This window comes from Anolis carolinensis, unplaced genomic scaffold (assembly GCF_035594765.1).
Source record: "Anolis carolinensis isolate JA03-04 unplaced genomic scaffold, rAnoCar3.1.pri scaffold_11, whole genome shotgun sequence".
Taxonomy (NCBI): Eukaryota; Metazoa; Chordata; class Lepidosauria; order Squamata; family Dactyloidae; genus Anolis; species Anolis carolinensis.
Window position 1 is genome coordinate 18,070,326 of NW_026943822.1, and position 144,179 is coordinate 18,214,504.

Here is a 144,179-nt window from a genome sequence, read left to right on the forward strand (position 1 = left end):
TTTCATAAAAGCAGTTAGTGCTCCTTGTGTCAGCGGCTGAATGGATGGCAAATAAAATTTCACTGCTGTTATTGTTGTTGCTATTGGTATGCCTCAATTACAGCCTGGGTAAAAGGCATCTTCTGCAATAGGTTTCAACTTCCAACATACTTCCAAATATTATTCTAACTAGATTTAGTTATAAAACAGATTATTCCTGGTACCTCCATTGGTAAATGTAATGAGCCACCTAGAGATCAATCGACCCTGCCTTACAAGCAAACACAAAGCTGTGTACTTTTGGATTGAGTCACACTCATCCTCCCCTTTCCCCACCTCCAGATAAAGGGATGACGAATACAAATGAGCAAAGAATATAAATGAGCATAAAAATATTGGCTTTTTATAAAATAGTTTTACACCTGTCCAGCCCCTTCCACACAGCTGAATAAAATCCCACATTATCCGCTTTGAACTGGAATACATGGCAGTGTGGACTCAGAAAACTTAGTTCAAAGCAGATATTGTGGGATTTTCTGCCTTGATATTCTGGATTATATGGCTGTTTCCTTTCCCATTCCTCCTCATTCTCTGTATCTAGCTCAATGATTCCCAAACTCTAGTCCTTCCAGGGGCCTGGCTGTGGCGCAAGCTGTTGAGCAGATGCAATAAATCACTCTGACCATGAGGTCATGAGTTTGAGGCCAGCCCGTGGTGGGGTGAGCACCTGTCAATTAAAAATAAAAAAAAATAGCCCCTGCTCGTTGCTGACCTAGCAACCTGAAAGATAGTTGCATCTATTAAGTAGGAAATAAGGTACCACTTATAAAAAAAGTGGGGAGGCATGTTTAACTAATTTACGACCTGGAATGAGGAAGTGCCGTCAGAGTGGATGATGATGCTCCCCCCTGTGGCCAGAATCGAACATCCCCTCAGGAGAAGGTTAAATTGCCTCTGCGTCTGTCTGTCTGTTGTCTCAGTTCGATGTGTTTATGGGCATTGAATGTTTGCCCTATGTGTGTATAATGTGATCCGCCCTGAGTCCCCTTCGGGGTGAGAAGGGCGGAATATAAATACAGCAAATAAATAAATAAATTCAACTCCCTGGAACCCTAGCTGCCCTGGTCAATGATCAAGGATTCTGGGAGCTGAAGTCCAAAACACCTGGAAGACTAAAGTCTGGGAAACATTGGTGAATGGAAGCACTTTTTAATATTTTGAATTGTTTTAATTCTATAGTTTTAACTATATTTTAACAATTTAAAAAATGTAGATACTTTTTTATCTGTAGCTCTTTTATTTTTAAGTTTCCTTGACCTTTAGTTCTGGAGGGAAGGCCAGGAGACACACACACACACACACACACACACACACACACACACATATATATATAATAACTTTAAATTACATTTAGAGATTAATCTTCTGCATTTTTAATGTCCATTCACTTCCATTAAGTTCAGCAAATATTGCTCCTTGGAAGAATATACAGTAGAGTCTCACTTATCCAAGCTAAACAGGCCGGCAGAAGCTTGGATAAGCGAATATCTTGGATAATAAGGAGGGATTAAGGAAAAGCCTATTAAACATCAAATTAGGTTATGATTTTACAAATTAAGTACCAAAACATCATGTTATACAACAAATTAATTACAAAGTAATTACTGTATTTACAAATTTAGCACCAAAATATCACGATGTATTGAAAACATTGACTACAAAAATGGCTTGGATAATCCAGAATGTTGGATAAGCGCAGCTTGGATAAATGAGACTCTATTGTATTTACGAATTTAGCACCAAAATATCACGATGTATTGAAAACATTGACTACAAAAATGGCTTGGATTATCCAGAGGCTTGGATAAGCGAGGCTTGGATAAGTGAGACTCTACTGTATTATTCTAAACACTCCACAAAGGAAGACCCAGCTTGATGTGGTGGTTTGAGCATTGGGATGCGTCTACACCAGGCATAGGCAAACTTCAGCTTGGACTTCAACTCCCACAATGCTTAACAGGCTACCAGCTGTTAGGAGTTGTGGGAGTTGAAGTCCAAAACCAAGTCGAAGTTTGCCCGTGCCTGATCTACACTGTAGACTTAATACAGTTTGACATCACAGGAGTTTGGTCTCTTTAGCTTTCCTTCTCTTCCTCTTCGGAGTCAGGATTTCCTCATCGCCCGGACAGACACCTGACTCAGTGCCACATTCTTGTTTGCTAAACATTCTAAGGAAAAATGTTACATGTCTTCCGCGTCAGCTTTGCCCAACTCCATATGGCAGGAAAGAAACAAGGTATTTTTCCCCCTTGCCACTCCCTTCTTTGTTCTGAATCCTCCTGACACAATCTTAGGCACAAACCTGGCCATGTGAGTCTGGATTATCACTATGCAAAGGCATTTCGGAGCACCTTTGAGACCACCTGAAAGGAAAAAAAGCATATGCTACCCACTTCTTTCATAGTTTACATAAATGCAGAAATGTGGGTAAAACCCAAATCGGTCTCCAAAGTGTTACAATAATGCTTTGCAATCGTAAACACAGTTTGTTTTGTGTTCAAGAATTTTGCTACAAAGTAAAGATGAGGCTGCACTGAACTGTAACAACCAGCAATAATAAACCCCTTGTCGAAGGCTTTCATGGCTGGAATCACTGGGTTGCTATGAGTTTTCTGGCCTGTATGGCCATGTCCCAGAAGCATTCTCTCCTGACGTTTCACCACATCTATAGTAGGCATCCTCAGAGGTTGTGAGGTCTGTTGGAAACGAGGCAAGTGGGGTTTATATATCTGTGGAATGATGTCCAGAGTGGGAGAAAGAAAGCCTGTCTGTTGGAGGCAAGTGTGAATGTTGCCTTTGGCCACCTTGATTAGCATTGCAGCTTCAAAGTCTGGCTGTTTCCTGCCTGGGAGAATCCTTTGTTGGGATGTGTTGGAGCCTCCGATGGCCTAGGGGATAAAAGCCTTGTGACTTGAAGGTTGGGTTGCTGACCTGAAGGCTGCCAGGTTCAAATCCCACACGGAGAGAGTGCGGATGAGCTCCCTCTATCAGCTCCAGCTCCATGCGGGGACATGAGAGAAACCTCCCACAAGGATGGTAAAACATCGAAACATCCGGGCCATGTCCCCTGGGCAACGTCCTTGCAGACGGCCAATTCTCTCACTCCAGAAGCAACTCCAGTTGCTCCTGACATGAAAAAAAAAGCTGGCCCTGATTGTTTCATACCCGGATTTCCCCTGTTTTCTGAGTGTTTCTCTTTATTTACTGTCCTGATTTTAGAGTCTTTTAATACAAGCAGGAGAAATAGGAGAAAGAACTCCAGTCTGTTGAAGTCAGGTTGCTCCTGACATGGAAAAAAAAAAACCGCTTCCTAACAAAGGATTCCCCCAGGAAGGGCTGTAGCCAAGGGGGGAGGGGTTAGGGGTTCAAACGTCAGGAGAGAATGCTTCTGGAACATGGAAAACTCACAGCAAGCCATTCATTCCGACCATTAATAGGCCTTTGACCACACATAGCTTCACAGAGGTGAGGCCTTGAAAGCAGTGAGCTGTCTGCACCTGCCCGGCTCCCTTCCCGCCCTTCTCTCCCTCTTTACCTGAGTGTAGAGGCCGGCCAGCGCCATAGGGAAGGCGAAGAAAGAGGAATATGGGCGACTCTTCTCCTCAGAAGCCTGGCCCTCACTGCCCTCCCTCCCTCCCTCACGGGCCTCAGGCCGCCATGGAAGTTTCCTCCTTCTCTTTCTCTCCCTCTGAGGAAAGTTTGCTGAGGGCCGTGCCTGCCATGGGGGCGGGCTTCAGGCCTCAGGTGAAGTTTTTTACCTCAGGAAAAAAAAACGAAGGCCTTGCCTCCCCCACTCCTACAAAAAGACATGATTCTCAATGACATTTCCCCTTCAGTCCCCTCAGGAAGGAAACCGTGGAGCATTTAAGGGCACAAAGGGGTGGGAGATGCCAAACAAATACCTCAGGAAACAAAAGAGGGAACAAGTGTTTACTGTGAGGAATTTGGCCCATTTCATCCAATTTGTGGCGCATTCCTAATCACACAAGGAGCCTCCGGTGGCTCAGTGTGTTAAAGCGCTGAGCTGCTGAACTTGCAAACCGAGAGAGCCCAGGTTCAAACCCGGGGAGTGTATTGAGCGCCTGCTGTTAGCTCCAGCTTCTGCCAACCTAGCAGTTCAAAAACATGCCAATGTGAGTAGATCAATAGGTACTGCTCCGGCGGGAAGGTAACAGCGTTCCATGCAGTCACGCCAGTGGCCACATGACCTTGGAGGTGTCTATGGACAACGCCGGCTCTTCGGCTTAGAAATGGAGATGAGCACCAACCCCCAGAGTCAGACATGAGTGGACTTAACGTCAGGGGAAACCTTTATCTTTTACACAGTAGAGTCTCACTTATCCAACATAAACGGGCCGGCAGAATGTTGGATAAACAAATATGTTGGATAATAAGGAGAGATGGAGAAGCCTATTAAACATCAAATTAGGTTATGATTTTACAAATTAAGCACCAAAAGATCATGTTTAACAACAAATTTAACAGAAAAAGTAGTTCAATATGCAGCAATGCTATGTAGTAATTACTGTATTTATGAATTTAGCACCAAAATATCACGATATATTGAAAACATTGAGTACAAAAATGCGTTGGATAATCCAGAACGTTGGATAAGCGAGTGTTGGATAAGTGAGACACTACTGTATCCTAATCACACACAGAAAGAATCCACTCTGAACTGGATTACAATATGGTAGTGTGGTCTCAGATAACCCAGGCCCCTTCCACACAGCCATACAATCCTGAATATCAAGGTGGATAATCCACAATATCTGCTTTGAAATGAATTATTTGAGTCCACATTTGGACCAAACTTGGCATAAAAACCCCTGATGACCAACAGAACATACTGGAGGACTTTGGGGCGGGGGGGGGGGGGACTGACCCACTCATGTGGGAGTTGTAGTTCACCCTGCATCCAGAGCAAATTCTGAACCCCACCAATGACAGACCTGGACCAAACTTGCCACACAGAACCCTGGTGACCAATAGAACATACTGGAGGGATTTGGGGGGGGGGGGGGGTCTGACCCTGGAACCTGGGACTTATAGTTCACCCTGCCTCCAGAGAGGACTGAACCCATCTGACAACATATCATGGCACACAAACCCAATATGACCAACTTTAAATACTGGTGGGGTCGGGGAATGATTGACCCAGTTTTTGGAAACTGTAGTTCACCCACATCCTTATGCCTTATCTATAGGACTAGACTTAAAAAACAAAATGAAAGATCGACTTTTTAATAATAAATAGCGTTACACATTACGAAACTTTCCCAACTTCCCAAAACAAACAAAGCCTTTTTCAAATTGACCATGATTTTGGGAGTTGTAGTTCACCTGCATTCAGAGATACTGTGATCCCCACCGATAATGAACCAGGACCAAACTTGGCACATAGAACCCCCATAACCAGCTGGATATACTGCAGAAGTTTGGAAGGAATTTACAATGATTTTTTTTGGGAGTTGCAGTTCACCCGCATCCAGAGATATTGTGACTTCCCACCGACCATGGACCGGCACTAAACTTGGCAGATAGAACCCTCATGTCCAACTGAACATACTGCAGGGGTTTGGGGAGAATTGACGTTGATTTTGGGAGTTGTAGTTCACCCCCATCCAGAGAGCAGTGAACCCAGTCAACAACAGATCTTGACTAAACTTGGTGCACTGAGCCAACATGGCCAACTGTGAGTACAGGCAGGGTTTGGGGGTGATTGACCATGGAATATGGGAGTTGTAGCACTAAACCCAGACACTGATGGATCTGGACCAATCTTGGCACACAGACCCAACATGGCCAACTTTGAATACTAGTGGAGGTTGGGGAGGATTGACCCAAGATTTTTGGGAATTGTAGCTCACCAACATCCCATGCATTTTCTAGTGGGATCATTCATTAAAAACAAAAGCAAAGACTGAGTTTTTTTCTAAGAAATAATGTAACATATGACCAAACTGCTTTGGTTATATATTACACTATTTCTTAGGAAAAAGGGGGATTTTTTTTGGAGGGAGGGATATTTATTTATTTATTATTTATTTACATCACTTCTACCCCGCCTTTCTCTCCGAGGAGACTCAAAGCGGCTTACAGTAAATAGGCAAAAATTCAATGCCTAAAAACAATGTAAAAACAACAATTCATATAAAACAATCTACAAAACAACAGTTCATATAAAACAGGTACCATTACAAAATAAAATCACATTATATAAAATTTTAAGAATGTCCAAGATTAAAATCTTGGGGTAAGGAACAGACCCACCGGGGTGGGAGTTATAGTTCACCCTACATCCAGAGAGTATTCTGAACCCCACCAATGATGGACCTGGACCAAACTTGGCACACAGAACCCTGGTGACCAAATGAACATACTGGAGGTGTTTGGGGCGGGAGGATAATTAACCCAGTAGGCTGTTAGGAATTTGTGGGAGTTGTAGTCCAAAACTTCTGGAAGGATGGCTGAAGTTTGCCCAGGCCTGATTGATAGGAACTGTAGTCCCAGACCATTTCACTTAAACCCCACTGATTGGTTCAGAAACAGCCAGTTCACACAGGACACAACAAAAAACAAGTATCAGTAGTAGTTGTTTTTTTTTATTCGGACATTTCCAGTGATCGCTAAGATACAGCATTTATGAAGCATACGTTTACTAAGTACAATGTCAGACACAATGACAATTCTGAGCTCATGTCATTCGGGTACCGTTTTGGTTTTCCTCTAAGCACTGTGGCAAGATCAAGTGGAAGAAATCTACGGCCAAAGCCTTTCTTCCATAAAAGCAAATCAAAAGTTGAATTTTTCAAAGAATGTTAATGTGGTATAACATTGAGATGCGTCCAGTGTAAAAATGGAAATAAAAAGAGATATCTTCAGCTTCCAAATGCTGGTGGTTTTGAGAGATGAGAAAAAAAGGATGCCATATGGTTCTCCAACATGGGAATAGGTTCCACTGACATTGTTAGGGCTTTAAAATTGTGCACACAACTGCATATATGCTCCACTGAAACAAAAAAATCTTTATTTTCAAGTTCCACCCCAGGTTGGAAAGTTGAGAAGGATTTTGGTAAAATCTGAAGATGGGACGACATTTACAACATTGGCAAACTCAGTGTTCAAATAAAAATAAAAAGATCTGAAATCTTTTGAGGTAACATTTGTGCAATACTCTGTGGGTTTCTACGTTTCAAAAGCATCGTTTTCCCAGCACTGAATTCCATGTCAAATTAACAACTTTAACAACAAAGACGTTCCCACATTTTTTAAAAAAGAAAAAAACCTTGCTTTAAAGAAGTGGGAAAAGGTAAACCAGGGCCTTCAACCTGAAAACCTAAAATAGATGTTTTATTTATGTACCAACACTAAAGACTTCAACCTATGAAAAGTGCACGTAAATACTGTTTTTTTTAAGTACCTGATAAATTACAAAATACTAATTAAACTCAGAAACGACTTTCTTCGAAACAGGCGAAGCAGCATACAATCAAACATGGAAAGGGGTCGATGAATGACAACAAAACACGAAACTGAGAAACAGTTTCCTTTCGAGCAGCGTACGATTTTAACATGAGAGAAAAGTAATGTTAGTGCCTGGGTAATAATGCCTATTATCATCTACCACTCTTGTAAGTAAACAAGGTACAGTAAGGCTTCTTTACAGGTAAACAATATTTTTTAAAAAGATATATAAACATCAGGTTGTTGTGTGTTTTCCAGGCTGTATGGTTGTGTTCGGGAAGCATTATCTCTTGACGTTTAGCCCACATCTATGGCAGGCATCCTCAGAGGTGAGAACGGCGGTGGCACAATGGGTTAAACCCTTCCTCGCAACTTTTGATGGTGAAACATCTGGAGAGAATGCTTCTGGAACATGGCCATACAGCCCGGAAAACTCACAGCAACCCAGTGATTCTGGCTACGAAAGCCTTCAACAATATATAAATATCACTTCTGGAGAAGCTGAGTTTTAAAAGACAGTATCCAGTTGATTCAGAGGATCAATAGGAAGATGATGGAGACTATTTGTTTTTGCTTTAGTTAATTTTCAGAAGTGCTGCTGTTTTAAATCGGTTTTAGGAGAGCTCTGGGCAAAAGGAAAGGGCCTGAGGCTGTTAGGAATTGTGGGAGTTGAAGTCCAAAACATCTGGCGGGCCAAAGTCTGCCCATGCCTGGCCTAGGTAAACAAGAAAGAAACACACACGGGTCTCGTGTTCATGGTCTCCAGTTGGTGTAAATCATACTTCTCAAACTTTAACTGGATTCCTACTGTATCGTGCCAGAGCTCTCCTAAAACCGATTTAAAACAGCAGGAATGGTGGGAGTTGAAGTCCAAAACATCTGGCGGGCCGAAGTCCGCCCATACCTAACCTAGAACCCACATGGTGCAACTATAGAGTATCTTTTAAAAGTTAATCTGAAAGAAATGCATCTTGTTGGGAGTCAACATGGATAGCCAGATGTCAAATAAATATATTCAAGTATATACCTCTTCATTTAACATAAATCACGAAAGTAGTTTAGAGCAGGGCTTCTTAAACTGTGGGTTGCAACCCCAAATGCTCAGTGTTGGGTCCTGAAAAAGTTAGCAATGATAAAAGCTTTCTGAATGCCACCTAGCGGCTGTTTTAGGTATTTACACGAGTCTGTTGTGCAAAGAAAATGCTTCAGTTGTACTTCATTAAAAGGGGAATCGGGCTGTTTAGCAAGCCTTGCAAATGCTGATTTGTTGTCAGTAAATGTTTGATTTTTATACCCATTTTATATACCTGCATACCTAGGATCAAGTGAAAGTCTCTCAGGCCAAAATAGAAAAGTTTAAGAAGCCCTGGTTTAGAAGACAATGTTTGAGTCTAAGTAGTTAATGTTTCTTATAACAACTTCCAACTCTGCTGACAATAAAAACCCAGAACAAAATTAAAGAGAAGGAGGGAAGAGCCCAAATCAGCTCTTCAAAACAGTACTGATAAAACTGAAATTTACTTTATTAGCTTTTATCAGTGACCATATTATACTAGGTGCGTATCACTCTCCTATAAAACTCAAAATTAAAATACATTGGTCTTCCCAAATGACAGCATGGTTTTCAAGATATGCAGAGAAATGGAAATCAGTATCAGAACTTTTAATGATATGCCATTACAGCATCTAGATATGTTTTAAAATAAACATAATTATAATTTCTATAATACATTAAAATATTGCACATGGCAATTTCAAAATATGTAGTTTCTTCCTATGTATGTGATCAATTAAAAGAAAACTTGGGTCCATGAACGATTGAGAAGGCATGTCAGACATTTTGAAATATGGGCTTCTCACTGAAGCAAATCTGAACAAATATCTAAAATGTGGGAATTCCTTGCAAAAAATATTTCTTTAAACAAACACCCTTGTTCTTAAAAGTCTTCATTAAAATTTCCCAATAGCAGAATATTATTATTTTTTTAAAGTGCATCCAAATTAGGGGGTTGCTCTACCCTCTAATAATGAATGTGTAGCAGAGTGGAGATATGAGTTGAACGAATTCCTCCTTCAGCGAGGCCTTTGAGATTCCTCTGAAGTGTGAAATGGACCCAGCACAAAGCAATTCCAAAAAGAAAAATAATAATAATAATAAAACGCCGCAATTACAAAACTGACAAGTCAAAAATGATGATGAAAAATTAGAATACACAGAAATGATAAATAAATAGTAAAATACAATGCGATTGGGTTTTGTTCACTGAACAATCTTGAATACTTTAGTTAACTTACTCCGAACCATGATTATACAGCATCCAGTTGGTTATTTGTGCTTAGTTACCGTTTCCTATCACCAATGATGCTTCTTAACTCTTGCGTACATCTTGTTAAAAGACTGGACAATTAAAAGTTGTGTTTCATTTTGAAATCTTATATTTCTCTTGCCTAACAATTATTGTTGTACATTGAAAAGAACACGGTACACAGCAGCACTTTGATATGCTTTAAAAGGATACTAACTAATGAACAGCTACATCGTACCATAGAATAAGCCCAAAGACTTTTTTGATACTTCATCATTTATGCCACACTGACATAAATAAGAAAGCTGTTTGACAGATTATCTGCTCCTTGGTTGTGATGTATTATGGATGTCTACTGTGCAAGCCCTCCTTGAAATGACTGAAATTTCCCCAAGAGTAGGCCTACTCTTATGGAGCTCCTCATTTTAATAGGCCTTTGGATTGTGTCCTATGTTGCCAGTTTACAGTATACCTTCCAGTCTATAATATATAAAGATGATATCCCAAGATACTTACATTCTTCACTAATTTTACATTAATTCGTTACGCATCTTACATTACTTCCTATGTCCTTTTGGTTCCTTGCCTATTGGTGGAATACATATGATTTAATTACAGTGAAATGTGATATAAAGAGCTAAAATGTCCTCTCACACTTTTTTTTTTGCTTCTCTATGGAAAGGAGAATGAGAAATGCTTTATGGACTTGAGTGCACACATCACATTGGAAGCCTCTGGGTGCATCTTTCCCACCAAGGGTATATGCAGCAGGGATCTGCTAATGGCTTCTTTGAAGGGCCACTTCAAACATAATGGGTATATCTACAATGTTTTTGAAGCCCTCTTCCCCTATTTCCCTACCCCACCCCATCCTCATGGCTTTTCTGTGTTCATTTTCACGCTTAGAAAGTACAGGCGGCAAACTCATGATCGAGAGCTAAATGCATCTGTGATTCAGACACGAGTGATGAATCCTAGACCCAAACTTGCTGGGATCTGGATGGTTTCTAATGCAAGGGATGAGGGATTAAATGGGAAAGTAACGGGGAAAATATGCTTAGCATCCATCAGCAGTTGAGGAGAGTCTTTCCGGTCTCTCATACGCAGCTGCAAAGATAAAAATAAGCCTGTTAGTATTTTATATTTAAAGAGATTTATGCAATAGTTTTCCATCCATGGCTGTGAAATAATGTTACCTGTATCGTCCGGATGAAGGACACAGACACTCTTTCTTCAAACTCATTAACTGGAGTATACAAGTTCAAAACTTTAACAATCTGTAAAGGGAAACAAACCCACATTTTATTTCCTTGGTTGATTAATAGGCCCTTCCTATTTGCTCTAGAAATACCGTAAACAACATTTTTCTGATGTGATCTGCTTTGCTGATGCCATCTCCATGACCTCTTTCTTTCACTACTGGAATTTATAGTTCTGTGAGTGTTGCACAATTTATACAGTTAAAGTCAAATACATGTATTCAAGAGTCTATTACACCCACACCACGTCGGATTTTTTAAAAGTCTGCTTTTAATAAAATCAAAGGTAGGCAACTTTCAGGGGCCTAAGAACTACAAATACCGGTCTCAGAATTTCACAGTTCTGCCGCCTTTGACACATTTCATCATCACTGTTAAGTGGAACCTCAAAACACCCATAAACTGGATCAGGTTGTGAAGGAGAGCCTCTCTTAAAAGCTCCCGGTAACATAGCTTAGAATGTGCTAGGCATAACTATTTCACATTCCCTGCTAAGCCATATTAGTTTAGAAAGTCTTATCATAATTAGAATGTTATATTTGATCATTCTGATGCCTAAATGTAAAAAAAAAAATTATTGGGGGGGGGGGGGTGCTGTAGCCAGGAAAGGAGATTGGACTATCCCAATATGCCAGTTTTAAAAACAGAACTGAATACTGCTATCTTTTTTGTTAATGACATGATTCAAGAATATGTGCAAACTAGCACTTAGCTAAACCGTATGTATATGTTTTCAATCAAGGAAGTGTAGGTTACCTGTGCAGTAGTTAAGGCATTGCACATGCAGCAAATGGCCTCTGCATCTTCATCCGTCTTCTTTTTCACTTGCAACAACTGTGCTGCCTGGATAAGGGGCTCCAGAGTTTCCTTAGCACCACTATTCATCAGGTTTTTGTCCCGAAGCCATTCTTCAAGCTGACTTACATTGTACCTGTAGGTTTAATGTATTGAAATACATGTGCAGCTATTAGGCAGATTTATTTTCAGTTGTTCTGAATGGAAAACATTTTGCTAATGATTTCTTGCCCAATGATTCTCCTTGACAAAATCTTCTGTACATTATTTAGAAGCATTTTGTTTTTGCTGAGATAGCTGCTTAGTTCAGGGCAGCTGTAAAGTAATTATGCATAATGCCTTTACTTCAAGCACAAGAGGCATACCCCATAATCTATTGCACTTTGTTTTGGACTTTATTTGCCCTTTTGATATGTTTTTATCTTTTACCTATTAGACATCAAATGAGATCCTAACACCACCACTACTATCTTTTAAAATGTTATTGCCCAAATTACTCTGTTATATAAAGACAAAATAACTTACGTAACTATTATTGCCATACACTACACAGCAAGCTTATAAGGTAAGCATATAGTTTTCCCATCAATAAATCTTAGGTTAGAAAAGACATTCATACAGTGAAATGCGTTTTCTAATCAGCGTTTTCTAACTGCCTCCTCCACTTTCTCACCAATCGAGAAAACAAAAAATATGCTTGCTAAGGTAACCTAATAGCAATATCTGTCCACAAATTGCATTTTTATCTGATTACAAATCTTTTATGTGCTACTTTTACTCTCAGCAAATCAGCAATTGTCTACACAAGTCAGAGAACATCAGAACCATGAATGTCTTTTTCCCACTGCGCAAATGACCATATTTGGTAACCTAGGCAATATATTCAATTTCTGAAGATCTTACAGAAGAGAGAGACCGATAAGAGGAATGAAGGAGACTGAGTAATATGTGACTGTATGCACATGTTGTATGCAAACTTGTTTTTGCCCATTTATATAGAGAATCTCCAAATATTGCCAAATATGTAAGCTGTCCAAACCAGGGCTGGCGCCACCATTTCCCATTCACATAGGTTTCAAAGCCTCCTTGTACTATTTAATCTCAATTTTTGAGAACCAGAAGTGGCCCATGTACATAATGCAGTTGCACACTCTACCTTAAAATAATAATCAAATTCAGACTGAAACACTGACAAAGATTGCCGCACCTTATCTGCATCCCTTTACTCCAGGAGCACATGTCTTTTCGCAGGAGGAGGTTGTTGAGGGTCACAGCCCCAATGATGTAAAACATCTGCTTGACCACCTGTTTGATCAGTTCTGGATCCATCCCATGTTGACACATGATGGAGTGGAAAGTGTTCTGTTGCCGAATGATAGAGTCTAGTGTGTATGTCCCTTCATCAGCAATACTGGAGGTTCTCTTTCGGAGGCCGGTTGGTTTTACGCCCGAGACCCCTTGGATAGTTTCGTGTTCCAACATCCCTGAAACTGAGTAACATCACCATAAATTTAGTTAAGAAAACTAACCTGAGATGCCAATGAATTAATTTTAGCTAATTTTTAAAAAAGAAAATTCCCTTACCAATCATTGGCTGAAGAATATTCTCCAACACTCTTACAAGCTGCTGATAAATCTGAATGGCCAAATCACTCAGCACTTGCCTGTATTCGGCAAGGTCAAAATTGTGGAGGCAGTGTTCATTTTGACGAGGCGTGTTGTGCTTCATAAACCCCTAAATTTGTAGAAGATAAACAGTAGTCATGTATTTCCATTATCTCATCAAAACAAACTCATACAATGGACAATATGTTTTTAAGAATTGTAAATCACCTTTCAAAATTCTACTGAGATTAACACCCTGTTGGTTATCCAGCATACACAAACTGCTAAATTAAAGAAAGGGGCAACTCTGATTCTAGGAAATGCTCTTTGGGCAGCTTACAAACCAAAGTTGTGTTTTCATCTTAAGGGGATAGATATAGTGCAGGGCAGGAAAACAAATATCTTGAAGACTGGGTGCCAACCCCATCTTAAATTCAATTTTCTCCTGCTTTGCAAGTCCAGCCCACTTTATCTAAAGTTCCAACCATTTCTTTCTGATGGACACCTTCCCTTCAAACCCTGGCAAAGATAAAGAGAAAAGTTATGGACTAAGACAACAAAACTTGCCTCTTCGCCACTGTACTGCTTCAAACAGTGCAAAAATCGGCACGTGTTAGACAGCCAGAAGGAAACCGCTTCAAAGTCATCACCTCTTTTCTGAAAGCAAATATATCAAACACAATGCATATTAAAAAACAAATTGAAGAAAACCTGTTAAAATCATTGCATTTACTTTGCTATAATACAATTTTTATCTTGGTTTTAATTCCAGTCTACTTTACACAGTTTTAAACCCAATGTATGCTGTATTGCGATTTTTTTAATATCCAGTTCTAAATATGCTTGTAGGGCTGTAGAACACTCACACACAATAGCTAGTACACCAATTTTTGTTGTGTTGTTTTTGCCTTTGTTATTTCCAACTTATGGTAACAATTTTTTTTTTCATGTCCGGACTGACTTGAGTCACTTCTGGTGTGAGAAAATTGGCCATCTGCTAGGACATTGCCCAGGGGACACCCGGATGTTTTGATGTTTTTACCATCCTTGTGGGAGGCTTCTCTCATGTCCCCGCATGGAGCTGGAGCTGAAAGAGGGAACTCATCCGCGCTCTCCCCGGGTGGGATTCGAACCTGGCAGCCTTCAGGTCAGCATCCCAAGCTTCAAGTCACAAGGCTTTAAACTACTAAGCCACCGCGGGCTCCATGGTAACCATAAGGGGACCCTATCATGAGGTTTTCTTGGCAAGCATTTGTCTAATGTACATGTCACACTTTACGACAAAAGCTACTTTTATTTATGTTCTATTTTTATATTATAACTAAAAACAAACTAACCTTCAAAATTTTCTTGATGCCATTAATCGTGGAAGTCAGCAAGGACCTCACTTTTTGATCATCATTAACATAGTCTGCATGGCGGACGCACATGAACAAAATATAAGCAGGCAATCCTGGGATGAGATTGACTGCAACACCACGTGGTTTCAGTTCTAAAGAAGATAAAAGTAAGCAGAGAGGAATTCACACAAAACTCACTACATGGCCTGATAACACTTCAGCTCTCCAATTAGCAGGCATTGTTTTCATCAATGAAACATTAACAATATGTGTTCCATTTCAATATTATGTTTTCTCCTGCAAAAGATGAATAAGGGGATGTGACATGGAGCTGCTACCAAGAATTCAGACCATATCAAGTTGTCGTCTTTCCTCTGGCCTTAGACAAATTGGGCATAACTGGAACAGTAAAAATGTGATTGCAAATAATCTCATATAATGCATTTTGTACATAGAAAACATTCTCACCTAAAATAAGGTTCTTGATGAGTTTGGGTTCATCCTCTCTCTTATACTCCAACATTCCCTGGAAGTCTTTTTCTTTCCTTGGAATATTCACAGGATGGATCGGCTCGTCGATTATTTGTCCAGGCGAAATGTTCTCCATCTGACCCACTGAATCAAGAGAGGACATACACTGAGAATTTTGGCCAAGAGGGAATTGGCCATAGGGAATTGTGACATTTTCTTAATTGGTTTTAGCCTAATGTTTGCCATTTGGGTTTGAGACACTTCCATATACGTGTTCATAAATGGATCATCAAAACGTGTGCTTTAGACTTCCAGATTTTAGTAAAGCTGGGCTATTTTGATAACTGTATTCAGATAGACTAGAAACACTCTCGAACTTCGTAATCAAACAGATAGACAAATAAACAGACAGATGCTGAATTATCTGTTGATTTAATGGAAAGTAGCTGAACATCAATATGTAAGTGTTATAATATTTTTAAAATTAAGCTTTAATTAGAAGGGGACAACAAAAAAGATGGGTTATAATATTATTCCAAGACGATTTGCTAGTTTCCTGCCAATATCACAAATCCTCTCCCTTGTACTATATCATGTAGTGATTTTTCCTCCTTCCCTCACTGGCCTCCATGAAAAGGAAATGCACTACACCAGAAAAGAAAATTCATTAGCAGACCTACGGCAAGCCTATTTCCCTTCAACACAGAGACACACAAAAGACATGAAGTACACATTTATTCCTCACTATGGAGTGAAAAGTGGAAACCCTTGGGAAATCAAACAGCTGCCTTCATGTCATATATGCAGTTAGTATTTATTCTTACACCAGACACTGATGCATTTTTTCTTATTTGCTCCTTTAAAGGAGTTATTACTTGTGTTTTAACAATTAGATGTCATAATTTTGCTCATTCAAGCACTCAATGTGCTTCTATGAGAGGAGGCCCTGTTGAAATCAGTGAGGCAGCCAAAGAACAAGAGGTCTAGGAGAGTCATAGAAGCACAATAAACAAACAAGATTGAGCTGTAGATCTTGCAGGAAATCTAGAAATAAGGATTTGCTTTTCCAAAGCAGTCTAAAGCAATGCTCTCAGTAAGTTGACAAAATGCAAAATGTGGTATGCTGAACAACTAGAAACTTACCTTATCTCTTGATCCTGTGTCTCTCCAGAGTACTTAATCTACCTGCACACCCACCAGAAATGCTGGTAGCACCACTCAACAGAACATCAGATAAACCAGAGGACAGCTTATACTATCCAGCTGTCTATGCACAAAATAATATTCTGTTACCTGCATTACCTTGCGAAATACGGGAATAAAGAAACTGAAATGGACTGATCTTTGCCTATACTTCAGAGCTATATTCAGTGTGGCAAAGGGGAAGACAACACTTAGTCCTTTGCAGCCACTCCCTACAACTGTGGAACCAAGTAAAAGGTCTCAATGTAATCTTCAGGTAAGCAGCTATTTCCCCGCCTCTTAAGGTGTCCCTCTGGCACCCAATGCTTACTGGACACAGAAACAAAACTGCAATTTCTGTGTGTAATCTACCTGAAAGCGTAAAGTTCAAGAAAGAGCAGGACAGTACAGTTATGAAGGAAGCAGGGAGTGGTCTTTCCCATGATCATTTTAATAAGGATTGAAGCCTTCACTGTAGAGTAAATATTTTATCTGGCAAATAATTGTCTCACTGGAGAGCATCTAGGAAGATTAACAAGATGGGAAGTCACTACTTCTTTGTGTTTTGGCATTTATCAGGCAGTGCTTTGTTCAGAAAGAGGCCCACGACTGTGCTACAAAAGTGCATTATTTTTGATACAGTATATATAACTTTTTAGTAAATGTGTACCCACAAACTTATTTAGAAAACTAGCACCTGTACAAAATTTCAATCCGCTTCTTTACTTTGGAAGCAGTTTGATATCCATTTCTGTTAAGCATGTATTCTTACAATGTTCTCTGTATAGTCTCATAATGTGGCTCTGTCTTGTCTTGTATGACCATGAGTGAGTTGAGAGAATCCTTAAGCAAAAAGCTTACTGTTATGAACTCTTTTGGCACACATCCTAATGTGTTTTAAAAAAAAAAAAGAGATGGGTATTCTTATTGATTAGCTATCTTTGTACAACTATTACCTGCTCAGAGCATAAAAGCCAACACTGGTAAACAAGGAATAGTATGAACTTCTATTCTCTCTCAGCCATAGTTTTCATGTACTGACAGAAGGGTGTGGATTATTCCGCTTCCAGTATAATCCACACCCTTCTGTCAATACATGAAAATTACTATTTCAGACTATTTCCATAGGCACATACACTGAAGTTTAATTGTTCTCCATGCATTATATCCAGCCATTAACAGCTGAAGACTCATTGCCTTGGAAATGTGCATGGATCAAAAGACCTCAACTCTTATTATGACAGGTGAGAAGTAAAACCATCCTTGATCGCAAACAACATACCTTCAAGTTCGTCAATCTTTTTAGCAAAGACTTTGAGTTGCTTTTTCAGTTTGCGAACAGTCTTGTCCTGTTTTTCAAGCTGTTCCATCAAATCCTATACAAAAACAAGTCAAGAGAGAGAAGGACTAAACATTTAAAAATGGGAGACATGCAACAGGCACAAAACAACAGTAGTGCTGTTAGTGGTAAAGGGATGAACACAGCTGAAAAGGGATGCTGCCATCTAGCAGAAGTTTGCAAGCTTGCACATTGCCTGGGTTGTAAGCAAGATGTTATTGTAAAGTATGTTGAAATATATGCAGCAAGGCCGGCAGATCTCTCCTGTAGGCACATCTTAAGGATGTCGATACATCCATAACTGACTTTCTGGTAGTTTTTCCTCACAAGCCTAGGAGATTCTACATTCACTAACAACACTGCTAAACATGAAGAAAACAGTAGACAAAAGAGACAAGTCTGTGACTGGCTCCAACTTTGAGCAGAATCACAGAAGCAAAATAACATCTAACAGGCCCAATATTATTTGAGTACAGGTAATAGTTGAACGACTGAAGTCAATATATTTAAAATATTGTTCTAGCATTTCCCGTTGATTTGCTTCCCTCTTTATCACAAAATTTTCTGGTGCCAGTTTTAATGTTTCCAATGGTGCATGTAATGCATGGCTGAATGATGTGTGGCCCTCCAAATAGCTATGTAATCAATGATGATGATTGATAAGAATATAGAGAAACAATATATGGTATATTTGCTCTGTAATGCCCTTGATTTAACCTGGAAGCATGTAGAATTATCTGCAACTTTTCAAAATCTGAACCAACCACTAAGAGAGCCTGCATTAGTCACGCTGCAACATTCATATTAGTAACAAATTGTGTACTGAGGGAAACAAACGTGCCGACACAACTGACACACAACAAACAGCTCTGGGGAAAGGAGTGATGTTAAGAAGATCTCCAAAAATAGATTTCCTTCAATAGTGGACAAGGCAGCCAGCTCTTCAGTTAGCGCTCCGGAAGCAGCAAACAAGAGAGAGGGTCTGCACTGTGTACATACAATCATCCGCTTGTAAAGTGAAATCCGGTACGACTGATACTTCGTGGGGTCATCTGCATATAACTCCTCAAAATACTGAAAAAACAGTTATGAAGTATGGGTTTTTCCATTCTTTGAAGACTGGGACTAAACACACTATTCTAAGTAGCTTGCCCAGTTGGAACAAGACAAGCAAAGGGGCCTAAAGTCCAGGTACATTTACATATGACATGATACCTTTTGTAAGTCTAGATACCATGTGAGAGGAAGGCTGATTCTCCTGGGAAAGAATTATTAGGTTCTAGCTGGGGGGAAATGGAAGGGCAGGCATCCAGTCCATGCAAAAAGATGTTGCTTTTGTAGTACTGCTTTGATACGAAGAGCTACCAGCATCTAAAAACTGCCTTGCACAGTCTAATGTTATGAAGTCTACTGTTATAGAGTCCAGACAATGATGGGCTGGAGAATGAACATGAGTATTGGTCACAATGGAGTTAATCTCATGACACAAAGGAACAAAACTACATAACAGTGACTACTAATTTGCCCAGATGGCAGGATGTTGAGGTTCTTAGGGATACCCAGTGGTATTGGGTTGAGAGGAAACCTCTGAGATATCACAAATTTGATAACAAAAGGACTTCCCCACAAGTAATTTCTGTGTCTTTGTATACAAATGAACATGGATCACATAAGTTAGACATGGGAAAAATTAAGCTCTCCAAGTGTTTTGGACTTCAACTCCCACAATTCCTAACAGCTGGATTGTGGGAGTTGAAGTCCAAAACACCTGGTGGGCCAATGTTTGCCCATGCCCAATCTAAGCAAACACAGCTGTTAGGAATTGTGTGAGTTGAAATCCAAAATACCTGGAGGGCTGAAGTTTGCCCATGCCTGTTATTATCACTAACAGCTGAGATGGTGCTGAGGGAATCTGAGTTTTGATGATGTGTGTCTAACAGTAAAGGAAGGCCACAGGACTTACAAACCACAAATAATTACATTAGGTTTTCTTTGCTATTCTCAGACAAAGTAGGGCAGCACTACAAAAGAGAAAAACAAAACAGTCCAGCCCTGCCAAAGAAGTGAAGCAACAGGATCTAGAATCCTGCTTGGAGGGGCCAGTTCTCTCTGTAAAACCTACTACACATATGGTTTTAACAGCCTCATCCACGTTTCTGTGCCCACCCCACGGTGCTCCCAAGCCTACAGAACTGCATACCAGGTTTTCATTCGTCAGGCGGGTGATCTCGTGCTGTAAGCTAGCTTCTATCCGGGCCTCTGGGGGCAACTGGAGATTTTGTGCCAGCAACTGTTGCTGGCGGTTGTTTTCCTCCTTCAGGCTTTGAATCTCTCCGCGGAGGGCTTCCAATTCATTGTCATGGCTCCTTTTCTGAGTCTGTAGCTGAGACTCCAGAAGCCTAAGATAAACCAATAAAATAGAGGGCATTTTGGAAGGGGGGGATGAGGAAAGTGGGAGAAAGAAAACAGTATTTCAGGATGCATATTGCATATTTGCACAGAGGTTCTGAAATTTTAGTTTGTATGTTAACAAAGACAGCTGACAGTTTACATGACAAAGAAAATCAGAGTACTCTTAAAGCTGTTCCCATGCCTCAGGACTCCATTTTATTAACAATGGGACAAATAGTAAAATGGATACTGCACCCACTTTAAATGCCTTGGCTTCGTGTCTGTTTAAAGCATCCTGGCTCTTCAGAATGAATTACAAGAGCATGTTGCCCCAACAGGACAATTATAAAACAGCTCATGTCAGGATGAAGATTTAAGGGCACCATTGACGACGAACCGTAAATTACTCTATTTATTTTTTTGCTACTACTGGGTGTGTTTTGGATTTTCTAAGGTGTTCACCATCTTTGGCCATCATTGGTCCCTAGGTCTCAAAGGTTTGCAAATTAAGCTAGAAGGCTGATCACAAGAAAAAAAATTAAACCATCCACCTTCCAAAAATGGTGATAATGAATTAACAGATCCTTTAAAAATTAGCAGTTCTAGTTTAGGAATGGTTGTGCGGTCAACTATAATGTCAAGAACCTTCAACCAAGTTGGCTGTGTTGGTGATTCAATGTATGTCCTTGGGAATGTGAACAAATGATTCATTCTGCAGGTATGAATTGCAGGAGCGAAGGAATGGTAAAAGTATTGCGATTAAATGATAATGCTACATAGAATAGATATGCACACATACCTCATCTAAGATGCTCCAGAAGACACACTGTCAGGTTTTAAACACACCCAAGAAGACAACCTAACAGCTACATTGACCAAGCACATGAAGGTAAATGTGGGCCATTTACCTTTCATTTCTCTGCCACTTGTTCTAGACACTTTTGCTTCTAGAACGCAGTAGCCAAAAGCGAAAGCGATTGAGCCACCTCTCCCTTTGCTCTTTCTGCAACATGGTAACTACTCCCAACATTAGCTTCAAGCACACTTACAAAAGCAATACATAATATGTTAAGTGTTTTGTTAGTGGCAGAAGAAAAGGAAACACATTGGTTACAACAGTATATGCCACAAAGTAACTTGTGTCATGGTTCTAGTTTGTTAAAAGTGCAATACACTTTAACAAAACTACTACAGTAACTAAGTAATCAGAAACAAATAGATGTTTGGAGATAATATGTCAAAATACGGATGCATTCAATAAACAGATCTGTTACAAATGTTAGCAGCAGGTTCTGAAAAGAGTTTGAAGCAGCTTAAATGGTTTCTAAAGGCATTTTTAAAATCTGGTGCTTCTTAATAATTATGTCTTTCCAGATTAGCTATTTGCCATGCCATGCATTAAACCGAAAAGGCAAATAACACACAAAATGCTATTAACTGCTCGCTCACAACTGAATAACTGTTTTGTATTGAGCTATATAAATAGGTTATATAGTGTTAAGGTTTTGAATAATAAACAGCTTGGTCTGCAACCATTTTAATTGGCACCAGGATTCAGGCAGAAAAAGTTTCTGAGAAATGGGTCCTTAAGCCTCCTCTAGTATGATGCTACTTTGGGAAATAACTTATAGTATCACAGGAGAAGGAAGATACTGCAACTTCACATGCTTTTTCAATCTCTCCTGGCAAATGCAAAAGCCCAGTGAACTGTATCTGACTCACTAACATTTTAGTGACTTTGAGCTTCTGATATGGAAATTGTTGATGTTCATGGCCATGAGCCCCAATGTTTACTGTCTCCCTGACTGTGGATGTTAGTAGCCCCATGCCTGCTAGACCTGGATTGATTTCCTTCTTTTCTTGTAACCATTTATTTGATAGGAGCGTTTTGAGCTACTGTGAGAAACATTACTGCAAAAGCAATTCCGCAGCATGTTAGTAACATGAGAGAGAAGATGCCACTTAAAACAAAAACACCCATCCTGCGAAGTCTTGTAACCTGTTGGTTTGTTTTAGCCCTTCATAAACCAGCCACAGCTCTCCATCCTCATTCAGCATATGATAGTCTTGAAGAGACGATCTTCCAAGCAAAATGGGTTTTTTTTCAAAATGCAAAAACACAAAAATAGGATACATGATGATGGTGGTGCAATATATTAATGAGATGGACAATGCAAGCCAAGTCAGTGTTATTTTTAAAAAATTATATACGATTTCCACAACTACAAATTCTACAAGTGTGATTTTAGGCACATCAATGGCTATCCCACCCAGATAAAGTGTACATTTAACAATACAATGTTGGGGAGGCAGAGTCTGAAATAAGTCCCCTGACTTTAATGCTCTCATGTAAGTAGGCACAACTAATTCTAGTCTTCCCTTACATCTATCAATGCATTTCACAGCCCAGGATAAACAAGTAGCAAGTTTGGAGAAGCAGCAAATCCTTTCTCACATAGGCCCAGATTTCATATTGTAAGAAGCCAGTATTCCAGAAAATCCTGGATTGTTAATATCAAATCATAATGCTGGTGTAGCCGCCCAACTGCACCTACTTGGTTCTTTCTGCCAATGGAATAATAGAATCATAGAATAATAGAGTTGGAAGAAACCACATCTAGTCCAATCCCCTGCCATGCAGGAAAAGCACAAAGTACCCCTGACAGATGGCCATCCAGCCTCTGTTTAAAAGCTTCCAAGGAAGGGTCTTCCACCAGACTCCGAGGCAGAAAAGAAACCAATGAAATCACCAACCCTTCATCTTGATTTATTTTTACATTTAAACTAGGAAATGTGGCTTACCTCCCCTCAAACAAATTACAGTCATTAGCCACATTTTGTTGCTGGTTTAAAATTATTGCTTGTTCCATCAGGATGAGCAGATAAATAAGAATCCAAGGCTACTGTTTCTTACAACCAGTTCCAATGACAAAATATATGGAGCTGCACTCTGCTCTGAATACTGTATCCTTATGTTCTTATATTGTACACAGAAATTATTATTTCCACTTGCATGTTTTATTCTTGTTGTTCATTATCTGTCAATTTTTATTTCATGGCTTTTCAGTATCCATGTTATGACAACCGATGACACAAAAAACCCTAATCACATGTATAAGCCATCTAAGTACAAGTACCTGTTTGTCTCCTTCAAACCAATGTACGCCTGAGCTATCTCTCCTTTGTCCTTCATCTTCTGTACATCCTCCAAAAGGATTGTGGAGTCAGTCATCGTGTTCTGAGAAGAATTTACAGAAAGCAGATTTACAAAATAGATTACCTGACGAGGCCACAGTATATTTAAATGTAAGTGTGAAAAAGTATGTGTGTGAATGTAAGGGAGCTGAGTTTGGTACAGAAGGGAGGGCTTATATATAAAGTGTAATATAAGGGCTGTTTTTCATGTATTGTAGACATTTCTGTGATACTTTGGGCTCAATGCAAATTCTAGCATTTGATACATAATCAACAGTAAGAAACTAACTTACCTTGTCATCCTGGCAATCCATTTGCAAGCAGAAAAACAAAGACAAAAACCTGGTCAGCAGTTAGGTAAACAGACCTCCTTTCAACCTTTTCATGAACTCATGCAAGTACTGTCAGAGCAGGTACCACAGAGTTCAAATGTCACAATGAAATATGACTTGGGCTCCTTCTACACTGCCATATCCAGATTATCTGCTTTGAACTGGATTATATGGTAGTGTAGACCCATATAATCCAGTTCAAAGCAGATAATGTGGATTATATGATTTGATAATACGGATTATATGGCATTGTAGAAAGGGCTGAGACTATGAGATTACAAAAGGAATTTTACAAGGGTTTTAGTTTGACATCGTAATTACATTGCCTGGTGCAATTTTCAATATTGTCCTGAAAGGCTTCAAAGGCCCATGGCATTCCCAGAAATTACCAGTACTTCATCAATTAATAAATAACTGATTAAGTCCTGCATATCATTGGCACAGTTTGAATTTCTAAAAACCTGAAATGGAAGTGTAGTATCTATCATACATTAGCCAAACTAGGTTTTCATGTTCTGTTTGTGTTTTTCCTTGTTTGTGTCCTTTTTCTTTTAAGCACTATTAAAGCTGAGCCAAAGCCTGGGAGAGTCACTTTTTGAATTACAAACCCCAGAATCCCTCAGCCACAATGACCAAGTTGGACAAAACTTTTCCAAGCTACAGGCTGCATCACAGATTGTACAGGAGAACAGACAAACTGCACACTCGAGTTAAGTACTCTCATGCTGCCAAGCAAAAAGAAAAACAGTATGGTCGATCCAATTTTCCATTTTGTTCCTTACCTTGGGTGGAATTGCCTCCTTCTGGCTCATCAGCTGAGATCTCAAGATGAGGACTTCCTCCTTGCGCACTTCTAGTTCCTCGCTAACAGAGGCCATCTGATCCAAGAGGACTCTGTACCCCGGGGCACCAGGAGCCGTTGCATCTGGAGAGCTCTTTTCCAGCAGGGCTTTCCTCAGCTCATTCAACTCATTCTTCAGTTTCTTATTTTCTGATTCAAGCTCTTGACGCTGCAAGAAAATCACTGTTTTAATTAATCCTTATACATACTGAGGAAGTTGCTTCTTTAATAATAATAATAATAATAATAATAATAATAATAATAATAATAATACAATACTTATCAGTAATAATGATACTAAATCCAGCATATCTATCTTGTTTGCTGTGTCATAATAAAATAATAATAATAATAATAATACATTTTATTTATTACCCACCTCTCCTGATGGCTCAAGGCAGGATACAACCAATTAAAAACCAATCAACATAAAATACACTAAATTATTAAATAACATAGGTAAACACACACAGAGAGATATATAGATATATATGAAAACTACTTCCCCTGCTTTTATCTTATAATTTAATCCCATTTTACCAAATTTATTATTTAATCAAGTTCTATTGTGATTTAATTTATTTTAGCTATTAGAGGAGTTTTGTACGTGTATTTTTTGTTTTGTCTTTTATTATTGAAATGGTCAGCGGACTAATCAATAAACAGATATATCTTTCACTAAATGAAAACTTATACAAAACACAGCTACAGAATTGACATATAGTGACAACTGAAACTCATGATTGAAAGTAGGCCTGCTGAGATAGATCTTGAACTGCATTTTACATTCCGACACCTCATTTAGTTGTCGGAGCTCTTCCAGCAGGTCATTCCACAGTCTTGGGGTGGCCAATGAAAAAGTATTAATATGTATGCCTAATATTTTGAGTTCTGACTTAGTTACACTAAACTGTTCAACTCTTAAAATACATATATACATAGAATTACCTTAAGTGATTCATATTCCAGCTCAGCACCTCTCATTTGAGGCCTTTCCTCCTCCTAGGTACACAAAATAACCAAAAAGGGTTTTATCAGTTAGCTGGTACTACTGTTAAGGTGTGAAACTGAAGATACCTGTAGGATGTTATGTTTTTTACATATATAAAAAATTGCAACAGAACCAACTTAAGCAGCAATGTCAGCCAGCAACCCAAGCTGCAGTCCATGTTTACCAGCTTTGCAAACTCTCTAACTTTGAGCATATTCATTCAGAAAGAGCTTTACTGTGAAATATAAATAAATCTGTGCAACTTAAATGCAAGTTGTTTGATGGTCCCAAGATCAAAATTGTGACTTTGGTGATTATGTTTACAGTTTAGCTAAATTAAAATAACAGGAAAGGGCGGGATGAGTGCAACATTCAAAGTCTAAAAGAAATGTGCGAAGAAGTAAAATAGTCATTCAAATCGAAAGATGCTTTATGGGCTGACACAAAACCAAACAGAACAGCCCACAACTGCTTTCAGATTAAATCTGAATTTCCTGCAGTAGTCCAATCTCATCTTCTTTTGGGAAAGATATACCTTTGGCATCACTGGAAAGCAAACTTGCCTGAAACTAAATTCAGGCTTCAGGCTGAAAGAGGGACCCAGCCCTAGTGAATGCTCTGCACACACCTCTTGATGTATTCATCAAGTCATGTGTTTATTTTAATTTTGCTATAAGCCTCCTTGGACCCCATGCTAGCAAAGAGGCGATATTTAAGTAAAATAAAATAAGGCAAGACAGCATGGAAAAACAGAGCTTCAACTTTAATTGTTGGAAAGACAATGCCCTTTGAGCCTTTACCTTGGCCTTGGCTCGGAGAACTTGTTCTTCTTTCCTGTCCAACTCATCCTGCATGGATTGCTTTTCCTGCTCCAGCTCCGAAACCCGTTTTTGAAGCTTGAGGAAGAGAGACATGTCCAGTGGAGCTTTCTTCTCACTTGGTTCCTGACCCAAAGGAAGCACAAGCAGATCAGAATGGTTCTAAATGTATTTGTGTGTGTGTGTATATATATATCCGTATATACTTGAGTATAAGCCGACCTGAATATAAGCTGAGGCACCTAATTTTACAACAAAAAAACTGGGAAAACATTGACTCCAGTATAAGCCGAGGGTGGTAAATTTCAGAAATAAAAATAGATACCAATAAAATTACATTAATTGAGGCATCAGTAGGTTAAATGTTTTTGAATATTTACATAAAGCTCAAATTTAAGATAAGACTGTCCAGCTCTAATCAAATCATTATTCTCATCTTCTTCCATGTAAATGTGCTTATGTATCCTTTTAATAATAATAGAGTAAAATAATACATGTAATAATAATAATAATAATAGTAAGGTAAAGGTTTCCCCTGATGTTAAGTCCAGTCATGTTTGACTCTGAGGGTTGGTGCTCATCTCCATTTCTAAGTCGAAGAGCCGGCGTTGTCCATAGACATCTCCAGGTCATGTAGCTGGCATGACTGTATGGAGCGCCGTTACCTTCCTGCCGGAGTGGCACCTATTGATCTACTCACATTGGCATATTTTCAAATTGCTAGGTTGGCAGAAGCTGGAGCTAACAGCGGCCGCTGACACCGTTCCTGGGGGTTTGAACCTGGGACCTTTCGGTGTGCAAGTTCAGCAGCTCAGTGCTTTAACACACTTTGCCACTGGGGCTCCTTAATAATAATAATAATTATTTTACTCTATTTATTATTACATGTATTATTTTCCTATATTTATTATTATCAATAATAATAAATATAGGAAAATAATACCTGTAATAATAGAGTAAAATAATAAATGCAATAATAATAATAGTATCAGAGTGAAATAATAAATGTATTAATAATAAAAACAGAGTAAAATAAATGTAATAGTAGCAACAATAATAGAGAAAAATAACAAATGTAATAATACCAATAATAATAGAGAAAAATAATAAATGTACCATATATTCTCGAGTATAAGCTGACCCAAATATAAGCCAACCAGGACCCTCATTTGAGTATAAGCCGAGGGGGGCTTTTTCAGTCTGAAAAAAAGGCCTGAAAAACTAGGCTTATACTCGAGTATATACAGTATTCCCTGCCTTTTCCCCCAACACCTCAACTCAGGATGGGTTACAAAAATTGAAAGTTGAATTGTCTTCACAGGCCAACAGAAAGATTGAGCCAACCATTTAGCAAAATGTTCACAACCGAGAGGTCTAAATTCTCTTCTTATGGGTCAATGTAAAAAAAAAAAACTCTTGACCTATCAAAACAGCTTTCCTGGAAGGTGAGAGAACAATACTTGTTTCTGTTGTCTGCACTGACACAAAGTAGACCTTCAAAATAGGCTATAGCCTACGCTCAGAGAAAAACATTCCAAAATTGCCAGCAGTGTTATTCATATTGATGTTGCTGGTGGGAAAACTATCACTGCAGTTTGGGAAATCCAAACTACATCCATGAAACAGAAGCAATGCAAAGACACCACAAAGATGCTAGCCCAAGCTGGATCCAATGAGCATGTTAACGTCTATATTGATCCTAAGAGTTAGCAAGAATGAGCAAAAGGAATAAGGAACATGTTACTTGATTAGGAGTGCTGATTACTGGCATTCAAACCGATTCCAAGATTATTTTGTAACAAATCATTTGGCTAAAGGAAACTAACCTAAAAGCATCTAACCTAAAGCCTTAAAGGCAGAAAACTATGTACTAACTAAAAGTTTCAAGTCTATAATCAACCATACCTTTCTTTCTTACTTGTTTAGAAGGGAAAGGGAGGGAAAAAAGGGTGGTCCGTGGTTAGAGTAAAATAAAATCATAAGAACGGAAACTTGTACAATATAAATACACAGTAATAAGATATTTAGATGTACACCTCCCCTTAACATTTTGCACCCAGATCTAGCTTATCTTGGGGCCCTTCCATGCCGCCCTATATCCCAGAATATCAAGGCAGAAAATCCCACAATATCTGCTTTGAACTGAGTTATCTGAGTCCACACTGCCATATATTCCAGTTCAAAGCAGATATGGTGGGATTTTCTGCCTTGATATTCTGGGTGTCCTTGCATGAACCGAGTGTTGAAAACTTTGCAAACTTTCAAACTCTTGAATTATTCAATTACATGGAAGGAAGGAAGTCAAGAACAACTTCTCAATGGCACTTAACTGGTTAGTGCAGTGATGGCCAACCTATGACACGCGTGTCAGCACTGACTCGTCTAGCCATTTTTGCTAACACGCTGCCGCATGCAGATTGATTGGATGACTAATGTCTTTTGTGGCCAAATTTGGTGTGATTTGGTCCAGTGGTTTTGTTGTTTACTCCATGGGAATTATGCACATTACATTTATATATATATATATATATATATATATATATATATATATATATATTATTGTAGTATATTATTATATTATTACTATTATATTATTATTATATTATTCATTATTCATGACTACATTGAAACTACAATAGAGAGAAATCAGCGTGGAAACTGCAAGAGGTACCATAGATTGCTGTACATGGAAATAATGGTAGTAAATTGTTTTTAATTTATTAAATACAGTTATATATTACAATTATATATTTTTGTTATTTAAACTATATATATTGTGAAATTATGGTTTTTTTCTCAAAGTGACACACCACCCAAGTCATGCTAGGTTTTTGGTGAATTTTGACACACCAAGTGCAAAAGGTTGCCCATCATTGGGTTAGTGAATGCAACTCTTTGCAGAAGGAGGTGAAAAGCTCTGTGTTACATAGTAATTGATGTCTTTTGTCTGACAAAAATAAATGAGGCCTATTGTATACTATTCCAACCCTTACAGATGCATTGTAGCAAAAGGAAACAAGGATAAGTATGTAGCAAGTATTTGGTAAGGGTTCTGTCTAATAATCTGCCAGCAGTTAAAGCCATGTGACTTGAAGGTTGGGTTGCTGACCTGAAGGCTGCCAGGTTCAAATCCAACCCGGGGAGAGCGCGGATGAGCTCCCTCTAGCAGCTCCAGCTCCATGCGGGGACATGAGAGAAGCCTCCCACAAGGATGGTAAAAACATCAAAAACATCAAAAGTTGCTCCGGGCGTCCCCTGAGCAACGTCCTTGCAGACGGCCAATTCTCTCAGACCAGAAGCGACTTGCAGTTTCTCAAGTTGCTCCTGACATGGAAAAAAAAAGTAGAATAGCCTCTGGCAGGAAAAAATGATTCCCTCCTTCCTGAGAACATCCTATCCTGTTATAGACATATGCTATGGAGCAAAGTGGTAGTGGGGAGCAAGGAAGCTGTAGGGCAAGCTCACCTCTGTTCTCATTTGCAGCTCTTCTGGTTCAGTGATCTCAGAGCTATAGGTATTTTCGGATTCGTTGCTATGTGTGGAATCTCTTCGTTTGTGTCCAGGCTTAGAGATGTTCTGGGAGGGAAAAGGAGAAAAAAAATCTTAGCCTCAATAATAACAATGTACTTTCCCATATTCCAGAGGTTTCATTGGCTTGAATACATTTCAGAAAATCAAGATTGATTTTGTTCAAGCATCTGAACTGGTAAGAAATAAGGAAAATAAATGGGAGAGTTTAAGAAAGCAACAAAGGAGCAGAGGGATGAAGCAACTCTTTCTTCGCTGCTTTTCGGTTGTTTTGTCACAACCTATAGCTCACGACCTTTGGTCTTTTTCCCATCACACTTTTTTTTCCAAAAAAAGCCTACTCACCACCATCAAATTCATCTCATCCTTGAGGTCATCGTATCGCTCCTCTAACCGACTAAACTCTTGGAGGAGGTTCTGATACCGCTGCCTTTCATTATTCAGATCCAGGTCCAGCTGTTTCGTCTCCTCAAGAAGCTTTTTCTCCATGACCTCTAAAAAAAAGGAAGCAGAACAACGAGTTAATAGCTTTACATTGCTCGAGAACATGTAAAAAAGTGTTTAATTTCTACCCAAAAGTCATTGCTAGTAACAGACTATTCCCCTACCACATCATTAATGACCTGCACCTTGAATTGTGTTGCCATCAGCTCTTTTGGATGGGAGATATAAAAAAGTGGAATGTTCCAAAAGGATCTGTTCTTGTGACTTGTTCTTTGCTGAAACACTTCATCATTCTTTGTTTGTTTGTCTCAAATATGATAATATACAGATGAAATACAGGAATTCCATTTTTTCACAGCATGAATGGCAAGGGTGTTATAAAATTCCTTATCTTCTGAACAACTCTAGGTTGCTGTGAGTTGTATGGCCATGTTCCAGGAGCATTCTCTCCTGACGTTTCACCCACATCTATGGCAGGCATCCTCAGAGGTTGTGAGGTCTGTTGGAAACTAGGCAAGTGGTATTTATATATCTGTATATATGTCCAGGGTGGGAGAAAGAACTCTGTTTGAGGCATGTGTGAATGTTGCAATTGGCCACTTTGATCAGCAGTGAATGGTCTTGTAGCTAGAAAGCCAAGCTGCTTTCTGCTTAGAGGAATCCTTTGTTAGCCGGCCTTGATTGTTTCCTGATACATTCTTTTGTGAGACTGTTGCAAATTGTATCCTTGAGACTAGTAACTTCTAAGTATGTTTTATTTTTATCTCTTGTTGTATGTACCAGTGTTTTATGCCAATTTTCTTGTTGTATGCTAATAAAGGCTGTTTGTGTGTATGTGTGTGACACTCAAAATCTATCCCATACCACCTAACAGCAGGGCAGGAAATGCAGGAGGGAGAAAACTTAAAACATGATATATTTATGCTGCACACATTGCTATGCCTGTGAATATCCTATCCACTCACTGAGGTATCTATAACATTCCCCTTCCTTTGTGAAAAAGTCTGAGCCCCAACTTCTTTTTCAACAGAATGAGAGACCTTGATTCCTTCCTGCTATTCCTTTCATAGAAATCTCACTCATTTGAACAGTTTATCCAGTATTGGAATTCTTTTTATATTTTCCTTTGGTTTTATGTTATGGTTTTCCCTCATCTTGTGCTGTGCCACACTGCCACCTTCTGACCCAAGAGGAGGAAGCTCGTCTGGTGTCTCATGTTCAATTACAATCACGGATGACCTGTTCAATTTACAGCCGGCCCCGTACATTTGCAGGTTTGACTCAAATCAAACAAAACTGAAATCAAACGTACCTGTTATCTCTTTGGCCTGCTCCTGGATATGATGGTTCAGCTCATCTTTTTCTTTTTTAAGCAGGGTGTTTTGCTCTGTAAGTTCTAGCACCAGCTTAAAACGTAAAAAATAGAAAATGCTCATAAGCAAGCTAAGACCAGTGCTTTCTTCCAGCAATGATCTAAAAAAGACTTTTATGTGATTCCTGACAAAGGAAATTAATACATTTATACTGAAGCTGTTTATAATACTATTAAAACCTCCTCTACCTGCAACATTTTCAAAAAATCTGATAGGAAGAAAATGATATTCTAATGTGGAAGCTGTGTATATTTACATCTTGTTAATATTTTCCTCTATTTCCCGTCTATTTCAGAACAGTATAATAATATTTATTGTGAGTGGATACCAGGCAGCAGAATAAATAAACACATGCATAGACTCTTTCATTATTGCTCCCAGTTATCATATTTTAGATTGCAAATTCCTTGGAGAAGGAACTCTATAAAATACTATGAGAAAAACAAAACAATGTGAGTGGCTACCATTTCAATAGAACTGGGATAAAATTAGCAAAAAAGTACATTATACATTCTGCGCATTTTGGCCCAGGCCATTTTTTACAATCTTTGCTTTGGTTTTTAGATTATGTAAAGTTGATATGACTGTTTTTAATGTTTAATGTGTGTAATTGTATTTTTGTGATCTGTTTTTATTGTTTTGATTATTGTAATTACCCGGGCTTGGGACCATGTAAGCCACCCCGAGCCCCCTTGGGGAGATGGTGGCAGGGTATAAAAATAAAGATATTTATTATTATTATTATTATTATTATTATTATTATTATTATTATTATTATTATTATGTCTCATATTTCATTAGCTGAGAATTCAGAGCAGAATTAGATGCTACAAGGAAAATTCTAGTAATCACTTTAAGTTACACAAAATCAGAATATCTAGGCCAGCATTTTCTAGATATTTTGCACTATGGTTCCCATAAACCTCCTCCCTGGGATGAAAGAAATTACAGTCCAAAGCACCTACAGAGCACCAGCTTTCCTACCTCTTTTCTCCATTAAGGAGGCAAGGAGGATTAAAAGAGCAGTGGGGCTACTTCAGTCAAGAGTCATGAATTATTTCCTATCGATGTGTAGGTTCCATCTCTTAGAAAACGTATCCTTCATGTTCAATGATTTCGTATGTCCTGCACTGCAGGGCAAGGCTCACTCACCTTGTCTGTCTCCTGTTTATATACATCTGCCTGTTCCTCGATGGTCTTCTTTGCAATCTGCGTCTGGTGCAGTTCCTTTCGGAGCTTGCTGATCTCATCTTGAAGCGTAAGGAGCCGGTTGGTCGCATTCTTGGCCTCTTCTTCACTCATCCTAAGCCTTTCCACATCATTCTTCAGTTTTTCTGTCTCAGAATTGTATGTTGCCTCAAGAGTGGTCAGTTTCTCAAGCAGGGATTTGGAGTCTTTTGACTTGGACAAAAACAAAAGGAATACAGATTACATTTGGTATCAGCTCAAATTTTCATGTTAGGAAAAGATGTTCTAAAACCCAAAGGTTATAGGGCAGAAGTTATTCCATCAGGATATAACTGAATGAGAAATGGGACTTCAATAATATTCCTCTTACAGAAACATGAACAACGTAAGGTTACTGGCCATTCAGATTATACCTGCTCATTGATTTTACGCTGGAGCTGCATGATCTTGTTCTCCATGCCAACGTTGAGCTTCTTGTAGTGTTCCACAGAGCGGGCTTCGATCTTCAGCTTCTTCAACTCCCTCTTGGCTATCATGCGCCGGCAGCAACATTGCAAGTAGACAATGCCCTTCAAGGTCTTCTGGTAGCGCTTGCGGCTCAGCCACCCGCGCACGTGCTTCTGGATAATGATGGCCTTGTGCTCTTCAAGCATCTGCAAATTTAAAACACACATTAGAGCTTTTCCCCCCCTGGAAAGCATGTAACTTAACAAATATTTGTAGTGGAGGTTAGTAAAAGAACTATTGCAAAAGTTGATGAAACTATAACCTCATAAGAAAACTTAAACTACAGAAGAAAGGATACTCTACTTGGTATATGAACAGCTCAGTATGTTCCAATGACTTAAAATGCACATTTATTACAAGTCGGACACAATGTTTTCAAAGTGTATGCGTATATTCCATTTCACATAGGTAAAGGTAAAGGTTTCCCCTGACATTAAGTCCAGTCGTGTCCAACTGGTGCATATCTCAATTTCTAAACTGAAGAGCCAGCATTGTTCATAGACACCTCCAAGATCATGTGGCCGGGATGATTACAAGGACAAGAAAGATCCACCATAATTAGAGTAAGCCTTTTTATCCTGAAAGCTATCAAGAAAAGAGCACATTTCCTGAAAGAAGAATCAGGAAAATAAGATTTTGTCGGCAAACAGATGGTCAGCTGCCTGTCCTCCCATCCTTTTTGCCTTGTTTTTATTTATGTTGCACTTTGAAATGGTCATATGACTAGTCAAACAAATAAATTATTATTATTATTATTATGTGGCCGGCATGACTGCATGGAGCGCCGTTACCTTCTTGCCAGAGCAGTACCTATTGATTTACTCACATTTGCATGTTTTCGAACTGCTAGGTTGGCAGAAGCTGGGGCTAACAGCGGGTGCTCACTCCGCTCCCCCGATTCAAACCTGCGACCTTTCAGCAGCTCAGCACTTTAACATGCTGCACCACTGGGGGGGGGGGTCCGTCCATTTCACATACAAATACATAATTCAATCATACTGAAGAGTCTGACACATACGAGGGTGGGTCAAAAAGTTTTGCCTCCTGTGTCATAAAAATGTTATGAATGAACATGTAACAGCAGAAGTTGCTATAGATCACAGTCTGAACTATCCTCTACACAAAACTACCATTCAACATAGTCGCCATCAATTTGTACACATTTGCGCCATAGTTTAACCCAGGCATCAAAACCACTTTGGAAACATTCAGGGTTTTCAGGGTTGTTGTATGTCTTTCGGGCTGTGTGGCCATGTTCCAGAAGCATTCTCTCCTGACGTTTCGCCCACATCTATGGCAGGCATCCTCAGAGGTTACCTCACAACCTCTGAGGATGCCTGCCATAGATGTGGGCGAAACGTCAGGAGAGAATGCTTCTGGAACATGGCCACACAGCCCGAAAGACATACAACAACCCTGTGATCCCGGCCATGAAAGCCTTCGACAACACATATTCAGGGTTTTGCTTCGTGACCCGTGATTTTAAAGCTGTTTTAATGTCATTCAAGTCATTGAATCTGAAACCACCTAGATTGTTGATCTGTAGCAACTTCTGATGTTATATGTTCATTCATAACGTTTTTATGACCCTTGAGGCAACGCTTTTGATCCACTCTCGAATAATGCAGTGGGTGGGGCTATACCAAATCCCAGCTTTCTAGAAGGTTCCCAGGAGGATTATTCTGCTTTGGCAAAGATCCATGCATGTGACCCATAAAGAACTCAAAAGGTTACATAGATCAAAGCAGCCTTGTGATAATCTGGTATCCTTTAGATGTGGTAGAGTACTATGTGCATCTTTCCTACTTATCATGGTCTATGCTGGCTGGGCAAGATGGTACCCGCAAAACATAGGAAAGTACTAAGTTGAGAAAGACTGCATTATGTTTATGAAATTACTATTCCATTCTTCCCCTCCTCTAGTCCAAATGTATTGAGGGGAATGGGTACATAATTCTTTCCTGGGGCACTGTCATGAATTTCACACAGAGAGCCAAACAGCGTTCCTTCCAATTGTAATATTTTAAGCATTTTAATAGATAAACTGAATTTAAAAGTTCTTTGGTCAAAGTCAAATGCTCTTTTCTTGATGTAAAATAAACACTTTAACCAATCCTTCATATTCCAGTGAGGAGAGTTTTCATTTCTTACACTTAAATTTCTTCACACCAACACATTGATCGACTCCATCAAGAAATTAGTCAGTTTAGATCTATGCCTTTCCTTACCAGAGCATAACAATAATACAGTAGAGTCTCACTTACCCAAGCTAAACAGGCCAGCAGAAGCTTGGATAAGCGAATATCTTGGATAATAAGGAGGGATTAAGGAAAAGCCTATTAAACATCAAATTAGGTTATGATTTTACAAATTAAGCACCAAAACTTCATGTTATACAACAAATTTGACAGAAAAAGTAGTTCAATACGCAGTAATGTTATGTTGTAATTACTGTATTTTTGAATTTAGCACCAAAAAATCATGATATATTGAAAACACTGACTACAAAAATGGCTTGGATTATCCAGAGGCTTGGATAAGTGAGACTCTACTGTACTTCAATCAGTATGCAATGATAAAAAGTAGACTTCCCAAAATCGAGATGAGAAAAATATAATCCCTCTATAACACCGGCAAATTTCATCACCTTTCAAATATAATTTGATGTATTGAAGTAATGCCAAGACTAGACAATGATAATATTTCCAGCCACCGACATCTTGTTGTCTTTAATACCTTGATTCAGCAGATATGGCAGGTCCAAAGAATACGTAATCCAGGAACACCCGAGAAACTTGAAGATGTTAAAGATTTTACTAGACACATGACCCAAATACTGGGTAAGCCTCCCATGAAACTGACAGGCATCACAATCCCTCCAGAACACAGACATCAAATGATCCAACCTTTTCCAAAATTGTATTCATGTGACTCCTACACATAGTTTTATAATAGCTACTCCCACCTATTGTAGTCACTTCCTAGACAAGAAAACAATCCATACTGCATTATTAAGGACACATTGCTTAACTACAGGTATCATTATCTCTCAACACAAATGGGACACCTTATAATCTCTTCCAGGACTGTCACATATGGCAAGACTTGAACAGGGCTATTGACTCAAAGGACTCTCATTTATAGGGTCAACATAAGTTGCCTTGATGGCACGTAAGAACAATATCTTAATCCAGCCAAGGAATATGATGAACTCCTTACAGGAAGATTCAGATATTAATATATCAATGAGTACAAGTCCTATTAGGGGAACTTGATCCACATTTATCAACAGTTGGCTTCTGGTCAAGACACCACTGACAAATAACTTATGTAAACAACCTTAACTTCCCTAAAATCTTTGTTTAGAATGAATTGGTTTCAGCTTAGCTCCTAGTTGATGGTAACAAATGAAATCAACCAGACTTAGGACTAGTTTTAGAGGAGGTAAAAGTAAAGGTTTTCCCCTGACATTAAGCCTAGTCGTGTCCGACTCTGGGAGCTGGTGCTCATCTCCATTTCTAAGCCAAAGAGCCTGCATTGTCCATAGACATCTCCTAGGTCATGTGGCCAGCATGACTGCATCGAGAGGCATTACCTTCCCACCAGAGCGGTACCTATTGATCTACTCACATTTGCATGTTTTCGAACTGCTAGGTTGGCAGAAGCAGGGCTAATAGCAGGAGCTCACCCTGCTTCCCGGATTTGAACTGCCAACGTTTCGGTCAGCGCAGTTCATCAGCTCAGCGGTTTAACCCACTGTGACACTAGGGACTCCTAGTTTTAGAGTAGACCCATTAAATCAATTACACTTCAGTATGTGTACATATGGATTTAATCCAAAGTGGGGTAAGATGCATGATCTGAAAGACATGCTGTCATATTTTGAGCCTGGGAAAAGCAGTTTTTTTGAGATGGGGGGACAAATAAGAGGTCCCTGCAATAATTATGCTGTCTGAGAGAATTTGGGAAGCTGTAGTTCCAAAAATAACTTTTCCAAGCTTTGATCATATGTAGTCACCAGCTGCGACAGGGAGCCCTACTTTTGAGGAGGTGGCAGATAAGCATCTACCCACAAACGACAGCCATGCCGCTCTTTATATATTTTGGCACAAACCCTCAAAGATCACAGAACCTCCGTCAAAAAGATAAAGCTGCAAACCCAAACGAGGAGAAAAAGAAAAGGGAATGTGACTCTCAATGCAGATGGAACCTTCGATGCATCTCTTCCTCCAATTTTGACAGCCCATTTGAAGTCTGAACACTCAACCCCCTTTCTCAGGTCTAACTTTAGCTTCAGGTCGTACCACACTGCAATGTCACATTTAAAGTTGCACAACTGAACAGTGTAGTTTGTAGTGATTGCCTGTGACACATCACCCAAGCCATGTGTTGGGTGGCTACAGAAACCACAAAGGAAATGGCTCTGATGAATCAGATCACTTGGTCCAGAACAAAATCTCTAACAACTCCCTTCCAATGGCTAATAATAATGGAATCATTTAAAATGTTTATCTAAAAGTTATCTGAGACATCAATGGTAATTTTTGGATTGGAATAAACAATTTCTTAGTAGATATAGGTAAATATAAAAATTGTTGAAGGACAGATTGTTCTCAACTGGATAATGAATAACAAGAGTCAAGAGCCATTGAAATCCACAAGCATGTGGACAACTTCAACAGAAAGGAAGAAACCATGAAAATTAACAAAATCTGGCTACCAGTATTAAAAAACTCAAAAATCAAAACAGTAGATGGGAACCAACACTCTCAGGGCAGAGGACAGCTAATGACTGAACAAAGGATGCCCCCAGGCAAGAGACAAAACCTTTCCAATGCTAATTAGGGTGATTCACTGAAACATTAATGCTGGCTTCCCAGTGACAAAGGACTCTTGCCACACCCTGGACTCTACACAGATATATATTCTTTCCTTTCCTTACTTAGTTTATCCATACCTCACAACCTCTGAGGATGCCTGCCATAGATGTGGGCGAAACGTCAGGAGAGAATACTTCTGGAACATGGCCACACAGCACGAAAGACATACAACAACCCAATAACAAGAGTGTGCATAAATTATTTTCACCTGATAAATTTAAGTAAGCTCTATCATGCCTAGCATAGAATATGTTCCCCACTCCATTCACATATCAAAACCATCATAACAGGAAACATTTACTGAAGAGCTCATGCTCAAGACTGTTTCCAAATACTGGCATCATATGCCACCCTCTCTGTGTATCATAAGAGTCAAAATTCTAAATGTATAAAGGGTTTTTTTTCCTGCAAAATAATTCCTCTACAACACTTCAGGTCAGTGAAATACAACAAGAAGAGGAATAATTACTCTCTTGAGAGATGTAAAAATGTAAGCAGAAACATTTCTAACTCATACTCGTTCTATAACACTCAGGAAGAGAGCACTAACATATATAAGTAAAGGTAAAGGTTTCCCCTGAGGTTAAGTCCAGTCGTGACCGACTCTGGGAGTTGGTGCTCATCTCCATTTCTAAGCTGAAGAGCCGGCATTGTTCATAGACACCTCCAAGGTCATGTGGCCAGCATGACTGCATGGAGTGCCGTTACCTTCCCACCGAAGCGGTACCTATTGATCTACTCACATTGGCATGTTTCCGAACTGCTAGGTTGGCAGGAGATGGGGCTAACAGCGGGCGCTCATTCCGCTCCCGGGATTTGAACCTGGGACCTTTTGGTCCACAAGTTCAGCAGCTCAGAGTTTTAACACACTGTGCCACCAGGGGCCCCATGACATATATAAACTGCTCCAGATATCATGCAAAACCACAACCAGGAGTCGAAGAATAGGTTGCCTTACCCTGCGGTACTTCTTCCTGGCAAGATAACCTCGCATGTAGGACTGAAGGGCCACGGTGGATGCTCGTGTGCGACGGTATCGCTTGCGTGTAGCGTACATGCGCCGGAATTTCTGGATAATGGTGGCAGCTTTGGTTCTCCGAAGAAAGCTGGCAAGGCTGATTAAGAAAAGTTTAGAAATAACTAATTGTTTATACTCTCCACAGCAGTTTAATTCTCTTGTCTTAGTATCGCTCCCTATGACAACTTGCAGTTCAATGGGGAGATCTAGATCATAGTTTATTTATTATTTCCAGCATTTATACCCTGCCCTTCTTACCCGGGGGGGTTCCAGAGGTTACTTTCTTAGAGTGATTTTCCCAGATTCATGTAACATTCCCAAGTTCTGCACAAATCTCACCAACTTTAGCCCTTTGGGGGACCCAACGGCATTAGATACATCTTTCTACGTTTGCCATATATAGACCAAAACCTTATTTATTGGAAAGTAAATCCTGCAAAATCCAATGGGCATGAATTTTAACAAGCTGCTGGTAAAGTCAATTTGGTTCAACAAATAACAAAATGCACGTCCTTGGAATTAAATGCATTTTAATCACAAAATGCGGACTTACCACTTAACAATTCCTTCAATGGGTTTACTCTATGTTAGACCTTTGATATACTGGAGAGGGGGCATCATATGGCCTTCCACAGGCTTCAGACTCCAACTTCCAGTAGCCCTAACCAGTACAACCAAGGTGAGGAATGCTGGGAGCTGGAATCCAAGGACATTTGGAAGATTTCCATGTTGGTTTATGGCATACTGATTTTGGTCTTGGTCTAATGCCTTGTCAGTACAGAAAAACCTGGCTGTAGGCTTGCACGCTCTATTTAAAGCAACCCATAATGAGATTAAAGCATATTTGCCCAGGGGGTCCAGCTTACCATCGCGCCTGGTATCCTCGGACATATCTTTGAACCGTGATGGCCGCTTTCCGCATGCGCAGGTACTTCTTCCTGAACAGCCACCCTCTGATGGTCTTTTGGATGCGGATGCAAGCCTCTCTGAGTTTGTCCGCCCTTATTTTTTCCATGTAAGCCACCTGGCCAGCCCGGAAAAATATTTTCGTCTTCCCAAACTGGTATTTATCCTTGTCCTATTGTCAGAGGAAATGTACAATCAGTATCAGGGTAAGAGAGTGACGTTCAAGATTTTTCAACAGCAGAAGGTAACGTTTAGGATCAGGATATTGCCAAAAAAAATCTCCAACTCAGCCATTTGTTTTCTAAGTGAAGACCAATAAAGGGGTGAAACTGTGGACTTTGGAAGACCACACATGCCATAGCATCCACTTCCCCCCAAAAGGGAAGGTGTCCTTCAAATGCTCTATAGGGGCCGGGCTGTGGCACAGGCTGGTGAGCAGCTGCTGCAATAAATCACTCTGACCATGAGGTCATGAGTTCGAGGCCAGCCCGTGGCGGGGTGAGCACCCGTCAAGTAAAAATAAAATCTAGCCCATGCTCGTTGCTGACCTAGCAACCCGAAAGATAGTTGCATCTATCAAGTAGGAAATAAGGTACCACTTATAAAAAGTGGGGAGGCAAGTTTAACTAATTTACAACGTTGGAATGAGGAAGTGCCATCAGAGTGGATGATAAAGCAGCTGCTCCCCCCTGTGGCCAGAATCGAACATCCCCTCAGGAGAAGGTTAAATTGCCTCTGCGTCTGTCTGTCTGTCTCTGTCTCGGTTCGATGTGTTTATGGGCATTGAATGTTTGCCCTGTATGTGTATAATGTGATCCGCCCTGAGTCCCCTTCGGGGTGAGAAGGGCAGAATATAAATACTGTAAATAAATAAATAAAATAAATAGGGCCAGCAATCAGGGCCAGCTAACACCAGGATTCCCAGGATACCCCCAGGCAGGAAGCAACAAGGCTTTGAAGTTGCAAGGCCATTCAATGCTAATCAAGGTGGCCAATTGCACCATTCACACTTGCCTCAAGCAGACAAAAGTTCTTTCTCTCACCCTGGACCTTCCACAGATATATAAACCCCACTTGCATAGTTTTCCAACAACCTCACAACCTCTGAGGATGCCTGCCGTAGATGTGGGCAAAACATCAGGAGAGAATGCTTCTTGAACATGGCCATAAAACCCGGAATACTCACAGCAACCCAGTGATTCTAGCCATGACAGCCTTTGATAACGCATTTACACTATGATTTAAACTCCAGAGATGTCTTTTTTGAAAAAGGAAGTAAACCAATAGTTACGCCTGCTCACTTCCAGTACTAAGAAAGAAAAAAAAGAGTTCTTCCTGTGCCATGAAAAATCCTTAATCAATTTTAAGAAACCTCCTGTCTGAAAAAAAGATTTCACTGGGGCCTAAACTGATCCACCCAAACATAGTGGAAATGTCTCCCATTTCCCCTAGAAATAATTTAGAAGCAAATGTTTTGACTTTTGGGGAGCCCTGGGGACCACAAATACAACCCCAAAGACACCGTTTTTCCTGCCCCTGCTTTAGAGGCACAAACAAAGGGAAGGTTCTTGAATGCTGGAAGATTTTTAATGTCAAAGGTCCTACCAACATCCTTTTCGACTTCAGCAATTTTTACAGTCACCAAACAGAGGTCTACTACCAGAATCAGCTTCTCCAAGACGTTTTTACAGGTCTGCTTTCTGTCACTGAGAACGTCCTTCTGCTTCATCAGGACGCGGTAGCGGCTGAAGAATTCTTGATATGTCCACCTGGTTTAAGAATCAACACAGCATTAGCCAGCAGGAAATCGTCTTGTGTATCAATAACATTACAGCAAATATGCTGATACCACCTATAGGCTCACCTCGAGGGAAAACCAGCTGCACTGATTCGGATGGTTTCCAACACACCGCAAGCCCGGAGCTGCTGCACAGTCCGTTTTTCATCAAACCTATGGATGAAAGGTGTCTCCCATCAGCAAACTCTGGGAAGGTTTTATGGACATTTTATACATGAGATGGCGCATAATTAGCAATGATGAAAATCTATTCATATAACATAATAATTTTTTTTAAAGTAAGGGGAAAATGTAAAAATAAGAGCAGCTTCCCAAATAACAAGAAGATTGTTACTTTAATTATATATTAAATAATATTAATAATGATAATACATCACACAGTCCTAGACACTTGGGAAGTGTTCGACTTGTGATTTTGTGATATGAAATCCAGCATATATATCTTGTTTGCTGTGTCATAATAAAATAATAATACAGTAATAATAATAGAACTTTACTTATATCCCACCACCATCTCCCTGCAGGGACTCGGGGCAGCTTACATGGGGCAAAGCCCAATGACATACCGTATATACTCGAGTATAAGCCGACCCAAATATAAGCCAAGGCACCTAATTTTACCACAAAAAAACTGGGAAAACATTGACTCCAGTATAAGCCGAGATACCAATAAAATCACATTAATTGAGGCATCAGTAGTTTAAATGTTTTTGAATCTTTACATCAAACTGCAATCTAAGATATGACTGTTCAACTCTGATTAAATCATTATTTTCATCTTCTCCAATGTAAATGTGCTTATGTATCCTTTTAATAATAATAGAGTGAAATAATAAATTTAATAATAATAATAATAATAATAAATGCAGTAAAACAATAAATGTAATAATAAAGAGTAAAATAATAAATGTATTAATAATAATAAAAATAGAATAAAATAAATGTAAGTAACAACACTAATAGAGTAAAATAATAAATGTAATAATATTAATTAATAGAGTAAAATAATAAATGTAACGATACTAATAATAATAGAGAAAAATAATAAATATACCATATATACTTGAGTATAAGCCGACCTGAATATAAGCCCACCAGGACACTCACCTGAATATAAGCCGAGGAGGGGTTTTTTTCAGTCCTAAAAAAGGGCTGAAAAACTAGGCTTATACTCGGTTATATACAGTAATTGAACAAAATAAACAACATAAACACAATTCACAGTATAAAAATATATAAACAATATACAATATAAAATGAGAATATTATAACAATAGATAATAATATCAGTCAACCACCAGGCACAATTCTATCATCTCCATAGGTGGGGAAACTGAGGAAGCAATGCAAAAATAAAAAGATGAATTAAAGTGCATAAAAGGTAAGGACCTAATAAAATGCAGGATAGATTATTAAATGGGCTATCAGTATTCCAAGTCGTGTGTTATGGGAAATCAAAATACAGAAAGTACAGTAGAGTCTCACTTATCCAAGACTCGCTTATCCAAGTTTCTGGATTATCCAAGCCATTTTTGTAGTCAATGTTTTCAATATATCGTGATATTTTGGTGCTAAATTCGTAAATACAGTAATTACTACAAAACATTACTGCGTATTGAACTACTTTTTCTGTCAAATTTGTTGTATAACATGATGTTTTGGTGCTTAATTTGTAAAATCATAACCTAATTTGATGTTTAATAGGCTTTTCCTTAATCCCTCCTTATTATCCAAGATATTCGCTTATCCAAGCTTCTGCCGGCCCATTTAGCTTGGATAAGTGAGACTCTACTGTAAATGTAATAATAAATAGAGTAAAATAATAAATGTATTAATAATAAAAAATAGAATAAAATAAATATAAAAGTAACAACAATAATAGGTGAGGAGACTGAGGTAGGAATGCAAAAATAAAAAGACGAATTAAAGTGCATAAAAGGTAAGGAACTAATAAAATGCAGGATAGATGATTAAATGGGCTAATAAGTATTCCAAGTCTTGTGTTATGGGAAATACAGAAAGTATCTTCATCACATAAATACCTCCCGGATTGTTTTGGATATTCCTTCACGGAAACAACTTTGAATTAATAAAAATCCAGAGCTTGAAAACCACTTTTTTTGGACTATAAGCCAATAGCTATGCTTGGCAACTGGGGTGAGATTTTTTTTTTAATGGGTTGTTGTATGTCTTTCGGGCTGTGTGGCCATGTTCCAGAAGTATTCTCTCCTGACGTTTCCCCCACATCTATGGCAGGCATCCTCAGAGGTTGTGAGGTATGGATAAAACCTTCGACAACACTTTTTTTTTTAATGTTTCCAAGTTTCTGCAGAAATCATAGCACTTCTAGTGGCTACTATTGAAAACTTTCTACTTATGTTCAAAACAAGCAGAAAAGGAAAGTTGTACTTTGCAAGTGTTTCGATTCAGACAAGATGCACAAGCTCACTTACATGAATGGAATCTTGAAGTCATTTGGTTTAATACACCGCACATAATGTGGCGTCGTGGCATTAAGGGTCTCCATGAGAAGATGCAGGGAATTTCTGAACTATAGGGAAAAGGCGAGGAAGAAGCAGAGAGAAACAACCGGATGACTTTGGAAGTGTCTGGGTGTTAGAGAGATGAACAATCTAAACTAGGCATGAGCAAACTTGGGTCCTTCGGATGTTTTGGACTGCAACTCCCACCATTCCTAACAGCCTCAGGCCCTTTCCTTTTCCCCCTCAGCCGCTTAAGCGGCTGAGGGGGAAAAGGAAAGGGCCTGAGGCTGTTAGGAATGGTGGGAGTTGCAGTCCAAAACACCCAGAGGACCAAAGTTTGCCCAAGCCTGATCTAAGCAAATAGAAGATCATAAAAGGCAAGGAAAAAGGAGTACAAGAACAGGCCCAACCCACCTGAGTGCCCACGCTCTTCTTGTGTTCCCTGCTTGTCTGAGCGACTTTTGACTTGGCTGGTTTCACGGCGGCTCGGGATAAAGGCGTGCGGCCAGCGGGTGCTGCGGAAGCAGGAGCGGCCTCCTTCTCATCGTGAAACAGCTCTGGCAGCATCTTGAACTGATACAGACAAAGAACAAAACTTTATCTCTGCATCAGAAAAGGGAGAGTTTTCCTAACGGAAAGACAACCAAAAACAGGGAACCAAACATGAACAAGGAAAAATAATCTCTTTGATTCATTTGCTAGTCTGGCCTAGCAATTCATACTTTCAAGCCTCAGATTTGCAGAAAGTCTGAACAGAACTTTTGGGAAATCTAAATTTAGTTAACTCAGACAGCATATACATTAAAAAGGTAAAGGTTTTTCCCTGACGTTAAGTCCAGTCGTGTCCGACTCTGGGGGTTGGTGCTCATCTCCATTTCTAAGCCAAAGAGCCGGCGTTGTCCGTAGACACCTCCAAGGTCATGTGGCCGGCATGGCTGTATGGAGTGCCATTACCTTCCCGCCAGAGCGGTACCCATTGATCTACTCACATTGGCATGTTTTCGAACTGCTAGGTAGGTACCTCTATATTATCTGGCACCTGGTTTTTTTTTCCAGAAATGACATTCTCATCACTACAAATCCTCGAAATATTTTTTTTTTCAAAAAAGGACTTTATCTTCACTAAAAACCCTGGAAACTATGCTGCTCAGTATGCAGGGCAGTCAGATGTGATTCTGCTATATCAGCTTGAAGCAGCCTTTCCTGTTCCAATGATGTGGTTTAAAGATTTAAAAATGGCCATTCACAAGGCATACTATCCAATCAAGTGGATTCCAGGGTGTGAAAATATGCTTAATCAAAGATAATGATATTTACTAAAATAAGATTATCTACAACTCTTGGCAGGTAAATCAGGGTCCAATCTGAATACTGACCTTACTTGATTTTAGGACTTTGATCTGCTCTTCATAGACAGTGTCTTTGTTTTTTTCCAAAAAGCCTTCGCATTGGTATTCCACCTGGAAATGGAAATATATCATGTTACAAAAGAATAAGCACAACCAGCACTTCCATCTTATAAGGATGAGCAGATGGAAGCAAAAATCCTTTCTCTAACTTCTGAAAACTACAGAAAATGTATTTTAAAAGCTTCTGATTTCACAGCAGGTTAAGATACAACTGCTTCTTTCAAGACAGACTGCATGTAACTGGTGCATATAATTTGCTCCTTTGATGTTTGATATATTTAATAGAATTGTAAAAACATGAATGATGGATTAGTTCACCGTGGCACTTTCTAATGCTTCTCTATGCACCAGGTGTGATGAGCCTATGGCAGGGGTCCTCAACAAGTGGAGGGCCAATTCACAGCCCCTCAGACTGTTGGGTGGCCGGACTAGGATGAAACAGTCCAAAATTAGGATTGTTGTTGTTGTGTGCCTTCAAGTCATTGCAGGCTTAAGTCAACCGTAAGTCTAAAGTTTAGGACAGAGGCCAGGTCAATGATCTTGGAGGGCTGCATCCGACCCGTGGGCCTTAGTTCGGAGGGCCCTGATCTAGATGATCTCATAAGACCATAGGTAAGCAAATAGACCTCCAAAGACCATAGATGGTCTCATAAGACCATCGGTAAGGAAAGGGACCCTCAAAGGGCATCTAGATGATCTCATCAGGCCATCAGAAGACCATAGGTAAGGAAAGTGATCCTCAAAGGCCATCTAGACAGTCTCATAGGACCATAGGTAAGGAAAGTGACCTCCAAAAGCCATCTAGATGGTCTCATAAGGCCGTAGCTAAGCAAAGAGACCTTCAAAGACCATCTAGACAATCTCATAAGACCATTAGTAAGCAAAGAGACCTCCAAAGTCCAGGTAGACTTAGGTCAACCCTAAGTCTAAAGTTTAGGACAGGGGCCAGGTCAATGACCTTGGAGGGCCTTAGTTTGGGGACCCCTGGCCTATGGCCTTCCAGATTAGACTGCAACTCCCATTAGTACTAGCTAGCCTATCAAGAGTATGTATTATAGGTGTATGTAGTCCAATAATAAACCAGGAACGCTCACCCAGGCAAATGCCAAGGCAAAGATTCATCTACTCTGGTCAAAACACATTTTGTTGAAACAGACTACAGATCAGTAGGCAGATAGCCCCATTTTTGTGTAATTAAATTGGCAAGTCTCTTGTGACCAAGTTAGAAATCATTGTCTGAAGTGTCTTAATTTGATTCCCAGTCACTGACTGGAAATTAAACTTCCCCAAAAAGAAATGCTACCAAAACAAAGTCAACATAATATTCTTAAAACAGTTTAAAACAGCTCATAACTGGTATCTGATGCAGCGCACATTATCACATTATCATCACATACAACAAGGGACAAGATCATGGGACAGTACATTTACCAAATCAGAAAGAGAAGACAAACCCCTACCTTATCTGCAAAGTGTTGGATGATAAAGGCCTTGTTTGACAAGCGGGGTTTTTCAAAAAGCGAAGTCTTGTTCAAATGCGTATTGTATAATTTCTGGGCCCAACTATTATCTGAACCTTTAGGCATCTAGGAAAAGGGAAAGTTTAAATGTTTCAAACATTCTGAACAATTCCTGTCATTCAAAAAATATGGCGGGATCAATCTTCCATTTGGAGGCTAAGCACAAATGACTGGGCCTTTTATTTGGGTAATACACCTTTGGGCACTTTCCCATTCTTGTTCTAAGTCTCACAAGGATAGACTGAACTGATGTGCACAATGCAGTATATTTCTTCACCACATGAGGAAAAGTAAACTGGAGAAATACAGGTATTTAAGAAAACTAAAAGTTTCACTCTACCCAATAATAGAACTATGATTCCACTTTGGTTGCATCCAACACATTGAAGCAGATGATAATAATATAAAAGAAACTCCCACTACAGTCTTGTGTATTTACCTCTCTGGAACTGGATATATAGCATCTGTTGCTAAAATCCTTTAAATCTGAATTCAATTGGTAGTCCCAATACAGTGCACCCACTGAGAATGGGTCTACACAGTAGAATTAATGCAGTTTGACTCTATAGTTTGACCCTATAGTATAGACTCTAACTGCTATAGTTCAGTGCTATATGAGTTGTAGTTTTACAAGGCCTGCAGCTTTCTCTGCCAAAGAGAACCAGTGCCTCACCAAAGCACAGCTTACAAGATTGGTGGCTGCTATATTTGGTAAACGAAACATATAGCATGATATCAATATATTATATTATATCTGGCTATATTCAGTATTTACTACAGCCTTACAAACACTGTCAATAAAGTTGAAGAAAAGCTAAATCAGATATCCAACTATGATTAACTACTGTATATACTCAAATATAAGCCTAGTTTTTCAGCCCTTTTTTTAAGACTGAGAAAGCTCCCCTTGGCTTATACTCGGGTGAGGGTCCTGGTTGGCTTATATTTGGGTCTGCTTATACTCAAGGATATATGATACATTTATTATTTTTCTCTATTATTATTGGTATTATTACATTTATTATTTTTTCTACTATTGTTGCTACTATTACATTTATTTTACTCTATTTTTATTATTATTATGAATACATTTATTATTGCACTCTGATCTTATTAGTATTATTATGGCATTTATTTTTTACTCTATTTATTATTACTTGTATTATTTTCCTGTATTATTTATTATTATTATTATTATTATTATTACGTGTATTATTTTACTCTATTATTATTAAAAGGATACATAAGCACATTTACATTGAAGAAGATGAGAATAATGGTTTGATCAGAGTTGGACAGTCTTATCTTAAATTTAAGCTTTATGTAAATATTCCAAAACATTTAGCCTACTGATGCCTCAATTAATGTAATTTTATTGGTATCTATTTTTATTTCTGAAATTTACCACCCTCGGCTTATACTGGAGTCAATGTTTTCCCAGTTTTTTGTGGTAAAATTAGGTGCCTCAGCTTATACTCGAGTATATACGGCAAATAATATTATAATTGACCAAGTGATAGGAAAGAACAATATTGATGGCTGTCATGCGCCCCAGAAAAAAGTTATGATTGTGGACAAGATGCACTGAAATATGGCAAAATGTAGAGTCTTTTGGAGGTGGAGGCTCAGTAAATAGAAATGTTTTTACAACCTTGCAACTGACTACTTCTTTCTAATATATGCAACATACAAATGCTAACATTTCAGGCAACCTTGACCCTTTCCACCCCCAGATTATGGAGAACAGAAAACCAACAAACTATGGAATGTAACATTTAGATCATTTGAACTCTTACCTTACATTCCTCATCTAATAAATCCAAAATTCCCAATTTGGCCTCTATGAGATTAATGCAGGGTTGATTGTCATAGAAATCAATCAAGGTCCATGGAATTTCTTCCCTCATATATTCTTCTTGCTCTAGCTTAAATACATGCTAAAGGATACGGAGGAAAACCAGAAATTATTACCATTACCAACGTTGAACTTGCTTGCTTTCTGCTATGTTAATGTAAATTACACACAATTAAAATCAAAGCCAACTATTTACTGCATAGAGATACTAGTGGACAATGTTTTTACAATTCTTTTCAGCTAAAGCTCAGGTACAAAAGATGGTTTCTGCGACTGTAAACCCAGCTATTCCAATGGATACAAAAGACAACCGCTGAACATTTATACTGTGATGTAGGCACGAAAGAAAGTCGCTGTCATAGTCAAATAAAAGTCCCTAACACTTCTAAAGTACTGTGTAAAGATGAAGAAACAAGATGTATCTTGCATGAAGGTTTATAATGGAACCTGCATGCAGTAAAGTATGATAAAAGAAAGAAATGTCAAGCAATCTTCTGAAAAAGAAGTCTGGGAGGGAACAGCAGACAAGGAAATGTAATTCTACTTGAGTATGTAAAGAGTTTATCACCGGAGGACTGGACACTGAGGGAGAGCAAAGCCAAAAGGATTTCCCCTCTTACCATATTGAACTGTTGCTGCAGTTTCTCATTGGCATAGTTGATACAAAATTGTTCAAAGCTGTTGATCTCAAATGTTTCAAACCTGAAAAAAAAGGAGAGTTGGCCTCTTTATGTCTACATAAGGCAAGACATAAAGTCGTAGTAATTTCAGGATGCCATTACTGCTAGCAGGAGAAGAGTTAAGCACTATCAATCAACTCAAACCACAACCAGTTTCAACTCAAAAGAGTCTTCATGAGGTGGATTGTAGTATTTTCTTTAAGTTGTTTATTGAGGTTTTTTTAAATATGGATCAGAAAGATCTATATTTTAACATGAATACTCTGCAAGCAGTTTGAATCATAATCTTCTGAGTTGAAACCGGTTGTGGTTTTGGAGTCTACTATCCATAAATAAAGAAACAAGAACAATTACAGTAGAGTCTCACTTATCCAACACTCGCTTATCCAACGTTCTGGATTATCCAACGCATTTTTGTAGTCAATGTTTTCAATGCATTGTGATATTTTGGTGCTAAATTCGTAAATACAGTAATTACTACACAGCATTAATGTGTAATGAACTACTTTTTCTGTCAAATTTGTTGTATAACATGATGTTTTGGTGCTTCATTTGTAAAATTATAACCTAATTTGATGTTTAATAGGCTTTTCCTTAATGCCTCCTTATTATCCAACATATTCGCTTATCCAACATTCTGCCGGCCCGTTTATGTTGGATAAGTGAGACTCTTCTGTACTATATATAAGAAGAGGACTCAATTTGTGTATTATGAACAATTAAAGAACTAAAGAACAATTCATTGTTCATGAGAAGAGGAGTAAATTCATCCTTCAAGAGAAAAATATTGTTTTTATTGTGAATGTAACAGTCCTTTGTTTGACTGTATAGCAATGCCTTTTGTATCTGTACTCATACTGATGCACTGAACTAAATATAGGTTTAATGACATCTAAAACAATTTCTGTATCACTCTAACAACCACCATGTCAGACTACACAGAGAAGCGTTTAAAATCCACAAGTATGTGGACAATTTCAACAGAAAAGAGGAGACCATGAAAATGAACAAAATCTGTCTGCTAGTATTAAAAAAAACTCTAAAATCAGGACAGTAAATAAAGAACAACACTCAGAACACAGAGGAATTCCAGACAAGAAACAATCAGGGCCAGTTAACACCTCCCAACAAAGGATTCCCCCAGGCGGGAAGCAGCCAGGCTTTGAAACTGCTAGGTTATTCAATGCTGATCAAGCTGGACAACTGCAACATTCACACAGACAAGAGTTCTTTCTTCCACCCTGGACATCCAACTATTAATGCCATTGGAGTCAGAAGATGTGCTACGACATGGAGACTATGTTACAAATTTCAAAATAATGGATTTATTTGCGTAAGTTGTCAAATGCAGGCCAAAATGGGTGCTTAATGACATCTAGAAGTGATCCTTCTGATATGCCAGGTGGACAGAAGCTGGGGCTATCTATATTTCATAGAATCATAAAATTGGAAGAGACCCCAAGGTCATCCAGTCCAACCCTCTGCCATGCAAAGAACTCCTGGCAGAAGGCAATCTTTTTTCTGTTTAAAGACCGCCACAGATATATAAACCACACTTGCTTCGTTTCCAACACCTCATAACCTCTGAGGATGCCTGCCATAGATGTGAGCGAAACGTCAGGAGAGAACGCTTCTGGAACATGGCCATACAGCCCAGAAAACTCACATCAACACAATATGGTTTAACTTGATGAGATCCATTTAAAACAAAGTAAATAAAAGGATTTGAAAGAGTTAAATTACATGTGACAATTTTTTAAAAGACATGCTAAAACCAGTTAAGATACTGGTACAATAACACAGAACAAATAATCATAGTCCGCCCCTTTTTCTTATGAAAAACTACTTTATGTTTCCTCCCTCTCCTTTCCATTGTTGGCACAAAACCAGAATACCTCAGATAGATTTAATAAATCTTGCATTACAACCAATTTTATTGTATCAAATATCAAGATAGAAAGCACTCACCCGTAAATGTCCAATACACCAATAAACGAATGCTGTTTCGTGGGAGAATAAAGAGCTTTGTTCACGTGATCGACAATCCAGTTAAAGAGATTGGCATAAATGTGTTTTGCAAGAGCATCCCTGCCGTTGATGGCTTGCAGCTTGGAAATAGGCTTGATGTATGTCTCTGTGGCAGTGGCAAGTTTCTTATGGCAGAGCCAGTGAGCCATTTGGTCATACTCCACTCCCATGAGGTCACAGAAAATCTTGAGAGGTTCGTGTTTTGGCTACAATGACAACAAACGCCTTTTCAAAACAATATTCACCATCAAATACTTCACACCACCATTTGAGCAAAGAGCCCTCAGTCATATTTTAGATTTGCGTTTTGAAGGGAATGCATGGAAAAGGCCTGTTCAAAGGTTTACAACTAGGAAAAGGTGCATCTTTGCACTGCAATTCTACTACCAAAAAAGCAAGAATAACCAAAGAGGTAAGAAATGGCACAACAGCAGAGCACCTTTAAACTTATTTGAGACTTACTGGTATTACACAGCTGTCGGAATCGCGAGACTGAAATGCTACATTGCCCAGGTGAAGAATAGCAGCAAGGATTTGAAAAATTCCCATCTGGCAGGAATCAACAATCCCTGTCACAAACAAAAGATTCCATTTGTTAAAATCAAAAGTGGCTTTAACAGCTAAAAACAGCATGAGACATCACACGATCCTGAATGGAAGAACTACTGCTATTCATAAAAAACAATCGCACCCCTTTATTACATTTTTCAAAGTATGTTTATGTTGCCTTTTAGGGGATAGGCAAGTCTTACAAAAAAGCAACTGCTCAGTTTCACTGTAGGCTGTAGATCAGGCATGGGCAAACTTTGGCTCTCCAAGTGTTTTCAATTTCAGTTCTCACAATTCCTAACAGCCGGCAAGCTGTTGGGAATTGTGGAAGTTGAAGTCCAAACACCTAGAGGGCCCAAATTCTGCCCATGCCAGCTGTAGATGGTTTAGCAACATCAAACCCATATGCTTCTGAGACTTCTGAGACTTACCTAACAATGTGCACGCACGCCTCGTGTTTGCCATCTCCTTTGCATCATCAACACCATCAATCACTGGGCTGCCCCCTTGCTTTGTATAGTAAAAATAGTCTGCATTGCCTGTTTAAACAATCAAACAGAACCATTGTCACATAAAAAATACATCCTAGAAGGTGGAGAACTGAATCTCCTGTCATACCTCCCAAGACACACACCAAAATGTCTCCAAATGCCACCTTGGGGGTGTGGGCACTTATTCTTTAACAAAACACAATTCCATATAAGCTGTAAATCACAATGTAATATTTTGGTGCATGCCATGGTAGCAATATAACATGATAGAGCCAAATGCAAATTCATACCTAACCGCAATGTTTTAAATTCCGGCACTGCTGCAGAAGCACAAAGCTGATAAAAGATATGGTAATTTCGCTCTTCGTCGGCCTTTAATACAAACAAAGAAAATATAAGACATTAAAGGACACTTTCTATATGTAATGGCTTCTCCCAAAGTTTAGTCAAAATCTGCTTCCTTGAATTTTCTACCCACTGGTTGTACCCACTGGAATAACAGAGGTAAGATAATAAACAACTGCATCACAGCTTTTCAGCTATTTGAAGGTAGCCATCATTGTCATTGTCTAATACGTTGATGTGATTTTACCTGTATTTTATGTGGTTACGGCACTTTTATGTGCTTCTGTAAGCCGCCCTGAGTCCTTTTTGGGAGATGGTGACAGGGTATAAATAAATTATTATTATTTATTGTATGACACAGCAAACAAGATAGATATGCTGGATTTCGTATCACAAAATCACAAGTCGAACACTTCCCAAGTGTCTTGGACTGTGTGATGTATTTTCGGATAATGCGTGCAGATCCCAGTAGGCACATCGTTTTGCAGTTGGCACATCGTAATTTTGTCAATGTCTATTGTTTCCAAATGCCAGCTGAGATCTTTTGGCACAGCACCCAATGTACCCATCACCACCGGGACCACCTGCACTGGTTTCTGCCAATTATTATTATTATTATTATTATTATTATTATTATTATTATTATTATGTCTCCTCTTAATCTTATGATTTTGAAAACAAATATATACAGCTCATTCACTGCTTTTCATAGGGCATTTTGACACTCAGAAGTGGACATCGTCCAGATATGGCCTGATCAGATTGCAATGGTTGATTCTTGCAATCTTGATCCCATATTTCTCGTAATGAATCTTAATGCTGAATTATTCATCATTGTTTCTTCTGTCTTTTGCCGTCACAAAATGTTTTGATTGGTACCATCAGTTGAAGCATTGCCTATGCACATGAATTATACATGGCTTCTTGATGTGACTCCCATGTAGATAATGTATCATGAATATCAGCATGGGCAACCTTTGGTCCTCCAGCTGTTAGGAATTATGGGAGTTGAAGTCCAAAACACCTGGAGGGATGAAGTTTGCCAATGCTGATGTATACTCATGCATAAGTCAATTTCATGTGTAAGTTGAAAACAGGTTTTATAACCAAAATCATGGATTTTGATATGACATGTGGGTAACTCTAAGGCAGGCCCTCCAGGTGTATGGGCTTCTCAGATTCTTACCAAGGAGAGATGAAAGCACCATGCCACCGCCACCATTGTTTTCCCACTGAAGCATTGCAAAAGGCCACCAGGATCAATTTTTTGGCATACATTTTCGACATATTCAGGACTATATCTGGTAAGCTAAGCTTATATTCCTTTTACCTGGAAGACCACTCTTGATTTTTCTAGGAGGTATGTTCTCATGTTAGCACCAGTAATTCGATACCGCTTATCAAAACCTATCTCAATGTACTTCCCAAAGCGACTGCTGTTATCATTCCGCGTGGTTTTGGCGTTCCCAATGGACTGTGGGGGGAAACAAAACACGGAAAGGGTTTGAGTTTGCTCAATTTGCACTGTCACGAAAAGCGCCAAACACAGCCAATTAGGTAGCAGATACTTTAAAATGATTTCTAAAACAGTAATAGTGTAGGCTGAGTAGCCAGCGTTCAGAATTCCAAAATCTGAAATATTCCAAAAAACCAAAACTGTCCACATGGATGGTTGAGAAAGCATCACCTTTACTTTCTGATAGTTCAAAATACACACATTTTGTTTTACACCCAACATTACTTGAAATATTGTTTATAAAATTATCCAAGCTAAACAGGCTGGCAGAACGTTGGATAAGCGAATATCTTGGATAATAAGGAGGGATTAAGGAAAAGCCTATTAAACATCAAATTAGGTTATGATTTTACAAATTAAGCACCAAAACATCATGTTATACAACCAATTTGACAGAAAAAGTAGTTCAATACGCAATAATGTTATGCTGTAATTACTGTATTTACGAATTTAGCACCAAAATATCACGATATATTGAAAACATTGACTATAAAAATGCATTGAATAATCCAGAACCTTGGATAAGCAAGTCTTGGATAAGTGAGACTCTACTGTATATTCAAGTATTCCAAAATCTGAAAAAAATTCAAAATCTGGTCCCAAGGAGTTCCGATAAGTGATATCAACCAGTATCATCCTAAATATTATATACAAATAGACTGGGAGGATTCGGGCAAGTTTCTTGAATCAAGGGGTTGCAAAGAGATAACAGGATATATTAACTGTAATGGTAGTTTGCAAGCTCCATAAAATGCGTCATCACAATAGAGCAGTGGTTTGGGTCCCCAGATGTTTTTGGCCTTCAACTCCCAGAAATCCTAACCGCTGGTAAACTGGCTGGGATTTCTGGGAGTTGTAGGCCAAAAACATCTGGGGACCCCAGGTTGAGAACCACTGCAATAGAACTCAGTGACCTCTTAGTTCTCAATCACAATAGCACCACAGATCAGAAACTACCCCTAAGCAACCTTACATACGGAGGCAAGGCAGAAAAATGTATATCCATCCATTTGATAGTTCACTTGTCACTGATAAGCATTTGCTAATATTGCTTTGGAACTCCACACAACACAGCAAACCAGGCAGAATTACCTTATCTTTGAATACCATCAAAATCACCTGTATTATGGTGAACAATGCCATCTCCACTTTTGTTTGTGTTTCAAGAAATTCTTGAAATAAGAAAAAAGTATATTTTTAAAAGAAATGTAAAGGAAATACAGCAAATTGATTTAATTCAATAGTGACTCTCCTGAACACCCTATATCAAACTTTGGCTCTCCAGGTGTTTTGGACTTCAACTCCCACAATTCCTAACAGCTGATAGGCTGTTAGGAATTGTGGGAGTTGAAGTCCAAAACACCTGGAGAGCCAAAGTTTGCCCATGCCTGCTGTAAAGTGACACTTATCAGTGGATGTTATGGCTAAATCCTACTGCTCTTCCCAGTTTGAGTAGAACTATTGAACTTTAAAGATGTTATAATTAAAAAAAGATTAAGATGCATAAGGGGAAAATGATGTTTTAAAAATAACCTTTAAGAAAAACACTGTTCTCAACTTTTTCTACTATCTCCTTCCCATTTATTTAAGGGTAAAATGCCATTTCAGCCAACTTTCTAGGGGGAATTCAAGTAGTTATTGAAGACTTCTCTCTACTAGAGCAACTTGTACTTCTCTAAAGACCGATCTTAAGATTTTGGCAAAATACCAATCTTCCAGTATATAAATCAACATAGATCTAGCAACGAAGGATGAAAATCCCAAACAGTAAACCAGATTTACTAACAGCCCTGTTCCTGTGTTTTCCGGGCTGTATGGCCATGTTCCAGAAGTATTCTCTCCTGACGTTTCACCCACATCTATGGCAGGCATCCCCAGAGGTGCCTCAATACCTATAAGGATGCCTGCCATAGATGTAGGCGAAACATCAGGAGAGAATACTTCTGGAACATGGCCATACAGCCCGGAAAACACACAACCCTGTGATTCAGGCCATGAAGCCTTTGACAAAAGCCCTGTTCCTGGTCTTACCTCCATGATGGGATTGGAAGCCAATACTTTCTCTTCAACGTTAGCTTCACTGGCAGACCCACTTACAGTGGCAAAATATCTCATTGCGTATTTAGCAGAGACTGTTTTTCCAGCGCCTGACTCCCCACTTACAATGATCGACTGGTTCCGCTCGTCTCTGAAATGGAAAAATTTGTTTCACTTTTATTTGTGTGGATTCCACCCATCTTTAACACACTACTTATGTTTAAAAGAACATATATACAAGTCATGCCTTCGACAACACATTAAACACAAGTCAAAGATTCTGGGAATTATAATCCCAGAACCCTTGTTGATTCCAATCTGAAATTAAGAATTAACTTTTGCTCCTATTTTCTATTATTATTATTATTATTATTATTATTATTATTATTATTATTATTTTATTATGACACAGCAAACAAGATAGATATGCTGGATTTCGTATTACAAAATCACAAGTCGAACACTTCCCAAGTGTCTAGGACTGTGTGATGTATTATTATTATTATTATTATTATTATTATTTTATTATGACACAGCAAACAAGATAGATATGCTGGATTTCGTATTACAAAATCACAAGTCGAACACTTCCCAAGTGTCTAGGACTGTGTGATGTATTATTATTATTATTATTATTATTATTATTATTATTATTATTATTATTTTATTATGACACAGCAAACAAGATAGATATGCTGGATTTCGTATTACAAAATCACAAGTCGAACACTTCCCAAGTGTCTAGGACTGTGTGATGTATTATTATTATTATTATTATTATTATTATTATTATTATTTTCTATCTCGCCTCCATCTCCCCGTAGGGACTCAGGGTGGCTAACACAGGGCCAAGTCCAAAAACAAATAAAAGCACTGTAAAATATAGATAAAACAGCATCAATAATCGAATAAAACACATTAGACCAGATTATATAATGCAACAACAATACAATCACTGTCAAAACATGAAATGATGACATAGAAGGACCACCATTTAGGAGAAGTGGAGTAAAATGGGAGGGTGGTCTAGGCCAAAAGTCTGCAGTCAACTCCAACTATACCCACATTATTACATCTTATCACAGTTTTATCTATATTGCATGGGACTTCAGCTAAACATGCCAACAGGCTACAAAAAAATCGTGTCGCTTCTTCATTCCAACAAGTACTGCTTTGAAACATATACTGCAGAACATGGTACGTCCTTGGAATAACCTCTGACAAACACACAATTTAAGACCACTCGAGAATAAAATATTTTGCTAAGCATTTGCTTCTAAGTAATGGAATAAAAATAGAATATATGTATTTTATGGTAGTATCATAGCTCTTCAAAAGGAGATAAAGTGTTGGGAGAATACACCCCCAAGATGAAGTTATAACCAATCACAATACTTTTAAGGTTTACAATGCTCACATCAGGATGTAAGTTCTACTAGGAATCAGGAAAATTGTAATTTAGTTTTCTAAACTAATATGTCTTTTCCTCCATGCTTTCATGAACCATAACATTCTCCAAATATTGAGGAAGATTAACATATAGCTAATATAAACTTCTGATAAAGGCTTTCGAGTCATCCTTTTGAAGAATGCTAGCACTGTTTCTACTATTCAGATAAGTAGTCCCCGCTGCCCCATTTCGCTCAGTAGGACTATTAAATTTCCTGTATACAGCCTATTATAACGCCATCTGGCAAGTACTTGGCACAGGAAGACTCTATATAAGCAGAATAAGCTGGGGTTGTCTATTCTGCAGTGAATGTTAGGGCTGAACAAGAGCTCATTGTGTAGTGTGTAATCTCGCAATCCAGACTCAGAGGCCGTTACGACTTTCTGAACCATTTTGCATTTTGTTCATGGGGAGATAAAGAAGGAATTGTCACCCAAATGTTTGAAGAAGCTTTAAGATTTGGCTAAAACAAGACCAAAGTCAAAACAGTTGGCTCCAAATGTGCCACAAGATTTGTTCTCCCTTTTTTTGCTTCATGATACAAGTTTGGCTGATACAATATGAGAGTTCACACTCTCCGTCAACATAAGTAAGTTAGCCAATCATTTTTATGAAGGAAGAATCACAAAGATTGCAATTCACAGTGATAGGAGCAAGGAGAATATATTCACCAGGCAGTACTTCCCTGACAAATTCTAAAATATTATTTTGTAAGTGCCTTATGTCTCCAGTTTGTGAGTAGGACTTCCATGGAAACTATTATCTAGACAGGGTGAAAGGACGGGAAACATTTTTTTCAATGGCATCAGAGCAAAAATGTGTGACTATATTTTAGATATTCAGCTGTGTTCTTCCTTTAAAATAGTTTTCAGTTACCGTCATGTAAATACCGTATATACTTTCCTCATTTGCAGTAGCCCATCCCTGTTTTAAATGGTCATGGGTTCATTTCAGTTTCCACCTTATTATTACCATATATACTCGAGTATAAGCCAACCCAAATATAAGCCGAGGCACCTAATTTTACCACAAAAAAAACTGGGAAAACATTGACTCCAGTATAAGCCGTACTGTAAATTTCAGAAATAAAAATAGATACCAATAAAATTACATTAATTGAGGCATCAGTAGGTTAAATGTTTTTGAATATTTACATCAAGCTCAAATTTAAGACTGTCCAACTCTGATCAAATCATTATTCTCATCTTCTTCAATGTACATGTGCTTATCCTTTTAATAATAATAGAGCAAAATAATACATGTAATAATAATAATAATAAATACAGGAAAGTAATACATGTAATAATGAATAGTGTAAAAATAAATGCCATAATAATAATAATAATAATAATAATAATAATAATAATAATAATCTCAGCCGGCATTTGGAAACAATAGACATTGACAAAATCACGATCTGCCAACTGCAAACGGTCACCCTACTGGGATCTGCACGCATCATCCGAAAATACATCACACAGTCCTAGACACTTGGGAAGTGTTTGACTTGTAATTTTGTGATACGAAATCCAGCATATCTATCTTGTTTGCTGTGTCATAATAAAATAATAATAATAATAATAAGATCAAAGTGAAATAATAAATGTATTATTAATAATATAATAAAAAGAGTAAAATAAATGTAATAGTAACAACAATAATAGAGAAAAATAATAAATGTAATCATACCAATAACAATACAGAAAAATAATAAATGTACCATATATTCTCGAGTATAAAAAGGTAAAGGTTTTCCCCTGACGTTAAGTCCAGTCATATCTGACTCAGAGGTTGGTGCTCATCTCCATTTCTAAGCCGAAGAGCCAAGCTGACCCAAATATAAGCCAACCAGGACCCTCACCCGAGTATAAGCCGAGGGGGGTTTTTTCAGTCTTAAAAAAAGGACGGAAAAACTAGGCTTATACTTGAGTATATACAGTAACTCAAAAACCCTAGCTCATCATCCTGAGTTCTACTAACAAAGTGTAGAATAGAAACGAAAATAAGAACTCGCAAAGTGTGTATCTTGTCTATCACATTTCTTCATCCTCCTCTATACTACATTCGAATCTGTTATTGGCATCTGTTATTCTATCCATGCCATTCTGCTCTTCCGCTCGTGTAGCTATTTTTAATAGCCAACCAGCAGACTAAACACTGCCTGATTGGCCATCATTTGCTTCATTTTCCTCTCTGTTTCAGCACAAAACTCAGCTCTTAAAATGCCTTTCACCGTCTTGCTAATCACTTTCTTCATAAATTGCCTGCTGGATCTTTAACTGTTCCTAACTCACAGTAATACACTGCAATACAGGGGAGAAAAGAGTTCTGTAATTGGGATTTTCCTGGGCAAAAAAAACTAGGACGTTCAGTCTTATCCTTCCTTTCAGAAATATAGTGAGAAACATTAATTATGGCTGCAGTAAATCTTGCCAACCAAAAGGTTAACAGTTCAAAGCCAGGGTCGGGGTGAGCTCCTGGCCGTTAGCCCAGCTCCTGCCTATCTAGCAGTTCAAAAGCAAAATGTGAGTAGATAAATAGGTATTGCTCGAAAGGGGAGAGATATTAAGGCATTCATAAGGAAATGCCAGAAAAATGCCAGTGATTTGATCAAGGAGGAAGTCTATAAACAAAAGCTCTTTGGCAGGGAGATAGAACGACAGCATTCCCTGTAGCCGAAAATGAGCCTCCAAGATGCCGAAGATGGGGAAAAGTCTATATATACCTCTATCTATGTTCAATTGTCTATCTTGCAAATGTATAAATGGCTTTGAATGTTTGCCATATATGTGTGATCTGCCCTGAGTCCCCTTCAGGATGAGAAGGGTGGAATATAAATACAGTAGAGTCTCACTTATCCAAGCTAAACGGGCCGGCAGAACCTTGGATAAGCGAGTATCTTGGATAATAAGGAGGGATTAAGGAAAAGCCTATTAAACATCAAATTAAGTTATGATTTTACAAATTACGCACCAAAACATCATGTTATACAACACATTTGACAGAAAAAGTAGTTCAATACACAGTAATGCTACATAGTAATTACTGTATTTACAAATTTAGCACCAAAATATCACGATATATTGAAAACATTGACTACAAAAATGTGTTGGATAATCCAGAACCTTGGATAAGCGAGTCTTGTTTAAGTGAGACTCTACTGTACTATGTAACACAGAGCTTTCTCACCTCCTTCTGCAAAGAGTTGCATTCACTAACCAGTTAAGTGCCAGTGAGAAGTTTGACAGAAAAAGTAGTTGAATACGCAGTAATGTTATGTTGTAATTATTGTATTTACGAATTTAGCACCAAAATATCACAATATATTGAAAACATTGACTACAAAAATGCATTGGATAATCCAGAACCTTGGATAAGCGAGTCTTGGATAAGTGAGACTCTAGTGCACTGCAAATAAATGCTATAAATGAAATTATCAGTAGGTAGAAAATTTAAACAGAAGCATTCTGTGGTCACAATTCTGAGAAACTATTTTTTAAAAGAGCAAATTACTAGGAAATTTATTTAAGGACACGTCTCCAGATATCTTCAAACTACAGGAAAGGAGATTCCACCTGAACATCAGGAAGAACTTCCTCACTGTGAGAAAGGCTGTTCGACAGTGGAACTCTCTCCCCGGGGCCGTGGTGGAGGCTCCTTCCTTGGAGGCTTTTAAGCAGAGGCTGGATGGCCATCTGTCGGGGGTGCTTTGAATGCGATTTCCTGCTTCTTAGCAGGGGGTTGGACTAGATGGCCCATGTGGTCTCTTCCAACTCTACTATTCTATGATTCTATGATAAAACGGTTCTTCCTGCAAAGCTGCTAACTGGAGACACAGCTGGACATAAATCCAGATTTTATCTTCCTGGTTTCTATGGATTATGCCTGCCAAGAATATAGCGATGCCCTTTTTAATGCCGAATCTAATCCATCTTGGCTTGACGTACCAGAAGCTCAAATAAAGCCTTGAAAGGGCAATTTGAAGAATACTAAGAGAGACTTTCCAGAATCGTATGCCTTTTTATTTAGCCGGTTGTCACTCTCTTTCCCTTATCAGGCCTTAGTTAGAATGAGCTATTACTCACGAGCCAGCACTTTCGATAGTGCTAAGCAAACATGCAGCCGGAAATAATCATCAATATCTGCAAAATCATGGCAGGCTGTTTTCTGGACAGAAGGATGAGCCAGCATAATGAAAGTTATTCTGCAGGGATTACGCCCTCGAGGTCACTGTCGCAGCCTCCTGCTAATACTCAGTGAGCAGCTTCCAGCAGAATACCTCATATGAACTTTAGGATCTAGCACTAACCAGATGTAACCTCGTTTCCTTTGGGATGCTTTTGTGATGAATCCGTAGCAGATCCCTAAGCGAGTTCCAGTACAATGCAAATTCATATTCCCTTTAGGTCAGGGATAAATGTTCCCCAAGCTCCCAAACCAATTTTTTTTTATTTGATTCTTCCCAGATTTTCCTAAATGACTGTAAAATGCAGCAATTTTTCCACCGGACACCAAAATAAAAAATGGGAAAGTGGCAATCTGCAGCAGTTTCAAGCTGGTTTAGAAAAAGGGGAAAACTCAGCCCCAGTTATGTGTAATCTGGAAACTTTTCAGGGGCCGGGCTGTGGCGCAGGCTGGTAAACAGCTGCTGCAATAAATCACTCTGACCAAGAGGTCATGAGTTCGAGGCCAGCCCGTGGCGGGGAAAGCACCCGTCAATTAAAAATAAAATTTAGCCCCTGCTCGTTGCTGACCTAGCAACCCGAAAGATAGTTGCATCTATCAAGTAGGAAATACGGTACCACTTATAAAAGTGGGGAGGCAAGTTTAACTAATTTACGACTTGGAATGAGGAAGTGGCCGTCGCAGTGGATGATGAAGCAGCTGCTTCCCCCCTGTGGCCAGAATCGAACATCCCCTCAGGAGAAGGTTAAATTGCCTCTGCGTCTGTCTGTCTGTCTGTCTGTCTCTGTCTCAGTTCGATGTGTTTATGGGCATTGAATGTTTGCCCTATATGTACATAATGTGATCTGCCCTGAGTCCCCTTCGGGGTGAGAAGGGCGGAATATAAATACTGTAAATAAAAAATAAAATAAATAAAAACTTTAGTGAAGTACAGGGATGAAAATCGATCCTTTCTTCATCTGCAGTAGCCCATCCCTGTTTTAAATGGTCATGGGTTCATTTCAGTTTCCACCTTATTATTACCGTATATACTTGAGTATAAGCCATCCCGAATATAAGCCGAGGCACCTAATTTTACCACACTAAACTGGGAAAACATTGACTCCAGTATAAGCCGAGAGTGGTAAATTTCAGAAATAAAAATAGATAGCAATAAAATTACATTAATTGAGGCATCAGTAGTTCAAATGTTTTTTTGCATATTTACATAAAACTGTAATTTCAGATAAGACAGTCCAACTCCTAATTAAATCATTATTCTTGTCTTCTTCAATTAAATGTGCTTATGTATCCTTTTAATAATAATAGAGTAAAATAACAAATGTAATAATACTAATAAATACAGTAAAATAAATGTAATAACTATAATGTCAGAGTGAAATAATACATATATTAATAATAATAATAAAAATAGAGTAAAATAAATGTAGTAGTTACAATAATAATAGAGTAAAATAATAAATATAATAACAATAATTAATAGAGTAAAATAATAAATGTAATAATACCAATAATAATAAAGAAAAATAATAAATGTACCATATATACTTGAATATAAGCCGAACCAAATATAAGCCAGCCAGGACCCTCACCGAGGGGGGCTTTTTCAGTCCTAAAAAAGGCTGAAAACCCCGGCTTATATATGGTATATTATTTCCACCAGCAAATATTCAATGCTAATATAATATAATACAATATAATATAATACAATATAATATAAATATATGTGTGTATATATATAATATTGTATATTATATACAATATAATATGCAATAATATATAATAATATAATATATTGTATATACATATAATATTGATAATGTTGTAATGTAATACAATATAATTCTAATAATAATACAATATAATAATTATATATTATATATTACATGTAATATTACTAATAATAATACAGTATAGTGGTATAGTACAATATAATAATATGTAATGCTAATATTGTGCTCTGCTAATAATATAATTTATTGTATATTATTATATTATTTGTAAGCCGCTCTGAGTCCCCTTTGGGGCGAGAAGGGTGGGATATAAATGTAGTAAATCAAATAAATAAATAAATGTCAAGCAGTCATAACTAGTGGTTATTTCCCCCACGGTTACTGTCCTATTAAACACACACAAATACATGTCCTTGTAAAAGAATGAAGCATTTGCTAATCCCACACACCTGGCCATCTGTTTATATGCTTCCTCAGCCACAGCAAAGATGTGGGGGTCCATATCCCCCATATTCTGGCCACTGTACGCATTGATGATGTCTTCGCCATAGATGGGCAGCTGTTCGTAAGGATTTATAGCTACCAAAACTATGCCTGAAAAAGAAAAGAAAATCGGAAGATATTATTGGAAAAAGCAATGCAAGTAGAACTTTTTTTACATATTTGATGGGTGAGGCTTATGTTCTGCTAAATTACAATATTGATTTAAAGAAAACAAGGCTCATGAGGAGTCAGGTACTATGAAATCTCTCCATACAGAAAAGATAGAGGCCCATATGACTCCCTAGGGACTGTTGAACTGCATCTCTATGGTGCTGTGCTGTTAGTGATGCTAGCTGGAGATGATGGGAGTTTTAGTCTCACAATACAATGGAATGCATATTCACTGTTTCACTTACTCGCACCCGGGAGAAACTTGTCTCTCTTTGACTCTATGGTAGGCTGAGACGATAGTAAAGCCTACTTCAGGAGTGTAAATTCTATTGCATACATAAAGATGTTGGAGTCTTTTATTAAATTATAGCAGATTGCCTAACATTTAACTGGCTAGACAGGGTAAGCTTCAGGCTACCAGTATCAGTGAAAAAGATCTGCCTATAATGTCTTTTTCTATGGTTTTGTTAAGATACTTATCTAGACCACAAATGGTGAAAATGCCAGTGATCCAGTCTTTCTGGTTTTTCGTGAGCAAATAGAATATATATATATATATATATATATACACACACACTTGAGTATGACAACTTTAGTATTTCCCTTAATGGTTGTAAAGGACGGAGTTGAGAGATTTATGTTAAGAAAATTATTAGTAAAGGTAAAGGTTTCCCCTGACGTGAAGTCCAGTCATGTCCGACTCTGGGGGTTGGTTCTCATCTCCATTTCTAAGCCAAAGAGCCAGCGTTGTCTGTAGACACCTCCAAGGTCAGGTGGCCAGCATGACTGCATGGAACACCGTTACCTTCCCGCCGGAGCGGTACCTATTGATCTACTCACATTTGCATGTCTGCTAGGTTGGCAGAAAGCTGGAGCTAACAGCGGGTGCTCACTCCGCTCTCCGGGTTTGAACCTGGGACCTTTCGGTTTGCAAGTTCAGCAGCTCAGCGCTTTAACACACTGAGCCACCGGAGGCTCCTCCAAGAAAAAATTATTAGCATGCATATATCAAATTCAAATTTTTCAGCAGAAGGTGGCAGAGAATTTTCAAAATATATTTATTTTGAGGGCTAATACAATCACATCTACAACATTTCCTGACAGGATCAAGACAGAAGGTCGACAGTTCAAGCCATGGGCGGGGTGAGCTCCCGCCGTCAGCCTAGCTTCTGCCTACCTAATAGTTTGAAAACAGCAATGTGAGTAGATAAGTAGGTGCCTCTTTAATGGGGAGGTAAAAGTACGCTCCTGAAAAACATGCTGGTGGTTGGATTGACAGGCTTCTCAGAGTGGAAGAATGGAACAACAGCATCTCCTCGTTGCTGAGTCAAATACAGCCTCCAGATGCCAGAAATGCAAGAGGGAAGCCTGCCTCTGTTTATGTATTGTCTGTCTCTGTCAATTGTATGATGGCATTGTATGTTTGCCATATATATGTGCTTGTAATCTGCTCTGAGTCCCCTCGGGGAGATAGAGCAGAATATAAATAGTGCATATTATTATTCATTCCTATGTTGAGCCTGTGAAAGCAATTGAAACCAAGAGATATAAAGCCTGCCTTAGCCAGGACAATATAGGAGGGATGGTTAAGTAGAGTAAATGTAGACTAATCACAGACTAATCACATTAAGGTTGCTCAGGTCAAACATCGGTAAGGCTCTTGTCACTTCCTGACAGCTTTTGTTAAGGCAAGCATAATACTTGGTGAACTTTTTCCATTTGTTCTCCCTGTATGTCCTATCCAAGTATAATTATCTTCCAAATAGGACAACATACTATGCATCTGATGAAATGGAGTACAGTCCACAAGAGTATAAAATAAATGCAAGTTATTCATATTTTTTAATAATAATAAGAAGAAGAAGAAGAAAAAGAAGAAGAAGCCCGCTTTTCTCCCTAATGGGACCCAAAGTGGCTCCCAACATTATATAATACAAATCGAAGTACATTTAACATAGAATACAAGACAAAAATATCACACAAAGCACAACATCCAGAAATAAGACATAAATAATTATTAAGCATTAAAAACATTCAAAATTAATTACAATTATTGTGGAGACTCATCAATTAAATAGTATAATTTGCTAAACTCAGTCATCACTGATAAACATGAGCCAGCGAGAAAATTAAGAGACTCTTTGTTGCTGTTATCACTAAGAAGGACTGAATCATCAATGTTAAGTAACTGTGCTGGATGATAGCTTCCATGTTAGGAAGGGTGAGTGTGTGTGAATGTGCTGTGAGTCTCTGCCTGAATTTTAAAGAAGCTATGCAAGTGCTGAAGCTCAAAATAGTTTCAGCACCTTGAACAGCTACTTTAGACTCAAACCCAGAGTGATTCACTACACCAATGACATGTTCAGAGATAGACTTCTCCAATAGAGAGACATCTCTCTATTTAAAAATAATCCATGGGATGAAGGAGCTAACACAGCCAGAGCTCATGAGACCAGGAGAGAGGACCAACTGAGGCTCTCTCCCTACAAAAGCCCTTACCTCCTGTTTAAGTTGCCAGCTCTTCCTTTTTCCTCTGTCCTTACCTCTTTCTGCAGCTGTTTTCAAAGGCTCAAACAAATCCAACTTCACCTCCACACTCTGACTACTTTCTCTCATTTCCTGACTATAGCTTTAGGTTTTATACCTGCCCCATCTCCCCACACTGTTGGGTCTACAGCAGGGGTCCTCAAACTTTTAAAGCAGCGGGCCGGGCCACAATCCTTCAGACTGTTGAGGGGCCGAATTATCATTTGAAAAAAAAATACAAACAAATTCCTATGCATACTGCACATGTCTTATTTGTAGTGCAACAACAACAATGAAAGAACAATACAATATTTAAAAATGAAAACAATTTTAACCAATATAAACCTATTAGGATTTCAATGGAAAGTGTGGGTCTGCCACTGGCCAATGAGATAGTCAAGTTAATTAGGATTGTTGTTGTTGTTGTTGTTGTTGTTGTGTGCCTTCAAGTCATGTCAGACTTTGGCCGAGCCTAAGTCTAAAATTAATTATTTATTTACTGCATTTATTTACTACATTTATATCGCACCCTTCTCACCCCGAAGGGGACTCAGAGCAGCTGTATGTACATACAATATATTATATTATTAGCATAACACAATATTAGCATTATATATTACTATATTGAACTATACCACTATACTATTATATAATATGTAATATATAACATATAATTAATATTATTATATGGTATTACTATTAGTGTTATATTGTATAACATAAGATTATTATCAATATTATATGTATATACAATATATTATATTATTAAAACTGATATTAAAATATTATATTATAAAACTGAGGGCGGGGGCCAGGTAAATGACCTTAGAGGGCCGCATTCGGCCCCCGGGCCTTAGTTTGGGGACCCCTGGTCTACAGCATAATAATAATGCAAGGAAACCGACGAAACCATTGATCATATCCTCAGCTGCTGTAAGAAAATCGCACAGACAGACTACAAACAGAGGCACAACTATGTGGCCCAAATGATCCATTGGAATGTATGCCTCAAGTACCACCTCCCAGCAGTAAAGAACTGGTGGGATCACAAACCTGCAAAAGTATTGGAAAATGAGCACTCAAAGATACTTTAGGACTTCCAAATCCAGACTGACAAAGTTCTGGAACACAACACACCAGACATCACAGTTGTGGAAAAGAAAAAGGTTTGGATCATTGATGTCGCTATCCCAGGTGACAGTCGCATTGACGAAATACAACAGGAAAAACTCAGCCGCTATCAGGACCTCAAGACTGAACTTCAAAAACTCTGGCAGAAACCAGTGCAGGTGGTCCCGGTGGTGATGGGCACACTGGATGCCATGCCAAAAGATCTCAGCCGGCATTTGGAAACAATAGACATTGACAAAATTACAATCTGTCAACTGCAAAAGGCCACCCTACTGGGATCTGCGAGCATCATCCAAAAATACATCACACAGTCCTAAACGCTTGGGAAGTGTTCGACCTGTGATTTTGTGATATGATCTATCTTGTTTGCTGTGTCATAATAAAATAATAATAATAATAATCTTTATTTATATACCGCCCTATCTTCTCAGGGGACTCTGCAGTTTCCAACATGATAAAACCAATACAATATAGTACAATAGACATAATAAACAGAACCATACAATTTAAAATAAAACACATGGTAAACATAAAGACACAACATACTCTAACCCCAACCCTAACCCATTTCTTGAGTGACTGATCAACTGTGCATCCATTTCATGAATTTTATGATTTTTTAAATATTGTACACTGTAAACTACATTAATTCCTTCTATACATGGAAAAGAGGTGCATAGATAGCCGTTTTAAATCAATAGCAAATGAAGAAATGTTGGGTTGTTCGAGAAGACAAAGTTGAGTAGATCCACTCTGAGAAGGAACACTTTGTCATGCATCTTTGTATTTCTGTAGTGTTCTAACATGGCAAACAATATACAAAAACTTCAATATGCTTACCACAATATGTGTAAATGAGCTTCGAGTCTATAAACCGAACTTTTAGGTTATGGAGAACAGCAGGTTCATGGAGATAGCTGAGTGCTGTCAGGTCATTTTCTCCCACAAGTATATCAGGGTTTCGCAAGGGTGGCAGATCCTTTTTCTTTGGATCGAGGCTGTATTCAAGATCCTGAAAATTAAAGAACAGTGTGCATGTTAGAGACATACCTAAATATATCTTCAGCCAGCTGGCAAGAGCAGATGAAGTTAAATGCATACAAAAAGGTCACACAAAGTATGACACTGTTACATACAGTTGGGTATCCTATATTTCTTTTAAATATATTGTGCATTGTCCTGAGACATTTTGTATCATAGATAAGATATAAACATATCAGTAAATAAATAAATAGGATTGCAACACTTGCTTTGAAGTGTAGAGATTTCAGAAATACCTAGCTGAAAGTTCAACTAGAACTACAGCCAACTAGAGTTCAAATCCACACTGAACCATGGAAACCCATCAGCTGACTTTGGGCAAATCACAGTCTCTGAAGGCTACAACAAACCCCCACTGAAACAATCTGGTCAAAACAATCCTATGATACCTTCTAAGGGTCACCATAAGTTAGAAACCATCTGAATGCACACAGTGACAATGTGTCAACTGTAAAGAAGAGTAAACATACCTTGCCATCCTCAAGTCGAAGATGGAGGACTTTGTCTCCTGGCTTATAATCTTTCACAAGTTCTGCTGACTTCCAGACCACTTCTGAATCAGGTATCCAAATCCTTGCATACTGTAAAAAAGTAAACAGAAAAACATTTATTTATACCAGTGCAAGAAGCGTAACCACACATATTCATTTAGACCAGTGGTTCTCAACCTGTGGGTCCCCAGATGTTTTGGTCTTCAACTCCCAGAAATCCTAACAGCTGGTAAACTGGCTGGGATTTCTGAGAGTTGTAGGCCCAAACACCCGGGGACTTAAAGGTTGCGAATCATAGGAATCAAATGTAAATTAGAACCTGAAATGTATTTACTAAGCTTTACAAATTCAAAATTTTTAAAAAATGAGGACAGAATATTTTTCTACATAAGCACAGTGGCCAGACTAACAATAGCGAAAGTCTGGAAACGGAAAAAACTTCCTACTCCCGAGGAATGGTTAATCAGAATCTTGGACATGATACAAATAGATAAGCTAACACAAAAAATAAGAGAGGGTAAAAATAAAACAGACTGGACATACTTCATAAAATTCTTGATAAAAAGAAGAATGGACTTCACGATAGACTTATCTACGATATAAAATGGTTTAAGTGTAAAGAGACTAAGGGAAAATACCAATATGTAATCAACGAAAGAGAAAACTCCGAGGTCAAGATGGGAAGTCAACCAATTTTTTTTATTTTTTTTATTTTATTTTATTTTTTTTATTCCCCCCCCCCCTCCGGTTTTCTCTCTGCACCTATTTTCAGAACCCTTTCACCTCCCTGACTTTCCTATCAATATAATGTTCCATCACTTTTGATGTATTATGTTTCTTTACAAAATAAAAAATAATGAGTCAAAAAAAAGTTATTAGCTCTACAAGCAGACAACATGGCATGTCTCCATAGTGCAATGCAAATAAGACCTGCACATGCATGATTTTTAAACACAAGCTTTGTCTATTTGCTACACCTAACCCCCATTTCATGGAGAGTAAAATATTGAACTTTCGTTGTGTGTATTACATATTGTCATATACAGCTTTGCAATCACCAGAACTAAGCTTTTTTTAAGTATAGGAATCAATATGTAAGCAATAAAAAGTATATTCTATTTAATGCATGGTTCAGTCTTTAGCGGAATTTCAACACTACAACAGCCATAGCATATAAGCAAAGCAGGGAGAGATCAATTGTCCCAAAACATCCTTAGTGGAACATCCTTAACAGCTCAGCTGTGTAGTAGTTGTTCCTCCCAGCTCTGTCCAGGATCAAGCAAACCGGCAAATCCGTCTGATAAGCCGTTTAATTCGAGAATACTGGGAGTTCAATCTTTCTCTAGCAAAGGCTGCAGCTTTCTCCCTGCAGAGTTCCTGCACACTCTCTTTCATTTATCTGGGCATGAGTTGCTTCCCTGCACAAGACAGATGCTTATCAATTGGTGGCAAAGAAAATACAGTTGACCCTACACATTGGTGGTTTTGACTTTTGTGGCTTTGATCATTCACAGATTTGATTACAAATGTTCTTTCTAGGAATTGCTAGGTCCTCCAGTGTGATTATATGGTCAACTTCCTCCAATTGCACTGGGTGGGGAAATAATAGATTTCTAAAGAGAATATCTCTCTAGGAATCTCTAGGTCCTCCAAGGCGATTTTGTGTTGAGCTTCCAATGGAAGTCAACCACAGAGTCATGACAGAAGACCTAGACATTCCTAGAGAGGTGTTATCTCAGGTTTTTTTAAAAAGCAATTTCTTTATTTGTGGTTTTTCACTTTTATGGGAATCCTGTGCCCTAACCCTAATAATAATAATAATAATAATAATAATAATAATAATAATAATAATAATAAGTTTATTTATATCCCGCCTCCATCTCCCCCAACGGGGACTTGGGGCAGCTTACAGCAAAATCAGATACAAAACAATGATAAAATAAAATATGAAACATCAAAGAACAATAATAAAAACCAATAATAATATATACACAGCAGCCGAAAAAACACAACGCGGTATTAAAACAACAACAAATGTTCTAACTGTATACAAATCCTCTGCCTGAATCATCCCAACTGAGCTGGACAGAAACACCATGTATTTCCATTTGATAATGTCCCCCCAGTTCCCCACACTCCAGAATACTTCCTAGTGTGGATACTAGAGGTAATTATTAATGATGGTTAATAATTCATATCTTAGTATAACATTAGGTATGTCTACAAGCCAGCCTTGATGTATAGTAGATCAATCCAATGATAAATTTTCTTTAATGATGGGATCCGTCAGAAATGTAAGCAATGCATCCAAAACATAATAGCATAACGTGAGCTTGAATTCATAAATGAAGATGGGTAGGCAATGTATAATCATTACACATGGGACCTGCAATAAAATGTTGCAGCGTATTTTCTCCACTTCCCGAGCCAGACAGGAATCTGGTTCTTGTTCCCAGAATCAGCCATTCTCCCTGCTCTTTCTCCAGCTACATTTATCACACTCTGATATGGGCAGACAGGCCTGCCTTTCAACAGTGGGCTGGAGTGCATAAAGAAAGCCACATAAAAGAGCAAACTCTCATGCAAGCACCGATGCTTCCATTGTATTTGTCTTTTGGTGGTATCAGTCTGCAAGTGCCACAACCACTTTCTCAGAAGATAGATGATGGATCAGTTTAACTGGAAAAATCACTGCACAATTGACTGCTTTACTGTTTGACCTAAATTCAGCTTGCGGTAGAGGCAATACTTGTTGGCCCCCTCAGCCCTCTAAGACAAGTGTTTAAGTTTTTTTGGAGAAGACAATGGCTTTGAAACACTCTCTCCCTTACATTCTTTAAGCTTCTTCCATGGATTCATTCTTTCTTTTTCCTCTAATTTTCTCACATGCAGACACACACTTATCCAAACCAATTTATGCATCTCTAGATTTTCTAATTTCGACACATTTGGCACAAAAAGCTATATAGTGCAAACATTCTGCCTTCTAAATGAAAAATCCAAATGTTGTATCTAAAGATACAAACCCAAAATGTTCCATCTTCCATCCATAAAACATGTCCCTTTTAAAGTCCATGAAATATCAGCATGACAAAATCCTATGAGATGCCCACAGTTGCAACAAATATTCCGAAATGCATTAGAAAGAAAGGACAGGAACTGAGCATATCATCTGACGGGAGACATTCCAACCATTTAGAAGATTTTAACATTCTTTGCACTGCTCCTGAAGTCAGTTTCCATGACTGAGCATCTTAGAATAATAGAATTGGAAGAGACCACATGGACCATCTAGTCCAACCTCCTGCCATGCAGGAAGGAGGCAAGATTAATACCTGTCAGAGGAAATCCACCAAGCAATTGGATTCTTTTTGTGTGCACATTAAAAAAAATAAAACAAACTTGCATTATCAAATCACCTGCATAGTGTAAAACCACATATGAAGCATAGTCGGCCTTTTACGTTTGTAGGTTTAACTTCTGCAGATCTGATTATTGACCAAAGAGTCATGCTGGAGAATCTAGAGATTCCTCCTATTTGCTATGGGAGTAGTATTTATCAGACCTAACAAGGTCAGCCACACTATCAAGGATTCATTCACTTAGTCATTAATTTCCTCGAGATCAGAATCTATACAACAACAACAACAACAACAACAATCTTTATTTATATACTGCTCTATCTCCCGTGGGGACTCAAGAGTGGTTTACACATAATAAAAACATTCAATACATATACATCTTACAAAATACAAGAAAGCAATATAACAGCAATTAACAAAAACATATTTAAAATTCCAACATTTTAAAACAATATAATACCTTAATAAAAACAATTGCAATCGCTCCCTTGGGTGATTCTACAGCCAATGGATATAATATATAAATCGAACAAGATGGCAATATGGGCCAGGGTACAAAACAAACAGGAATGAATCAAACATCAGAAATAATATCTCAAAGTTTGGGAAAAGTGACTACAGTTCTGGGAATCCTCCAAGTGGCTTCTGGGAAGGTTTACAGACCAAGCAAATTCACAAATATCCAGTACCTACCCTGACATTTCAGAACAGATTTTTAATAAAGGAACAACAAAAAGAAACATCAGCATGAAACAATACACTAACATTTATCAGAAAAAAACTAAACTCACACAACCTGTGGTCTGTGTTAGGATTATAGATTAATTAATGGATGCCAGGATTTTTGTGTCATCACTTTACACTGCCTTTTAAACTGGTACTGTAAGTATTTTGCTTGTATGTAATTCTAATGCTTCTCTTTTTGCATTTCATTCCAGCCTTGCCCAATTATCCTCCACCTTATCTCCAACAAGCCTGCCAAAGTATGATTCCACTTTCAGCATGGGTCCATGAACTCTCATGCTATAATAATGCCAGGCTTTAGAGTGGCAACACACAATTCATTGTTTTTCATATCCCAAGTATTTTTCTAGCGTCAAAATGACAATTCTAAACCACAGTTCTCCATTGTTCTTTTATTTATTCTTCTTACTATTAGATAATTTAGCTATAATTATACTGCGGCTGGGTGCCAATGAACATGAATGGGACATTTAAATGGGGATTTAATAGAGGGCTAACAACCAAGACAAATATTGACTGGCTTTCAGTATTCTATATGTGTAAAAGTTGGGATGCTTTCCATTTTCAGTTTTACATGACACTAGAATTATCTGTGGAAGGCAAGAGTTATGCTGCTATTCAGTGTCCAAAGGAGAGAGCCTCGTTTATTTGTACCATTTGTACCTTGCTAGAAAAAGGGGATTTGCTCACAGTGATGAGGATTGCTGGATCTGGGTTGTCCCAGATCCTGAAACTTCAATGACAAACCTGATGGCCAACAGAAGGTTGACTGTCATGCCCCCACAGAGGCTTTTACTGGGTTTTGTTGTTGTTGTTAAGCGTCAGTTTTCTCTTTAGTTAGAATGGGTTTAGTTCTTTTTTGGATAGTTTTCTGTGGGGTCTTAATTAGACCCTGTCTCTTTAAGAAACCCCACAGAGATGGAGAATTCAATCCACCTCTGTAACCCCTTTGTAGTTAGTCAGTCTAAGGGTGCCAAGGAGCCTAGAGGCTGCAATATCTTCCACATCAAAGGGTAGGAAAATTCAGTCAAAGATTAAGGAAACTCAAAGTTTAGGAAGACCCTAGAAGGAGTTAGGTTACTGATTTTCAATACTATTAAATTCCTTTTTGTTTACTGTTACACCTTTTGTTGTGAGCTTCTAACTCTGTTCTTACCCAGAATACGGCACCTGAGAAAGTGAACTCGAGGGACCATAGAACTGAATTGAGTGGGCCAATGAATCTTAGCAAGAACATTTTAATAAATCTATGAATAATCTAATCCACAAAGTTAAACCTGCAAATGTGGAGGACCGTTATTGTTTCAACATACAAAGCCCTAAACCGTGATATCTGAAAGACTGTGTCCTTCTTTATGAGATCTTAAAACGGAACACCCCATCCTGTCCTCAAAGAGTGAGAGGGCAAGCATTTGGAGTACATCTGAGGCTGGATTCACACTGCCATTCCATATAACCCAGTTTCTGACTCCAGATTATCAGCTTTGAATTATAAGAGTCTACACTGTCATTAAAAACCAGTTCAAAACAGATAATCTGGAGTCAGAAATTGGATTATATAGCAGTGTAGATGGGCCCAAACATGACTTTTTCTGCAGCAGTATCCTGGCAGTGGACTTCCTGGCCCAGTAAAACCAGGTTGGCCCTATGTCTGGCAAAGCCTCCTTAAAAAAATTTAAAAAAAAAATTAAAGTTTTGCAGTGTTACATAGAAAAGTCTGGGAAAGCTTCTGATGGGTCGCCAGAATGGCCTCCTGTCTTTAAAGCTAACTTTTAAAAGATTGTCTAAAATATTTTAAAGTACAGTAGAGTCTCACTTATCCAAGCTAAACGGGCCGGCAGAAGCTTGGATAAGCGAATATCTTGGATAATAAGGAGGCATTAAGGAAAAGCCTATTAAACATCAAATTAGGTTATGATTTTACAAATTAAGCACCAAAACTTCATGTTATACAACAAATTTGACAGAAAAAGTAGTTCAATATGCAGTAATGTTATGTTGTAATTACTGTTTTTACGAATTTAGCACCAAAATATCACGATATATTGAAAACATTGACTACAAAAATGGCTTGGATTATCCAGAGGCTTGGATAAGCGAGGCTTGGATTAGTGAGACTCTACTGTATGTTCACACTGCCATCTATGTATATTTGTGTGTGTACATCGCTTTAGGGAGTTCTGGCAGACAGCAAAGCAACACACACTTCACATTCTTAAATCAATTTGCATGCACATTCCCTAAATTATTATTTCAGAGAGCAATGTGCACAAGGTTGCAAGCATGGAGGCATAACTGTTCTATAACAGAAAGACCTAAAGTTGTCAGTAATCAGAAGAAAAATGAGATGGAGCAGGCAAAATATGGCTCAGTGTCATCAATAGCTTTTAGGTATATTCTCAAACCAACTATCCTATGTAGCCCACACCCCTGTCCATTTGGGAAATCCAAAATGTGTATTTTAATGGAAGAATATGCATTAAAATGTGTACTAAAAGGATATGGAGTGGGCCAATAGGAAGGGAGAAAAATCTTGGAGTATTTCTTACTGATTAGTCAGTGCTACCAAAGCAGAAGGACCCTCCTTTGAGTTATCTGGTAGAAAAACCAAACCATCCTCTATTTACAACAACAAGGAGCAAAAGAAAACAGATCACCATAGAAACCAGTCTTCCAGAACAGCTGAGTCCACCACGTGAGACATTTCAGAGCTACTAAGATCCTGCAAACACCAGAAGGCTGTGGCTTTGCAGAAGGCAAGCTTTATCATCTATGCTTCTACTTTAGTTAAGTAAAAAAATAGAAGAGGATCTTCTCAATTATTCTATAGGGACATGGTTATATTTCTGCCATTTAGTTTCAACTGTAGTCAGTTCTACAGAGAATGGCATATATTTATAACAGACATGCAAAACAGTAGCATATACTATTTCACCATAGTTTTACACAAATAAAGCAATAGAATAGGGAAATGCTCAGCTATGGAGCTGTGAATCTGTTATAGCATGAGGGCATGCATTTGAAACCCTAATTCTTCAAACTGGAAAGTAGCACAGATGCTCTATCAGGCTTAAATCTGGTCTAGAAGAGAGACGAAAAGCAGCAGCTGTTCCAAAAACCAAACCCTGCCATCTATAAAAATAGAACACGCTAGTCATAATTCTGCTTTTTCTAAAGCAGAGAATAAGTAAAACATCGCAGCAGCTCAAGGAGTCACACAGAACTGTTTTATGGGCAGAATTATGACAGGATCTCAGAAAGACATTTCAAAGGGTGAACTAGTTCCACAAGTAAAACCCACAGACAAATTATTTGCCCCCAAATGCTAGTGAAAAAGCAACTACCGCATCTCCCTGAAGCCCTTAAGCAGTTAAAATTGAGACAGAAAGATGAAAAAAGGTATGAGATCCTCTGACTGCTGCTGTTCACACAAAATGGAATGAGATAAGAAAGGGCACAGAGAAAAATTCACAAACTGAAGGGAACTACAGTCAGAATTGTTTTGTACTTCATGCTCTCATGCAAGATCACATGGACAAATCATCAGACCATCTCAACCACCAAAACATTCACATCACAAGACACACTTGAGGCCTCTTTCACCTCTGGAAGATACTACTGACTCCTAGAAATAAGGAAACATTTTATTAGGTATTCTCACAACGCACGCATTTCTCAAATCCAATCAAAATGTCCTGAACAAATAAATTACATAGCTATATTTCATTGTTTAAAACATCAATGAGGAGAAATTGTGTCATGAAAGCAACACAAACTAATTTTTAGTACACGAAAGGACAAACAGTTATTATTTAATGTACAACACACCAAGTTGTGTTGTTAAAAGTTATTAGAGACACACTCATGTTAGTCTATTTCAGGATAAGTTGAAAGTGGGAAGAATAATGGAAATTGCACCGTCTGAGACTGGTTTGCTTTGGTTTGATCTTTCATGCACTGAAGAAGTAGACTAATTTGCACAAAGTAAAGGTAAAGGTTTCCCCTGACGTTAAGTCCAGTCATGTCTGACTCTGGGAGTTGGTGCTCATCTCCATTTCTAAGCCGAAGAGCCGACGTTGTCTGTAGACACCTCCAAGGTCGTGTGGCCGGCATGACTGCTTGGAGTGCCATTACCTTCCCGCCGAAGCGGTACCTATTCATCTACTCACATTGGCATGTTTTCGAACTGCTAGGTTGGCAGAAGCTGGAGCTAACAGCGGGTGCTCACGCCGCTGCCGGGATTTGAACCTGGGACCTTTCGGTCTGCAAGTTCAGCAACTCAATGCTTTAACACACTTCGCCACCGGGGCTCCTTACACAAAAGCTCACACAAAAACAAACCATTCCCCAAAGCAGTGGTTGATCCCATTTTAGGTTGTTTTGAATGTATAGGTATACCCTGGTTGACAAAGCATCTGATACAGATGCTCCTTTTTGTTGTTGTTATTGTTATTGTGTGTTTTTCAATCACAAAGTTGCAAGGAACCCCAAGGGTCTGAACTGTGAATTAGGGGCATCCAAGCTAAATCTAATCTCTAAACCAGTGGTTCCCAACCTTTTTTTGACCAGGGACCACTCTCCAACATTAGTACCAAAAGGGTTACAAATCAGTTTTTGGTCAACTTTAGATCCGGTTTGGTTATTTAGGGTGCTGATTAAGAAAATTGCATTGGATAGACCACATCAGCTCCAGTTTCTGATACAGAACATATGATATCCAGTAGTCAGAGCTGACGTGGTCTATCCAATGCAATTTACTGAATCAGCATCATAAATAACTCCAGGAACAGGCCTACAAATGAAGACACCAAGAAAAAAATTGTTTTGGTTGGGCTGTGTTATTATCCGTAGTAGTAACAGTGAGGCCTCGGACCATATTTTAGTTCTTGCGGACCACTGGTGGTCCACGGACCACAGGCTGGGAACCACTGCTCTAAACCTTGCTAAGAAATGTATGTGTACCAAGCAGAAAAAGTGTAGGAACTCCCCATTTAAATGACTTTGTTTTGTAACATGGTTGTCATATTTTGGTTCTCCAGCTATTCAGAATCCATCCGAAAGGTCTGCTGAAAGTCCAACTGAAACAAACTGAAGAATTGCTCACAGGGTTCTGGTTAGTACTTCCAAAGAGATTTGTTTTCAGAAATCAACCAATAATTTAAATTCACCTGAGGTATCTGGAAAATAACCCAGTTTAACAATTACAAATCTGAACCGGCTAAACCGCTATGCAAATTGGTGGCGTCCTTGTTAGAAAAAGAGGAAGATAGCTGTATGTTGTTTTTCATTAGTTTCATAATGAAGCAATTCCAGTAAGAGATTGCTGAATGTTTTTAGCACTAAGGAAGGCAACTTAGGAAAACATAAAAGGATCATGTCACAGACTGCAATCCTATTAACATGTACCTGAGAGTCATTGTCATTGAACTCAACAGGACTTATTTCGCTGCACAGATATATATCTAGAAGAGCCGTGTTCATGAGAACACACTGTACCATAACCCTAAAATAGAAATAGATAAAGGAAACTGTTCTTTCACAAAATAGTCATTTTATCTTCCTCTGAAGATAAGAGATTGAACCAATAGTTTGGGGGGTAAATTGAAACCTGCTTCCTGATGATGTCTCAACAAAAAAGGAGCCAAGTCAGCAGGGAAGCCACATCATCAATATTTACAAAGCTACTACTGAGTCTGAACTCGGCCAAATCCAAGAAGAAGACAAAACAGGCATAATTTTCCATCTCCTCCCTTGGACTACTGGCTGCACAACATGAGAGTTTGGAGTCTGTTTTCAAAGCCCTGGTTTGCTTCCTTTTCATGCAGGTATTTTAAATTAGTATTAATCTCTTCCTACTCTATCAGCATCTCTATCAGTCTGAGCTAGAAGACAGCACAGCCCCAGGCCAAAGGAAAGTGGACAGGTTTCACATCAAGAGTTATATCATGCTCATATTGTGGTGGATCCTCAGAGCTGTAAACCCAAAGGTTTTATCATATGCTTACATTCTCCCTTAACAAATCCATTGAACCTATTGTCTCTTAATTTGGCAAGTAGGTCTCACAACTTTTGGTTTAGTGTTTGAACATAGTTTACAGGTACAAATCGTTGCCTGTTTCTCCAAGACATGGTCTTTTGTAAGCAGGGACTTTTGCTCTTTTGTAAGACTTAAACAGAATGCCAACAGCAGGACTAGCTCTACTGTTAGGCAACATGAAGCCGTTACCTCATACATATTTTTAGCGATAAGAACAAGCAAATAATTTTTAGTTATCACTTTACCACTGTGTTTTTTACTGCCAAGAACAGATGAAGGAGTCGTCTGAAATGTAATTAGTTGAGTTTGCATGCTAACTGAAGGAAATGAATTGTACCATACCAACCATCTTGTGGTCTCACTTATTAATACTATCCTGTAATGGATTAACATACTGGCCAGTCTTTCTGTAAATGGGTATAAAAAGCATTACAAATGAATTTGAAAAACTAAAAGAAGCCCATTTTGCTATCTTCCACAGTGAAAAATGTAATTTTTCACCACAAAATGATGACCTCTTCAAAGCACCTTATTTCAACATGCAGTCTTTATGTTACACAATTCTGTTGTGCCTGCCATTTCCTCAAACATCTTATTCTTTCACAAAAAAGGATGTGAATTTCCTGAAACTAATTGCTGGCTTAAGACAGGACTGAAGGACTTTTTTCTGTAGAAAACGTGCAACATATGAACATACAGCTTCATTTGTGCACAAAAGGGCAGCATATTCCGTCTTTGTGACTCTTTCCAAAACATTAACATTAAGGTCATTCAATTCATTAGTCAATATTTTGGACTTTTGCTAGATGGTTCCTGGTGTCGTTTCACAGAGAACAAAGACTTCTCCAAATAACAACATCTTTATTAATGACTTAGATGAAGGGTTAGAAGGCATGATCATCAAGTTTGCAGATGACACCAAACTGGAAGAGATAGCTAATACTCCAGAAGACAGGGGCAGAATCCAAAACGATCTTAACAGATTAGAGAGATGGTCCGAAAAAAGAAAATGAAGTTCAATAGGGACAAATGTAAGATACTCCACTTAGGCTGAAAAAATGAAATGCAAAGATACAGTATGGGGAACACCTGGCTCAACAGCAGTACGTGTGAAAAAAATCTTGTAGTCCTCGTGGACAACAAGTTAAACATGAGCCTACAATGTGATGCAGCAGCAAAAATAGCCAGTGGGATTTTGGCCTGCATCAATAGGGGTATAGCGTCTAGATCCAGGGAAGCTATCCTCCCCCTCTATTCTGCCTTGGTCAGACCACACCTGGAATATTGTGTCCAATTCTGGGCACCGCAATTGAAGGGAGATGTTGACTAAGTTGGAATGTGTCCAGAGGAGGGCGACTAAAATGATCAAGGGGCTGGAGAACAAGCCCTATGAGGAGCGGCTCAAAGAGCTGGGCATGTTTAGCCTGCAGAAGAAAAGGCTGAGAGGATACATGATGAGGGCCATGTATAAATATGTGAGGGGAAGTCATAGGGAGGAGGGAGCAAGCTTGTTTTCTGGTGCCCTGGAGACTAGGACACGGAACAATGGCTTCAAACTACAGGAAAGGAGATTCCACCTGAACATCAGGAAGAACTTCCTCACTGTGAGAGCTGTTCAGCAGTGGAACTCTCTGCCCAGGAGTGTGGTTGAAGCTCCTTCTTTGGAGGCTTTTAAGCAGAGGCTGGGTGGGCATCTGTCAGGGGGGTGCTCTGAATGTCATCTTCTTGGCAGGGGGTTGGACTGGATGGCCCGTGAGGTCTCTTCCAACTCTATGATTCTATGATTCAATAACAGGAGAAACAGCTAAGCTTTAAATATGACAACAGATACAAAGATATGAAATAGGGCCATTTTTCATGTGAATGTTTCATAATTTTGGAAATAATCACATCCAATTCCAGTCAGACTCAAATTATTGGGAGGGGGATCATCCCTCCTGTTCTCCTCTTCTACTGTAGAAATATGTGAACAATAGTCCAATGCCATTAGTGTTAATTAAATATAGGCTCTTATTTCATTTTGAAAATACATATAATCAATATAGTTGTACAGACAGTGAGTGCCTAACTTCCCCATATGAACATTTTGTGCATTAAGATGACATATCGAGTCCATCTTTGTATGTTCTAGGCCTTTAGCCACCTCTGTCTGAAAGTTTGTGCTAATGTGGCATGAAAATCCAAGACCAGGGTTAAAATGCTTAACAAATAAATTCAAGGTAAAGTGGTTTCAGAAAACTCACTCAAGCAAAAAGACGTCAAAACAGTGAGTGGCATTTTATTTTAAAACAATTATTTGGCTGGTTTAAAAAAGAGGATAATTAACAGCCACGCAATATTTTCTTTTTGAAACATAATTCTTCGCCTAGAAGCAACAAGTATGTTTTCAAGCGTCTATTTTTGAAACTTTTGCTTTGCCAGCCCATATTCTTACAGAGACACACCCTGGAAAAAAGCCCCGAGGAGCAAAACCTATTAGTTGGATGCCTGCTTGTCTAACCAAGAAAGAACGGTCCAGAGGGCCATATACTCAGTACAAAATAGAATTAATTGCTCAAGAGTAAATTAAAAAAGGTATATCAGATCACAGCCCTTGCCCTCCAAGTACTGGAAGATGGAAAGAGAAAGAAAGTGAAAAAAAGGAGGGACACCAGTCTTAGAAGTAGAACTTGAAAAGTTACTCTTTTGGACCCTCCACCCAGCATAGGAACATGCTAACTGGGAAGTGTGGGAAGTTATAGAAGCTATAGTGCTTGAAAGCTGGAATTGGAGTCCAGAAGCCATACCTTCTCAATCGTAAGCAAATACCATAGTTGTTCACTAGGGCTTACTCCCTAGTAAACAAGGAAAGGACCGTAGACTCAGGCTCTCCTTCAACAACTATGAAAAAGAAAATATATATGGCTGAAAATGTACATCATTATATGTACATTTCACTAGAGAACTATAAGATTGCACTACTACTTTATCTTCTTTCACTACCATCCCAGAGAAAATATTGGAAAATGCATCGCTGCTTGATAAAGCTAAGTAAATTTCACACAAATATTGCTTTGTTTCAGAACAAGTTCTGGTAAGTGCAGTCTGTTGTGGGGAACAATCCACAAAAACTATGGAAATAAACCTTCCGGTCCAACAAGAAGAAAAATACAAATACTATTCTGCTGGAATCATGCAAGGCAGTTTCACAAAATAATTTTTTCCAGAATAGTTCGAATAACTTTCTTTTAGAATCTGTACTATCCCTAGATCTCAAGTCAATGCAGTAAGGTGACCAAAGCAAACAACATGCAAAAATGAAAAGTTAACTCAACTGAATCCACAACTGGGGGGGGGGGAGATATAACTTACTTTAACATACATATAGTCCAATTTCTCTGTTGTTTCCCAGTAGTTTTCCTGGCCCAAAGTCTTGGTAATCCGAGGAAAGGCTATTTCCTCCTCGCCAGGCAAAATGTCCTCCATGTCTCAAAACGCAATCTGTCCCGCAGACAGTTTGGGGTGATGCTGGCAAGAATCTTTTTCCTCGTCTGCATGGATCCTGATATTTCCCACTTTTAAAGCTACATGTGAACAAGCCCTGCAGCCTCTGGAAAAACCAACGTGTGACAGCCATGGCAGATTGCTGAATTCCTTCATTGTCAGGGCGATTCACAAACTTGCAGTCGACTTCTTGCACAGCACAAAGAGCCAGAGTGTTTTCTTTCTATGACTCTTGAGAGAATGGCAGAACCTCACTGTCTTGTGATAGTCATCAAATGCTGAAGTTCAAAAACATTGCTCCTAGCATCAATAAACAATTTGTTCTCCCCATGTGCACTAAGAAGTGGGCATTTTAGCCTACTGAATTATGTCCCTCAGTGGTCCCCTCCAATGAAAATGATAATTTTATGGGAAGAGATTACGGAATCTGAAGCTAAATTTAGAATCCTAAAAATCTGACGTCTTAAAAGTACTGTACTGTAGTTTCAAGGCCTAGTGCGGGGAGCGGGGGGTGAAGAGATACAAAACCTGCCTTAGTGCACTGTTTATCTCTATAACTCAGGCTCCATCTGAACTGCCATATAACTCAGTTTCTGATCCTGGTCATCTTCTCTGAACTGTATTATATGGCAATATAGAATCATAGTGCTATCATTATATAGTGTGAATGGGCCCTAGGCAAACAATAAAGGGTGGCATTATAGGAAAGCTACATAACCATTTCTCCAAGAGAGAAGGGATTCCTCCTGAGATTTCTCCCAATTTATGGAAAAGTGAACTCTTAGAATCCTGTCCCACCTCCATGGACAATTATCCCATTTTTGTTCTACGATTAGTAGTAGCAGCATCCAGAACTGCTTAGTTCTTATATTGTACAGATATGCTTGGGGAAGTACCTGAATGATACCAGGCGTCAGAGAAGTCAGCGAATAAGTTCTCCAATGGTGTCAGGGCATGAACTTAGTGCCTTTAGTTCCTTCTCCTCCCCCATAAGAAGAAGATAATTATATTACGAGAAATGGTTTTAAAGTGATTCAGTAGTGTACAGGCAGTCCCCAACTGCAATCAAAGAGTTCATAATCCCTACTTTTGAGCATCTTGTTTGCTAATATTTCACATATTTCCTTGGAAACGCATCAGACAATGAGGGGCCATGAGTTGAAGATGACATCTGACTTCCGTAAACAGCTTCTTCAAAGCAGTAAACTGGGTTTGACTGGAATGCAAGTTTCATCTGCATCACTCTTCCCAATACCTTCAGCTTTAGAGAGATGATAACAAAAGTATTTCTAGTCTCCAGGTCAAGTTGGTTCTCAATTTTGCAGCTTGAAACTGTCCAAGTTATTGCCTGTGCATCAATGCATGCACATTAGCTCCTTTAGGGAAGAATTGTATATTTAGCAAAGGCTACGAAAATGCAGATCTTGGCGTCACAAGCCCTATCTACACTGCCATAGAATACAGTCTGATTTAGATTACATGAGTCAACACTGCCATATAATCCAGCCCAATGTAGTTATTCTGCATTATATGGCAGTGTAGATGGTGCCACTCTCTACTATATCCAATTCAAAGGATCAGGTTTCAGATAATGGGAAAGACCAACCCTTTAGAGACCCAAGAGCAGGTCTAAACAGCAGAACAGGCTTAACTAGTCTAAGGCTACTTCCTATGCTCTCGTCCTTCTCATCTCTCAAAAGGAGACAGAAGAAGAGACAGCAGCACTGGAAGGTAGGCAACATCATTAGCCTTGCAAAATGAGCCTGACACTGTTGATTCGGCATCACCTTGTTGATTTCCCCAATGCTGACAATGCTTCTTCCAAGCAGAAGCAAAAAAAAGAAGAGGGAAGATGTTCCCAAATTTCTCTTGAGAGGGATGCAAATTCTCAATCAGGCTTTTAAGACCTATAGAAATGTCTTGGGGAATAATGAATTTTTATTCTGATAGGCTTTGGTGAACTAGATGTTTCATAATGGATTTAACCGTATGCTGGACTATTTTTATTTCTTCTCCTTCAGTTATGTTAGAATTGAGTGGAATAAAGAGATTTGATTGTCCTGCATGAATCAGTAAATGAAAAACTGTTCCCACCTCAAAGTCTAAAATCTCTTTATATTTAAACGATGCTTAGTTTAGCAAATATTGATGTCAAAGAAGCACATATCTTTTGGAGGGGAAATTACCTGCTTCAACTAAACGTTGGCGGAATAATACAATGTTCTGGTGGTATGCAATGTGGGTGTGCCTGGTAGCCAGTCCTTTCTGACTGGAGGTATTAAAACACATGCATTTTGCAGAACAACTTTCTATATTTGCAAATGTATAGCCATCACTTGTGAACTGGACGTTAACTGATGGTCAATGGCCAGGGAGTGCCATGGTTCGTGTGTTGTTGTTAAAATTTCAGGAGACTAGAGTTCAAATTAACCCTTGCAGATGAGTTTCAAGATGCATGGGAAGAACAACATGCAAACACACATATATACACACACACTGTTTTTCATAAATTATGTGCAAATCTACTCTTACCAATGACAGTAGGAAAGCTGTGAAATTCACCATTTGCAATCCTCTTTTAAAGAAATTGAATTAATAATCTTGCAAGGTGCTGATTCATTTCGTGTGTCACATCACCGAGGAGCAGAATTCAGGGAGTGGTTAGTGGTTTCCATATGTAGTCTATTCAGCACTTATCTAGCAGTGAACTGCCAACGCCCCTGAGTAAATTGGCTTTGCTTTAGGCTTTAAAGGTATTTAAGAGTCAACCAGTAATGCTCATTACTATGAGTGTGTTAAAAACATATCTTAAGATGGAGCCAAGCATTTGGAAAATTACCATATCAAAATCTAGCCTGCTAGGCTTACAGTGAGTTTTGTTCCTTTCCTTTATGGATATCATTTTCATATCCAAAAATCATGGCTACTCTATGAAAACACACACCCTTTCTCATCCTATACCATAATGTTGGTAGACATTGGGAAAGTTCCATTTAATTCTGACAGACATACCAAGGAAAAGCAATGCGTCTTTCCAAGAAAGCTGTATATACTGGACAGGGCAGAAGGTGAGCTCATTTTTTCCTTATACACTGAGTACCCAGAACAGGCTTAGCTTGTATTCAAAGGGCCATTGCCTCCAATGGTCTGGTTTCAAAGGCACACAGTCAGAGACCGGGTATTTGTTCAGTGTGATATTATAGGTTGAGATTTTTCTTGTTCATTGGTAAGACACCATCCAATTGGTTCCATTTAAGTGATGCATGTACTCATGGGGCAAAAATCCCAATTAAATTTCAGGGTTTTGATTGTACAATATGTATTATGAAATACATCCCCCATGAGCTGACTTGTGGAGCTAAGGAAGCTTTCACAAACACAACTCTCTTCCCCCCCAGACTGCAGGCAGCCCTGTTGATATCATTTCCTCTACGATTTTTTAAAAAAACAGTATTAAAAACCTCTCAACAAAATTTAACTGCTCTTCTGTTCCGTATTTTTTTCACTCACAATAAAAAAAAATCACTAGCAGGGAAAGGTTGCTTCAGATTTGTCAACCTGCAGAGCTTTCTATATTCACTAGTACCGTTCACCCCTATATCTCATGACATTTCACAAACTGGAATAACAAAACATGATATTGGATAGTATAATAATTCTATATTTCTTCAATAGGTTGAACATATCACCTCACTTCCTGTGTTTTCATAACACAACACTATAGTACTTCCCTTTCTCTGTGACGTGTTTCCAATATCAAGCATTTATTTGCTGGTGCAACTAATCTAAAGATTGACCCATTGGTCTGATAGGACATAAATCTGCCATCTGGTTAAAAAAAACTCTGACATTTCATATAACAGGAACAGGGAAGTTGCTTAGAGCAAACAATATGAAGTGATACTCCCAAGAAAAAATGATCACTTTTAGAGCAATGTTGTGAAAGTTATATTCATTTTGTTTCAAAACACTTTATTATAATCTGAATTTGCATTTGATAAGCAGAGATGACAGTCAGCCAGTTCAATGTAAAGAATGCTGCTTGTCACTTTACACATGGTACTGCTTGATTTATCCCAAAAGCTCTGCCTTTCAGAAAGATATAAATGGGGAAAGCGATGGACACAATCCAACACAGCGTTAAGTGCACTTAACCTACATAGATTATTTACAGAAGGAACACAAGGGCCTTTTCAGCTTAGCCAGCAAAAGGGGAGAAAAAATCTTTAAATGATGCTCTGTACTAAAAGACATACATAGACCTCTTACAAAGAAAACATACACAAATATTCCTCATCATCCAGTTATGAACACACAGCAGAAAGGCTTGGCAAAGCATTCAGCTAGTAAGTTTCTGGTTTCCTAGTCCCTTAAAACTGCCTAATATTAAAAAAAAATAAGCTTAGGGATCACATTATTCTTTATTCATTGGATCTGGGAAGGAAAATCTGCAAATAAAGCTATGTAGTTCTGCTGTATACATTTATGGAGCAAGGACAATTATGGGAAGAACCTGAATTATTAACAACTCTTCTTCAGGAAAAGGAGAAAAGAGTCCTATAAGTATACTTTAACAGAAAGAGAAAGTTGGCTTATACAGGCTGATCATCTCTTATCTGGGGCCTCAGCTACACTGCAGTTTCATAATGCAGATTAATTGCTTTGAACTGGATTATATGGCAGTGTAGACTCATATAATCCAATTCAATGCAGTTAATCTGCATTTTGAAACTGTATTATATGGAAGTGTAAATCTAGCCTGGAATTGCAAAATCTGAAACATGCCAATTTCCTAAATTGGTTGAGGTTGCAATATCTTAGCTTTCGGATGGTTCAACATATACAAACCTTGTTCCGTGGACAAAAGTATTAAAATATGGTGTAAAATACCCTTCCAACTATGTGTATGCAATGTATATGACACATAAAGGAGTTTCATCTTTAGACTTGGGTCCCATCCCCAAGATCTCTTATGAAAATACAAGTATTCAAAAATCTACAATAATAATAATAATAATCTGAAATCCAAACCACTTCTGGTCACAAGCTTTTTGGATAAGGGATTTTCAACCTGTACAATGTTTAATGTGTTGTCAAATACTTTCATGGCTGGAATCACTAGGTTGCTGTGAGTTTTCTGGGCTGTATGGCCATGTTCCAGAAGCATTCTCTCCTGATGTTTTGCCCACATCTATGGAAGGCATCCTCAGAGGTTGTGAGGTCTCATAACCTCTGAGGATGCCTGCCATAGATGTGGGTGAAACGTCAGGAGAGACTACTTCTGGAACATGGCCATTCAGCCCAGAAAACTCACAGCAACCCAACCTGTACAATGTTTATTCCAAAGCTGTGCGTAGCAGAGCAACCTAGAGAAAGATTATCTATAAAAGTTTCCTTTACAACACCATAAAAGTAACGAAAGAGCAGGTTAAAGCTCTTCTACATGGAAAACATAGCCATGCGACTAACAACTTATGAGTATAAAGCAATCTCTAACACAAATTACGTACACTAGAGAACATTTCATTCTTTATACGTGAATGCCTTAAGTATCTCTAATTCCAGACACAGTTTTACTGTTTCAACAAAGAAACACAGAATCAGCATATACTTCCTGTTCAATCTTCTTTAATATGGACACATGTTTCGTGATGGGAAGAAAGTACGTTAGTTCTTGTTTGATCAACAAAGTCTCTCAGGCTATCCCACAGAAGGCATTTTCATCATGATGCTCATTCCTTCCTTTGTCCTCCATCATCAATCATTTAAATACTCTGCCTGTGGCTGAGAGCTTCCATCTCCGCAATCTCACCCCATTCCCTAAAAACATCACAAGGAATAGATGTACAATCCAAATGGTCCTTTCCAGACAGCCTGATTTAGGGCTTCTGACAAGTGAAAGAGACCATGGAGCAATACAAAAGCTTTTCTGTCTACTTCTAGACTGGATTCATGTTGCTTCGCACCTACTGCTACCATTACTAAATTACAATAAATAAGGAAGCCCTTACCTGCCAGGAACTATAAACAGGCAGTCTCTGAGTTACAAACATTCAATTTACAAATGACTCCTAGTTAAGAATAGGGGTGAGACAACAGGAAGTGAGAGAAATCTCATCCTAGGAAGCTTTATCGACAATCCTTGTTTCCACAAGCCAAATTTTTCAAAATCCAATTTTCACAGGGACATAAAATGAGAGGAAGTCTTCTAGACAAGGGTACAAGCAGCCAAACATGTTAACCCTTCCCAATGCTATTCAAAGTTATAAATTAGTATTGAATGGCCTTGCAGATTCAAAGCCTGGCTGCTTCTAGCCTAGGGGAATCCTTTGTTGGGAGGTTAGCAGGCCCTGATTGTTTCTTGCTTGGAATTCCCATTTTATGAATGTTGTTCTTTATTTACTGTCCTGATTTTAGTGTTTTGTAATACTGTAGAGTCTCACTTATCCAAGCTAAACGGGCCGGCAGAACCTTAGATAAGCAAATATCTTGGATAATAAGGAGGGATTAAGGAAAAGCCTATTAAACATCAAATTAGGTTATGATTTTACAAATGAAGCACCAAAACATCATGTTATACAACACATTTGACAGAAAAAGTAGTTCAATATAATATAATATATAATATATAATATAATCATATGTTATGATGTAATTACTGTGTTTACGAATTTAGCACCAAAATACCATGATATATTGAAAACATTGATTACAAACATGCCTTGGATAATCCAGAACCTTGGATGAACGAGTCTTGGATAAGTGAGACTCTACTGTACTGGTAGCCAGATTTTGTTCATTTTCATGGTTTCTTCCTTTCTGTTCAAATTGTCCACAAGCCTGTGGATTCCAATGGCTTCTCTGTGTCGTCGAACATGGTGGTTGTTAGAGTGGTCAAACAGGGGAATTGCAGGCAAGAAACAATCAGGGCCAGCTAACACCTCCGAATAAAGGATTCCCCTGGCAGGAAGCAGCCAGACTTTGAAGCTGCAAGACCATTCAATGCTAATCAAGCTGCACAATTGCGATATTCAAACTTGCCTCAAACAGACAAGAGCGGGAAACAATCCACAATTTTTTTCAGTTTTTTTTAAATCTTTGTTTACTTTTGAATGTTAATGGCTTAACCAAATACAGTAGAGTCTCACTTATCCAACACTCGCTTATCCAACGTTCTGGATTATCCAACGCATTTTTGTAGTCAATGTTTTCAATACATCGTGATATTTTGGTGCTAAATTTGTAAATACAGTAATTACTACATAGCATTACTGCATATTGAACTACTTTTTTGCCATATGTGTTGTATAACCTGATATTTTGGTGCTTAATTAGTAAAATCATAACCTAATTTGATGTTTAATAGGCTTTTCCTTAATCCCTCCTTATTATCCAACATATTCGCTTATCTAACATTCTGCCGGCCTGTTTATGTTGGAGAAGTGAGACTCTACTGTACTGAATTTTACCTGTCTTTGAGTGTCCACTGAAGTTTATCGATGGAGCCTGATTTCTAAATTATTTTGCATTATGGAACGAAGAAAAAAATAAGTTTCAACCCCAATCCCGCCCCCTCCTCTACGCCCAATTTTTTTTCTGATTCCACAAATATATAAACCCCACTTGCCTAGTTTCCAACAGACCTCACAACCTCGGAGGATGCTTGCCATAGATGTAGGCGAAACGTCAGGAGAGAGTGCTTCTGGAACACGGCCATACAGCCAGCAACAAAGACTTCAACGACAAATCCATTCATTCGACGGTCAAGATCAGGCCTAGGCCAGCTTGGGCCCTCTCTTCAGGTGTTTTGGACTGCAACTCCCACCATTCCTCACAGCCTCAGGCCCTTTCCTTTTCCCCCTCAGCCGCTTAAGCGGCTGAGGGGGAAAAGGAAGGGGCCTGAGGCTGTGAGGAATGGTGGGAGTTGCAGTCCAAAACACCTGGAAAGAGGGCCCAAGCTAGCCCAGGCCTAGTCAAGATCCTCAGGCCATGAAGGTGATGAGTGCGGAAGGGGACGTGAAACAAATCAAGGCAGAAAGGTTCAGTCAGAAGCAGAGAGAGAGAGAAAGCCCTCCTTGCTTGTTTTCTCAGTTTCGGGTCCTTCACCGGAGGACAAAAAAGCCGCGCGGGCGGGCAGGGGAAAAACGAAAAGGAGAGATGCTCAGCTAGAGTGATGTCGGATGAGTGACAAACGGGAGCAGGAGGCGAAGGGAAGGGGCCTGGGCCAAAGGCAAAGAATATATAGGTGAATATATAGGTGAAAAGGGAAGGTAAAGGGAAGGGAAAAGGAAGGGGGGAGGTGATTGGAACAGCCGTTCTCCTCCCGTCCCTTAGCAACGACGTTGCTAGGCACCCTTCTTTCTTCCAACGGTCATTTCAATGCCGCCGTTCCTTCCTCCTCCCTCTCCCCCTTCGCTAGGCCCCGCTCACCTTCGCGTAGAGCTCCGAGGCTGCCATGGCGAGGCGAGGCGAAGGGGCCCCGGCGGCGGCGGCCACGGTCCTCTCCCCGGGCGGCAGAGAGAGAGAAGCAGGGGCGGAGCGCGAGGCGGGGCCTCCGGAGGCGTTGGGCGCTCCTCAGGCGGCGCTCGCCATGTCGCTACCTAGGATGGAGATGGATGGCGGCGGGGAAGAGGGCGCCTCCTCCCCTCATCTCTTCGGCTGCGGTTTGCTCTTCATGCATTGTGGGTACCAGCCGGGCGGGCAGGCGGCTCTCCAGCGCCCTCTGCCGCCCAGCGGCCGCAAGGGCCAAGGGCCTGGGAATAAATGGAGCTGGGAGCCCACGATAATACCCTGTTTCCCCTAAAGTAAGACATCCCCGAAAAATAAGACCTAGTAGAAGTTTTGCTGAATTGCTAAATATAAGGCCTCCCCCAAAAGTAAGACCTAGCAAAGTTTTTGTTTGGAAGCATGCCCACCAAACAGAACAGGAGAGCATGCAGGATTGGTAAATGTACCGTATATATAAGCCGACCCGAATATAAGCCGAGGCACCTAATTTTACCACAAAAAAAACTGGGAAAACATTGACTCCAGTATAAGCGGAGGGTTGTAAATTTCAGAAATAAAAATAGATATTGTGAAGGCACGCTGGGGGAAAATGGCTATCTCTAGGTCTGGCTACCCAAGCGGCTTCGGTTTACCTTATAATTATACCTCAAACCCCAAAGTAAATACTCTAGAAGCTGATTAAAGATAACCAAAAATATTGTTTATTGAAAACAGGAAACAGTCCTTTTAATGTATTAGAAATAATATGAGGTAAAATCACTGAAATTATACAGAAATAAAACTATATTGATTGAGAATGAAAGCTATAGAGACTATAAAGGATAAACACACAAGCTATGAGGAAAGGTAGGTACTAGGCTGTGATAAGCACTATCTATAATGACTATAATGACTCTGAGGTAAACTATCAGCTATAACTACAGTAGAGTCTCACTTATCCAACACTCGCTTATCCAACGTTCCGGATTATCCAACGCATTTTTGTAGTCAATGTTTTCAATACATCATGATATTTTGGTGCTACATTTGTAAATACAGTAATTACAACATAACATTACTGCGTATTGAACTACTTTTTCTGTCAAATTTGTTGCAAAACATGATGTTTTGGTGCTTAATTTGTAAAATCATAACCTAATTTGATGTTTAATAGGCTTCTCCTTAATCTCTCCTTATTCAACATATTCGCTTATCCAACGTTCTGCCAGCCCGTTTACGTTGGATAAGTGAGACTCTACTGTATGTGGTAAATACCAGCTATAGTGAACTATCTATAATAACTCTGAGGTAAACTATAAGGTGATAAGCTATAAGGTAAGTACATAAGGTAAGTACTTTACTATGAGGTATACTATCTAAGCTACAGGTAAGTACAAGGCTATGAGGTAAACTGTAAGGTAAGTACGTGGCTATGATGAGCTCTATCTGTAATGGTAAGTATGAGGCTATGAGGTAAATACCTAAAGCTATGATGTGACTATAAGGTAAGTACGTGATTTATGTTGCCTGTTTGAATTTGCCAGGTCAAAGAACTCAGACCAAATTCTAAGACCTATCTCTAAGGTTTTTCTCTGGAATGGCCAAAGGAGGGGAAAAAGCCTTAGAGGCAAGCTCACAGGGAGCAAAAATTAATATAAGACACTGTCTTATTTTCGGGGAAACACGGTAGTAATAGGGTCATGATAAGGAAATATGTATATATTCAGTTTTAGCATATTTATTTAAGTGGATTAAAGCCTTGTGACTTGAAGGTTGCGTTGCTGACTTGAAGGCTGCCAGGTTCTAATCCCACCCGGGGAGAGCGCGGATGAGCTCCCTCTATCAGCTCCAGCTCCATTTGGGGACATGAGAGAAGCCTCCCACAAGGATGGTAAAAACATCAAAACATCCAGGCAATGTCCCCTGGGCAACATCCTTGCAGACGGCCAATTCTCTCACACCAGAAGCAACTCAGGTTGCTTCTGACACGAAAAAAAAAACTGTATTGCTATGTGTGTCTTATTTGAACTTACTACATTGAGTGTAATCAAGTCTTATCAAGCCTTGTAGTTTGGTTTGGTATTGTGATATAATAGTGTATACACACACACAGTAGTTCACTTATCCAAACCTTGCTTATCCAAGTTTCTGGATTATCCAAGCCATTTATGTAGTCAATGTTAATGTTTGTTAAAGGACCCTGTGCAAGTTCATGTTATTTACATTTTGCTGACGCTTCACAACGTGCCTTTCTTTCTCCTGTCTCGTCTGGATGAACCCTAGGTCACCAAGGTTTACGCCATAGTAAAGCTATTAATGTAATCCTAAGCATTTTAAAAAGCATTAAGTCCCACTAAGTCTAATGAGACTTACTCCCTCCTCCTTAGTGTGCATCGGCTTTGAGCCTCACTTTTGAAGCTTGATTTCTCTGTATTTATTTCATAATATTTGGTGTGGAAATGATAGTTTACACGTTTCACCAGAAAATCAATTCCACAAAATAGAGATTTGATGAATAAATATGGGATTCGTTCAATTACTAAGGTGATGATTGGAGCGAAGACTCAGAACAAGGGAACATAAACTGAACCTTTTGACATAGATTATAACCACCTTTGAGGAAGCTATAGTAAAGTTATTTGCATCAAAAACTAACCAGATAAGAGCAGGCGTTTTGGACTTCAACTCCAGGTGTTTTGGACTTCTGATCATTTCTGACTCACGCAGGAATATAGAAAAAATGACACTGTGCTATTTCACTACACAGCTCATCATGACACACACAAAAATCCCCTACAATGTGTTTCTCATTTGCACTAGTAAGCAACTTAAAGGTTGGAACACGTAATAAGATGTGATTCAGCACTTACCTTTTATCTTACGTGGCTCAAGCCTCTTCGCAAATTAACAATAAAACCTTCCAAGTGTGATCAGCTCAGAAACCTGTGTGTATAGATATATTTAAAAAGAACAAAAGCAGTGTAAATCTATCCATTTATAGACGCAGAAGCACGGGTTTGTAATCCAGAATATTTCCTATAGCATATATTGAGAAGCAGGGTCTAGTCGGTTGCAGTGATTTAACCATGCTTATGTGGACATTGTAGCTATAAAGTGAATACTGGAATACATTGAGCTTCATTAGTTGGGCACCTCTTTATGCTAGTAAAAAAAAATAGCCACTACAAGGCAGTGCTGTTTCTTCCATGCAGCAAAATAGAATGATTTTGGGCTTCTCGTTGTCAGTTCTGAAACCAGCTAAAGGTTTTCTATACAACTCTGTTGCCCAGGTTGTTACCTGAATTATATAATGTCATTAAGTTTACTTGCAAGCAGGATTTCCCAACATTTGGCTCATGGACCCCTGGAAGGGTTTTGGATAAGATTCAGGCCCCATCTACACTGCCATATAATCCAGTTTCTGAGTCCAGATTATCTGCTTTGAACTCAATTATACAGAAGTGTAAATACAGCCTCAGGGATTTGTAAAGCAGAAGTACAAAAAACTCCTTTATTATCATTTCCTTCTTGCACACATCCTGAAATTATTCTGCATAGAAATACATGAGACTTTAGTTTTGTGCAAAAGTAGCTTCCAAGCAGCCATGTGTTTTTTGTTCTATGCTTTCTTCACAGAAGAAAAAAACTTTCTGTGAAAAATAATTTCCTGATTTTTTTTTGAGATCTGTGAATACCAGGTGAGAGCTAAAATATGATTTTTCTATGCAATGAGAAGAAAATTAGAAATTATCCATCCTCACTGACAAGTATGAGATAGGCAAATATTAACGTCTCCGCAAACAACTGCATTTCAGGATAAATGCCCCCACTTTTATATCACTAGCACAAAAACAAGCCTTTTACAGAATTAGTAACTTTTAATACAATTGTTAGAAGAAATTAGCATTTATAAAATCAGTTACAGTAAGGAATGTTTTTATAGGTGAAAAACATACTGGAAAGCAGAGCTCTCTTTTTAAAGAAGTGTAAAGCAAGTTTATGGAAATGTATTACTTAACCAAAATTAATAAATTAAATGCAGTTAGGTATAAGGACCATAGTAAAAGACCAGACAAAATTCTACAGAGAAGTGAAAACTAATTAGTGTAATTTATTATGCATACTATACAGGGCAGGTGGTGGTATGGAGCAACTGAGATTTTCATTGTTTCAGCATCAGAAATGCATTAAGGAACGTATCAAACCAAACAGTTATTTTTTGACCTCTGCATACACCCTCCTATGGCAATGAACAATAAATAAATGGGATGGGAACGAGGGGAAGAACACTTCTGAATTCGTTCATTACTTCACTAGTTACTATTGGACAGAGTTTGACGGCTACAACATACGATGTTCGTTATAGACATCATTAAGCACTACTAATCACTGCATATAGAGAATAGATTGCTAAACTATAGTGCAGATAGATCTCTGAAAAAGGTCATTTATCAAATGGTAAAACTCATATTATACAATATGTACACAAGCTTTACAGCATTTTTTCTAGTTGGAATAAGCTGAAGGTTGGAAGTTATCCATCCATTTGATCTTCTACAATGGTTGTTGATCTAGCTCTTTGTGTCCTTAAACAGCACAGATGACCAAACTATCTTCAGTTCTTGAGGGTTATCCAGAGTCACTGGTTCACCAAGATTAACGGGTTGGTTCTCTGGTATGTTCTCATGGATCACCAGTGTGTTTTCTTTACAGTCTTAACAGTTCAGTTCATTGGTGGACATCAACAATTTGCACAGTCACAGTAATCATACAAAAGAGCAACCTATAACTGGGGCAATGGAATGTCCAGATTTACATGGCTATTTATCCCTCCCTACATATCAATCCAGTTCATCGCACTAGGATCTGGTGTAACAGCAATCAGAAAATATGCCAAGCCACTTCTCTGTTAGAAACTATTATTCTTAAGTGACAGTTGGTTCTCAAAAGGCCTGGCTTTTGCTCTCAGTCATATAAAAATAAATTGTGAATGTTTTCTATGATAGTTGTGAATAATGTGTCACCTTGTTCTTGTTTTAAACAAACCTGTTCTCTTAAGTTCATTTTGCTATAAAGTCTGATTCCGTGAATATTTTATGAATTCAATATGTGAGAGGGAATGTAAATCTACATTAACTACCATTAGAATTGGCCTTCCTACAATTCTACCCAGAAAAAAAGAACTGATATGCTACAGAAGCATGTTCCTCTACAACAGACTAGGTAACAGCATTATCTTGCACAAACAGCCCTATGCCCAGTATAGCTAAACCTATTACCCACACATTAAAATATAACCACTTTTGGTATATGATCAAGTTACACTTATTTTAAAGTCAAGAGAGGGATAAGTCAATGGGAGAGAGAGCTCAGTGTCTTTGAAATCCAGATATTTAGATTTGTATTACTGGTTGGAGTTCCTAACATATATCAAACAGGTTTGTTAAAGGGAACTTAAAGAGAACAGATTGCATCTAACAGTTATCCTGGAAAAGTCAAACATACCAACCATTTAATGTAACAAATAAACACTGCCCTTAGTGCTCCTATTCTTAAAAATCAAATGAGTTGACAGCATTATTCACTAAGAATAAAGATGTACGGGAAGCAACAATAAGAAATTCCTCTGCAACACAAAATGTATTGACTAGGCTTTGCATCTGTGTGAAATATCCATTTGAATCCAACATAGTCCCTCCTGAAACGTTTGTAACATAAAGTGACAAATCACACTTCTATTTTCCAATGACAGAATTAGTATGATTACCATGAATAATTATATCTACAGACATGTAACCACTATTACCTTCACTTCACATTTCAGAGAGCTTGTCTAGATTTGTTTGACCAATGAAGTAATGTTTTATGTGGAGAATAACAGCAAGGTTCACTCACATTTTCCTATTGCAAATATCCTGAAATCCATACATGTTTTTACAAGTTATAAATGCCAAAATATGCCAGAAAGCAAATATAGTAAGTCACATTGGAACAAGGTAGAGTGTGGCCTACAAGCTGCTTTGTGATACACTTGATATTAAATGTAGTTCCTGACATGGAGCTACCTGAAATACACTAGCTTAAGTGTTCTGCGGGACTTTTCATACAACACAATTTTCACGCTGTATTCCACCTTCATGGTTTGGCCATATCCCATGGATTTTTAGGATTTGTAGTTTGTTAGGAACTATAGTTCTCCAGCAGAGTAACCCTCTCTGAAGGGTTACTGAAACTGAAATTCCAGGATCCCACAGGATGAGGACAAGGCAGTGAAAGTGGAATATAGTGGTATAACTGTATAGTATAAAAGGGCTTCATGGTATGTATTTTTAACCTATAGCATAGTAATGTAGGTGTTTCTGAGAACCTAAACAAGCCTTTTACTTTGAGGGGTTGCGTCAAATGAATATTGTGTTCTCCAAAGGTACGGAATTATTTGTGCTTCCAGTTGGCACTTTTTTAAAATGTAAGTCAACAGAGAGTTGCAAAAATTGTGCAAAAGGATCTTATTTACATAAAATGGCACAAAAGTGAGTTCAGCCTACGCACATGCTCACCTCATCCACTTCAAAAACAGGTTCTACACTACGGGACCAAAAGGGATACCAGCTTCAACAGGCGGTTGTAAATAAGCACAAGGTTTACAAGAAGTATGCCAAAATGAGCAAATATTGCCCAAGTAAAAAAATCTATTGTTAAAGCTGAAGTAGGTTTAAGGCCATTCAAGTTCATGAGCAGATACACAAATTAAGTCAGAGCCCCATCTTCTTTAATACATGCTTTACCTTCTAGCAACTTGCAGTCTAAAAACCTATAGTTTACAAAACCAAAACACAAGGAGAAACACAACAGGAGGATCTATTCAGTACAAACTGAATACTCTGTTAAACAAAGAAAACTAAAGAAAGCAAGAACTAAGGAAAGCAGAAATATGAAACAATTTCCAAACTTTATGTGTCACTTGCTGGAACCAGCCCTATGCTAGCAGATATGCAATATATGTACATTTTTCAAGTAGATTACGTTGCTTCTAACAAATTGTGTCCTTTTTATATCAGTGCATCGTTCTCGACTCATCTGAGGACTACATAAACAAATTTTTAACAGGAGTCTCTTACAATAGCAGCACACGCTACCACTACCTGCAAAGCGGTCAGTCAATGACTTAGTGGAAACAAAAAAGGTGAGAAGTAACTATTAAGGAAAGAGTAAGGGAATGAGAAGATTCATGCAGTTCTGTCAGTTTAGTCAGCCAGCCAGCTTACTGGCAACAAGAGACGGTTTCCGCTGCGGAAGGTCCTGAGGGGTAGGAATGTGATCCCCTGTCACTTCAGTCTTATCAGGAGCGGCAGTAGGGAGCTGCTTGTTCTTCATCTTTGCTTTTGCCATATTGTAATCCCCAGAGTCAAAATACTTTTGCTGCAAAGGAAAAAGCCAAGGAAATAAGTGAAATACAATACTGAATACAATACTGAGGAATCACCTACTACATTTATATTAATATGGGGATTCAGAAAACTAAAGCACATAACTGTACAGAACCGTCATAAGTAGTCAAATTTAGCCCGTACAAATTGGTAAAATGCTGGAAAAGCTGACATTACTATTATCAAATATTTGAGATTGCTTGAAGTGTATTCTCTAGATGAATGAACAATGCAGGTAAGTATAGGAATGGAGAACAGCCTGAATGGAACATTTCAAACCTGCAAAATCTTAAGGAATATTGGTGGGGCAAGATTCTGGATGCAGTCATCTTCTCGGCTGATAATTTTTTCGCAAAAAGAATCACTCCTTGGATATATACGCTCAAGCTACTACTAACAAATCTGACTACTATTGCTATGGCTTAACACCCTTGTAATACATCCTGAAGATACATTAACAGTTCATCTGCTTTTCTTTTGTTTCTTCTTCGGGAATAGCTTTGGTGGAATATTAAGTATAGTTTCTGTTCAATTATAAAGCTCTTGAGAAACATAGGGCCAGTCAATACTTATTTGGAACTAGAACAACATTAAGCACCTTTTTTTCAAAAAGGGCAACAGGCTGAAGAAAATGACTCTAGACTCAGAAAACATGCCAGATTAAACCAGTTCAAGAGAGATAATGTTTTTTAAAAGTGTCAAGTTTAATGATAGCATCGAGGAAATATCTATTATGAATTCCAAATTCATGAGTACCAATTCAATCATTGTACAGCAGTTTCGCTGTTGTAAAAGCAAAATAACCAGTCAGAGTAAAAGGCTCTCCTTTCTTAGACAGCTTCAACAAAGTGTTGACTAGTCTTACTCACTCCTTTTTGGAGCCGCTTCCTCAAGAAATCTGAGCCACCGGGCTTTTGTCCCAGATGAGGGTATCTGGCTTTCAACTTTGCTTCTTCAGCCTTCTCAGGACTAATCACTTTGTCTTCCATTTCCTGAAAACAAAAAGAATTTATACTGTTTCACACTATTCTTTTTTAAGATTTTTCGCCTATTCAACTTTCATTAGCTAAAGTCAAACCAAGTTAAACAACAATGGCTTCCAATATAAACATGAACAAGACTGGAATATATGGCAATGTGGACTCAGTTAACCCAGTTCAAGGCAGATATTGTGGGATTTTATGCCTTGATATCCTGGGTTATATGGTTGTGTGGAAAAGTCCAAAGTCAAGAGAACAAACCCTTTTGGAATGTTCAACTTTTTCAATATCTCCCATTCAGAAGAGCTTAATTTATAAGGTTAGCTTATATGATCCTATCATGTGATTAAATGTGTGCGATATGTTATATTATGCTTATCTATGTTTCAATTTTTGTTATTCTTTGGTCAGTCTTAGGGCCCTTCAACTCCCAGAATATCAAGGCAGAAAATCCCACAATATCTGCTTTGTACTGGGTTATCTGAGTCCACACTCCGATAATGTGGGGTTTTATGCCTTGATATTCTGGGATATAGGGCTGTCTGGAAGGGCCCTTTTATAGTCTTGGGGCCCTTCAACACAGCCATACAACCCAGAATACCAAGGCAGAAAATGGAACGTGTTGCCTGGAAACGGAGGCACCTTGGTGTCTTCATTTTTAGGTGTGTTCCTGGGGTTATTTGCAGGGGCTGATGCAAAAAATTGCACTGGATAGACCACATGAGCTCTAGATTATTAAATATGGTTTTCTTCGGGCAAACAGATGGCAACTATTGGATGGCATGTTCTGTATCAGAAGCTAGAGCTCAGTCAGCTCCACTGGCTGCCGATTAGCTACCGAGCATGATTCAAAGTGCTGGCTTTAGCCTATAAAGCTCTAAACAGTTCCAGCCCAGCTTACTAGTCCGAACATGTCTCCCGCTATGACCTACCACATAATTTAAGATCTTCAGGGGAGGCCCTGCTCTTGGTCCCATCAGCCTCACAGGTGCGGCTGGCGAAGACGAGACAGGGCATTCTCAGTGGTGGCTCCTCGGCTGTGGAACTCCCCCCCCCCCCCAGTGACATCTGACAGGCTCCATCCCTTTTGATTTTTAGAAAGAAAGTGAAGACCCGGCTATGTGAACAAGTGTTCAAAGAATAAGTTTTGTTGCCTTCGACTCAGTCTGGACTAAGATTTATGTACAAGGTTCTGTTGATGAATGGTTCAAGTATTTTGTATTGTTTTGAATTTGTTTTTAATTGCTTCTTTTGTATTGTTGTGTATTGGCATCGAATTCTGCCAGTTTTGTAAGCTGCCCTGAGTCCCTTCAGGTGAGAAGGGAGGGATAGAAATGATGGAAATAAATAAATAATAAATAAATAGAGCTGATGTGGTCTATCCAATGCAATTTCCTGAATCTAAAGTTGACCAAAAACTGGTTCGTAACTCTCTTGGTACTAATGTTGAAGAGTGATCCCTGGTCAAAAAAAGGTTGGAACCACTAATTTAGGTGGAATCATGACTTCCCGCAATTTAGACCAGGCCTGGGCAAGCTTGGGCCCCCCAGGGCTTAGGAAGCTGAGGAAGAAAAGGAAATGGCCCGAGGCCGTTAGGCTCCATCCCTTCTGGGGTTTAGAAAGAAATTGAAGACCTGACTATGTGCGCAAGCGTTTAATGAATGAACTCAGCGTTGACATGGATTGGATTAAGACTCTTGCTTGCACAAGGTCTGATGGATGATTGGCATATATATTCGGCGTTGCACTGTGTTAAATCTTTTATATACAGTAGAGTCTCACTTATCCAAGCCTCGCTTATCCAAGTTTCTGGATTAGGAGAAGGGCGGGGTAGAAATATCGGAAATGAATATTAATAAATAAATAATTGTGGGAATTGAAGTCCAAAACCCCTGGAGGGCCCTGGTTTGCCCAGGCCTGGTTTAGAAACTGTTCTCTGTAATGGATGCCGCCAAGAATAGCATTGGACTTTTCAGCTACCTCAGTATACAGTAGAGTCTCACTTATCCAACGTTCTGGATTATCCAACGCATTTTTGTAATCAATTTTTTCAATACATCGTGATATTTTGGTGCTAAATTTGTAAATACAGTAATTACTGCATAGCATTACCGCATATTGAACTACTTTTTCTGTCAAATTTGTTGTATAACATGATGTTTTGGTGCTTAATTTGTAAAATCATAACCTAATTCGATGTTTAATAGGCTTTTCCTTAATCCCTCCTTATTCTCCAACATATTCGCTTATCCAACATTCTGCCAGCCAGCTTTTCCTTAATCCCTTCTTATCCAAGATATTCGCTTATCCAAGCTTCTGCCGGCCCATTTAGCTTGGATAAGTGAGACTCTACTGTATCAATCTTTTTCCGACTAAGGCCTATCCACTCACCCATGAGGCAATAAACACCATTTCAAGACATTCACTTGGGCCTTTGGGATAAAGAAACGCCCCCTATGAGCCCCCCCCCTCCAGAATATATGAGGCTTCGAAATCCAGACTCTAAAGTTTCCCTCCTCAGCTCAACTGGCGCGGCCTTCTCCTCAGGACCAAGCCTCCGCCTCACCTTCTGCTCTTCGGCCGAAGTGGGCTCCGAGCTCTCCGCCGACATGGCTTCCCTCACAACCGCGGCCTACTTCCACTCCCACCACCAGCGACGCCCCCGAAGCGAGGAAGGCCCGGAGCCGGCAAAGCGCAGCCGCCTCAACCGCGCACAAGATGGCCGACCGTTTGACGACGGCAAGCCGAGAGGCTCAAATTTCTTCTTCCTTCCAAGTCTCCCAACCCTAGAGCAAATGAATGAGGCAGGACGCGGAAGGGGCGGGGTTTGGCAGAGCTCTCGCGCGGCCTCGGCTTCCATGCGTCATCATCCCAGCCTCTTTCACCTAGAGCATGCTGGGAATTGTAGTCCTGTGGGGCTTATTCCTTATTCAGGCCTTTAGCTGTATAATCTGGTGCCTTTGGGACAGGTCTGGGCCTTCCAGGTGTTTTGGACTACAACTCCCACCATTCCTCACAGCCTCAGGCCCTTTCCTTTTGCCCCTCAGCCGCTTAAGCGGCTGAGGGGCAAAAGGAAGGGGCCTGAGGCTGTGAGGAATGGTGGGAGTTGTAGTCCAAAACACCTGAAGGGCCCAAGTTTGCTCATGCCTGGTAAAAGCGAATAGATAACATGCTTCAGATTGTTGTTTTGAGATGAGATGCTCACACATTGGTAAGGTTTGGTCATTTAAATGATTAAAGGTTGCCATTGGCCAGCTTGATTAGCATTGAATAGCCTTACAGTTTCAAGGCCTGGCTGCTTCCTGCTTGGGGGGAATCCTTTGTTGGCCCTGATTATTTCCCGTTTGGAACACCTCTCTTTTCAGAGTGTTTGTTTGTTCTTTATTGACTGTCCTGATTTTAGAGGGTTTTTTTTCTTTTCTAATAACCTCATTGTTTTTAATCTGATGTTTTAATTCTGTGTTGTGTTTTTTCACCTATTGTGTATATTTTATTATTGGTTTTTGTTGTTGTCCTTTGATGTGTCATATTTTATCATTGCTTGTATTTTGATTTTGCTGTAAGCCGCCCCGAGTCCCCTTCGGGGGAGATGGAGGCGGGATATAAATAAACTTATTATTATTATTATTATTATTAATACAGTAGAGTCTCACTTATCCAAGCTAAACAGAAGCTTGGATAAGCGAATATTTTGGATAATAAGGAGGGATTAAGGAAAAGCCTATTAAACATCAAATTAGATGATGATTTTACAAATTAAGCACCAAAACATGTTTTACAACAAATTTGACAGAAAAAGCAGTTCAATGCGCAGTAATGTTATGTTGTAATTACTGTATTTATGAATTTAGCACCAAAATATCACGATATATTGAAAACTAACTACAAAAATGGCTTGGATAATCCAGAAACTTGGATAAGCGAGGCTTGGATAAGTGAGACTCTACTGTACTAGTAGCCAGAATTTGTTCTTTTTCCTGGTTTCCTCCTTTCTGTTGAAATTGTTCACATGCTTGTGGTTTTCAATGGCTTCTCTGTGTTGTCTGACCTGGTAGTCAGACTGGGAGACCATGAATCGGTCCTGTTTAAAAGCTTTGACAACCTTTGATGTATTCTAATCTATATGTATAGAATAAAAGTAAAAATATGTATGTACAGTAGAGTCTCACTTATCCAACATAAACGGGCAGGCAGAATGTTGGATAAGCGAGTATGTTGGATAATAAGGAGGGATTAAGAAAAAGCTCAGTTCAATGCTCAGTAATGCTATGTAGTAATTACTGTATTTATGAATTTAGCACCAAAATATCATGATGTATTGAAAACATGGACTACAAAAATGTGTTGGATAATCCAGAATGTTGGATAAGTGAGATTCTACTATATGTATTTTCCAAGATGACTCCCACAACTAGAGAGACCTGTGGCTCCCACCAACAATGGATCTACTTCAGGCATGGACAAACTTCGGCCCTCCAGGTGTTTTGGACTGTTAGGAATTGTGGGAGTTAAATTCCAAAACACCCGGAGAGCTGAAGTTTGCCGTTGCCTGATCTAGATCAAACTTGGCACACAGACTCACCATCACCAACTCTAACTACTGGTGGGATTTGGGAGCGGAATTTACCCTGGATGATGGGAGTTGTAGGTTACCCCACATCCAGAGAGCATTGTGAACGCCACAGATGGGCCTGAGCCACATTTGGCATGTATACCCATTATGACCAACTTAATATACTGATGGCGTTTCAAAGGCAATGATAGGATGGTTGGAGTTGTAGTTCAGCCACATCCAAAGACTTGTCTGTGTCCTACATCTGGAGATTGATACGTGTTCCGAAAAGGTCCACCATTCATAAAATCCAATATTATCTTTCAATATCTAACTTGGGCATCGTCAAGTATTTTAAGTTTGTCTCCAAATAAAACCAGAATTCCAACATTGCTGTTTTCACATATATTTAAGATATAAATACTACTTTGTTTTCACAGTACATCCTTTTAAAAAAAGAAAACACAGTTCTGAGAAAGTCAGGAATGGGATAGTGATGTTTCGTAAAGTTTTGGTACGGACCATTAGGACAAAGTGAAATGCTTTGAGGAGGGTTTTTTTTAAAGGGCAAGGGGTACAAATTATGGGTTGGATCAATGAGTTCAATGAGAAGTGAAATATCTCTGCAGCACGGGTTTATGTGTTACCATGGGAAAGAAATGAGTAATATGAAGGAGAATAATGACACAACCCACCCTCCTCTTACATGCTTTGCATAGTATGATAATGCAATGGATGCCGTTCAGAATCCCATCCTAATTTTAAAGCAGCAATAAGTATCTTAAAAACACGTCACACAGCAAAGTAAAGACTTTCTGTATATATTTCAGATTTCAATATTAATGTCAAAAATACGTAGTATGATTTTACATAGGATTTGTGCTACATTAGAACAGTAAAGACAAATATCACTTAAGTAAAATAAACATTAAATATTAAATAACCAAAAAAATAAAATAAGGTGTAAACACTAAGCTAATCTGGGAATCTGCTATTGCAACACATCCAATGAAGTGGTTTAAAACCAGTATAAAAAAAGATTAGGACTAAGTACGTTCCAGTCTACTTGGAATACACGAAGCTCATTCCAGAAGCGTGTTTAAGAACTGGTCCAAGAGTCCAGAAGAGCCTTGACTCCCAGTGTGACCATCATCCCACTTTCTTTGCTAGTTAACTTGCACCCAGTATGCTTTATTATGCCAATTGTTTGCCTTAGATAGTTGAGCAAATAGTTTTCATGGTTGCCTCTCGCTAGCATCGGGGCGAAAACTGGGGGTTTGTTGGCGATTCTGTGTAAGATTTAAGTTCGTATGCAGCGCCGCTGTCGACTTCCATGGATTTCCGAGAAAACAGGAGCCTTACGTCTCTGTAGAGGTAGATCTTTCCAGACTTAGAACTCTGGAACCTGGAGAGGAGAGTAATACATGCTAGTATTTGTTGGGAGTAATTTTCAAAAAGGGAAAAAAAAACATTTTAAAATGTAATGCAGTAACAACAGCAGTAGCAGCAATTCAGCAGATCAGCAGCATCTAGTGCCAGCAGTAGAGTGGCTGATCTTCAGCAATTATAGGAGCAAAGAAGCGTTAAAAGTTATTAAAGACTTTATTCAAAGAACTACATAACTAGATAGGAAAGCAAACACAGGGCCTCACAAGCAGACATCTTTCTTGTCTCTCTCCATGCTCACAGGAGAAAAACAAAATTGAGAACTCAAGGACTTGCCACATGTTCAGGTGTGTCCCTGAGATGTATCAGTTTAACAAGAAAGGTGATAGAAGGAGAAGAAAGAAAGTGGGGGAATGGCTTTTCTCTGCCAACTAATTTATCTAAGAACTATCTAAGTCCTTGATGAGGACTACAACCTTGTGCAGGATCATGGTGAAGTTCCATCAGTATTATTCCCTGATGATAGTCAATTACCACCAGAGTCCAAAACTATAACAAGTGCTATCAAACAGCTTGAAGAAGATATAGATTTATAATCTGAACAATTATTTTTGAGTTAATTCAAAAGGCAACTGTGGCATTTCCATGTATCCTTATGTGACCCGTGCTTTGAGGATCAGGCTTCAGCTTAGCTGAAACAAGGAGAACAAATTATAAATAGCAATTTCAATTTTAATTACTTTTGATATTCAAGCAAATTTTTAGAAATGAGCAGTAAATACCGTACTTACAGATAGGAATGCTGAGCCAATTAGCTTATTATTTTTATGTCCTTCTGAATGTTTTTTTGCAGCCACCAAGAAACAACATGGGTCTTTGAGGCCAAAGGAAGTGTATCCCCACATGACCTCTTGAAACTTGGCAAGAAATGGTTTTAAAGTGACTCAATTAGGGTTGTGCATCAGATTATAGGGAATTTTTTTATAGACTCAAGTAAGTATCTAGATGGAGAATGGTGGTTTGCACATCTCTGCATTGCATCAGGAAATTATAGGTTAGGATTGCAATTGTGGTGGCAGGTAAAAAGACAGCTTGCCAACCAAAGCATCCAAAAGTTTTGACAAACACACCAATCTGGGCATGAAAAGTTGTGCAAACAATCTTTTAAAACATTTTAAAAGGTTGCTTTTGTATTTGGGGTTTTTTTTCTAAAAAGAAATCCCCATATGTCAAGTTTCCGCCCTGGGCAAATGTTTCTGCTGACAGTCTCTTGCTAAAGGGATTGTACAATGGAAGCGCTGACAGACCTTTAATTAGGGCCTCCTAAACAGATGAGGCCACAAAGCAATTTACAGTTGTATGACTTCATTTGTTTTGGAGAGAACTTGCAGGGTTTCTGCAGCTCAACTTGACTCACTTGTTTTCTCGTCTACTGTTACAGCAAAAAAATAATAATGAAAAACCAGTATTTATTTTTCATTCATTACATATCAGCTAACAAAACCTTTGACAAAGAAGTTCCTTTTTTTACAAATTGTTTCTCCTCATCATCATTTGTCTAAGCTGACAGGATTTTAGCAGCATTGGCATTGGAAAGATTGTGAAGGAAGGGAGAAAGACAAAACTTTCAGTGTTTTAACATGTGATTTTATAGATGTATTTGGCTGTGTTGTGCCCTGCCTCAAACCAAAAGGAAAGGCGGATATAAGAATCACACTCCATTCTTTCAATGTTATTTTTGCCTCTCATGCTATGTTTGCTTTGTTAATTGAAATAAACCTATATTTGTTTACATGGGCTTCTTCCAAAATATTTTTCAGCATTAATTACAATACAAGTTGATCATTTGAATGGCATTGCAGAATGCAAAGGAGCCGTCAACAGTCCTGCTCTTCTTGGCAGCCTCACCTCAGGTGAATGAGGTAGCGTAGTAGCCTTTCTTCCACGTGTCGCGTGTTCTCTTTATTGATGCTTCTCTTGGTTTCTCGTTTCACAGGGACAGAAAAGGTTCTTTGCCGCAGGAATGTCTGGTGATTGGCAGGCATCTCTCGCAGGTCGTAAATCACCACAAACATCTTCACCACAGTCTTGTTAGGGTTGAATAAGGTCTGAAAAGGTGCAAAGATGATGCCAGTGAGCAACTGCAAATATTAAACATCTAAGTGTTTTCAGTGGGTTGTATTCAACAGTGTCCGCTCTGCAACAGAAAACTGGTTCAATGGAAGTCCGAATGGAGAGAGGCAGAGTTTTCTTTGACTTCCTATTCCCCTTGCAATTCTTGGACCATTGTTCAAGCTGGTCTCAAAACTCCCACAAAACTCTTCATACTGGTGATGTGGGGAAGGATACTGGGTTTTCCTGTTCCTTTGCAGAAAGTCTCATTGGATCAAATAGCTTTCTATCAACAGGAGGACACTGCTGGATACATCTCTGTTTCCCACAAATTGGTTTTCTCTGGCCAGGACGTTTATTATACTGAGCAACCAATATAGTGTTCTTTATATCAACCAAATGAATGGAGATCAATATCAGTAATCCATACAACCAGCCACCATTCCATGCAGCCAATTCCAAGAACAGAATGGTTTTATTTTAGATATACTGCTGCTGCTGATGATGATGATTACTGTTATATTATTATTATTATTATTATTATTATTATTATTATTATTATTATTATTATTATGGTGTTTTAATAATAAGTGATTTAAATTAATTTTATGGTGGATTATGTTCTCTGAATATAATTTTTGACAAATTAATCATAATCAATGGCTTTGTCTAATATATGGTATTTATTAACACAATCCTAAAATTATTTGCATAGCAGTATGATTTTGCTAACATAATAAATGCAGAGACTGTTGCAAGGTACATGCATTTCTTATGGATAACAGTCTATTTAACCCCTCTTTATTTCTATAATCACATAACCATTTTTGAGCAATTCCATATATTTTATTTTAATCTAAGATTTAAAATTTCTGTTTTTCTTATAACGTTCTAGAGCTACAACTTACACGCTTCCTCAAGTATCAAGGGGAAAGTACTGTTATATCCACTTGATTTTATTCTGTTCTATTCACTAATGCCAAAGAAATATTCTATATTCTATCCAAGCATGGTACTCTAAGCAATTACCAAAAGTTGTTACCAAATGCTAAGGAATGATCAAAAACATCACTCAAAAGAAAGTAATGTGAAAACACTTTTTGCTTGACACAGATTAATTCATTACTTTTCTGTTGGAAAATATATTCAGTCCATTAAACCACCAAAATTATTCCCAATTTTCTTACCAATGCCCTATGAAAATTGAATTGGGAGTATTGCAACCCTAACTGTGTGGCGCAGAGTACCTACCACTTGTATTGTTCCTGATGGGGGCACCCGATAACCCCTTTTTCCAAGGGACTCTAAAGCAATGACACCCTGTTTTGGGAGAAGGGAGACACAAAAGAAGAAGCAGAAGGTTACAGAATTGTATCACAGTGTAAACCAAACTCATGAAATAAAACACTATAGAAACAGAAAGCGAAAAAGCATATTTTTGCACAGGACTACAACCTTTTGCCCATCTTGAGAACATCTCTGGAACTTATTCCCACAGAGGCAATATATCAGTTAGGGACCCACAAAAGTGTAATTAGTAAAGGCCATTTTAGACACGGCCCATACAGCAGTTTCTCTTTGCAAGCATTCCTCTAAGTGGACAATGTCTATTTCAAAGCATGCACTTAGAATTGATTATCGGGGAACAACAGCATTCACGTATTCTTAACTACAGCAATAAAATGCAGTGTTCAGTCTGGTGAGTAGTAATTCCAAAATCAATGCCGGTGTTTATAAGAGGAAAGACTAAATAGCCACATTTAATAGCTCCCATTCCTGAAGGTGACTGGACTGTAATGGGGCTTTTTTCAACCAAATCCAAAGCCGCTCCAGTTCTCTGTAAGCAGAAGTGGGGGATCTCAAACCCTAGAACTAAATCTAACTCCCCTGAGATCTCAATCCTACCCTTTGAGGACCCCCAGATGCCTAAGTGTCCTTCACTTTGACCCATCATTTGGGGATTTTCCAGCTTTTATACAGTTTCACCCTCTTCTGAAAAGCTGAAAGTCCTCTGCTAAGGCTTACTTATGGATAATAAGATCTTTAATGTAAAACATGCCAGCTTTGTTGTTTCTTGCTCAGCACAAAAGGTGGCTTCAAGAACTTCCATGGAATCAAAGTTTCTAAAAAGGTTCTCCAATCTTGATGCATATATGACTATTCCAGATTCATATGTGTTCGCCCAACTTAACTCCTTTGTTTTGCCAGGGTTTCCTGATTGTTCTTGCCTCCATATCCACCTCAATCCATTATTTTAGACACTGCTCATAATAGTTATTTGGAATTGCACTAGGGATTTTTTTTCACAGATGTACTATAACATGAAAGGCAAATTTCTCTATTATTTAGTTTGAAAACAAGTTAAAAACTCACTCAAGGGTAAGAAGAAAATGTTGTAGGTGGTGCACAAAATCGACAGAAAACAAAAAGATCATTTTCAGTATTTAGAAATAATTTAAGGCAGACAAAAACAAATACTTGCAGCCACCAGAAATATTTCCTTTTTATAGAGGATCCTATGGTAAAGTTTTATGAGCCAATCAAGTAGGAATCTCCCTTCCAATAAATTTCATAAAATCTACTGTGCAGAGTACTCCTAAGTTTGCTTTTTTTCTTTTGGAAATAAGCCAAGTAAACTCAAAATAACAAAGTAACAAACTCAAAATTTATCTGTTCTTGGTTATTCTCTTCAGTCTAAAAAGCTGCTTAGATATTTAATTCATCCGGGACACAAGTAAAAGACAAGCAAATATTAGATAACGCAGGGTTACATGCTTCCTGTGTAAGTGCTGTATTGTACATGATATCCCCTGCACAACATTTATTTATTTAAAGTGTGAAGCTGCTCTTAAGAACTTGTGATAATTTCCCATCAGTTATATCAATATATACTTCTGTTTTGGACTTCAGTTTCAACAGTGCCAGAGAGTTTAAATGTTAACACATACAAGGGTATATATGGATAGTCACGAACATGCATACTAATTTAAAACAGCTGAGAGTCCACATAACACCCAAGATGACAAAAATAAATGAGTATTTTCATATTTTATTTGCAGGATAACCAAGCCATTTAAAATCCTACGTGCTGTTTGAAAGCTGGCACCATTAGCTTTGTATTTTGTCATTTGGAGGCAGGCATTTTTGCACACAACTTTGTGCAAGAAGTCCATTTAAAAGAAAGTTGTAGGATTTGAAATAAATAAATATATACCATATAGGGAGAGGGTGCGTTGTCATCAGAAACACTGTAGAAGGAAACCTCGACTGGTAGAGTCATGTGCGTTGGACAAAACACCCCACTTGCTCCCACTTCGGCTGTGAAGCCGTCTACGATGCCCAGGGGATCTAAGCGATAATTCAGAACAGATTCCTGGGAGGAGAAAACGAACATGGTTGAGAAAGTGGCCTCTGAAAACAAGTCTCTAGTAGAGGATGATAGGAAGGTTCCTGATACCAGATGATCTTTGATCAATTACATGCAGTTATGGCATTATAGTTTCACTTTAACTGCCATGGCTGCATCCTGTGAAATCCAAGAATTTATAGTTTGGTGAAGTAGAAGAGCTTTCTAGCTGAGAATTATACATACCACATAAAACTACAAATCCCAGGATCCCATGGGACAGAACCACATCGGTTAAAGGGGCATTATAGTGCTATAATTATTCAGGATGAAAGGGTCTCAAGTCAGATTATGTGTCTATTTAGTCCAGGCATGGGCAAACTTCGGCCCTCCAGGTGTTTTGGACTTTAACTCCCACAATTCCTAACAGTCTCAGACCTTTTCCTTCTTTCCCCTCAGCCACTTATCATTAACCCAGTTAACTAAAACTGCTTTCTTACACTAAATACCAACTGCATGAGTTTGACTGCAGAAATTGATTGAAATCAGTGGGAATTTCTTTCAGTGTAATGGACTTTAATCCATTAAATATAATAGATTTCAAAATCAATTACCAGCTTTAGGCACAACAGTCAAAATAACACATGAGCACTAAAAAATATTAAAACATTAAAAACTAATCAGACCAAATAAATGGTATCAATATTAAATTTTAAACAAAAATATATTAAAAGATCAAAAGCAAATAGAACAATTACCGTTATCTCACTTTGCCTAATTTCACGGTATCTACACTTTAACCATGATAAAAGACAATAAAAAAGCGACACATCCACTTTGTTAACTGAAGTAGACTTCTAGCTTGGTAAAGACTACCATGCTTCCTGGCAAAAGCAAAACAGGCTATAAAAGGCACTTCTTCCCTAATCAATGCATGCCAGAGCATCAGGGAAAGGAGGGATTTGGGGATATATACATTACCTCAAAGTTTCCTAGAAGACTAAGACTTGTTACTGGTGGTGCGCTTGAACTCAGAAATGGCTTCTCATGGACATCTGGATCACGCTCTTTGCTCAGACAATGTTGTGGACTAGTTCAAATAGTTGTAAGAAGCCAGAGTTAGTCTTTTTTATTCCTCTTCTACAGTTGTATCCATGCAAGTTGGCTTTAAGCTTTTGATAACACTTATGCAGTCTTTGAACTGCCTGTGCTTTGAAGTTAAAGGAATGTACAGATTTACAGCACTAAATAAACTGCTAAAAATGCCAACTCAACTCACACTTTTCACAAACTCCACCAGAGCTTGGAGAAGTTACTGTTTTTGGTTCAGAAATCCCAAAATCTCCCAGTCAACTCAGTCAGTGCAAGATTGTGGGATATTCACCAAAATCCATTTTCAAAGCTCTGGATTCTAAACTCATGGATTTGAAAAACTGTCAGAACGAAGATGTAAAAATAGCCTAGTATATCAGTATCATCTGACCACCTTCTGTGGAAGTGTCTGGAAATTCCCAATATTAAACATACCAAGAGTTTTGAGTGTCTTCAATAGCAGAAGCTGGGCACAAACCTTTTTTAACCAACAAGTTTACAATCTGTTTTGTCTCAATTACAAGGTATTATTAATAATGGTCATATTGTTGCATCCGGGTGTTAAAATAAGGAGTTACGGTATTCCTTTCTCAATTATATAGAGCTCAACTTTGCATTACTACATAGGAATGTAAGGAAGATGTAATAAATAGGGGTTGTCTTCTGATTGGAGAAGACTTAACCAATCTGTCAACTAAAACTAACTCTGCAAATGACTGAATAAAACATTTTGGGGACCCTCAAATGTTTTGAAGTAGGCAAAAAGGCTATCTTAAAATGACCACCTCTTTTAAATCTCATACAGGCGCTAATGTCTTTTCTAACACAACATGTACTATATATCATCTTTAGAATTTTTTAAAAGTCTTTCTGCATAAAAAGTGCCCTTTGAGTTTATTAGAAAGGGTTTTAGAATAGACTGAAGGTTGCAATCCTAATTATATATAGTGTGCATTATGTTAGTTGAGTCTGTTTAGATTTCTTCAAAATATCTATATTTATCCAAGGTTAAAAATGCAAATATTAGAAAACACTTTTAAAAATACCTTTTAGAGAAGCATTTCAGATGCAATAGTGATGTATCTAGATCAAAGCATCCAGATCGTGTTTTTCTTTCTGGAACCTGAAGATGCAAAGAGGCAGGGAGAAAGATGGAGAGAAACACGGCTAGTTTAGATTACAGGGCCTTGAACTGAGTGTGAAATGTTGGATATGAACAAGAACATTTTATAGAACCATGGAACCCAATAAGACAATGGATACAACTTGCTCACTGGCCACCTGGGATATTTATACTAAATCACCATGGGCAAGTTGATGCCATGATATTATTTGTCCCAAGAACTGCCATTTTACATACAAATGTAATTTGGTTTCTACCATAAAAATTAACTAGAACCATTATGAATAAGAAGAAAAGCAAGCCATGTACTTTTGGGTACAAATCATAAGGATGACAGCTAGCAATCTAATTTATAAAGGCACATCAACAGCCCTAAATATACGAAAGCTCCAAATACTCAGCATACGCTAATGCTTCCAGTAAGGGTTATCTAAAGAGACCTTTTCCTTTTAGATGAGGTCTTACCCATGTAAACAGGGAGCATATGGGGACAGGAGATAAGTAATGATGTACACACTGTTCCTGTGTTATATGCATTAAGTCCAAGATGTTGGCATGGCACTATAGCCTCTGACATCATTTTAGGTGATGAGGGAGTTAACCCATTATAGGGAAGTATATAGCATCTATCTAGAATCTGTATGTTCTGTTTCTTATGAGCAAAAATCTGGGGATTTAAATCCTCACATCAATTTACATTCTTTACAAAAAAGGTGGTGGAGGAGGAGAATCCCTACATAGGAGAGGCTACAGTACTTGCAATTTCCCACCAGGAAAATTTATTTTGTTTATATGTGTGAATATTTTAGTAAGTAATGTACAATAAAATAAAAGACAAAGTGTCTGGAGTACCAGCTGGTTTGTACTTATTTATATGCATTACTTATATCATGCCCAGTAATCGTGGATGGTTCACAGAAAAATCTGAAACCATGAAGGAGAATTAGGATACAAAAAGAAAGTCTAAAAGTAAACAAATATTAATGTGAATAATCTCAAAATCACTAAATACTCTCAGAATTTAAAAAGACGATAAAGTCGAGAAATTGTGAAAGGGGTGAAATTGTGAAAGGGGTAGAACTACATAACAGCTACTTACAGGACTCGAAAGTAGAGGCAATCCAGTTCGAGGATGGAAGGCTTTCGTAGAAGTACCATCTAAATGGTGAATACTGTTCTTGTGCCACATATGTTTGAGTGATACTGTCCTCTAAACATACAAGATGAAAAATCAGTTACAATACCCATTTTGTTGGGATTTACGTCAAAATATTTTACATTACATCTGTGGAAGTGATTTCTCGCAAGCAATGGCTGCCATCCTGTTTGTAGCATCCTCAGGTGTAAGTTAACCCTACATCTGCATATACATTTAGTCGCCATTGAGGTTTGTATTTCTTTCTTCCCTTCACTGCAAACAAAGCATCGCTCACCAACACACTTATTATGGTGCTGCTGAAGCCCTGCATTTTATCAGCCAGTTTATAAGGAAACTGACTTACATTCAATCTAAGTAGCTTCTACATGGTGACTCACTTTCTCCTTGTCTTACAACACAAATAGGCTTCTCATTTGTGAAACGTAGCACCCATTATATAACATGGCTCCTAACATTGCTAGGCCTAAATCAATAGACACTATGGGGTTTTCTTAAAGAATTAGGACACTTCTATTTCATACTGGCATGATGTTTTGGACTAACAGCTAGTATTTCGGAAGAAATCAAACTGAGTGATCGGAGCCCTGTATTTCTGTTATTAGGAAAGATGATTGATCTATGAAAACTAAGCTTTATATCAAAAGGCAAAACATAAATATGCTATTGATTGCAAACACTGTATAAGGATTTCAGCTGGCCTATAGGAAGCATTAAATTTTTGTCATGAAAGCAGCTAAGATAAAGAAGGAAACTAAAGAATATGTATAACGATACTCCCTCCCCGTCTTTGATGATGTAATAGACTGCATTACATACATACTATATCCTGTGATGTTTCCTATCTTTCCCGTCTTTTTCCCCTTTTTAAACTGTTTGAGTTAATTTTTTCCTCTTTTTTGAAAACAAAATTTAAAAAAAAACTTATTTGAGAAAAAAGAAGAAAGGAAACCAAATGAATGTATCAGCCAGGCATCCACTTATCATATCAGCTAAGAGCTAATCATCCATCCCAATAAGCATCTCATGTATTAAAGTTATTGCAGTCATGGGATGTCACTGTAAGGCATCCACTTTTCCTTGGATCTTCCCTGATCTACATTTCGCTTGCAGTAATGATCTATTGCTGCAGACGCTTCCCTTTTGCCAATAAACTGGGAATTATCCTATCAAATTGCTTATACAAGGTAATTTATGGACATCTGGAGCTTAGGAACTGTTAACACTGATCATCATATACACAAAAAGGCACGCAAGTTAAAAACGCCCCTTACCGACACCTCTGCATTCTTCTTTTGTTCAAACAAAGCCACCAAGCAGTCCTCAGCAGGCTTCTTCAGAGAACATTTTTGGACTTCATAATCTGTTGGGTCTTCGTTCTCATCATTGGTGTTTTTCACCCTGTCTTGTTTAGTTTTGCATTTGAAACCTTCAAGGTCTTTATGTAAACAGTTTTCAATACTAGCCAGTTGGGAATTTTGCTCAATAGTATGTTGTTGTTTGGAGCCTTTATTGAAGCACTTATGCTCACTTCTGTGCAAACTATCAGATGCCTGCATTACAGTCACTTTCATGTTTTCAAGCGTATTGGACTGATGCAACTGTGGATTGTTTAAACAGTTCAGGTTGCTATTTTGACTAGTGTTTGTTCTGTTCTTACATTTACTTGTACAAATCTGTTCAGCGCTACCGTTGAAATGTGAATACTGCTTGGCAATAGCTTTCTTTGCCACTTGAGATTTTTGGAGATAACCAGAAAGGACAGATTCCAATTTATCTGCCAATTCTGATTTATATTCTTCTTTGTTAGACAATTGGTTGAGGGAAGTTAATGGACTTTTATTTCTATTAGTAGGAGGCTGCTGAAATGCATTTTGGACTACTTCACTGGGCTCTGCTAGCATCAGTTTTCTTCTAATTTGAGAGTTTGGAGATACATTCAGTTCATCATCAGATCTAAGTGAACTACAAAGGGTTGCTGGCATTTTACCTTTTGTCTTTTGGTTGTCTTCTGTTAAAGTACACCTTGACATCTCTAAAGAGGCTTCTTTGCCTTTCTTCAGTGGTTTCTCCTCTTCACATGGACGGTGAAAAGCCTTTGGATTAACTGAACTCATTTCTTGAACATGAAACACAGGATGAACAGTGTGTGACATTGATGGATCACAGTGAATCAAATGCTGAGCAATCCTTGCTATAACCTCTTGCCGTTCTTGAAGTAAAGAGCTGATGAGAGGGTTCGTTTCTTCTACGGTTTGGCGGGAGCAATGGTTCATTGGGATATAGGAACTGGGCAATGGTGTTTCTGGTATTGTTTGAGCTTTCCTAATACTGCCATTTTCAAACGAAGTCAGATCTGCGGCAACAGTAGCTGAAACAGAGGATGTTTCCCTTCCCTTTTTCACCGGGTTCTCTTCTTCCTGTGCGCTGCGCAAAACCTTTGGGTTTACCATGCCTGTTTCATGCGTGCCAAAGGGCCGCCCCATAACTGGGGATGTTGCCGGGTCACAGTGAATCAGATGTTGGGCAATTCTTGCTATAACTTCATGCCGCTCTTGGAGCAGAGAGCCTATTAAAGGAATAGATTCACCCAGTGACTGGCGGGTAGTGTAGCCATTAGGGACATAGGAATCAGCTAAGCAGAGCGGTTTTGAAGCTCTCTCTGATGGTTCTTGTTGCAGCTTCCTATTGTCAGCAGCAGCTGTAAAACACTGAACTTTGGGCTCTGATGCTCCGAAGTCAGATAAAAGTCCGGTCGATGGATAAAATTTCAGGTTTCTGACAGCTGTGCTAAACTCTGGGCCTTTTTTCACTCCAAGCCCACTTTCAGTCCGCATCAGTTTGCTACAAGCTCGCTGTGCATTGGGGACAGTGCCTTGCTCTGCCTTGATGGGATCGCAGTGCTGGCGTTCATTATGCTCCTCTATTCTCTTCTCATAGAAACCAAGGTTGGTGTGAATACTGCAAGTCAAGACTGGATAGTTCGATTGTCTCGGCAAAGACTGGACGCTGACTTTCAAGGCCACGTTGTGAGAAACGTTGGGAACGGGGAAAAAATGTTCCGTTGGTGTCTGGGAAAATGTCCACTGGAGATCCACATGTGCAGCACTTATTCTGGAAAGCAGACCCAAAATACACAGTGGCTTTAATATAGAACCTGTTCTTTAGATACACAATTTAGCACAATTGCTCTTTTCCTGCCCTGCAACGTATGGGTTTTTTATGTTACTTTTTAAAGCTAAACTGATTTTTCTCTCAATACGGTTGTACAGAATAACATACTCAGCTAAGCTGCATAAAAGCTTCCTTCTATGTCTACTAAAGAACAAATGAATGGTAATTGCTGCTTGAGACTTACCGGTAGAGGATATTACGAGGGACTGCTCCATGGGAGACACTCAGCCAAGCACTTAACTGGGAAAAGAACACAAAAGAACGGACAGCCAACAAGAGGGTCTTCTCTTCGATAAATCGATCGCCGCTTCTACAAATAAAGGAAAGAGAAACACACATGTGTTGGTGAAAAACATTACATACGAAATACCCCTTCCCCAAAACCCAAGCAATAGTCATTTGTCTTGAGTGCACATATGCAGACATTAAAAATAATTCCATCAAATACAATAACATTTGTTGCAATTATTCCTTTTCTATTCACACTAAAATCTGGGAAACAACCTGCAAGACAGTATGATTTAATATACCGTTAAAATTGCCTAAGGACATGAGGCTTATCAAACAGCATGAAAAAGAAAAGGAAAAGGTTTTCTCTCTAATGGCAAGTGTGCCTCATAAAATATCAATATTTTAATCAAGAATGTTATTTATTATCACTATGCTGAACTGGAATGAGCCATTAGGACAATCAATGAATATATAAAACTGCAGAAAAGTAGGCACCAACCTGAAATTCAGTGTCTTCCATACATAAAAATGGAACAAGGAAATTTACAAAATAAACCTCACCATAAACACAAAGAGAGAGAAACATATACATTCCTTTCCCATGTATGTGATCACTTTAAGAATCTTAGACCAACTTTTGAACATAAACATACTGTCGTGGAACTGGCTCCAAAATCCATCTTTCGAGTAACAGTGCATCTTGCTTGATGGCTGGATCATTTAAGTCACTCCCTTCTGTGGTGGGTCCTTCATCGCTATAGCAACAGTCTGGAAGTAGCATCACTTCGATCATGATAGGAATATTATTCTTCCACAGCAACGTAACTTCAGACCGAGTGCGTCTAGCTTGACGACACTTGAACAAAGAAAGAGAATATTGGATTTAAAATCTCATGCACAAGCCAGACAGAAAAAGTCCAAAGTCTATGTGCTTGGGCGACTATTTGTTAAAACATTTCTGTCTTGAATTATTATCCAGCTGCTAAGAACAACATTTCTATGTCCAACATCTCTGTAGTGAGACTCCCAACTAAATGTTGTAACTACTACTGTAAATATGTTTGATTTGTGAAACTTTAGTAGGTGATTAAATTACAGTTTGCTCAACAGTTATAGCCTTGAACACGAAGTGTCAAGATCTCTTAATACTACAATAGAAGGACAAAATGCACTTTTGTTTTATCTGGGGAGCCAAGTTGAAATGCTGCAGCCAAGAGTTCTCCTTCTGCAAATTTTGAATCTCCATATCACTTAACTAAAAGTCCCACAATTGTTAAAATAGGGTTTATTAAAGTGCATTAAGGTACAGGAAAAATCTTATATACTTTCAAATGCTAAAACCTTTTGCACAACCTAGAAATGTTGATATTTAGTATTTGTAAAGCATATTTACTGGAAAAGTCCGTTTTTATGTGAGAATAATCAGCAGTGAAAATGAAGACTACTTCTCCTCATACCTGGCCCAGTTTGTCACTGCATTCATGTTTAGTTCTGGTTGGTTGACTTGACTGCGCTGGAGGGCAGTGGAGGCCTTCGGTTCTTCCCTTGACAGAATATTCTGGTGTTCTCCCTTCAGTAATCAGCAAGGCCAAGTTGACAAGGAATTCCTCAGCTTCATATTCAAAATATTCATCTAAAGTATCTAAAAGAAACCAACACACCCAATGAGATCACAAGTGGGAACAATGATTTAAGGCACACACGTATGATGGACACTACATTTATAATACATTATACTTTGGAAAAAATCAAAAATGAAAAAAAAACCCCTATAATCTGTCAGGAAAACTGTAGCCATGCATTTCTGCACTGGCTTTAGAATGATTCTTAGGTTCCTTTGTGACTACAATTCTATAATTTCATGAATCATAACTCTATAATGCCATCCATTTTCTGTGCTTTCCCATCATAATATCAAGAAATTATTTCCTAAATGCTCTTCCAATGGGTTTAAGGCCAAGCAAATTTACAATAATGATCATTACAAACATCAGTGCTAAGATCCCAGAATCCACACTATGTCCATAGGAGTATGTTGTCTGTGTGGCCTGGTTGGATCCTACTGTTGGTAGTGTGAACATGTTGTTTTTGGCTTCTTTTGCTGGTTGTTGGCCTGAAGCCATGTGATAAAATAAAATAAACCAACCACACTTCAACAAATAAACATGATCAAGCAAAATATGTTGACACAGTGCATTTTCCAAACAAAGCAGGATCTCTTTGACCCTTTGAATCCTTATGCTACAAGTTTTTGAATCACAATGTCTAAATTTTGCATGAAGTTCAAGTGGCAGATTGTAAATCAAAAGACCCAGGATACTACTTTGAGTAAGATAGTAGCATCTTTAAAATGTCTTTCTGGTTAATTTTTAAAGAGTGTGTGGTGTTATCATACACAGTAAGTTAGAAAACAGTTTTTAAGGATAAACACTTTTTGCGCCAAGTAAGGTTTGCCAGGAACACAGAGGGTATTCTTTGTTATAGCATAAGTCCAGTCTAAACTAGTAAAGGAATTAAAATTCAGCAATTCTCAGCTGATAAAGCAGCAGCTGGCAGGGCTCTTCATAAATTACACTGAGATACTTGATTCCAGCAGATGCATAATGTAACCAATTCCCTTGTTTTAAGTTTCTATCACACAGCCATCCATTGTGTTACGCTGCAGGCTTTATTTGCATTCTGCTTCAGTGACACTGTGTTCAAGCATTTAATATTCAAAAATTATAATAACTGTAATAACTATTACAATATTAAAATGTATGGTTATTATTCACAATGGTTTTGTTACAGAAAAAGATAATGGTATAATATGTTTTGAATGTAAGTATAGGTTGAGTATTTCTTTTCCAGAATTCTGAAATTTGAAATACTCCTGAAAATATCCCTATGGCTGATACAGTGACACCTTTGCTTTCTGATGTTTCTATGTACACAACTTTGTTTTGTGCATGGAAATATTACAAATTTAGCATAAAATTGCCTTCAGTCTATGCATATAAGATGAATATGAAATAAATTGGGCCTATATGGTTTCCAAAAAGAGCCCTGGTGGCAAAGTGTGTTTTAACACTGAGCTGCTGAACTTGGAGACCGAAAGGTCCCAGGTTCAAATCCCGGTAGCGGAGTGAGCGCCAGCTGTTACTCCAGCTTCTGCCAACCTTGCAGTCCAAAACATGCCAATGTGAGTAGATCAATAGGTACCGCTCTGGCGGGAAGGTAACGGCGCTCCATGCAGTCATGCCGGCCACATGACCTTGGAGGTATCTACGGACAACGCCAGCTCTTTGGCTTAGAAATGGAGATGAGCACCAACCCCCAGAGTCAGACATGACTGGACTTAACATCAGGGGAAACCTTTACCTTTATATGGTTTCCAATTATGGTAAAGTTCTGAGTAACACCATTTAGGACACACATTTTGTCTTTCACAGAAGAAAAAAATGTTAAATGGAAATGAAAAAGTTTAAGGGAGACACAAAGACTATTTCTGTGTAAGTTGCATAATGGAAGGTTAAAAAGACAAGTATCTTTTAGAAAAAGTTAAACAAATCAGAAACAGCCATTCAAATGTAGAAACACAGATATTAAGTAATTTAAAAATATTTTTATCGTGTCAGAAGTGATTTGAGAACACCCTTTGATGGTACCGAACCTATTACAAGGAAACAGCTATATCTTACATTCATCTAATTCAGCATTTTCTGGGTACATTAATTAATAGCAGCTCATTAAGAGTTCGGAGAGAAGTCATTTCCTGTCTCACCTGGGAGACATCACGAAATGAACCTTGGATGTTTTGTGTGCAAAGCATATGTCCGGGTGCTAAAGTATAGCCTCCTGGACCTGAGCCTTGGAGTTTAATTAGAGTTTAATTTCAGTAGTATTTCTTGATAATAAGACAGCACATTTGAGAACACCCTTTGATGGTACCGAACCTATTACAAGGAAACAGCTATATCTTACATTCATCTAATTCAGCATTTTCTGGGTACATTAATTAATAGCAGCTCATTAAGAGTTCGGAGAGAAGTCATTTCCTGTCTCACCTGGGAGACATCACGAAATGAACCTTGGATGTTTTGTGTGCAAAGCATATGTCCGGGTGCTAAAGTATAGCCTCCTGGACCTGAGCCTTGGAGTTTAATTAGAGTTTAATTTCAGTAGTATTTCTTGATAATAAGACAGCACAATCACTGTCTTCTATTCTGCAGAAAGGGAACCACTTTGTTTGTAGACCTAAAAGAATGGCTAAAAATATGAGAGGAAGAAAGGAGCATTGCTGGTGGCTTCAGACGTATCTATTGCTCTACAGAGCACTGCAAACAATCAAAAAGTCAAGATGTATTTTAAGTTCTTGCACACCTCAGAAACAAGAAGTAGTGCTTTTCTGGCCCATTTTAATAGGAAGCTTCTCCAGCATAAAGTCTGGCTCCACTTCAATTTTGGGAGTAACCTGTGGAGTGAAACTCTTGGCTCCTTACCTTTCCTAAAGAACAAGACATGTTTCCCTCGTAAGGCAACAGCTTAGGTATACAGGGAGGAACCCGTTGTTCCCTTAGCAACTGTGTCTGTGTCTCCCATGCAGTGAACAACAAAGCCATCCTGTGATATATGGGAAGAAGGGTCATCGCTTGGTGTCAGAACATAATGCTTTTCATGAGGAAGAGCACAGGTTTAATCCCCGGTTAGAAAAGAATCCTGCCTCATATTTTGGAGAACTGCTGATCATCAGAATTTACAAGACCAGACCAGACAGGTCAATGGTTGGACTCGATAAAGAAGGCTGTTTTATTGTGCGGTTATTTGATCTGTAGCTCCTAAGGAAAACATGCATGGCCTAGTTTTGCAATACCACATTAATGGTTAACATCAAAAACATGAAGCTTTGCTAAAGAGAAAATAAAACATTAATAATCTTGGAGAAACTCATTTGCCTTTAAAGGATTTTAGAAAAAAGCAAAACAAACAAATTCAACTGAGAAACTGGTATACAAGAAGGTGCTAAACCTTGACCATGTATAGTTTTCTACATGAAGAGCCTTTCCATACCTAAACACTACAGCAAATTGTTACTATAGTGTTTGAGAAGGCATGAATTATAAAAGATATTGAAACATATACAGGTGCTACTTCAAATCTGAAGGTTTATCCTACAAAGATTGGGTTGTTTGTTTTTACTTGCTGCCGCCTCTTCTGCTGCCTTATGTCGTTTTTAATAGGGAGGGACTTTGCTAACATCAGTGTCTATCTTGATTTCTGAATCAAATATTTGCCAAAATGTAACAATTAAAAGAAACCACTCTGAGAAATACTGTAACACTGAAACACATTCTTTTGTCAAATAATACATATCCTGAGGCCCTTTAGAAGAAAAAGTCAACAACAGTGATTCTAAAAATTTGGTGATCCAAGATCTTTTGGACTTCCAGAAGTCTCAGGCATATTACCAATGTTTGCAGATACTGGGAGATGAAGTCCTAAACATAAAAGGGCCAGAGTTTGAAAACGACTACTGTATTCTACAAGATGGAATACTGGCTATTGTTGCTCTGATTCAACACTAGAGGTTACTGATGAGACCTTAAGCAAACTTCTGTTTTATAATCAGAACATCAGACAAACTTAGTCTCAGAAAGTGTGACCGACTATATATAATTAATGAAATTTGAGAAGAGCTATTTTAAATTCAGTAATTTTAGACTATCAGTAAACCTACACATGTTGAGGACAGTATGTCTTTTCCCAGCTGACTTGAGATGTTTTTCTGTGACTTCCTGTATTACAGTTCCACTTTTTAGCTAGACTTGTGTAATAAAATGTTACCAAAATAATTTTATTTATTTAATTCTAAAAATAAGTTTTTCCTTTTTTCTTTTTCTTTTTGGTTTAACTGGAAATTACATACTTTTGGTTACTATGATGGAAACTGTAAGCATAGTGCTTGACTATTCCAGGAGTCCATGGGACTAAATCCAGGCAGACATATCAAGGACTGAGTAGTCCTATGAACATTACTCTAAACTGAGAAATGAGGAGGTCCATACCATTATTTCTTGGTCATGGTCAACAATGCATCCCTTGGGGGTGTAATTATTACTTACTAGCTTATGTACCCGATGTTGCATTTTCTAATACTATTAATTAGAAATACTCATTGTTAGCTTTACGATTTTATTAATTGTCCCATTAGAAAATGTATATTACTATAATGGAACCTTTTGTAAAATCCATTTTATAAACCCCGCCAGTATTTTAAGATAGATTATGAAGGATATGTTCACCATGTTTGGTCCAGATCCATTGTGAGTGGGATTCACACAGCTCTCTGGGTGTAGCTGGACTCTAACTTCCATCATCCTCTATCAATCTCCGTCTCATCCCTGTCCTCCTGTCCCTAACCCCACCAGTATTTTAAGTTGGATCACATTTTGTATGTATACCAAGTTGGATCCAGGTGAATCAAGCCATGTAGAAGCCTTTGTGGATCAAACACACAAACATACATCCTTTGACTTGTATGGGGGGGATATAGAGGTATAGTATTTGTGTTGACGTACTGCTCTAAGCGGGGAGCCCCGGTGGCGAAGTGCGTTAAAGCGCTGAGCTGCTGAACTTGCAGACCGAAAGGTCCCAGGTTCAAATTCCGGGAGTGGCTTGAGCGCCCGCTGTTAGCTCCAGCTCTTGCCAACCTAGCAGTTTGAAAACATGCAAATGTGAGTAGATCAATAGGTACCGCTCCAGCAGAAGGTAACGGCGCTCCATGCAGTCATGCCAGCCACATGACCTTGGAGGTGTCTACGGACAACGCCGGCTCTTCGGCTTAGAAATGGAGATGAGCACCAACCCCCAGAGTCAGACATGACTGGACTTCACGTCAGGGGAAACCTTTACCTTTTTACTGCTCTAAGGATGTACTGTGTGAGGAGCAAAGGAAAAATCATAAAGCAATTTAACAACAACAAAATGTGTATATGCTAAAGTCAGGGAAAAATTAAGACAATTATTGTGATATTTAGCACTGTCCAAAGAGGGGTTGGCAAGTGTGTTCTGTGGCCATTTCCGTGCTACCCAGGGTCATTTTTTCTTTCAAAGTGTTGTTGTTCCTGAATGTCCCCAGATGCACTCTAGGGTGTATGGATCTCATTTCGATCACATTTGGAGCCTCCGGGATAAAGAATAGTTAAATTTTAACACACACAAAAATATGCTTGCCCCCAAATGCTCCAAAATGTTAACTAGGTGGCATAAGGTGCATTTCCAGTTAATTTTGCACCCATAGAAGAGGGCTTTTAAAAAACCTAAAACATTATTTAAAATGTGCCCCCTCCCCCTTTAAATCAAATATTTTGATTTCCTTCTCAGGGATTAGGTGTAGTCCTCCAAGGTTTTCAAGGGGCTAGCTTTTCGCAGTTGCCACCCCAATCTACAGCCTGGAATGTGCAAGCTGATTTGTAATAGTGTACATACAGTATTTGCACAGCTCTGACCTAGTTTCACCCCTCTCATCCCACGGTGTTATCCCAGCAGCAAGGCTCTCCTTAAGGGGCGGTTATTGTTGCCCGTGCGTTTTGTAACAGCCTGTGCTGTATATTCTTAGAACATGTTTTCTAAGGACCGGGATTCACGGCTCAAAATACCCAACTCCAGAGCAACGCCATCAGTCTCCATCCCCCAACCCTTGCCATCAAAACAGGTTTAACAGCTGCATGGCTTTTCTCATCAAGTGTTGCATTCTTCCAGCCCTGAATAGGAGAAAGGAGAGGAGGACCCACCAGTCACAATGCGAACAACAAATCTAATACTTACATATTGACAAAGAGAGAAAGAACCCTGATCCTAGGAAGGCCTGAATACTGTATTTCTGAAGAAGAGGAGATGAAGAAATATTGCTTTAAAATGGCATGGCTGTTCTCTTTTATGTCTTTTGCTGTCGATGTATACTTATTCAGATACAATACTGAGGAATTTTCCCTCACTTTTGGCCCCAGTCCTATGTTTACTACTATACATCATCCCGTTATTACACCTAAAAGACTGGAACACATCAATAAGTTCCACTGAGTTGGTGGAAACTTTTGAGCTCTTTTGCTTCTGCCATCGTTTCTCTTCACTCCATGCTCTGTTTTCTTAAGGTTTAACATTAAGAAAAGCCACAAATGAGGCTGGCAATTATTTCTCAGTCCTTAGCCCCTCTAAAAGGCCTTGATCCTAATACATACCTGCAGATCTATTCATGTTCCTCACTTTTTCCATATAACACAATACGTACCCATGGCTAGAAAATATGTATACCGTATATGCTGCTTCTGTGCACATAATATGCGGTCCTAACTTCTTCACTTGTCTGAAATGCTACCTTTTTTACTTAAAACCTTAGTATCCCAATCTCAGGTGTTAGATACGCCTAGCAATGGGATCATTCACATGATCCCATGTACCATCAATTTCAGCTTTGTTTATACGCTGTTGCTATTTTAGAAGTGTCCTTGTCACTGGCATTATCTGCATTATTATTTGTAAAACCCACAGTGAGAACTCTGGACTTTCAAGTATTTGGCTCCACCAGCATACATTGCACAACACTGTCCAGAAAGGACACTCCACCTCCTCTAACTGTTTTCAACACAAGAATAGAAAGGCACTATTCTGTCAGGATTATTTATAGTCTGACAAGTGAGGTAGATCCAGTAACTCTTGTAAAACCAATCCCAACAACAACCACTGTACCTTTGCAAAGAATACAGTTTCACTTGCTTGGAAGACAAGACCATAACCAAGACTTGCAAATTGCTAGGGAAGGTTAATACCTTTCTACATCTAAGTTCTAACCAAGGCTGAAACATGTTAACTACCTAGATCATATTGGATCTGGTGATTTGGGGATTTGGGCCCCAGTTCTACAATGTTAAGAATAATATACTCAAAGCCATAAATTCCCAAGATAACACAGAATTTAAAAAGTGATTCCAGCACCTAAAGGTTAAAACGTTTTCTCAATGAATATTGATGAGTCAGCTTGATGTGCCCCAGAAGCTTGTTTCAACATTTGCCTTGCCCAGCCATAGGAAATAATTAAAATCAATTATGCAATCAATTAAGTTAAAAATGTTCCAACAACAAGGGGCAACTTAATTAAATGTATTTTTAACTTAACTGATTGACTTAAATTGGACTTTGACCATCAACGTAATCAAGTTATTAATGCTGTCATACTAAGCCATTTAATTAAAGGAGAGGCCAACACATTTTTTTATTTACCATCTGGTTCTTTACTAAAAGAACTAAATATTCTACAATTTTTGACAATATATGAGTCTGATGTGTTTCGTTAATTCCAAGTTTAAAAGATTTTAAAACAAAAATTTGTAAGGGCAGAGTGCAATTATTGATCATCTCTGAATCCAGGAGGCAACTTCTTATACAATAGAAGCCTCTGCTGCTCATTTTCTTGCAGTCAAGTCATGCTGTCCAATAAGGGTTAAAAGGGATTCCTTAGTCAGACAATTATGGCAGACAATGTCAACGAAAGCCAGCACTGATGCTTATCTGAAAGGTGGAGACTTATGCAAATGTTAAAAAAAATTGTGACATAAAATGTGACAAGACAGGGGTAACACAAGGACATTGTATCAGAATTATCTGCAGCAGAAAAAAAATCTGGAAAGAGTTCTCTAAAGCCATAAAGTTTGGGTCTTCTACCTAGGAGTGAAGAGATATGTCTTCTAAATAATTTGAGGTGCACATCACACTTAACTCAAAAATTTCTGAGAAATCTGAAATATTTCTGAACAAAACTATTATTTTTCCAGGGGTTTTTTTTCAAATTATTTTTGTCTATTTTGAAGGATTACTAGTTGCTGTTAGGTCTCTATGAATAATTTTTTTTGTGCAATAAACTAGGTGCCCGGGTGAGTAGAAAAGCAATTTATAAAAAAGGAAAAATAAATATGTAAGTAATGTTTTCCTTGTCTTCTTCTTGAGATTCTTATGACAAATAATGAATTAGGTTAGTCTTAATCTAATCAAGCAATACTGTTGTTAAGCAAAACTCAAGGGTATGCACTCAAGGTGCACTGAGTCTATAGGGTTCCTGTTGTGTGTCTTCAAGCATTTCCAATTGATGCTAACCCTAAGGCAAACCTATCATAGGGTTTCCTTGGCCAGATTTGCTCAGAGGGGTTTGCCTTCACTTTCCTCTAAGGTCGACTGTGTGATTTACCCAATACCTGGCCTTTAGAGTCATAGCACAATTGTAGTCCAACACTTAAACCACTCTGTCACACAGGCCCATAGTCTTTGAGCAGCCTAATTGTTGCGACTTCCTGAGTATTCACTCCTTCTTTTAATATAGACATGAACTTCAAAGGACATTACTTCAAGGAGTATAATGTATAAAATGAGAAAACTTCTGTACAACACACCAAGCTCTTACATCACAGTTTCAGTACAGGAATCATCTCAGTATTTCTTTCAATGTTGCTTCCTTCAACAGAAATATTTCTTCCTAAAGAAAAAGATTGAGACCCTCCCCACAACCATGAAGAAGTCCGTCTTCAGCCTACAGTAAACAATGCAGTAGGGATGGATCTTAATATGGGACCTTGTTGTGGATGTTTCACACACAAAAGCAGCAGCACTTGGTCAAATCCCATAATGTTCTAAGAACAAGACAATCCAGTCTCTAAGAAACCTCTATTCAAAACTACATTCAACAGACAAACATTTCTTTGGCTAACAAAGAAGGCCATTCAAACAATAAGCAAAGAAGTAAACAAAGAATGCCCATTCAAGAGCTAGCACAGAAAGATGGGGGGAAATGTTTTAAAGTCCCTTCACATGCTAGTACAATGTAGAGGTCTGGCAACTACTCTCACTCACGCAGAGGGTTTCCAATAGCTCCTTGTAATCACTTGGGAGAACTTTTTTGGACAATGAGAGTGTTTCCCATTTTGCTCCTGATACTTCAGGTTTCTGTGTGACCCTGATTTATATCTCTATACATACAATGCTCACTCATTTCTAGGTCAATCTATGCTGTGTCAACCTAACCTTGTATGCCACCTGGAGCTCCCTGAAAAATAACAGAATAGAAACATGACAAACAAATAAAGAGGCGGTTGGGGGTTTGAGCATTGGACTAAGACCTGAATCCCTGTTCAGTCGTGAAAACCCAATGGATGACATTGGGCAAATCACACTCTTTCGGGCTCAAAGAAACATTTTGGTAAATTCTCTTTAAATCAATATCACCAAGAAAATCCTGTGATAGGTTTGCCGTAGAGTCATCATTCAGCCAGAAATGACTTGAAGACACAAAGCAACATGTTTTAAATAAAATACCATTTGTACACCATTTTGGTGAATATAAAGATGTCAACACAAAGACAGGTAGCTTTTAACTGATATTCTTAATCTAAAATTAACTTTAATGTAAAAATCATGATAGCAACTGTAAACAGTTAAAACTTACAAAATTATGCGTTCTATACTGAGAATTCTGAAGTGAGATAAACCACACAGTCACTCCTTTGGGACTCTGGAATCTCAGTGTCAGAAGCAGTAGAAAAATATAACCATTATTTTCCATGGAAGCCCTAACCCAAGGCTCATTTTAGTTGTCATTTCCTGTGGCTGATTTGGAATTGGCATTACTAGTTAGCAACCAGACACACCCATGGCATCAAAGAAGGATACAGAAATCTTCTGCACCCCCACCCCCCCACCCCGTTTCCAGGTTTTCAAATAAAGACACCAAAGACTAACTGTGCACAATTTATATCTGCAGGACACGCAAGAGATTTGGTATTAGCTTTGTAGCAGAACAGACTGAAAACATTAGGTGTATGCCAGGAGCAACAATAAAATGGTATTAGGTCAGCAGATGGTTGAAAGAGAGAAAGCCAACAATTGACTAGTTCCTTTTCGAAAGGATATCACCACACCCCATTCAAAGAAGTTTTTCTTTGGTGACTGAATCTTATGCTTAATAGTCCACAGAAAAAAACATTTTCAGTCAGTGTGTCATAAATGCAAATTTCAACAAATAAGACTAAGGAAGACTCCTTTGATCACTCCTTAATGACAGTTTATCAATTTAACATTGTAATAAAGGAAAATATAAAGCTTCAACTACCTGGAACTGAAAGTGGAGTTATGCTAATCATTCCCAGGGCATCAAATTGATCAATACAAGGCCTTTTTCAGTCCAGGGCATTTAGAGTCCAAAGTCTATCACCACACTACAATTGTTACATGTGACTTCGACAACTAACATATTCTTCAGGAAAAATAATAAGGAGTCTTGTGGCACTTTAAAGACTGGCAGATTTATATCTAGTGTAAGCTTTCATGGGCTGCTGTCCAGAAAAGCTTGTAACAAATAAAACTTATTAGTCTTCAAGAAGCCACAAGATTCCTAACTGGTTTGTGGCAACAGACTATTATATGGAGACTTGTTTAGATCAAGAATGGGTATAGGGGAAGGGGGTGCATTTTCTCCCTCTACTCTACAACATAAAATGAGAGGCAATGTTACAGTGGTTTTACTGTGCCTGAAGTATATGTCTTAGAAAGTAGTAGTGGGGTCGTGCTGCCCATCTCAGTAATATGGGGACTCGGCTAGGCTTCATCTTTTTCCAGTTTATTAAACAACTACATATAACTCCTGAGAAAATTCATCCCAGGTTTTGGAGTATGGTGTCATATTATTGTCAACTCCTCCACTCCCCAATTTCTATCTGGTTTCAGAGACACTTTGGATGTCAGTGAAATATAAGACTGAAAAATGTAATCCAAACAAGATGGACCATAGAAGTACTAACCATAGAAGGGACCGATCTGGATGGAAGTACTTTGACTGGTCTTGATTAGGCTACCCCCCTACCCCTCACCCAAAAGTGTAAATAGATTATCTATTAGAGATAGGTAGCAAGGGCAGTTTTTTGTAGTCTTGCCATATATTATTGCCCTCATCACTTCTAGAGGTAGCACTTGGGAAATATGTGTGTAGAAGCTTTGAAATACAACACTGGAACTGCTACTAGAGAGATAAACTTTCAAGTACTGTATATTACATTAACTACTTTGAATCCTTTTATGTCTCCAGGCCCAATCTAAGAAATATTTAAAGCCCTGGCCTGGAATTAGGATATCTGAAACACCTTCTCCTCCCATCTATCAAGAGAAACTGTTTTTTATCCTGCCATTCTAAAATGTGTAGAATATAAGGACGGGAGACACAAACTTCTCAGTAGCAGCATTTAGATTATAGAATTCAGTAATCTAGAAAACCCAGCAATCCATTATAGACAATGGGTCAACATATCCTCTTTTGACCCTACTTTTTTATTGTTGGTTTTAGATGTGCTGATGCTGTTTGGATGATACAGTTGTTACTGTTGCTGGGGTTTCTAGGGATTTCTTCTCTTTTAAATTTTTTAAATATTGTCAGCTTAACATTTTGGTGTGTTTCTTCCCTATTTTGGAGCTTTTCTAGAATACACATCCATTTAATATTAAAATCAGACTCAAAATGGATACCAAAGTGACATCAATCCGTATTATCCTTGACAATCTTCCAAGTGTCATCTCTATGTTTATGCAGTTCTAAGGTGCAACTGTTACCTTAGTGATAACAAAAAATAAATGCTGCAGAACTACTCCAGCTGAATGAGAGAGAGCCTCAATCAACTTCGAGAACAACGTGTAGTTTCAAAGAGAGGTATTTTCTTTCTAATATTGGAATGAGATAGATTTGATGAGTGTTTTCATGGAGCATAGTCACTCTTTCCTTTAATTACATCTACGGCAATACATATTTGTAAATGCATAGTTCAGAAGAGGACAAAACCTTCACTTTATCATAGCAGCCTTGTTTACAAAGAGAGACATTATATAACAATATTGACCTCTATTAGCTTTAACTTCCTCCAGCATTTGTTCAGGAAATCCTCCAAATTATTTGTGCTCTCTAGACATTTTTATAAGTTTTTCTCACTACAAAATCCTGGGTATCAAAATTACTTGATTATATCAGTAGGGACTTATCAGATTTTGCCTTGTAAAATCCCTGTGTACAATTAAAATTCAATGAAATATATGTTTCCACAGATGTTGAATACACTGTGTTCTCTTCAAATACAGCTATAAGGAAGAAACACAATTCTTACAGGAAGTATTGAAAATGTTTGCAAATATTTATGGAACCTGCAACATGAACTACACCAACTTGTATTTAAATTTTGTACAGGAAACTTATCTACTGTAACAACTTACAGTTTTCATGCAACATTATCAGTACATTCCTGGTATGGGGAACAAACTATCCTTATCATATGGGTCAGATTAAAGCTATCCTTGGTTTGTATAATATTCAATTACCACTTCAAAATGACTGCTTTAAATATATCTGTTCTGCATACTGCTCCTAATCTGTCTAGTAATTTCAAACTCCTTAGAGTATGTGCTCAATCATATTTTGAACTGTCAGAGGATTGCTCAAATAGCTATTAAATCATTATGTTCAAGACCAAGAAATAATAGGCAGTAGCTGAGGGGGCACTTTTTTGCCATCAACTGTCCCCTTTGGCAATGGAGTAGCATCTGAAAAGAGACAAAACTGGTTGCTTATCTAGAATGACAGCAGGAAGCGCTGCCCTGACTCTAAATAGCTTTCATGACATCACAAAAGGCGTCATGATATCAGCACATTAATGATAGAAACAATCAGAATAAGATTATGCAGGGAAACATAGAGGGCTAAGCAGAATGATGACAAACAGACAGCAGACACATAAAAGTGGTGTGATAAACAGCAAAAAGCAGAGGAAAGAAGCTTTTCTGGGAACATCTGTGGGTCCCTAACAGTACTTCTTCAATCTCTCTAATGCACCAGGATCTGTTCTAGGCATCATATTTGATGATGGATGCTGACAAAATGAAAATAACAATTTGGATAATAAAATGACAGCTTTAAAAGACAAATCAAATTAAGAAAGTATAGGAGATGTTTAGGGAAAAGATTCGGACAATTATTCCGTTTTTAAAGATGCAAGGCCTTCCTGCACAACCAATTTGAGGCCTCAAAATATTCCTTTATGGATGCAAATCTCGCCACATCATACTACAACAAAAAGACCACCAAATTCAAAGATATTTCCTGTAACTTTCATTTAATTTCTCCTATTGTTTAAAGACAGGTCAAGCAAAAACCATTATGTTTCTACTCTTAGAAGAATTCACAATTAGATCAATCATCTAATACATATTAGAGTTTGAAAGAAAAAAGGTGCCTTGGGAAATGGTACAATTTCCATCATAGCAAGTTTTGGCAGAGATGTTCTACTTCGTGACAGAGAGATGACCTAGAACATATGTTCCTTCCAGTTTTGAGAATTAGGTAAGATTGCTTTCATATCAGCTGCTCAAAATAAATGTAAAAATCTATTTCTGAAAACCAGTTTGCCATGAAACTAAAGGAATTTCTCCCCTCCCCACAATGAAAGTGCATTGGGAACAGAGAACATAACAAATCCACAATTTGGCAACCTCCAGGTGTATGAGACAATCACCTATATCTCCTCACAGCCTCAATGGCGGATGGCTGTTCTGGCTGGAGGCAATGGAAAATTTTACTACAGTGCATTTAGGAGACATCAGAATGGGGAAGCCTATACCATGCCATATGTTTTACCTTTCAAATGCCTTCCTCCAAATATGATTGAAGAACATTATAGATTTTATTGCTAGGTCTTATTGTATATATATTAATATTCTGTTCTCCTGCATCTGAGAACTCAGGGCACTCCATGTGAGGATCCCAGGCCATGAAGTCATCACACACATAAACTCCTTATTTGCTCTATCAGATTAGTATCATCAGCACATCCATATCATGAACATTTTGATTATTTTAGCCAATGATGAAGGCAGTTTGCTTATTTATAACTAGGGAATATTTTGCTTCTTACAAGTACCTCTCAAGGATCTCACATGTACAGAAAGACACATCACAAAGACATTGTTTTTATTTGTTTATATACAACAAACATGTTTTAGATACAGAAGCTTTTAAACAAGACAGTATAACTTCTTAGAGGAGTGATCCAGCAATTTGGGCACCATTTGATACACATGAAGAATCTCTGCTCAAGTAGACTTCATTCTGCTTACAATAAAGTTGTAGCTTTTCCAACACAAAGTTGCATTGCCCGGTGAAAGCAACCTGTGCACAGAAGTATTCCGAAATAACTTTAAGATTTAAATATCTGCCTAAAGGAGCAGGGATACATGTCAAGAAACCTCCCATAGTCTTCTACAAAGATAGAAAGACTTAAAAGACATTTGGAGTTTTCAAGTCCTCCCTACCATCTAAAAAAAGCCAGGGTTTAAGCTTGTGCATTTCTCTCTATTTTGAGGCCATAGCTAATTTTAATGAAAATATTTATCTAAAAATATGAGATAGCTTGAAAAGTCAGCTAAGAAATCTTCCACCACCTTTGGTATCCTTGGCTGCTACAGTGTTTTCCATTCAAAATTAACATTTTTCTACATTTGAAAGAGTGTAGTTTAATGGAAATTTTCTTTCTTGCACTTTCACCTCTTTCAGAAGGAATGTTGCAATAGATCACAACAAACTGCCCCCCTTTCAGGCGACCAAGAGACGCTGCATATAGAATTAGCATCTACTACCTGGCTGAGGTTAGTCTTGTCTTTCTTGAAAATCTCATCTGACACAGAGCCATTGTGTTCCCTTAGTTTCCTTTGTTAAGCAGTAGCTTGAAAATTGGTATCTACCACCCTCTGATTACATGTTAAAGCTACTTAAGGGAAATAAACATACTTTTCAGGTAGTCCAAAGATTGGTGCTATATGTATAACATCTTTTTGGCCTATTGCAACAGAATTATAGATTACAAAATATGGGATGATGTGTTTATTACTAGATATATACAAACAGGACAATAGTGTCACATTTTCCTTGTGTTTTGAAAGAACTTACATAACCTGTACAAATGGAACACACAAAAGAAAGTCAGCTAAGCCTTCCATTTTTACAGTGAACAATAAAGCATTTGTGTATGCCTAGTATTAGCTCTTCTATGGCAACACATATCTAAGACATTCCCATATTGCAGGGGAATACCTCCCTTCACCGTCTGCAAATTTAATAGTGTTAAAGTCTTCCCCAAACCCTTACATGTATTTCTTTTAATAGGTATATCACTGGAATACTGCGGAAGAACAAGCATAACTATGCAAAATACAAACTTTAAAGTGATATTGTATAATCTTAGAAGCATTAAAAATCCTGACAGCATGTCATTCTCTCACTTTCCTCCCCCCTCCTTTGTTCCAGGATCAAGAATTCTTCATTGTTTTCACTGCTGTTTGTCACAAGCAAACTCTAAAACTATCACACGAAAATGTTGTAGCTGTAATATTTTCCGGAAGACAAAACAAACTGCAGTCTATAGTCAACCAAAGTCTACCAAAGAAAGAAAGGAGTGGGGGGGGGAGAGAACACACATTTGGGTTCATAAACAACTTAGGAAGATTTAAGCATTTAGAATTACTTCTTTGGTTTTACACACCTTCTCTATGCAGCCCTTTGTTTCCACTGTAAACCATACTGGAATCGTGGTGGAAATGAAGTTGCCTTCCGGCAGCAAAAATGGGCTACACTGTCAGTAATTCGGGGATCCAGATGTCTGCAGTGGCTGACACAGAAATGTTCAGCTTTGGGTACATATTCAGCCTTTCTGTACAAGACATTTTTTCCACAAAGAAGGCAGAGTAAGAGTGCACATAGCAACAGACCTCGCTGCTGATTGGACAGAAGGCGTGCTTCAGCCCTTCACCGCTCACAAGGTCTACTACAGTTTCCTGTCTGCTTGGCAGGAGTATCATGTTTTCTTTTCTCCTCTTGTGAACCCAGCTGTGTTTGGGCAATTGGAAAGGAAAGAAAAGCAGAACAACAAGTAGCAGGAGACACTAAATGTGGCACTGAGTGTTGCTATTATTACAGTTCAATGTTTAAAAAGAGATATATATATACACACACACCATAACCGTTTATAGAGTTTTTTCAAATCTCAAATATACTCAAGTGTCTACAGATAAGGAACACAAGGGGCCCATGTGTTCTGAACAGCTGTTTGTTTGTGTATGTGCTTTTTAGCAGAGCTGGGGTTTTTTTAAAGCCACCCAGCACCAAGATATGATTTCCTACTGCTTTTGGTATATATAGACAGTGTGTCCTAGGTGTATGAAGTTAAGACAACCATGATTTTTCAGAATGAAAAAAACTAATATTTCTACTCAATGTACAACAAAATTCAGAGGACAAATGCAAATACAGCAATCTTAATAACACAAATACACTTCTCATAGAATCAAATAAATCTAGAAAACTGGCTAGTTATATAAAAATATTGGCTACCACTGTACAGAAGTAATTATTTAAAATCAAAGCTACTGTTAAGACTTATGTCTTCTTGGTATACTAACTCAGTGTTTTTCAGGATGTATGAAGTGGAGGAATGGCAAATTTTCCCATTGTGTCAGTGAATGGCACCATACAATGACGGTGTGTGTGTGTGTGTGAGAGAGAGAGAGAGGGGGGGGGGGGGAGGGAAAGAGAAAGAGACCACTCACCAGCAGACCAGCACCAAATGACTCATAGGCCAGAACTAGTCCACAGAAGACCATTTTGAGTAGCACTGATCGAAGTAACATAGATGGTAACCTCCTCAACTACATGCAAATTTGTTATCTCCCAAATTCTAAGAAAAATCTCCTAACAAAAATTACACCATTGCATTAATCTCCTACACAGCGAAGTTATACTCAATATATTATATAACAAAGCAAAAAATACTAGACAGCCAAGATGAGTTTGGAAAAGGAGGAGGCACTAGAAGTCATACTGCAAACACACTATATCTAATGGAAGGCCCAATTGAGTTTTAAAAGAAAACTCTGCTGTGCTTTATAGATTATGACAAAACCTCTGGCTGTATCAACAATTCTAAAAGGCACAGGTGTGTCACCACATTTGATAGTATTGATGTATAATTTATAATCTGGACAAGAGGATTTGAATATTGAAAAACTAAATCATTTCCAAGAAGCAAGATAATCAAGCAAAACAGCATTTTATCACTCTGTTTAATGTACATACAGAATGCAATATGCTTACCTACAATCTCCATCTTGGGGCTAAATTTAATAACAAACCTAACCGAATCTCCCTATCCTAATTTTTTCATCTCCTAGCATGATGAAGGACGCTGGAGAATTCAAATGTCTGCACACAGTGTCATTGCTTAAAACAAGGTATTGTCTATCTGTGGATTGTACTATTATGTTTGTCATTATGTTATTTCTTAAGTACACTTTGTGAAACTTATAAAAAATTCTCTCCCAAGGGCTTCCAGCAAGTTCAGAGTTTGAGGTCAAATTCGGGAAGAAAGTCCATGGTTCAGAAAGATTATACATACAATTTGAGATGCTTACAACTTTGAAGGAAATAATATCTCTATCAGTGTCTAAAAGTCCTATTCCATAAGGCACAATCACATATCTCTTCAATGATGGAGAGATAATGGGTAGCCTAAGAAAATAATCACTTCTGGATAGAACTATTTTCATAACTATCAGTAAATTATTCCTGGACTTCATTTTCCTATCTATAAGAGTTGTAAGTGCTGAAAATGGAGTCGATTAGCTACAGAAGACCATGGATTTGTCCTGCTTGACTCATCTAACTGGTTCCTTACTGCAGAATGGCCTCCGTTATCTGGAATGGACAAATTACAGCAGTATTCTTCAGATTTGTTAATGTACTTTCAAAACATATCAGTAACTATAGTTGTGATTTTTATTAAATCAGCAGAACTAGAAGGACTTACTTTTCAAAAAAAGTAATAGAGTGATTGTACATAACAACAAAATTGTTTTAATATGCACAAAATGTCTGAACTATACTGTTTCTTTGCATCTTTATATTTGAACCTGGTCATTGGGGTTTGAGCATCTATTTGAATTTGGCAATTTCCCCCTGCTCCCCATAATACAATGAACTGCCTTCCAATCCTTTGAACACTCATTTCGCAAAATTTGACATTGCTTTTGAATTTGAAAAGACAATGCAATTTTAAGAATGTGCATCTTACAGACATATAACTATTATTTGTAATTTAATGAAAAACAGGTGCTCTATAATGCACCAACTATGCAAGAAGTTCAAGAATGTTTCTTTGGAATATTACTACTATAATGAGCATCTTGCATTATAAACCATTATGATGACACCAATATGCAAACAATTGGTTTTGAAATTAATATCCAAATTGAATACAGTTCATGCCATTAAACACACAAATGCTGGGTAGGTGCATATGGTCCCAACTGCCAAAGAAGCATGGAGTAATTCAACAGTATTTGGCAATAAAGATGGAAACAGTACACATATATTACAGAATTACAACAGAGTCACATGGTGCTCACAGAGGAGCAAAGGGCAAACCCATTCATTTTCTGTTGTCCCCCTCTAGATCAAAGCCTGATTCCGATTCTATCATTCAGATTAGTCAGTCAGGAAGATTGCTACCTGAACAACTTCTTTTCAAATTTCCTAAGTTGCACATTTCTTACAAAAGCAACCAGAAACACGTCACATATCTTTCTTTTACATGCAGTTTCTGGAACATAATAGCCAGAAAAACAGCTTTCCTGATACAACAGGAAGAAGCGTCACTTCCAATTTATTACCTCCTCCCTACCTTTACCTGAGGCATCTATAACTAGAAGCACAGGCATTTTCAGAACAGCTGCCACCAGCCTGCTAAACAGGATGTAAGATCACCTGCAGCTCATATACCTTTTTTATTATTCATTATCCCAAACTGGATTTAGCATCTCTACCTGCAAGAGATGAGCAATACAATCCTACACATATTTACACAGAAACAAATCTTACTATATACAATATGGTGTACTCCCTGGTAGGGCTAACATATAAGCCTCAACAATTATTGAATTTTCATGAGACCACTCTTTAAGCAGTAAGGACTCTTTGATCCTCCAGATGTCATGGACTTCTACTCCCAGAAGCCACAGTTGACATAGCCCAAAGCAAAATCTTATGGGAACTGAGATCCAAAATGTCTGAAGAGCCAAAGGTTTGATGTGTCACCTGTCTATCTATGGTAATCCTACGAATTGTATAAGGTTTTCTTTTACAAGAAATAACCCAAGGTGGTTTTTCCAGTTTCTTCTTCTAAAATACAGCCTATTGAACCTAATGTTCATTGGTGGGCTCCCATCCTCACCTGCACTGACCCTGCACAACTTCCAACATCAGATGGGATCTGATGCCTTTAGGATATTTGGTCCCAACAATTTCAGCAAGAGTTTAAACACTTGAGATTGCAATCTTTCATATAACCCTTTATATTGTAGGAACATTCAGAGCAGAATACAGGGTAGCAACCTCAAGCATTAGCGTAAACCTAGAATTAGTGAGGTGTGGCAATAGTGGTGGCAACAGATCAAGAACAAGGAATTATATACATGCATCTTATCAGAGAATGAATAAGCTTAGAAGTGTACTAGAGTACCCACCTGAAGGGCATAACTCTCCCACCCATATTTGCGGGGACTAATACCTATCGCATTTCTGAATAAATCAACCAATTATTCGTGTACGTAAGAAGTTGACTGCTCCATGCTACATATATTCTCACAGTTAATGAAGGTTATAATGGATGCTCTTTATTCCAGGACCAATTTCCTTATCCCATGGCCAACCCAACTTTTCTGCTAGCAGTCTGTTAGGAAAAGCATTCCTAGTAATATGTTCCCTTTCATCTGTATATAGGAAATTACCTCATTCCATCGCACATCATTTATGAACAAGGGTTTTATTCCATGCTTTTCCCTCAAAGTACTTTTCTATACCAAATCCCATTTTAAATCATCAGTATGCAGCTAGAGCCAAAAATGTGTTACAAACAATTATTGATGGAAAAGAAAGGGATTACTTGACAAACTTAACCTGGAATGATAATAGTACACTAAAACAAAAATATATATTTTACAGACTAATGTTGTTGGTCCAACATTAAAAAGATTGTATTGCAATTTAGTTTGAAGCACTATTCATCTTGTGTCCTTCACTATTAATTTACAACTAAGGGAAGCAGGTGATTGCACAGTTGACTGCTTACTTGTGGTGCAGTTGCTGCATAAAAAGCAACCCATGTAAAGATTTACATTATTTGTTCCTCCATAAGAGTACTGCATCTAGAGGCCAAATGTGGCATTTAGGCCACACTTTAACCATATGCCAGTAATTCAGACAGTAACAAAAAACTGTTAAACTAGATACATCCTCCTGTATGCCTTCAAAGTAGCATATGATGTTTAACATTCTAACGTTCTTTGTTGTTGAAATACATACCAGGTTATATTTTTATACTGTTAAAGTTTCCATATAAAGGTATGAACATTATCTGAATAGATTGTTTCTTAATTCATAGCTTCATTATTCCTCCTTTCATTATATCACTAACGACAACATCTAATCATAAAATGGCACTGTCCTATCCATGGCACCATCAGCTGTGAGTTACCAAAGCTCTGAACATGCATCATCACATTTTTGGGCTATGACAATGGTTACAAATACTGACTGTTGTTTTTTAATCTCAGTATATTTTGTCATTTGTGTTTTCCTATGATGAATTTAGGCAGCAATATTAAGGACATTGTTTTGGAAGCAAATTTCATAAACTTTTTAGGGTTTATTTCAGAATAAACATGCTTTGGCTAATGACAGAAATCAAACAAGTAGTCAGCAAGTCTTAAAGAAAATCACAGCATTACTTTTCTTTAAGGTTTCAAGCAATTTTAAAACTAAGATATATTCTTTGTCCCTTCACAGATTCAACTTACATTATTAAGAACATGTTTGTATTCAAGTCACACATTATTGAATAAAATATTTGTATCCGCAAACACTTGACAATGCCAGATGTCCACAAAAGAAAAGGGCTCACTAATTATTTTTCCTGATTTTAAACATCATAATCATCTAATAAATAGTTTCTTATACATATGGAATTGTCCATACCAGATAAATTTTGTTTTTCAATTGAGGTACAACAAAGCAAAGGAAGAGAAGCTTGAGATTGCTTACAGTTGTAATGGAAAATATTGTGAAATTAAGGTTGTAGTTCTACCTATTCTTACACACAAAATATGTCCCAATAAATGTATCAGGACACACACTCTCTCTCTCTCTCTCATATATATATATATATATATATATATATATATATATATTGCACATAGTATAATTAAATGTGAATTCGACTTCACGTTTAATTGAAAATATTTCCTATTGTGAAATAAATTTCAAGCAAAAAAAATTGCATGGTCCAAATATATACCATTTAAAATAAGCAACCAGGACTCTTAACTCTAGTGGTGTCAGCAATTATTACAATAAGTACACAAGTTTTGAATTAGTTAAAACCTACTATCTGACCCACTAATTTTATCCATTAACCACAAAAACAATTAGAGGCAGGGCTGATAAAGAAAGAACTGCTTGTGGGAATTTAAACTGAATGAGATTCAGCTGCTTTGCATGAGTTTCGAGGCTGTTCTTATCTGTGTATCATCCACAAAACAGATTGCAGTGCTAACAATCATCCCCAACTATAATCTGTGACTGATTTTTCTAGTAATGTCGCAATTGTATGATAATACCTGAAGCACAAAACTGTTTCAAATATCATCTCCCAAAGCAAAGGACATTTTTCACAATTGGTTGCTATCTCCCAATGCATTATTAAGAAATATAAAATTGAACAACACAAATGAACACATTATCAATATTTATCAACTTCAGACACTAATTCCAGCCTTGTCACTCTTTTTCTATACAGAATCCCTTCACAATAAAATGTTTCCCTATTAACATAAACAGCTTGTCCAATGCTATATATATATATATATATATATATATATATATATAATTAGAAGTATTTATTAAATCATTTACCTCGGTCAGGCTTCATCTTGAGTCCAGTCCTTTTTGTTTTTTCTTCCAGTCTCAATAAAGGTTTGTGCTTCTTTCTCTCTTTGTAGTGGTGTTGATGCCGCCTCCAGCTATTCCTCTCCCTCCCTCCAACCCTCTTCCTTAACAGCTTACAAGACTGTCGCAGCTAGGCCTCCTCCTGGCATTCATTGTGGTGGCAAAAGCAGCAGCAGTCTGATGGGGGGAAAAGGCTAAAGGCTGCCAGCCTTTCTCTCTGTGTCTCCCTCTCCCTTTGGAACTTGCCAATGTGTCCTTCCTTGACACAGCCTCTGAACAGGTCTATTTATAACCTGCCGGGGTAAAGGCTTAGACAACAAAAGCTGGAATTCTCGCACAAACACACACTCGACACCCACCAAAAAGCAAAGGCTCTGAATCACAAGAGCCCCAGGGCAATGAATGTCAGCCCAGGCTGGACTCCATGGCGTTTTACCTGTTCGGCAGACCAGCCAAGGAGGGGTTGGTTGGTTGATTGGTGAGTGAGTGCCTCCTCCCTCTTCCCCCAATTGAGTCTAGCCTAAATAAAAACAGTCTGGCAGCCCTCTTTGCTCTCCCATCGTCATAAAACAGGAGATAAGACAGAAAGAGGCTCTGCAAAACACAAACACACACACACAGAGGCAAGGCAAGCTTCCCTGACTTTGTCCCTAAAGATTATAAACAAACCCAGGTCTAGCCAACCAGTCAGTTGTGTCCTTCTTCTGCAGCAACAGCCCTCCCCTTTCTTGGCGCAAAGAGAGAAGCACGTCTGAAGGCAGCTTCACGCAACTTCACCTGACACAACCCTGGGAAAGGAGGAGGAGGAAAATAGGGTTTCTCTCCCTCTCTCTCTCTCTCTGTCACTGCTTCATTTCTATAAACTGATCCCTTTCCCTCCTCCTTAGACCCTCACCTGCCCCATAGTCAGCCCTACACGCGTCACGTCTGAACCGCACCAGTGTTGACACGCGTGTTGATGTCCCCCTCACACACACACACACACCAGAACACACAAACAGCAAGCGGTTCCTGTTTTGTTGTGCTCTCCCTGCCTTCAACACGCTTCCCCCGTCACGCGTTCACACGTTCTTCCTCGTTCGACCCTCGCCTGACCCATATCCAGCCCTACACGCGTCACGTCTGAACCGCACCAGTGTTGACACGCGTGTTGATCCCCCCCCCACACACAAACAGGAAGGGGTTCCTGTTCTGTTGTGCTCTCCCTGCCTTCAACACGCTTCTCCCGTCACGCGTTCACACGTTCT

The 144,179-nt window shown here is 38.5% G+C and overlaps 4 protein-coding genes and 1 long non-coding RNA gene across 11 annotated transcripts in view; 1 reads left to right on the top strand and 4 right to left on the bottom strand.

Moving 5' to 3' along the window:
• Positions 1 to 3,930, bottom strand: part of myo5c (myosin VC) — a 39,691-nt gene extending 35,761 nt beyond the window's left edge. The window contains exons 1-2 of one of the 2 annotated variants that reach the window (XM_062963470.1): positions 3,575 to 3,930; positions 2,342 to 2,402 (exon numbers count right to left, since the gene is read on the bottom strand). In XM_062963470.1, the coding sequence (XP_062819540.1) occupies positions 2,342 to 2,380 (39 nt within the window). In that variant the 5' untranslated portion in view covers positions 2,381 to 2,402; positions 3,575 to 3,930. The remainder of the gene's footprint in view (positions 1 to 2,341; positions 2,403 to 3,574) is intronic. The other variant, XM_062963471.1, reaches the window with a different exon arrangement.
• A 2,698-nt stretch (positions 3,931 to 6,628) lies between these two features.
• On the bottom strand, positions 6,629 to 92,437 carry myo5a (myosin VA). 5 transcript variants are annotated; one of them, XM_062963464.1, is made up of 41 exons: positions 92,194 to 92,437; positions 70,117 to 70,227; positions 69,446 to 69,617; positions 64,744 to 64,888; positions 56,921 to 57,077; positions 54,704 to 54,847; positions 53,319 to 53,400; positions 52,969 to 53,076; positions 52,451 to 52,557; positions 51,929 to 52,194; positions 49,901 to 49,982; positions 49,222 to 49,362; positions 47,366 to 47,491; positions 45,873 to 45,956; positions 44,911 to 45,069; positions 44,467 to 44,564; positions 42,080 to 42,166; positions 41,876 to 41,984; positions 40,176 to 40,387; positions 39,250 to 39,406; positions 33,318 to 33,557; positions 32,869 to 33,117; positions 31,656 to 31,749; positions 30,245 to 30,393; positions 29,837 to 29,947; positions 26,354 to 26,497; positions 25,511 to 25,564; positions 24,504 to 24,731; positions 23,332 to 23,432; positions 22,194 to 22,274; positions 20,004 to 20,202; positions 18,803 to 18,877; positions 17,747 to 17,840; positions 15,280 to 15,426; positions 14,809 to 14,963; positions 14,039 to 14,128; positions 13,451 to 13,601; positions 13,074 to 13,356; positions 11,828 to 12,002; positions 11,009 to 11,089; positions 6,629 to 10,919 (listed from the first exon to the last, which is right to left on the bottom strand). In XM_062963464.1, exons 1-41 carry the CDS (start codon positions 92,218 to 92,220, stop codon positions 10,767 to 10,769), a joined length of 5,628 nt encoding a protein of 1,875 aa, XP_062819534.1. In that variant the 5' UTR covers positions 92,221 to 92,437; the 3' UTR covers positions 6,629 to 10,766. The 5 variants fall into 5 exon arrangements, with proteins under 5 accessions (XP_062819534.1, XP_062819535.1, XP_062819538.1 ...); XM_062963465.1 differs by lacking the exon at positions 92,194 to 92,437 and adding an exon at positions 91,407 to 91,509; XM_062963468.1 differs by lacking the exon at positions 22,194 to 22,274 and having other exon boundaries at positions 92,194 to 92,436.
• Positions 92,438 to 96,341: 3,904 nt separating this feature from the next.
• Positions 96,342 to 103,447, bottom strand: arpp19 (cAMP regulated phosphoprotein 19). The gene is made up of 3 exons (XM_062963489.1): positions 103,224 to 103,447; positions 100,547 to 100,669; positions 96,342 to 99,669 (listed from the first exon to the last, which is right to left on the bottom strand). The coding sequence occupies exons 1-3, from the start codon at positions 103,266 to 103,268 to the stop codon at positions 99,499 to 99,501; spliced, it is 339 nt and encodes a 112-aa protein (XP_062819559.1). The 5' UTR covers positions 103,269 to 103,447; the 3' UTR covers positions 96,342 to 99,498.
• Positions 103,448 to 103,538: 91 nt separating this feature from the next.
• Positions 103,539 to 109,363, top strand: LOC134293994 (uncharacterized). The gene is made up of 2 exons (XR_010000968.1): positions 103,539 to 103,868; positions 107,449 to 109,363. It is a non-coding gene; the product is annotated as an uncharacterized LOC134293994 (long non-coding RNA).
• Positions 105,600 to 143,023, bottom strand: atosa (atos homolog A). 2 transcript variants are annotated; one of them, XM_008120538.3, is made up of 12 exons: positions 142,900 to 143,023; positions 120,287 to 120,471; positions 119,483 to 119,685; positions 118,783 to 118,908; positions 116,699 to 118,538; positions 115,368 to 115,478; positions 114,192 to 114,268; positions 113,035 to 113,143; positions 111,922 to 112,080; positions 109,959 to 110,027; positions 108,504 to 108,703; positions 105,600 to 106,614 (listed from the first exon to the last, which is right to left on the bottom strand). In XM_008120538.3, the coding sequence occupies exons 1-12, from the start codon at positions 142,913 to 142,915 to the stop codon at positions 106,461 to 106,463; spliced, it is 3,249 nt and encodes a 1,082-aa protein (XP_008118745.1). In that variant the 5' UTR covers positions 142,916 to 143,023; the 3' UTR covers positions 105,600 to 106,460. The 2 variants fall into 2 exon arrangements, with proteins under 2 accessions (XP_008118745.1, XP_062819550.1); XM_062963480.1 differs by lacking the exon at positions 142,900 to 143,023 and adding an exon at positions 136,421 to 136,604.
• Positions 143,024 to 144,179: the final 1,156 nt, after the last annotated feature.

What these genes read in the sequence shown, in the direction of transcription:
- arpp19 (XM_062963489.1), bottom strand. Translation starts at nt 103,268, where the DNA reads ATGTCGGCGGAGAGCTCGGAGCCCACTTCGGCCGAAGAGCAGAAG. An exon ending in CTTCGGCCGAAGAGCAGAAG is followed by an intron (nt 100,670 to 103,223) that starts GTGAGGCGGAGG and finishes TTTTGTTTTCAG; the next exon opens with GAAATGGAAGACAAAGTGAT. An exon ending in GGAAGCGGCTCCAAAAAGGA is followed by an intron (nt 99,670 to 100,546) that starts GTGAGTAAGACT and finishes TTTCCTTTGCAG; the next exon opens with CAAAAGTATTTTGACTCTGG.
- atosa (XM_062963480.1), bottom strand. Translation starts at nt 136,457, where the DNA reads ATGGTTTACAGTGGAAACAAAGGGCTGCATAGAGAAG. An exon ending in AGAAGAATGCAGAGGTGTCG is followed by an intron (nt 115,479 to 116,698) that starts GTAAGGGGCGTT and finishes TTGTATGTTTAG; the next exon opens with AGGACAGTATCACTCAAACA. An exon ending in CATCAGGAACAATACAAGTG is followed by an intron (nt 108,704 to 109,958) that starts GTAGGTACTCTG and finishes GCACCTTTTCAG; the next exon opens with ACCTTATTCAACCCTAACAA.
- myo5a (XM_062963464.1), bottom strand. Translation starts at nt 92,220, where the DNA reads ATGGCAGCCTCGGAGCTCTACGCGAAG. An exon ending in GGTGTATTGGACATTTACGG is followed by an intron (nt 49,983 to 51,928) that starts GTGAGTGCTTTC and finishes CTTTTTTTTCAG; the next exon opens with GTTTGAAACATTTGAGATCA. An exon ending in GCAGGCCAAAGAGATAACAG is followed by an intron (nt 30,394 to 31,655) that starts GTACGTTTGATT and finishes CCTTTTTTTTAG; the next exon opens with AGGTCATGGAGAAAAAGCTT.